General features: G+C 39.1%; 7 protein-coding genes and 2 long non-coding RNA genes across 14 annotated transcripts; 2 read left to right on the top strand and 7 right to left on the bottom strand.

The window, feature by feature from the left end:
* Positions 1–1,652: 1,652 nt before the first annotated feature.
* On the bottom strand, positions 1,653–20,175 carry LOC117306852 (inter-alpha-trypsin inhibitor heavy chain H3-like). Its single transcript, XM_033791407.1, has 17 exons — positions 19,696–20,175; positions 17,219–17,317; positions 16,092–16,264; positions 15,614–15,724; positions 15,076–15,214; positions 14,324–14,608; positions 8,739–8,905; positions 7,980–8,101; positions 7,329–7,477; positions 6,097–6,510; positions 5,812–5,973; positions 5,481–5,607; positions 4,801–4,947; positions 4,479–4,592; positions 3,958–4,146; positions 2,671–2,847; positions 1,653–2,305 (listed from the first exon to the last, which is right to left on the bottom strand). The coding sequence occupies exons 1-17, from the start codon at positions 19,816–19,818 to the stop codon at positions 2,076–2,078; spliced, it is 2,928 nt and encodes a 975-aa protein (XP_033647298.1). The 5' UTR covers positions 19,819–20,175; the 3' UTR covers positions 1,653–2,075.
* Positions 20,176–25,274: 5,099 nt separating this feature from the next.
* LOC117306885 lies at positions 25,275–61,012 on the bottom strand. Its single transcript, XM_033791450.1, has 37 exons — positions 60,964–61,012; positions 59,128–59,991; positions 57,980–58,066; positions 56,553–56,662; positions 55,677–55,796; positions 55,460–55,536; positions 54,925–55,062; positions 54,749–54,828; positions 53,875–54,040; positions 53,161–53,367; positions 52,540–52,701; positions 51,954–52,073; positions 51,080–51,284; positions 50,498–50,572; positions 49,587–49,739; positions 48,769–48,956; positions 47,839–47,993; positions 47,106–47,156; positions 46,010–46,092; positions 45,801–45,881; positions 45,031–45,181; positions 44,308–44,471; positions 43,581–43,668; positions 42,786–42,982; positions 42,120–42,170; positions 41,219–41,458; positions 40,463–40,720; positions 39,783–39,900; positions 38,034–38,395; positions 37,004–37,292; positions 36,559–36,623; positions 36,060–36,112; positions 35,652–35,732; positions 35,326–35,480; positions 34,842–34,998; positions 31,479–31,601; positions 25,275–27,679 (listed from the first exon to the last, which is right to left on the bottom strand). Exons 2-37 carry the CDS (start codon positions 59,585–59,587, stop codon positions 27,484–27,486), a joined length of 5,466 nt encoding a protein of 1,821 aa, XP_033647341.1. The 5' UTR covers positions 59,588–59,991; positions 60,964–61,012; the 3' UTR covers positions 25,275–27,483.
* Positions 61,013–62,377: 1,365 nt separating this feature from the next.
* Positions 62,378–66,800, top strand: LOC117307235. The gene is made up of 6 exons (XM_033791924.1): positions 62,378–62,515; positions 63,499–63,561; positions 63,896–64,041; positions 64,811–64,882; positions 65,218–65,246; positions 65,992–66,800. The coding sequence occupies exons 1-5, from the start codon at positions 62,449–62,451 to the stop codon at positions 65,236–65,238; spliced, it is 369 nt and encodes a 122-aa protein (XP_033647815.1). The 5' UTR covers positions 62,378–62,448; the 3' UTR covers positions 65,239–65,246; positions 65,992–66,800.
* A 1,797-nt stretch (positions 66,801–68,597) lies between these two features.
* LOC117307237 lies at positions 68,598–70,242 on the bottom strand. Its single transcript, XR_004521057.1, has 3 exons — positions 70,100–70,242; positions 69,744–69,882; positions 68,598–69,385 (listed from the first exon to the last, which is right to left on the bottom strand). It is a non-coding gene; the product is annotated as an uncharacterized LOC117307237 (long non-coding RNA).
* A 6-nt stretch (positions 70,243–70,248) lies between these two features.
* Positions 70,249–74,373, bottom strand: LOC117307236. Its single transcript, XR_004521056.1, has 5 exons — positions 74,204–74,373; positions 72,316–72,937; positions 71,245–71,549; positions 70,762–71,025; positions 70,249–70,416 (listed from the first exon to the last, which is right to left on the bottom strand). It is a non-coding gene; the product is annotated as an uncharacterized LOC117307236 (long non-coding RNA).
* A 1,966-nt stretch (positions 74,374–76,339) lies between these two features.
* Positions 76,340–79,780, bottom strand: LOC117307411 (monocarboxylate transporter 12-like). Its single transcript, XM_033792158.1, has 5 exons — positions 79,546–79,780; positions 78,521–78,661; positions 78,068–78,175; positions 77,337–77,738; positions 76,340–76,500 (listed from the first exon to the last, which is right to left on the bottom strand). Exons 1-5 carry the CDS (start codon positions 79,778–79,780, stop codon positions 76,340–76,342), a joined length of 1,047 nt encoding a protein of 348 aa, XP_033648049.1.
* A 3,746-nt stretch (positions 79,781–83,526) lies between these two features.
* On the bottom strand, positions 83,527–85,801 carry LOC117307289. Its single transcript, XM_033792007.1, has 4 exons — positions 85,608–85,801; positions 85,009–85,377; positions 84,678–84,833; positions 83,527–84,068 (listed from the first exon to the last, which is right to left on the bottom strand). The coding sequence occupies exons 1-4, from the start codon at positions 85,696–85,698 to the stop codon at positions 83,773–83,775; spliced, it is 912 nt and encodes a 303-aa protein (XP_033647898.1). The 5' UTR covers positions 85,699–85,801; the 3' UTR covers positions 83,527–83,772.
* A 12,171-nt stretch (positions 85,802–97,972) lies between these two features.
* LOC117306754 (coiled-coil domain-containing protein 77-like) lies at positions 97,973–107,767 on the top strand. Of its 3 annotated transcripts, none has more exons than XM_033791239.1 (10): positions 97,973–98,058; positions 100,290–100,587; positions 101,123–101,286; positions 101,569–101,690; positions 102,179–102,280; positions 102,596–102,842; positions 103,487–103,706; positions 104,099–104,224; positions 104,667–104,819; positions 105,728–107,767. In XM_033791239.1, the coding sequence occupies exons 2-10, from the start codon at positions 100,357–100,359 to the stop codon at positions 105,872–105,874; spliced, it is 1,512 nt and encodes a 503-aa protein (XP_033647130.1). In that variant the 5' UTR covers positions 97,973–98,058; positions 100,290–100,356; the 3' UTR covers positions 105,875–107,767. The 3 variants fall into 3 exon arrangements, with proteins under 3 accessions (XP_033647130.1, XP_033647132.1, XP_033647133.1); XM_033791241.1 differs by lacking the exon at positions 97,973–98,058 and adding an exon at positions 98,095–98,280; XM_033791242.1 differs by lacking the exon at positions 97,973–98,058 and adding an exon at positions 99,098–99,134.
* A 3,359-nt stretch (positions 107,768–111,126) lies between these two features.
* On the bottom strand, positions 111,127–123,700 carry LOC117307124 (IQ motif and SEC7 domain-containing protein 1-like). 4 transcript variants are annotated; one of them, XM_033791787.1, is made up of 11 exons: positions 123,592–123,700; positions 122,978–123,152; positions 122,291–122,430; positions 121,440–121,559; positions 120,496–120,592; positions 119,838–119,990; positions 118,346–118,378; positions 114,621–114,821; positions 114,094–114,140; positions 113,272–113,297; positions 111,127–111,978 (listed from the first exon to the last, which is right to left on the bottom strand). In XM_033791787.1, the coding sequence occupies exons 1-11, from the start codon at positions 123,688–123,690 to the stop codon at positions 111,810–111,812; spliced, it is 1,260 nt and encodes a 419-aa protein (XP_033647678.1). In that variant the 5' UTR covers positions 123,691–123,700; the 3' UTR covers positions 111,127–111,809. The 4 variants fall into 4 exon arrangements, with proteins under 4 accessions (XP_033647678.1, XP_033647676.1, XP_033647679.1 ...); XM_033791785.1 differs by lacking the exon at positions 118,346–118,378 and adding an exon at positions 117,479–117,550; XM_033791788.1 differs by lacking the exons at positions 113,272–113,297; positions 118,346–118,378 and adding an exon at positions 117,479–117,550.
* Positions 123,701–127,809: the final 4,109 nt, after the last annotated feature.

Genomic DNA, 127,809 nt, shown 5'->3' with positions numbered 1-127,809 from the left:
TTTGTGAGCTTTCAGCTCACATGCCTAAGAAATATTAAACAAATTCAGGCTTGAAGCCTTTTAATATTTGAGTAAGAAATTACCTTTTAAAAAAAAACTATGTTACTTCAGAGATAGCCGTTTCTCACAATGATTCCCATTGCTCGATACCATATAAGTTGTTATGGCAACAATTATTTTGAGTGCTTTTAAATGGGATGTATATGTTTGGTAATCACTCTTAAAATTAATGGCAATAACAACCTTTGGTTGAAAGCCTACAGCATCTTCGATAGCAAAAGCCCCACAATTCGTATCTGAGAACGCTTCTCTTTTGTTTTCATCTCAAAGCGCATAGGGACTTCTCTGTGATTGTGATAATTATGCGCTCTACAAAAATGGTTCAATATTATTATTATTGTGTACTCATTTTAATAAAATTGAGACTTAACCTTACGGTGTGGACATATATTTACGCCGGATTGTCGACAATATCTTTAAAAAAAAACTCGACCACCTTTTAAATAAATTGTTTACATGTTAGTTTTATAGTGTAAACATCTACAGTCACATATGATACAAACATAAACAGTAGAACATACACATTTTCTATGGAAGACACTATTATAAAACAATCTCATTTATTCTGTAAAGATGTTAAGAAACTCAACATTATCCAACAGTAAATCAATCAACTAAAACCATGCAATTATAAAAGGAAGCTGAATCAGTCATCACCAAAATCACTTTTACTTTATTATAACAAAAATAACATAAAAAATATTAATTTTGGTTTCACTCATACACTGATGTGCGTTAGCACAAATGTTATCAACTCGTGGATAGCCAAAAAAAAAGTCCCTGGGTCAAGTTCGCGCGAAGATTGGTTAATTAGTGGTTGTTAATTGACGTAAATAGGACATGCGCACAGACGTTGTAGTACGACCGACTGTAAAGCCATGTCATTGCATGGCGACCGGCAACTTAACGAACATTTTGTTTAGAGTGCGTCACATGATATGTCTTACTAGACGGCGGCCGTGAGATAGTGCATCGTTTGCCGTGTGATAGTGCATCGTTTGCCGTGTGATAGTCCGACGACTATCACACAGCGTGCAGTACCCAGACGTCTTTTTACCCGCCTCGAACCCAATCAGTTGTGCATCTATGTATCTGAAACGCGCGTACGAACGTTACGTGTACGAAGATGATAAATAGTCTGTTGTGGTGTTATAAAACAAAATAATATTGACTGCTTTAACTCGTGCTGTGGTTAAAACTCGTGCTATGGTTAAAACTACGACTCCCTCGGTGATCCCCGTTCAATGTCCCATCGGCTGCGCCTCGGGAAAATAGAACGGTCCGGGGATCACCTCGGGAGTCGTAGTTTTAGCCATAGCACTCGAAGCAGTCAATATATGTATAATAACGGATCTACTCTGCACTGTGCTGTGAAACCGGCTACTGGTAACCAGCGTTGTGACCATGCCTGGTGGTAGGTTGGTTCCAAACTAGACGACAGTAGCGTGGTCCAAACAGAGAGTTAATTCGGGCAATGTTCTATCACACTATGGTCAACGATAGTCCTTGTGCGAACTTGGCCCTGCTGGATGATTATTATTTGCACCCCTGCATCTTTACATTGTTTCGACTTATGTCAGGGTTCGGTTTATTATAAACCCAAGGAACTCAAACGCTGAGCAGAGACATTTGGGTCTCATAGAAACAACGCAAGACATTCTGAACGGCCGCCATTTTGTTATGTTTGGTGCAAATAACGGCACCAATTGTGAGTCCCTCCTCCATTACTGCTCATCGTTATCTTTGATGACTAAAATATAATCAGTCACATATAAAATGTTGTATATAAAAGGCACTTTCTGTGGGTATAAAAACATACTTCATAAAATGTTTACTAATTACAATCTTCATTGTCGGCGATAAGTGGATCACAATGACTTAACCCAAAGTTCACTATAACTTGTAGATTCAATGCCCTCAACTATACATCTGGTTGCCAGTGTTTGAAGCAACATTAGTAACGATGCAAAGTATCAATAAAAAAAAATAAGATAAAACTCAACACCACACGATCATTACGGCAGAGTCTCTAGTGGTACTAAATAGTCTGTATGTTTCCCGTCGATCAGATCGTTGGCATTGTTAGCAGCAAACCAACACGGCTGCTTCTCCCCAACCAAGGAGTTCAGTCGAGACCTTTGGACCACTTTCACCGTTCTGTCCATCACGTGGAGTTCACCGAGTAGGGCGCCACCATCCGACGGGCTGAAGGGTACCATTTGTACTTTTCTGCGCTGAAATTGCCCTGTTAAGAAGATCAGAGAGATAAAACCAATCGTCAGTGGAGCACTTTTTTGAAGCCTGCTTCAAAAGAGTCATTACCTCTCAATATGTAACATAGCTCTCTTTCCATTGACTTCTTTGCAAGGTATAATGTCATCGTTTGTTTTTTTCATGCACATCATATTAATTTTAGTTAATTAAGCGTCGTTGTTTGGGAAGTTGTTTTGTTCACATTCACACGTCCCCCGTCTGTCCGTTTATCCTGTCGGGCAGCCATTTAAAAGAAAGAAAAAAAGAAAGAAAACATCTTCCAGTTTTCAAAAAGGGAGGACGCTAAAACTACCTTTACATTTGGCCTAATTAATATCATTTTGCAACCTAACGTACCTATGAGACCATGGACGCCCTTGGTCAGCCCTTCGTGATCCCTGATGTAGAATCCAAGATGATCTACTTTGTAGGCGTTGTTTGGATTCATACGGTGTAACATAAACACCAGGTTTACACTGCCATCACTTTTATAAATCATCACCTGTTTGCCAAAGACCTCAACGGTCCAGTTACCTGCATAAACAAAAATAGATGTTGTCAAAAAAATATCAAGTTATAAACCACAAGGGTTGATGTTAAAAATTAGACAAACGTAAACAAGATAAAGTTACACAGGTGAGAGTACGTTTGTGTCGGTGGTTAACATTATAGGTACATTCAAGTATTAAAGACGCATATTAATGGTTATTATTTTACTGAAAATGTTAGCTTTATGAGCAACAGAAATTATCAAGTAGGCCTAATAAACCCAAAGGGTTGATGCTAAAAATAGACAAACAAAACAAGATAGAGTAACACACCTAAGATGCGTTTGTGTTACTTCAAAACATTGGTCACATTCAAGTGCTAACGACACATGGTTACAATTTTACTGAAAAAGAAGGCTTTGTAAGCTACACAAAATTTAAAAATATCACGTTATAAACCACGAGGGTTTTTGTTAAAAATTAACTAACTACATTAAAATAACATAATGTAACAACCTGAGAGTACGTTTGTTTCAATTCGAAACATTTTACTTGACTGAAAATGTGGGCTTTATGAGTTAGCACGGGAGCGCCTGTTGCCTGCCCTGAAGCGGCAATTGTTCACGATGAAATATTAAGATCAAGTTAATACAGAGTTCACGTTTTATTCAAACAAAAACCTTAGGTCTATTTTGCACAATGTCACACTTTAAATAGAAATAAAATGAAGCTTATGTTTAATAAAGCATAAAACATGTGATGTTATATATCAACACAAAAAACACATAGAGCCTGTACTTCTGGCGGGCAAGATTTGTACATAGCCCAGTGGAAGTAAAACAATCTGTCTGAATACTGGATACTGTCTGAATTTGGTTATCAACTTTTGAAATATGAAGAAAAATGCACATCTCAAAACATGTTCAGCTGTCTCAACCAATATTGTACAATTATTTGCCAAACATTGTCACACAGTGTCTTAACATAGGTTTTTATTTGAACCACGGCTTTGTGCTTTTGGCTTAAAGGCTCTGTCAGTAAGTTTATAGCGGAAACATGCGCATTCCTACGGGGCTCCTAACAGGGCAGACGGACCCACGGAGCCCACAGACGGAACACAAGCCAAAGTTTTGAAAAGGCGCGATGCATGCCCTACCTTTGTAAACTGCAACGCTGTTTGTCCAAGACATCACCATGTTATTGTTGACAGTCACGGCATCTGTGGTGATCCTGACGGTATTCCCACCCGGTAGACGGACCCCTATCCTACCAAAGTAGGTTCGTATACGGGCAGTTCCTGGAACCTGCTCGGGAGCAGCGACGATAAATCCCATGACCTTGAGACCTGAAGTAAGTCAAGAAAAAAGAAAGAAAAAAATATATACAAACGATTACGAAGATTCAACAATAATGTTTGAAAGGACTGAAATACAAAGCAAACTAACAAGCATGATTTTATGATTAAACGCAGTCTTGCTGCAATTTGTCAGATGATGTTTTACATCAAAGATGGCGGTCAATGACGTCATTTGCATTATTTCTATGGTCCATTGACACCTCTTGTCCAAGGAATTCTGGGAAAGAAAAGATGGCGCGGCGAGATCGTACAATTCTTGGAACGAGGTTGATTAAACATATACATCTACTCTTAGGGTATATAAACTGTCGACTACGTACCCAGCTCCTCGTCCGTCAGCAGATTATAAACTTCCCCTGGCTGGCCAGTAATATCGAAGCAGACACTGACGTCACTGGCTGGAACGTGAACTACAAAGTGGGGATCACTGTCCGCTGTAAGGATTCAATCAGTACATGAACATAATTAGTGACCAAAACAAGTCATTTTGGATAGATGTTAGTTTTGCATAAGGGATAAAGAATTATAACTTGTTTATTGTTATTGTGGTATGGCGGACAAAAGGAGTGTTTTTCACTCTTTTACATTAAGAGCATATAGTATTTGCCTCTAAAAAGTAAAATGTTTTTAAGAATTTTATACCGAATCCTCCGCCCCCTCCTCCGCCCCCTCCTCCTCCTCCTCCTCTCCCTGCGCTCCCTCCTCTGCTAGCACTACCACCTCTAGGTGAAGTGGCAGCAGGTGCGGGGCGTCTGTTGTGCACCGCGCTGGAACTCGTCATAACATCATCTGGACAAAACAGAAAAACAGAAAAACACAGAACCATGACAAACAAGCTGGCGAGTGAGGGACAAAAGTCACTCGTTTGTGATCAAGGCCCTTTCGGTGAATTGGAATCAGCTAAGTTCATGGACCCTTTATGCCCTTCCCCAGGTAGTATGACTAATGGACTCGGAATCTTCAGTAACAACACACTTTCTATAGAGCCTGGGCACAAACATACTCTAGTTTTTTCAATGTGTAGACACATACTAATATAAAACAAATAAAACATTAAAGTTTGTTAATATCTTCTTCTTCTTTTTTTGGAAGGGGGAACTGTTTCTTCACTTCTGAAAAGTGTTTTAAAAGTGTGAAATCAAAATTACAAACGAGCCACCATTTAAAAGGCCGAGGCATCGAAGGGTTAACATTTGAAAGGCTTTCATGATACATTTGTTTATGCATGTATATGTCTTTCGAAATTATTTAAAACTTGGGGTGTTTCCAGAATATTTAGATCAAAATTAGATCAAAGTTATTCAAAACCTTAGGGTTTTAACCTTGTTCGACGTCCTCGTTGGTTCCCTCGTTCCCCGCATCATTTACACCAATCGGTGGTGCAACCTCGTCCTCTGTGTCCTCAGGTCTCACCACCAGCAGTGACGTCAATGGTGTCACGAAATGGTACTAATTGTCAAGAACACAATGATAGACAGATGGCTTAAATAATCACGATTTCACTACGTTGATTGATACGGTTTTCATCTCGACTCCCGCGAAGTTTAAACTTCCCTAATCTTGGTTAAAATCGTAAGTTAAAACTATAAGGAGGCCCCTACGGGCTTTTAGAACAGTTAATTGGTGCAATAAGAACAGAAATCTTGCAATTACCGTCAGTGAAAGTTCAAGTGCCCTGGCCTTCAGTGCGTCCCTCTCCTCCCTACTTCTTGCGATAGTTCTATCTTCCAATAGTGACTTGATAGTCATGTAAGCCCATAGGCGCTGGCAGAAGTCATCTACCGCGTGCCGGCTCAGAACGGCTGCAGATGGTGTCTGCAAAATGAGAACAGAACAACGTCTTCAGAAGGAACAAATAAGTCTCATCACTATGCTCTCACAAAACCATGACAACACATCTAGGATTAATGCAGCTAAACTCTTCAGTGAAACTGTTACCTGTGTATTAACCGATGTCTGCAGCTCGAGGAAAGAATCAATGGAGTTCGCAGAAACCGTGGCCACCAACTCCGTCATGCCGTTTCCTTGCACTGTAAGCTCGTTCTCAATGGGCAGCTGGCCGGCCACAATGATCTCAGTCCCCTCGAAGTAGCTTAGAAACGTGGTCTGCGTAGTGGCGTCTACGTTGATATGGTTGTACTTAATGTTGATGTTGAAGAGGAGCGGTGTGGCAACCTCATCGTAGAAACCCTTGAGCTGGATGGCGGCACTGCTGTCTTCGTATATCTTACGTCCCACGCCTTGATTCTCGGTGGCTAACTGCTCCAAGAATTTCTGGTCTACATTATTCCCGAAGCCTAGGCAGAAGAGGGCAAACTTGCCGTTGATTCGCGCGGCCACCTCATTTCGTATCTGCATGTGTAGTGGTTTTTAATTTAAAAGAACGTTATAGAATTGATAAGAAGAAAAAATCGTCAAAGATCCTATAGATTTATAATGAATGTACACGGCCTCATGATGATGATAGTAGAAAAACATCCCTGTAACTTTTCCTTTCTCAAGTTTTAAAATGTGTTTATTGCCAAGTAAGCGGTTTTGTTTTTTTGTTTTTTTAAATCGATGTCCTGCAAAATGTGTTCTCGGTTTTTCACTATTTTCTCGTGACCCAGATGACCGATCGATCTCAAACTTCTACAGGTTTGTTAGTTTTTGTATATGGTGGATGACATAAAGTGCCAGCAACTGTTTCCTTAGCAAAAACCAATTATGCAATGTTTATTTAAAGGCAGTGGACACTATTGGTAGTTACTCAAAATAATTATTAGCATAAAACCTTTCTTGGTGACAAGTAATGGGGAGAGGTTGGTGGTATAAAACATTGTGAGAAACAGCTCCCTCTGAAGTGCCATAGTTTTCGAGACAGAAGTAATTTTCCATGCATTTGATTTCGAGACCTCAAGTTTAGAACTTGAGGTCTCGAAATCAACCATCTAAACGCACCCAACTTCGTGTGACAAGGGTGTTTTCTTTTTTCATTATTATCTCGCAACTTTGATGACCGATTGAGCTCAAATTTTCACAGGTTTGTTATTTTATGCATATGTTGAAATACACCAACTGTGAAGGCTAGTCTTTGACAATTACCAATAGTGTCCACTGCCTTAAACCAGACACATGATCTTCTATCGCTGTCTTCACATCGCCACCAGAGCACCGTGGCCCATACGTACCTGCAACAGATTAGTGGTTCCAGTTGACGGGAGGCCATCTGTTAGCATAATGACCATTGAGAAAGCATCTCGTTCGTCTTGTATATCAGCCAGTTCAGATGTCTCGAGGAGGGACACGCCGGCCATGACACCAGCGTGTAGATTTGTACCTGTTTGTTAAAGCACGTGGACGCTATATGGGTAATTACTCAAATTAAAACTAATTAATAAAAACGTAATTGGTTTCGAGCAATGGGGAGCTGTTGATAGTAAAACAGTGTGAGAAACGGCTCCATCTTAAGTAACGTGGTTTTTGAGAAAGAGGTAATTTCTCAATCAAATAATTGAAGACTTCAGGCCTGAAGCCCATTATTAGGCATAATATAAAAGCGCACAAATTTGTGCAACAAGGGCGTTTTATCTTTCATTGTTCTCTTGCAACTTCGATGAACAATATCGAGCCCAAATTTTTCACAGATTTGTTATTTTTGCGTATGTTGGGATACACCAACATATGAGAATACTGGTCTCTTTGATAAAAAAAGGATAACTTGTAACTTAGCCTCTTTCAACATACAAAACTTGTAATAAAATTTAAAAGGGATTAGTTCTAACAAATTACCATGGGTTAACATTAATTTGTTTATTTGTTTGTTTAACCGATTGTCTTACCATAGAGCGCCCGCAAGCCATCCACAAAATCAAGGGCATCTTTAATGTTATTCGGTGTACAGTCCACCATCTCCCCAGCCTTCCAGGTCCGAATGTCATCTGTGAATGTGACAATGTTCAACCTGTAATCAAAACAAGAAGACACTCTTAATTAGGACGAACTAAAAGGTTACAGAAGGTCGAGTTATAATGTCAAACTTGTAGAACGACCGAACTAACCAGTACTTTTTACAGCGCTTTAAACATGATGCATATGGATTTGTTATATTCATTTACTGTAGGCACTGGACACTATTAGTAATTACTCAAATAATTTTAGCATAAAACTTACTTGGTAACGAGCAATGGGGAGCTGTTGATAGTATGCAACATTGTGAGAAACAGCTCCTTCTGGAGAAACGTAGTTTTTGAGAAAGAAGTAATTTCTCAACTAAATTCGAGACCTCAGCTGAGGTCTCGAATTCAAGTATCTGAAAGCACACAACTTGTGCGACAATGGAGTTTTTTCCATATTCTCTTACAACTTCGACGACCAATTGAGTTCAAACTTTAATATATAGGTTTCTCCAATCAGAGCACACTGAACGAGTTGAAACCAACGATTCTTTTTGCCAATTTTCAAATCCTACTTTCTCAGGTTTGTTACTCTATGCATATATTGAGACACACCAAGACGGGTCTTTTACATTTACCAAAGGTGGCCAGTGTCTTTAGTTGGGTGCACCCTTATAAATTGATGTGAGTTTAGTTTTTACCCACCTGTCGCCTTCTCTGATGTCAGCAAGGATTGTCTCCATTGCTTCTTTCGTCTGCTGAATCTTAGAGCCGGACATCGAACCGCTCACATCAATCACGAACACCACGTTCTTATGGGCAGGGGCAAGTCCCTCAGGCGAGAAATAGTGCACAAAATACCCGTTCATAACCTAGGCGAGGAGATATAAAGGGGAAGTGACATAAATAATTCATTATATGTTTTGATGATTGTATACATTGTAGTTATATAAATATATTAACACCAATCAAGTTGATAAGTGGACATAATTACTGATCTTACATAAACTTTTTCAAAAGAAGCATAATATTACAGTATTTGGTAACAATTGTCAAAATACCTGAATTCTCACTTGGTGTACCCAAATGCATAACATAACAAAATATTGGAAAATTTTGACTCAATCGGTCATCGAAGGTACAAGTTAAGTGTAGATTCCTTACGAATCTTTAAAGTCGACTGTAATTCGTAAAAATAATCTACACTTTCATCAATAGAGTGACGTCACAGTAATGGTTTAAATTTTCATTATTTTTTGGGAGTACCCTCCCTTTAAGCGTAGGTTAAAGGTTAACCATGTACCCCAAAGCAGCGTACTGGGCGACTCCTTTATTTTCGTACGATAAATCTGTAAAATTGTAAATCTGTAAAATTACAAATCAGTTGGTGCTTACTATTTGAGAGCACTATTTGTTGTTATATCAATGAAAGCGAAACATCGGGTAGGACAGTAATTTTTTTTTCAAAACCGAGTGACTTTCTGTCAGTGTATGCATAATACTATTAGTACAACACATTTGTTGCCGATCCTCGCCACGTAGTTAACATGTAGGGGCCGTCATCGTCGGGTGGTGTTTTGCTTTTTCGAAAAAAATGTTGTTGTACGAATTCGTAGTCTATGGGCCTGTTTTTAAAACCATAACTTATCATACATTCATGTAATTAAATCATCACCAAGGTGTCAATTTTAATTTCTTTTAACAACCCTCTACTAAAATGAACGGATTCTCGACCAAACCGCCTGGCAACCACAATTCTAAAACGTAAGTTCAAAATCTACTCATTTCTGGCTCTACATAGTCACAACAATAGTCAGTTCACCATCTTAGAGGGCATTGTTCATGAGGCGACTACCGGCTCGTCTGTCTGTGTTGACCGTTTTTGTATCATTTTATCCGTTTTGTTTTGTGCCTATATTTTAAAATGGTGTATCAGAATATAAATTACGAATATAGTGGCTTATAAAGAATTTAGTATTGTACATTTTGGTAAAATTGATGTAGTTTTGTAAATTGGTGTAAAGGCAGAAATGATGTTCCCATCGGGGATAATAAAGTGAATGGAAATGTTTAGAGTGCACACAAACTCAGTGAAGCGATGTTTATCCTAGCCTGTAGTCAAAGCGCACGGCGCGGCGGCCTTATGTTTTTCTTTACATTTGCCAACGATTTTGGTGGGAGAAAATGTAATACATAATGCATTAGCGTGGTGAGTTTGCTGGCCAATAAGAAGCCACAATTACTTGTATGATGTCACAAGAACATTCGATGCAAATTCGTTACATTTTCCCAAAACGAGTTGGTAAAGGCGCTTCGCGGCTTAGCCGCTCGCAGTGATAGTCTTTTTTCGTGGGTTACATTTTTGGGGTTGTGCGTGCTATCCGGTGTGCCGCGTGCGCCTTGACTAAAGGCTAGGCGGCCCCTGGAGTAAAGGTCAGGTTCGTCTAATAAATGAAGCCCCGTGCTTATCAAATACCACTTGTTTACTCAAGCGTTATTTATTACGTTGATGTACTACGTTGAGGCACGTAGGACTAGCATAACTCCCGGCATTTGTAAGGTTCACAGTTGGCAGTACAGTGGATGCAAACCTTGATGGCATCTACAATCATGTTGTCCCTGAATGACGCCCAGTATGCTGAAGACGAAGCCCACATGACAGAAATGCTTAAACTCTTCAAAACAGAAATGTTGAGCTTTCTAGACGGGACACTCCCGTTCGACACGTACGACAAAGCTGTGGGCTGGGATAGAATTCTGGAGGCAGACGGTCGCCACTTTGTGACTCAATTTCCCCAAGGTCATGCCGTTATGTCACAGGACAGCAATACGCTTGGTGGTATTGGCGGTGCCAGTTTCCTGAGTTTTGTGGGATTTTTTGGCCACCGAGTTGTGAACGTCACACCAGATATACTTAGCCAAATGAACCAATTCACGGGCAGTTTGTGCGCCTTGTTATGTGACCATCCTGATATTTTGCTATACGGGTATGCAGAGGTGAAGGCTAAGGGTGACTATTATAATTTAGTGGTACTTCGTCACGAAAGCGCAGGAATGAAATGGAGAGATTGTGCGCTCCATCAGCAGGCTGTCAAGTAAGTTTAGAGTTGGTCTGTACAGAAAAACATGTATTTCCATGGAAAGTCCGATATTGCTCTTTTTTGTTAACTTCTTCTAAGTTACCATGTAAAATAAAAAACATATAAAGCTTTTTTTTACTGTTAAAGCGTTTTGCGTGGTGGAAGCAGATAAATAACGGCAATCTCAGACTTGAAATCAAGTCTAGGTTCTTCATAACCAGTGACTCGAAAAATAGGCTACGTACAAAAGGTGTGAGCACGACGCAGCATGGTGAATCGCCGACAGTTTTCTGGTGTCAACTCGCCCACTAATTAGCAAAGTCGCCCACTCAGTGCTGTGAACGCACGTACAAGAATCCAAGAAACTGAGGGGTCGTCGCCCTGTAGTTTCATCTGCCATTTTCTGCCATGATTGGCACCTTAAAGCGCTAGGCTATTAAATTAATCTTAATTAAATTTGAATATTATTGTAGGAAAACACACGTGAGCTCCATGCTGTGAGTGCTTTGAAACGCTTTTGGTTTTGACAAATATAACTGCAAAATAATATATCAAAACATTTTTAAAAATAAAGTTAAAATAACTGCGTGTTACTAGTACTATTTAAGGTAGTTGTCATTTCGTGGCACTAAGCAGGGCCCTGGTAACTTTTACTTGAACTTTGGCTTGCAAGTTTTGCCCCGATCGTTAAAAAGTAGATGTCAATGATCCACACAAAAATATGCCTCGATATGGCTTGGTTTTAACACGGTCGGCCATTTTGTTGTGGAGTCAACACAAATTGGAATGCCGTGTTATTCACGATGTAATAAAGGAAAAAACCATGCAATTTCGAGGCATTTATAGTGTGAATCATTATATTCTACTTGTAAAACATGCTAACCATAATAATGCATTTCATAGCAAACAGTTTCAACACTTCATCACTTCAATCTTCCTAATCACTCCATTTCTGACATGATTTTACAGGGCATAGAGGCACTAGGCAACCACAGAGAGACTGTGCGTTTGAGTAGGAAGAAACTCTGGATTAGACGCCTCCAGACCATTCAACCCCATGGTCTGAACATCCAAGAAGGAAACGACTAATAAACCTTTTGTTTTGCCGTCTCCTTTTTCCCCATAACCTTTTAGCCTGAGCCTCATTCACTAATAAATTACTTTTTACCCAACCTCACCACCCTTGATGTTGTCCTTTGTGTATCCATCTTCTTGCTTGTGGTCAAGCCAGTCCCTTCCCTTCACCCCCCCCCTTTTTGTCCCCCTATTCATTGTTTACCCCCTGCTTTTTTATGTATGCTTTCTAACCCCATTCATGTATTTCCACTTCACTGCTTATGTTTCACTTAGTTACCTGTCCATGTTTGCTGTGTTGTCATTTAGCCTTCGAGAAAGACTCTGCTAGGGTCGAAACGTCAGGCCATTAACTATTTTTTGTAATCATATTATTATAACCAGCCATGGAGTTTTATCCACGTGTTAAATCCTACTCGGAAGATGCTGCGCATCTGGGAGAAATGCTTGGCTTCTTTCGACAAGAATGTTTGGATTATTTAAATGGAGAACTTAATAGTGAGTTCTTGGAAAGTTACAACAACGGCGTGGGTTGGGAGAGGTCGCTGGAGGACGGGCGGTACTGTTTGACTCAGTTTCCCCACGGACATTCTTCCACTGTTGCGGCATTGATGGCACCCACAGAAAGCCTTGACGATGAACTTGATGGGACAAAAGCAGCATCTCCTGTTTTCTCCTTATTTAGTGGGGTGCGCCCGTGGGTGTCACTTTTGATGTCACCGTGGATTTTGTACACTCAATTCTACTCGGGTAATAAATACTTAATATATAATCGGCCCGGAACAGTATCTTGTTATGGATATTTTAGTGTGCCCCTCTCCTACCCCGCCCTCCCCCTTTAAATGATTTTTGTGTATGTACCATAGAGCTATATATATTGACATAGCTCTATGGTATGTACACTTCAACAAAATAAAAACATTGCACAGCATAAAATTTTGGTTGCGTAGGTGTAAGTAAAACTGTTAAAACTTTGATTTGTGTGCCTATTTTTTTATATTATTTTTTTTATTAAAATTGACAAACTTCGTGACCTATAGTTAAAAATATATATAACATACATATTATATCTATTTATATCATATCTATCTATTTATTTTCCCGCTTCTTTCTGGATCCTTTCCTTAATCCCTTTCCCCCTCTCTTTTTCTATAAATGGATATGTATTTGTTTGTACTTGTTTTATGCCTCTGAAGAAGGTCCGGATTGGATCGAAAGCTAAGGCCATCTACCCTATTATTAACATATCATATCTAAATATCAAAAAATAAATAATATAAGAAAAAGAGAAGTGTTCAGGATATGTTTCTTAAGATAATGCACGCCCGACGTGTTTAAACTTAATAGTACTTAATCCATTTGGGTCAGTGGAAATTAAGCTTGTGTATCATTTTTTTATGGAGGTTTTTGGAACACTAATGTATTACTACCTCGTAGTATTCATTAAACATGCGATCATACAGGAATTTTCACTACGTGTCTTAGTTTTTTTTTAAAGGAAACTCAGTTAAGTAAAGTTTCACGATTTATCGGGGATGTTTTGCTAGTTCATATTACCTTCTTATTTCGATTGTGAATATCCCATTACGCCACATTGAGAGAAGGCCTTCTAGTACCACGGACGGAAGGTTCTCTAACGGGATTGAAATTTACCTGTTAAGTCTGCTTGCCTATAGCGTTCCAAAGTGTGTCTTTGCCTCAGGCAAGATAAGACTTAAGCTATGCATGGCGGAACAATACCAAGAAGTAAGGTTTGTGGTGACACCATTGAAACAAAAACTCTTTTGTGAGTAGTGGTGACTCTGAGATGAGCCGGTTTCTACTCGACATTTCGATCAGAGTGTGCTCCGACCGTCTTCTGGAGAAGACTGCCTGCACAGGGCCAGATTGCATGAAACTGTTATTAAGCAGAAAATGATGCTTGACAAATTTCTTTGCAAATCAAAACAACTGAGTCTGGCAGCAGTGTCACAACAATGCAAACTTCAGGTAATTTTTAATGGAAACCTGTTTCTGTTAAGCAGTACTTTTCTGTGCTTAGCAAATGTTTGTGCTAACATAACAGGCTTTATGGAATTGGGTTCAGAACACACAGCAAATTATATTGGTTCTATTCCTACAAGTTAATCGTCTTACCTGCAGGTTCCCGGCGCTCAGATCGTGGAGGACATCATAATGCACCACTAGGTTACCAACGAGCCCATCAGTGCGTTCCATCTTCTGTTGATCTTTTGACGGGTGGAATTTGATGTGAGCCCTGGACTGTGAGATCTTGTCCAGAAACACAACATCCTGAAGGGAGGAGGGGGTAGCCGCATTGATGGAGCTACTGCCTTGGCCTGTTGACGACCACATGGCGTCGAGTTCCTGTAGACCCTGGGGTTCCGTGATTCGAATATCCACCTTCATGCTTCCGATAATCTGAAGCGAAAGATACCACAAAATGATTAGATGAGTTCAAAGTGTATTCAATCAACCTTCAAATTCTGCTTGGACCTGACAGAAAGGAGGGGTCGTTGTTTTCTGTCAACGTAATGCTGGTTTTAATTGGGGTAACTTTATGGTATATCTGTCAATACTATACATTTGGTTTGCGGTAACACCATGTGTGTATCTACTAGCAAGGTAGATTGTGCTCTTTTGAGAACTTGTCTTGCTTTATATATTCTACAACTGCAGTGTAGATTTTTCTGAATTTTGGAGACTTCTCACTTCCGAACTGCTTTCTAACTATTACATGGGCGGAAGGTATACGATACAGGGCTCAATACGCACCAAAAAGTATCTCCCATAATTGCTTTGTTTCCAACAAATTCAACACTATTTTTGAATAATTATGTACCATTGTTACAAACAACTGTTTTTGTTTTTGCATATGACTTGCTTACCTGCCCAGGGTCGATGTTGATGCTGTACTCTATGATACCGTAACGTCTTCTGAGCAACTCCTGGTAGACGAGGTCAAAGGTTACGGTGGAGTACGCAGCCACATTTACAGCAACACGGAACGTGTTAGGCCTGGTCACACTGCCATTAAAAAAGACAATAATGAAATCAGGACATAATTTCACAGGGCCGCTTTGGGTACCCAAAATTAGCAAAGCACAGCAGAAATTATCATTACCCAAAATTAGCAAAGCACAGCAGAAATTATCATTACCTAAATAAGGTTACCATGGGTGCGTTTTCGCGGTCGTAGCTAATTAATGTTTCGGTTAAGCTGGCCATTGGTTAATCACTGCACAATGGCCGTAGACCGAGACAGGTATTGGTTACGACCCCCAAAACGCCCGTCAAAAACACACTCTGGTATACCTCTAAGATTAGAGTAGCATGGGGGGGGGGGGGGGGTGCACCCTGCAAAACTTCGAGCACCAAGAGTAAGTTTATCGGCCTTCGTATGAACACATTTCAAGCTAAACTTACTGTTGTTTGACTTGTCCAGCAGTGTCACCTCGTTCTTTTGCAGCGTTATATTCCTTCTGCGCTTGCTCTTTCTCCTTCACTTCGGCCTCGTATGGAACATTGTCGATCACCCTGCAGGAGGAACCAGTTTAAATATAATATTACGACCTAATGACTTTGTGCGATAACGTCGTCTTATTTAGGTTTCATTTTGGGAGTAAAGTCAAAGAGCCTTTTTAAGAGTACATTCTATAGCCTGGAATCTTCAGAGCTTTGAAAATGGTATATACCTTGTTGAGGCCCTGAGATAGTTTACTTTAAGATGATGACGTCATAGACTAAGATAACGTCATCTTAAAATGTATCATCTTGGGAAGTCGACATCCTACCTTTACGATTTCGACAACTAAAAAACTTTATACAGTTACAGGTTGATGTATTTAGGGGAAAAGGTGAAAATGTACACAATTAATGGTAACAAATCCTGATAGATTCTCACATTACAAATTTACTGATGAAGGCCTGATCGGGCAGAACGATGGAGAATGTGGCCTCCTGTGCATACTCCTCCGTGTTGACCAGCATGCTGTTCACTAATGTATTGGCAAACCGGGCTGTAATAGAGGCATCGACGTGGAAGTGACGAATCTCGGGTTTACGGACGCGTGTTGGCTGCAAAGGGAGAAAGGTTTGGTAGTTAGGCCGTGTCCGAAGAAGTTTCTACTGCAACGGCTAGGGCTATAATTATGTTTGCATCATCGAGCGTCGAAGTATGCCTTACAGTACGTCCGTAGCCTTGAGCTTTAGCCGCCAATTCGGATTTTTTTTTTACGGCATAGGGGAAGACGGGCTCAACTCGCCTCAAAACTACAGCTGAACATTTGTCAAAAAGCGGTAATGTTTTGACGCTCCGACCAAAGCACCATACACCTGGAATTTCATCTTTGAGAGGGCCAGTTTTTTTTATTTTCCTTTTTGCAAAGGACACTTCGCTTTGAATGGAAAACTTTTAAACCTTTAAAGGGGCACGGTGCAAGGCCAAGACCAGAATCAACAGAGGTCATGGCCATAAGATGGCCTCTAGGCCTATACATACACTCTGAATATTCGGATGGTGAACACCATGCGAGTACATATTTTGGTTTGGGTGTCAGACAGACGTACCAAAATCAAAGAAAGGAAGTATAAAATGTCAACCATATCTCAAAATGGCTTAAGGGCCGACCAATTTCGGATCAGTATGACCCGAATCTGTGACTTGACTCGGAGTCTGTGGCAATATGACCCGGAATCTGTGACAGTAATCACAGTCAAAAGCAGGGCCCAATTTCATGGCTCTGCTTACCGTATGCACAGAATCGGCGCTTACGGAAGCAGGGAATTCTGTGCTAACAGCAAGCCTATTTCACCGTTTAGCGGTAAATTTTGGCGTCTGCGCGTGCGTACTCCACGTTACTATAGGCATTCTACGCTTACAAGGCTAGCGCAGAAATTCGACGCTTGCACGTAAGCAGGGAATCGTGATCGTCAGCGCAGAATTCTGCGGTGAGCAGAGCCATGAAATTGGGCCCTGGTTCCTTGAGTTGATCAATTTGTATTTCGAATTTTATAAGACAGAGTTTTTACCGTAACTCCTCCTGTGTAGTAATCTTCGTCATCACTCAAGGTGCCGTAATCATAGTTTCCTGACCCGCCACCTCCGGAGCCTGCTGCTCTTTCCTCCCGCTACATCAAAACAAAACAATAACATTGAATAAGTCACGGAGGAAAAAAACAATGCTTAAAGGAACATTACATAATAAATTGGTAAGAAAACAAATCGTGCCTATACATGAAATTGTCACGTTTTCCCGAGACAAAGTCTCGTAGGCATGCATGACGCCCTCTGTATGACAATCCGTCTCTCTTGTATTTTTGTACGCGAGTTTGTTTGGTCTCGTTCGTAGGAGCACGAGTGTGTTGTTTAGAGGAACGACCGTAATGCAAATTAATAATTCCGGGGAGATGAGCCTCATTGAAAGCGCAGTGGTTATGAGTCCACGAAGCAAAACACAGAGAAAATAACTTCAAACTTCCAACGTCTTCGAAAACAATTTAGGATCACCATTAAGTTATATTAGTCGAGTATGAGCGAGTTTGGTTGGGGATAACAAATTAAGCTAAGCGTATTATTTTTATCTTGATAACAAGCTTAGGGGCCTTCACAAGAAGCAACTTTTACAGGTAATGTTTTTAACAGGCAACCAACTACAGTGTATGCTACGTGGGACCACGGTGGTAGCACGCGAGTCAGTATTCGAACCTTGTCTTGCGATCCACAAGGAAAACATTTGAACATTCAAATTAATGTTGATTTTCTTCATTGAGATTCTCTGGAACTGGTTGCTTGTATATTGCCTCGTGTGACAAGCGCCTAAAAACACCCGACCCGGATCAGAATTGACCTAGACTTGATTCAGGTCCCACATCGCACATCGCGCCAACGAGTAAACAAGCCGTAGCTGCGGCGATGGCACGGGATTGGGACTTGGGTTAAGTCTATAATTGAACCGGATCCCGGTTATGTGAGGCCTGACCAACTTCTGGGTCAGTATATAAGGCCCGCAAGTTGTGCCAGAGTGACCAAAACAATGTGTCAAACTGACGAGCAAAATCCGAGTTCCAATCCTAATGAAACCAATTTCAGGGTCAGCCTGACCCTGGAATGGGTCAGGCAACCCTTTAAAGTCTTTATAAAGTGTAGTCTTTAATATGCACTTTGTCTAGACGGTTTTTCTATTTCAAATAGTGTACGGTTAATGTGTTTTCTTGGAATGATGTACATATCTAAAACTGAAACACTTGTTCAGCTCCATGTAAACACAAACCCCAGCACGCCATATCTTCTAAAACTTAACAGTTGGGGTGCAGTTTTGGCACGGGTTAATTGGGGTGAGGCCGGTAACAATAGACGCGGGTTCACAAGGCGTCTTGCTTGGTTTTTTAAATTACCTTTCGGTGTTTGTACAAGGTGTCTCGTCTCCTTCGACAAACAACCTTTTTTCGCAATCAATCAAACCTAGACCGCATTTATGAGAGTTTCTTTTTTAACACACTAGTACCGTTACCTCGTGGCCCAGTTTCAACACACAGTTGGTGACATGCACCCCCAGGCTCGGCCCCTCCCACTAAGAAGATGAAAATGGATAACAAAACTACAATACGTAAATTGGAATTGAACGATAACGGTTTACAATAAAAATCAGTACTGTATAGTCAAGCCCCTGTTGTCCGAGTACGAGTGGATTTGGTGTCTGTGTTTATTTTGGACACCCTGTTTTAAATTTGGAAACCCTAGCTGTTTTAAGAGCAACTATAAATAAAATATGAATAGTAAACCTGCGGGTACAACCACGGGTAAAAACTCTTTTGAAGGAGCGGCGGCTCTGAAAAGAGCTAGTTTGGTCTCGACGTTTCGAACAGTATACTCTGCTAGTCTTCAGGAGCTGTTTTTTAATTTGCCAAATGTATTGTCAGTGAACAGTTTCGACACCCATCACTAATTAAGTTTCCAGGAAATGTTGACACCCTTTTCCAAAAACCCGATGGCTAATCTTAAGTCCGAATCGTCCTCACCAAGGGGGAGTTCGAGTCTACCTAGTACCCACCCCCTCCCCCCCCCATCCTAGCACTCCTGGTAAAATAATTCTAAATCTGCAAATCTGCAAAAACTTTTAGTCCTTTGAGATTGAAACAGCAGAATAATTACATTCGTTACGATTCTTACTATTCATTTGCGATTTTATCATTCTGCCAACACTTGTTTTTCTGTTGTTTTAGTTGTATTGACACCCTATCTGTTTGACCTCATCGATTGTATTTAGTCAAATTTGTTGCATCAATCAAAGGTCAAATCTGAATGTTGCTAAATGATTGTGTACATTTATCACTAGGGGTAAACAAGACTTGATCCTATAATTCTACAGACAGGGTGCGAAAGCCTGGCTGTTTTCACGGCGGAACAAACTAAAAACTAAACATGGATAAACCAACATCAATATTCTAAAATTTAGATAGACTTCTATGCTAAAACAGACGAAAACATAAATTTACTTGGTACTTACGTCCAAAACATCGTCCTCTTGGTCCACTGGCGCTTGGGGAGCTAATACGAATGCCGGAGCAGCTCTCACAACAGCTATGGAGGAAACTATCCCCACAACCACCAACACATTCAACAAACTCATTCTGTCCTCTGGCTTATCCTCCTTGCCGCACCAGCTGGCAAAGCACTCTGGAGTACCCTTTTTCTGAGATACTAAAGGAGCCACTAAGAATTTGTTTTGAAGGTTTTCACGCACGACTGCTCTTTTTGATTTGATGATAAGTGGGTGGAACGCGTTGAGTTAGTAAAAGCTGGAATTTCTGGTGCACATGAGATGCGCTCTCAGATGAATCTGGAATGTTATAACAAAGACTCAATCTGACCAAGCAGTTTGGACTGTGAATGAATTTCACTTGCTAAAAAAGGAAAAGAGGAAGAACGCTGGTGCTCAGCTCCACTCGTTCTCCAACCACTGCCGACTGTTTGTAACCCAGCTGTAGCCCTTCCTCTTCTATTTATAGGGTTTGACCACCACGGCTCCGAAGCGGTGACACCAGCTCTATATCATTATGGCATGGTGGTTAGATCTCACTGCACGCACTCAGGGGCATTGGCCTCCGAAACAGTGACGTAGTAGTGTTGATAGCTGCACCATAACATCAGTGCACCGATGTGATCGTGATTGGGGGTTGGAGTAGGGTACCGACTTTTTTTTTTAAATCAGTGTTGAAGAAGAATTTTCCATTGAAAAGCACTACGATAGTGACAATTTACTTCGACAAAACAATGGCGTACTTGCAGCGCGCGTTACGGGCAACAACACTGATACGTTACTGGCGCAGACGGGGTAGGGTGGAAGGGTCATCAGGGGGCACGTTTTTTTTTCCAGGCGCCACGAAATTACTTAGTAAACATGATACAGATATAATCCTATTATGCTTATAGGTCTGGATATACACTACTAGTCACGAAGTGGCAGTCAGGGGCGTGGTTAAAGTCAAGGGAGGGGGGCTACGTCCTAGATTTAAAAAGTGCTGAAAACCATTTTTTGTTTTACAATTTATTTATAAATATAATAAAATATGTTGGCGAACTGTTAGCAAGGAGCCAATGTGTGCGCAAACTTTGCTCTCAGCGAACCGCGACATTCATTTTATAACTCGACTTTCGCAGGAACTCCGGCGCTCAGTAAATAAAAGACTTAAAAGCCTAATAACGTGAAACACGGATTAAGTTGTTATTGATCCAACTAACCTTCCGCATTTCGCAGAAATATTACATGTATTTTATTTATGTTGTGTTGTTACACAATTATAACAATTGTTGAACTTACTCATAGATTACGATTATCGTTTGTCCACCAAGGTAAAGAAAGGAGCAATATTCTCATAATTTGCTGATTTTGCTTACCGGCCTGATATGATGTGCACCATGCACATGTACCATAGACATATCACTGAAAAAAAGGCACTTTACCTGGCACCCTAGCCGCCAGCTGCCAGGTAAAGTGCCCTAAATTTCACGAAGTTTTGCAAACTACCAAAAGGCACATTATACAAAACTTCCACTGTAAAATTTACGGCAATTTACCTACAGTAAAAGTGCTGTAACTTTCACGGATATATTTTTTTGTTTTACAGTGGACAGTTTTACTAATTTTATACAACAATGTTTTATATTCATAGTGATGGCCTTGCAATCCTTACTGGCTCTGTGCTTTACTTTGCACTGAGACTATTTACATAGCAGATTTAATACTGATAAGGCTAACCCTATACCTAAATAAACTGCAAACAAATCAATCAAAACACAAATATGTGACCATCCACCACCAATAGGCTGTAAAGTTGCACTTGTACATTGCAGAGCCTATTAAATTGTTTGGGTTTTCAAGAAATCTTTGAGAAATCTGAATAAAAAAGTAGGTGGCTTTGAGAAATCATAACTTTGTCAAGAAAAGTCTGATTTAAATGTGGATGGTATCATTTTGAAGCTGATTACACACTCTCTCCAAAAATGCATTGAGCCCATAACAGTAAAAGTGTCAACTTTACAGCCCATTGGTGGTGGATGGTCACATATTATAAAAGACTACGGCAGTTGTCTTCCACGCGGAAACGACATTGTATGATTTACGGTTCGGGGTACCAAAAGGTCTGACCATAAAATTAATAACTCATAGGCTTGACAAAAACAGTATTTACAACGCTCAATCATGAATTGCATGCACCCAGAGTATACGATTTGAACTTTTGAACAACGGAGCGCGTTTAAAAAACTTATGAACAACAGTTTACATTGGTGTATTTCGTCTACCCTGTGACTTTGCAAACAGCATTTTGTAAAACTATTCATAAAAACAAAAATAAAGAAAACACAATCACGATAAATATTTTACGGGGTTATTTTTGTTTCGATTTGTAATGCCAAGAGGAACCAATATTATAAGCCCTTTTGCTTGCAGGAATGCACTGTAGTTTGGTTTGGATATCTATACAGTATTTTGTTTAAAAAACATCTAGTAGTAATTCCATGCATCTGTTTTTGTTAGCAACCAATAGAATAAAATACAGTCGAACAGCAGATGCAAATAAAGAGAGAAAACGTCAGTTCCGGGTTGTGTTTATATAATTAATGTGTCCTTTCTGGTCGCTGGTACATCGTGGTACCAAACGTCTAGCTACGACGACCGATGGGAGGTGAATCTTGACCTCAAGTCAAACATTCTGTAAGCTGTCTCAAGCACTATGCAGTGTTCCACAAACGCCGTGGGGACTGGCATTAGAAAACAAAGGGTGAAAAGACCCCAACTTCCTTACGCAACATTCACTGACCGAAAAAGAAAACTTTCTGAGAGCTGTAACTAGAAAAACAAATGTGTGCTGACGTAAATTATGTTTTATGTTCTAAAACAAATTGTATTTTTGCGCGCAACACAACTCACTCTTTGGCCTATTGATTTGCCGTGCTCCGGGTCATTTTAAAAACACAATCCGTATGTAATGTCCGTTACTATATTAGAGACTGGCACAAGAATCAGAGATTGCAGAGAGTGATATAATGTTTCTACTTAGGCTATGCCTAGCATTATACATGTATAGGACATAGGCGGCCAGGGCTAGACTAGGCCTATTTCCACCAGATATCGTTGGAACAGCGAGACCAGGGCTCCATTTCACAAAGTATTAATATACATCTTACGATACAACAACATACAACATAATACAACATTTAGTTCCATATCACAGAAAAGTTAAAATACCGTAAAGTGCATACAGGAAATAGCAACTATATTATTGAGTAAACAAACACAAGAGGCATACCAAATGGGCATCATAAAAATAAATGGGGGCAGATATGGGGGCAAATCCTGAAAAGCCGACTTGAGGAGGGATGCCTTAGAGGCCAGAAAGACAGACAACCCAAACAAGCGGACAACAAAAATTAGCAAAACATAAGTTGTTGGTATCACCGTATTGATTCGTAGTCCTTGTGACATCACACACTATGTTCATCAATTAAGATATGCCCTACCATACAACAAGGAACGCTATAGTCCTACACATCTTATTAAGATCTTAAGATCAATCTCTGCAGTCTTCCCCGAGAGGACCGACTTGAGTCAAGTCTAGCTTGAAGTACACCTGGAGGACGCTGACACTGTAGGTCATCACCGTGCTAGGACGGTCATGGTGCCGCCTTGAGAAGTTTGTTTGTACCCGTTCTGTAAGACATGGACACACCACTTCATAAAGCTTATAATAACATTCAGTACTTGGCACATTTCTTTCTTTAAAAAATAGGTGGCACCCTGGCGAGGTAGGATATTAATTTGTAAATGTTTCTAAGAAACTTTTTTTCAGGGGTTTTGTTCTTTGTCTTCTAATGTGTTTGTCGACAAGTTCTTTATATAGCAGGACATTGATGTTAGCTTTTGCTGGCCGTTTTAACATGTATAAATATATTTAAAAAAACAACAACAAATAAATAAATATATAAACAAATAAATTAATAAATAAATAAAATATATATAAATAAATAGGCCTAAATATATCCTTTTTAATTATAAAATCAAACTATCAATAACCAACTGGTACAAGAAAATATATAGCCCTACATCGATCGATCTTCAGTGTAATCCAGTCGATAATATTAAGCCCTCCCGGATAGTCACGGCACTTGGCCTTTCAATTCATTCCTTATAAACACTCTCAGCTCTTTGGGGGGGGGGGGGTATACAGCCTGTGCAACAAACAATGTGCTACAACCAAAAGAAACATCTCTGCCCTCTTCACATATACTCGCTCGGTACTGCTAACTCTTTGTGAAATCGACCCATGTTCAGCAGGGACAACAGGTCATGACCGGGACTGGAACCCACACTCTGCTGAACAGAAACACCAGAGCTTGAGTTCGGCAGTGTTTCTTATCCACTCGTCCAAGACAGCCCACAAGTCGATCAAAATGACCCATAGCCCACTTGAAATTTATTTTCCCAAACTCATTCGATTCAATTAACTTGAACTTTAAAATGTCTTCAAAGTGAAAGTGAAATCAGCGTTTCAATAACTGTTGTTGTTGTTCAAGGGCGTGAATCGCGTGAGGGAAAATAGTCCAATGTCCCTGGCTTCATTCCTTGGCAATGATGCGAACTTCCTTAACTCTACACAGAAATGTAATTATTGTAATAATTAGTCACCTTGAAGGTGACTTGTGGAACCAGTTATTCCAACAAAAATATGTCCGTCACAGTGCAATGCCTGCCCAAAATAATTCATATCGCAATTCAGCGATCTTTTTTCGCAAAACCACAATGAGCACAGCACATTATCCGCAAACAAACATAGACTTTGATAAAATAAAATAAAACCCCACGAGCCTCTATGCCCAACACAAAACTAACAATGAAAAAGAAAATACATAAATACTGAAAGCAATTGTTACAAAAGATGAGTCTTCAAAGGTCCCTTGAAAAAAAGTAGGCCCTATACAGGCATGTCAACGGTTGCACTAACATGTAATTCTTGCAAAACCACATGAAGAGAAGAAGAAAAAACCCCATTAACTGCCGAGTATATAAACAAGAGATGTACGTATTGGTTCATCAAGGATGACTTACAATCATGCCTTATGACAATGGGTGCATTGGTACAAATAAGAGATTTGCAGTATGGGTTCACCAATGTCAAGGTCGGCATCGTACCCAGACCTTCGCCGTACCACGCACCGTTCACAGACCCGCACCGTACCCGGACCAGCACCGTACCCGGACCAGCACCGTACCAAGACCCACCAGCCGCGATGGTGAACCCAAGCAAGCTTGTCCCCGTCACTGCCTCGCACCGCCAGGTACAACAGCATCACCTGCTGTGCGGGCACAGACAGAGATGCGAGTTTCAAGGAATCCGTCGGAAAAAACAACAAAATGAAGAGCCTTTGGGCTTAATTACACAATAATACCTCAAGCACAGATCCTAACTAGCGACTTCAAAACTCTGGGAACATTTATGACATCGTGTTTTGACCACCCCCCCCCCCCCCCCCGCCCCGAGCTTAACACAGGTTCAGCGTTTAAAAAAAAAAAAAAAAAAAAAAAGACAGGAGCATTCATGGTTGTTATTCTGGGTAATGTAAATCTTTTGCCGCAAACATTTTACACAGAAAAACCAGTACAATTTGCAACAACTTCAGGCCTGTGTGTTCTCATTGTTGTTTTTAGAAAAATACAACCCACGAGAAAAAAATAATAGATAAGTATTCATATTCAGCAGTTAACTTGGAGACGTGCACGCGTCTTTATAGATACAAGACAGTGTCACTTCTTCCTCCATGGTGTCACCCAGCTTGAAAACACAAAATACCTTTGCAATCGGCCGACTTGCGCCAACCCCGCCGCGTTCTTGCATTATTCCGTTTTAAGCGCATACATCTTAAATTTTACACACAAAATTGATGTTTAATTAATATGTTGAGATACACCAAGTGAGAAGACTGGTCTTTGACAATTTACCAAATATGTAGTGTCCAGTGTCTTTAAACGCAGAAGGTATGAGGTTTTCAAGGGAAACTGACGCGTGATCATACCGAAATAAATGTTTGATTGAATTGAATGAATTGAGTGCTTGACTGCATGTGTCTACCTCTAATCTAAGAATCAATTCATTGTGGGGGAGGGAAGGGGAAAGGATAAAAGAAGGGGGGCATAACCAAACACACATCAAGGTTTCGTCACACAATGCACACATAAAATCAGACCTTTTATAAAATTTAATCTTCTTGCAAATATATACACACACACGCAAGCAAATGCTGAAAGTCTTAAAACACACACACAAACACACACAGGGTATTTCAATATTTACAAGGTAAATAAACAATACAAATAATTATTTGAAAATAAAATAAATAAGTGACTTCTTAGAATAAAAACAAATCCAAAGGATTCCCCAAATTTGTACAATCCGACAGCTAATATGGACTGGATTACGAATGCATTTGTTCTATTTTTATCAAAAATAAAAACAATATTATTATATGTTTTTTGTCTTTATAAAGATCATACTCTAAATTTTTAAAAATAAAACCAAAGAAGTGTTGAAAATCTACTCAGTCGTGAGGTCTGTTTTATCAAGGTTTCACTGATAAAGTATCAGCGGTATTGAGACATTTCTCTTTTCCTTCCCCCCACCCAACAAATGTCGCCTAAAAAACACAAGGCTGGAGAGCCACTTCAAGGTGAACTGACTAAACTCAACTGATTTGGCAACATCAACCCAAATCAACTGCCACCAGGGGCATGTTGTCACATACACATGGGGTTGAAACATGGTTAAAAATAAAAAAATTATAATGGCTGCAGCGACATTGGAGAAGCAAACAAATGGAATGCTTTGTATCTTTCTTTTTAAATTAACATAAACACAATAAGCAGTGTCTCCATAACTTCAGCTACATCTAAAAGAAAAGAAAGCACTCAGGCAAACACACCTTTTAAAACTTAATTTAAGCAAATAAATAATTTAAAAAGTACTGATTGTCAGAAGAACAAACTCATTTATAAGCTAAGTTTGTTTCCTTGTGATTTTTAAACTCAACTTTGCATAGATTGCATAACTTGCCCACCAACATGGTGAGCGTGGCATCAGTCGCCGCGTGTGATGCGTGTGCAAGGGGTCAATACTCTTCCACATTGAGTAATATCTATGTGCACAATCAATCCTAATACACGGTTCCTACAGCTTAAATCCAAATGACTAAGCAATAATAGTCAAGTATCTTGCTAAAGGCCGCAAGTGTCACGACCGTGACTCGAACCCACACTTTGCTGATCAGAAGGACCTCCTATTGTCCCACTTTTGTTTATACTCTTAACTTATTTGCAATAGCTCCCATTGGTGTTGTACACGTTTTCCAACTGTTTACATTTCCCGAACCGTGGACCCTATTGTCCTTTTTTGTTTAGGTCCCCGGTTTGAATGTGTATACCTACTTCTTGCCACAATGATGGTAAGTTCCATATAAGTTTGCTATGGATTTTGTTTTAATTGATGAACAAAAAATTAGTTTGGATTGTAAAGCTTAATGCTAACAACATGTTCATAAACAAATTTTTGATCATCAAATTTGATGAAATAAATTCACAGATTTGTTTTATGGAAGAGTTATTTAAAACTCAGTATAAGTTTACTCCTCCAAAAGCCAAACACCCATTAATTGGGGGAACGTTTTTTGTTCCGATGTAATTGTTTTATATGAATATAAAATTAAGTTATTTTTAGTACCCTTGAAAATATAAACTAACAAAATCTCATGAAAATGGTCCTTCACCAACACATGATATATTTACCAGCTCCATAGAAGGGGATGGTTTGTGCGATTCCTGGGGATGCATTTGCAGTCTGTGTCTCGTTTGAGGGAACCGTTCTGCCAGAAGCTGTCGCTCCAGAGAAGTAGGCAGTGGGGTCTCTGGGTCTCCCTGGATCTTGGTGATTAGGACATAACGCCTACAATCAAGAAATAATTGAGAATTGTGAAAATGACTGATTGTTTGTGTGCAGTTTTCTTTCAGGGATGAGATTTTGATGAATGTAAAAAAAAAAATGATTCTGAAAAATGCCTTGGTTTCCCTCATTTCGTGGCCTGTAGGTTCCATAATCTTTGCGTCACCAGACACAAAACTGTAGCTTTTGAGAAAATGTGGAATATCCCCTGCTCCCTTTGGTGACTGCTTTACTACCTTCAAAATATTTTGAAGGCTTAAGAGGGCTTTGAGAATTGTCCTGAAACCAGGAAAAATCCTGAGAAATCACACTCATGTTTATTTTTAGAGCGAGCAACAACAAATTATTCAAAACACATCATTGCTGTTCTTTGTACACCTTGGTAAAGAGAAGCAATGGTAATATGTTGAAGGACACAAGCACATCTACCTGTCAAAAAAACAATCACATGAACGATCTCTGCCCTCACAAGTAGCCATTTACCACTGGGGTGAAAGAAGTATAGCTGTTTTGAAAAGTCTTGCTCAAGGACACAAGTTTCATGACTGGGATTCAAACCCACACTCCGGTAACTTTCCACTGGATTTGAGTCCAGTGCACAAGATGGTTCACCACTACATGCCTAAATACAGATAAGCTGCTAATCAGATATGAATCAATTGAACATGTAGATTAACATCATCATCATCATCATCATCATCATCATCATCATCATGTTGAGTGGCTTGGTTTTCTTGTAGATTAACCACAAATCAAAATGCACAACTTTGGTCGGATTTATTCAGAATAAAAAGTAAAAAACGTTGGTCAAAAGGGTCCACACAGTGCTGCACAATCCACCCTCCACTTACCTTGTTTTGCTGGGAATGGAGTTGGAACTGTGAGGTCTCTTGACAATAAGAGATCCTGGTTGGGACTGGTAGTAAAGCTCAGTGTCGTCGTAGACTTCTTCTGTCTGGAATCTATCATTGAGTGTAGATGTGGATCACATGGAATCACCAAGCAAGATCAATGTCAGGAGAATGTAACAGGTGGAGATGTGGACTTGACTTTGAGTAAGTGATCAGTGATGCATCAAACAGAAAAGCAAATCCACTGCAGATCCAAAGCAGCTAGATGTGGAGTGTGAATCAAATGTGGATAAGATGTGGATAGGATGCTGGTAAGAACCAACAACATGTGTGGATCAGATGTTGACAAGGTGTAGCTCAGGTACAGGTTGAAAGTGGATCAGATGTGGATGTGATGCTGATACTATAACAATCAACCAACACTAGGTGTAGTTCAAATGCTGACAAGGTGTCCCACAAGTGTAGATCAAGGAGTGTGGAAATGATGCTGTTGTGAACCAACACCAGGTGTGGATCAGAGGTGTGGATCAGATGCTTACAAGGGGCAGCTCAGGTACAGATCAAATGCGGAAAAGATGTGGAATCTTAATGTGGATGGGATGCTGATATGAAAGTTATCAACGAACAACAGGTGTGGATCAGATGTTGACAAGGTGTAGCTCAAGTACAGATCAAATGTTGATCAGATGTGGATAGGATGCTGATATGAAAGTGCTCAACCAACAACAGGTGTGGATAGGATGCTGATATAAAAGTGCTCAACCAACAACAGGTGTGGATCAAATGTTGACAAAGTGTAGCTCAGGTATGGCTCAAAAGTGGGTACTAAGATGTGGATAGGATGCTGGTATGAAAGTGCTCAACCAACAACAGGTGTGAATCAAGTGTTGACAAAGTGTAGCTCAGGTATGGCTCAAATGTGGGTACTAAGATGTGGATAGGATGCTGGTATGAAAGTGCTCAACCAACAACAGGTGTGAATCAAGTGTTGACAAAGTGTAGCTCAGGTATGGCTCAAATGTGGGTACTAAGATGTGGATAGGATGCTGGTATGAAAGTGCTCAACCAACAACAGGTGTGAATCAAGTGTTGACAAAGTGTAGCTCAGGTATGGCTCAAATGTGGGTACTAAGATGTGGATAGGATGCTGGTAGTATGAAAGTCAACAGCGACCGGTGTGGATCAAATGATGACAAGGTGCAGCTCAGTCAAAGATCAAATTTGGATCAGATGTGGATTTGATGCTGATGTGAAAGTTAGCAACCAACAACAGGTGTGGATCAATGTGGACAAGGTGCCACATATGTGTAGAGGGCAGCTCAGAGATCAATGTGAGTCAGGTGTGGAAATGATGCTGACATAAAGGTATCAACCAACAACAGGTGCGGATCAAGTGTTGACAAAGTGCAGTTCAGGTACAGATTAATGGGGATCAGATGTGGATAGGATGCGTGATCAACCAGTATCACATGTGGATCAGATGCTGACAAGGAGTAGCTGAGGTACAGATTGAAAGTGGACCATGCTCTAAGTAATGGTCAAAACTTGACTTTGACATGACCAGATACAGATGACATCACTCAAGGGATCAGATTAAGAAATACATCAGATAAGTACAAGAGGATCAATGCAGAGTAATGTAAATTAGAGGCAAGTGAAAGAGAGAGGATCAAAAGCAGACTCAGATCAGATTCAGATAAAATGAGGATTCCAAGCAGATCAAAAGAGGATCAAATGCAGACTCATATTGGATGTGGATCAGATGCTGATCAGAACTGGATCAAATGTGTGTTGCGTGCAGGTTGAATGTAGTTGAAATGTGGATCAAACGTGGATCACAAAAAGGTAAATTGTGGATCAGAGACAGATCAAATTACAATCAGATGTGGATCACACTTTGAATACGATATAATAATAATAAATTTTTATATAGCGCTTAATCACAGCCAAAAGGGCATATCATAGCGCTTCACGCTATTACCCCTGGTCACTGGGCCATCTCAGCTCCCTGGGGAGTATACAGTTGGTGCTGCGAGTTACCGCGCTCGAAGCTAATCATTCACATAAACCATCTCTGCACTCACAGGTACCCATTGTACCCATGGGTAAAGAGAAGCTTATGGTAAAGAGAAGCTTATGGTAAAGAGAAGCTCATGGTAAAGTGTCTCGCTCAAGGACACAAGTGTCATGACCGGGATTCGTACCTACGTCCCAATGACTTAACCACCAGAACTCAAGTCCAATGCTCTTATCCGCTTGGCCACGACACCCCATAAATATGGATCTACGGTTAATCCAATGTAGATTGGCTGGATCCAATGGAGATGGAATGTAGCTCAGATGCAGACCAAAATGTGGACCAGATAAATGTTTCGGATAAGTGCACTAAATTAACAAAGATAACTATTTGCAGACCTTGAATTGCATTCTTAGAAGGGCACATCAATTTCCCTGAGGGAAGGGGTGTTTCTATGAGGCAAATATAAATTTGAATTGGAACTTCGAACCAAAGCAAAAGCCCAGGGCACCACAGCAATTAGCCTTTTTGAGGAATGGTGGACTCTATAGGAGAACACAATAGACCTTCCAAATGTATACATTGACGTCATCCAGCCGCCATCTTAGAGGAAAAACGGTGACGAAACAATCGAGACGCACGGATTTGTACGCGCGGAGCACAGTATTGGCCAATGAACAACCTCCTTTTGACCTCTAGGTGAGGGCGCCCTACTGAAATGACGTCATGTGCATTTAAGGTCTATGCGATTTGGGTGTAACAGACAAACTTACCCAAACATAGTGTCGTAGTATTGTGTCCGCCATATCACAAAAAGACTTATGGCTGTGGGTGCTGTAGGTTTATACTCCGATACCTGAATTTGCTTAGATGAAATTTGACGATATTAAATTTTAGAATTTAGCATGAGAGACACACCTATAAGTAACTTTACCTTGTTTTGCTTGGGATTGACTTAGTACTTTGAGGTCTCTTAACCAGAATGGAGCCTGGCTCCTCAAAGAAATCTTCAGTTGGTATCCTAGGCTTAGGTGGAGCAGATCTATTCAAACGGAACCTTAGAAGAAGGAATAACAAAGATGTATTTAAGATTAGTTTATCATTAATTTATTTATCAGACCATATTTTGTTCAGGTATCGAATTAATACAAATATAATTAATATAAATAATTAATACAATTAAAAGACATAAAACGACAAAATAACAGTTGAAATTGGTAAAATGTATTAAGAGAATACACAGGTAAGAAAAACTAGAGCTATTTAGTGTTTGTTAGACAACAAACACTTTAAAGTGTTCAGGCTTTGTGACAAGCAAGAAAGTAAATATTGAGTGTAGGGCCAGTAAACTCAGTCTTGTGTTGTTTTAAGGAACTTTACAGAATTGGTAAGAAACAAAAATCGTGAAGATCACAGATTTACATAAAACTTACACGGTCTAATGATGATTATAGTAGAAAACATCACTTGAAATATTTCAGTCTGAAATGTCGTATTAGATGAGAAATAACTAATCCAATTTTGCGTTTGGAGTTTATATCGCTCAGTGAGCGTTTTATTCATTTTTGTTTGGGCATCGATGCAATGCGAAGTTGGTAATCAGTTTTTCACTATTCCACCGTGATCTATATAAATGGCCGATCGATCTCAAACTTAGACAGGTTTGTCAGTTGATGTATAGTGTGGATTACATAAAGTGCTTACACTGCCAGCAACTGTTTTGTTAGCAAAAACCACATCTGTAATGTTCCTTTAAAGGCAGTGGACACTATTGGTAGTTACTCAAAATATTTATCATCATAAAGCCTTTCTTGATTACGAGTAATGGGGAGAGATGGTTGGTATAAAACATTGTGAGAAACAGCTCCCTCTGAAGTGACAAAGTTTTTGAGAAAGAAGTAATTTTCCACGAATTTGATTTTGAGACCTCAAGTTTAGAATTTGAGGTCTCGAAATCAAGCATCAGAAAGCACACAACTTTGTGTGACAAGGGTGTTTTTTCTTTCATTATTATCTCGCAAATTCGACGACCCATTGAGCTCAAATTTTCACAGGTTTGTTATTTTATGCATATCTCATGATACACCTACTGTGAAGACTAGTCTTTGACAATTACCAATAGTGTCCACTGTCTTTAAATGAATAATACATACACTAAATACATAAAACTAGGAAAAGTACTGAGTATACAGTGCCTTATACACATTCTTGTAAGTGTAAGCTCAGAATACAAAAATTGATCAACTTTAACCAAGCGTTCGACTACCCCAACCTAAACTAGGAAAAGTACTGAGTAGACAGTGTAAACGTGTTCTTGTAAGGGTTACAAAAATTAAACAACAAACGATCAAAGTTTGACCAAGTGTTCCACTACCCCAAATTATAAAATCAACTATGAGTATCAACGGTCAAGAGGTGACATAACATCCAGGTAGAATGACTTCCTCACTGTTATCTCAGTCCTAAAACAACCATTTGACAGGGCAGAGTTTCCTATCCAAACTGATTGTGCTACTGATGAGCAAGATGAGGTGTTTACATAGACCTTATCGCAAATACCAATGCGCAAGCGCAGACTGTTGAATGAGGTGCATTGTGGGATATATATGGATCAAATTTGGATACCAGCAAGACCACAATGCACTTAATTCCAAGCTTTACGCGCGCACCCCGGTATTTGCGAAAAGGTCTATGCCCATACCACCAAATAATTATAATAAGGGTTTGAATTTTACACTTGATCACTGGCCAGAGTCTAGTGATTTTAGCATATGGGTCCAATTTCATAGAGCTGCTAAGCACAAAAATTTGCTTTGCATGAAATTTCTTCCTTGAAAAACAAGATTACCAACCACATTTCTACATAATTTCCAGAATAAGGAAATACCTTACCTGAATACCAGTAAAAAGCAATATACAACAAATGGAAATTTGGTTGTAATCCTGTTTTGATCAAGGAAAAAATTTCATGCTAAGCAAATTTGTGTGCTTAGCAGCTTTATGAAATTGGGCCCAGGCCAGTAAACTCATGACTTGACACGTCTGGCGGTCTTGTGTTTGTGTTCAAATGTTGACTTTTATTCTGATAAATACATAATTATGTTGATTATCAATGACTACTACCCATTATATACAGATAAGATTAATCTTTTCTGAGTGCTTTTTCAAATTCAAACGGTTCAATAATTAACCTGTGTAGGCTTTTTTACTTCTCACTTCAATTCTGGTCTTTTACACAAAATTCTGGTCCAGTAAATATTTTGAGCCCTGTGGTTCTGCAGCTTCCCCCCCCCAAAAAAAATAATATATATATACATATATATTCTAGCCCTGTATAATACAGCTCTTTTACACAGCTCTTCATCATGCAAAAAGTGTCAGACACAGAAAACTTTGTGTACGTTGTTTTTCAATTGAGAAAATAGAAGTAGCTGGTGCAAACTGTTAAACAAAAAAACAAAAAAAGTTAATGGCCCAACATTTTTCTCTTTTTGGTCTAGACTTTCCTACGGTCGAAGCAGCACGCCATTAACTATTTATTTGTTTTTTTCAATTGTCAATGGCACAGCCGAAAAACCAAAAGCAAAACCTAAAACGGCATTATCAGCTGATCAGCTGAAAAAGTTGCGTGCCTGGTAAGTTTTCAAGGGCGGCTTTAAGAATGGTGAGAACCAAAACAATACAGGTGATTGATTTCTGTTGCTGTTTATTTTTCTTGCACCAATGAAAGGAAGAAAGAACAGAAAACTTGTGTTGTCAAAACTGTTTGACAAACATTCGACACAGGAAAAGGATTTCCTCACTGTACTGTCAAGAGGCCAACTGTTATCTTTGATGTGGGTGAGATAAACAAAAGATAAACCAGAAAGTGCCCCAGTTGTAAAACTTTTGTCTAGTAAAAAAAATACTTCAGGCCTGAAACCTTTTGTTAGGCATCTGAAAGCACACAAATTTGTGCAACAAGGATGTTTTTTCTTTCATTACTCTTTTGCAATTTTGATGACCAGTTGAGTCCAAACATTCACAGATTTGTTATTTCATGCATATGTTGGGATACACCAAATGAGAATACATGTCTTTGAGAATTACCAAGGGTGTCCAGTGCCTTTAACAGTTGTCTGCTATAAATGAACAGGATACCAGTCACAAGTTGTACATAGGGTCAATAACCTTATTCTGTTAAGCATAATGTTGTTGTGCTTAAGCAGCTTTATGAAATTGGGCCCTAGATGGCATTTTTACTTTAATGGTTGATTTGTGCGCTTGGTTGTCTTTTTTTTAATATATCGATTCCTACCTGTAAGGTCTTTCAGAGCTCAAGTCTGGTTCCTTCTGCTGTCCAAATGCCTGCCGTGGCTGAACCGGTGGAGAGGATGGCACAACCCGGCCAGTGGGGGCGCTCTGACAGCGCTTCCTCATCATATGCAAGGATGTATCGGATCGTGTGACATACACTGTGTGTTAAGAATATTGTTATCAATTTCACAAAGATTCATCACATAGCAGGAGTTAACATTTTAACATTTTTAAAAGCAATGGGAGGCTTTTTGGTGCGGTAGGTGGTGGCAGACTTACAAAGAAAATCCACTATTCTCAGAAATTTTAGCACGCTCAAACTTTCTTTATACAAGTACAAACACTGACCACCATTTTGTATGGGCAACCTTGTATAGTTTTTGTGCGGTGCAATATTTTCAAATTTGTTTATCAGAACATGGAAAGATTGGATTATTTTCAGGGAACTTTCTGCAGAATCAGGGAGAGATTTGAAAAGAAGCTACCTTCTTGAGGTGAGGCATCATCTGCTGCATCCGATGCACAGTGATGGTGGCCAAGAAGAGCCTTCCTTCTTTGTCTCTTTCGTAACTCAAGAAGTCGTCTCCTGTCTGCAGCGCTCTGAGCTCGCTGCTCTTTCTGCTGCTTTAGAATCTGATGTCTGTGGGGGTACGACAAGAAGGGTGGATGAAATTCAAGGAAGCAAATAACTGTCACCTTTGCATTATTTTGTGTCATCTATGTAATGTTTTAGCTTACTCTTGCTTAGATTTAGATTAAGCTTACTCTTGTTTTGTTAGAGTACATTGCTAAAATGACCAAACATTTTTACCTGACAATCATTTTCTCTTGCCAATTGTCCTCAAAGTGTAATCCATCATTCCTATATAGCGCCTTAAAGTCTGCTGGACTCCTACATCAAGACAAAAAACAAGAACAGTAACAATAATAATATATTATTGAAGTTATAAAGCACCTAGCACCAATGACTGGACCCAAAGGCGCTGTACAAATTAAAACAGCACAAAACAACAGGAGGACATAAAATATGGAGAATATGGAGATCAACAACATAATGTAGGGCTAGATGGCTCATTCAGCAGAGAACAGATTTGCAAACCCAGAGATTGCAGGTTCAAACGCTGTTCTGGTAAAAATTGTTATATTTCATCAAAATTTTATGATAATAATAATAAAATAATTAAAGTTGACGTTATTATAGCTCCATGGTTATACATACCCTGGACAGCTCAAATATCTTGGTATTGGGGTGTCATGGCCATCAAAAAGAACCTGCAGAATTGTCAAAACAAATCATAAATTAATTAGAAAGATACAATATCAGTCACCTGTGGAATTTTCAACTGGTTACAGCATCAACTTGCTCTAAAAAAAACCAGCAAAAAAACTGTCACCATATTTTCACAAGCACATCAAATCCATCCACTTTTAGCGAAGTGGCAGCAGGTACCACGTCTGTGGCTATCCAACTGGCACCAACCCTAAGAAATCTGAGAAATGCCTCATGCACGAATCATTTCTCAGATTCAAATATTTATGTATTGATTTCAATCAACAGGGGCATCACAAGCATTACTTAAGTAGGAGAAGGACTTTGGGACACGTGTACCATCCTTTTGTGCGCATTTTGACTCACAAAGTGGAGAACAGTGGATGTGCATGTTTGTGCGCTGCGCATTGTGCATGGGGTCCATACTCATTATTTCAAACCGACTTACATCACTTTCAAAGTTGACGTGCAGATTTGCAGCAGCAGTGTGAGGGCGCTGTAAGGAGCTCCTTCCTGCAACACACAAATGTAAAAAGAATGAAACTGAAAAATGGCAAGACCTTTAAAGGGACATGTTGCCTTGAATCGTGCGAGTTGGTCTACATGTATGAACAGCATTTTGTAGTAACGTTGCTTTTGAGAAAGAGGTAATTTCTCACTCAAACATTAAAAGATTTCAGGCCTGAAGCCTTTTATAAGGCATCTGAAAGCACACAAAATTTGTGCAACAAGATTATTATTTTTTATTATTATTCTCTTACAACTTTGATTACCAATTGAGTCAAAATTTTGATTTTTTATTTAATACATATGCGTGGATACACCAAGTGAGAATACTGGTCTTTGACAATTACCGAACTGGCCAGTGCCTTCAAGTTGACATAGATTCTTACCTTCTGCAGTGTTAGGTCTAGCGAGCCTTCCCTCCATCTCTGTACTGAATGGAATCTTATCATCAGCCACCGCTGTAGGGATGTGAATCTCATTCTCTCGCTGTCTCTCCTCACCTCTGGTCTCCCTGCAGGCGCGGTCTCTATCTACAGGTCTGGTCGGCCGTGGAGGGAGGGACATGCTAGGCTTTGATGGTCGATGCAGTGGGGTGCCGGTGGGTTTGGGTGATGGGGTTACCACACTTTGAGGTGTGTGGGACTGATACCTTGAAGGGGTATCCACGATTATTCCCTGAAAGTTGTTTATAAAATAATGAAAAATAATCACAGAAGAAATTTATCCGAAACTAAAAGGCAGCAGCAGTAAGAAGGTGCTGTATCACAGAGCTCCTTCCTTGAAATACAAATGACGAGTGTATGAACAATTCTCACAAGCACTATGCTTAAAAACAATATATATAAGTGGTGTTCAAAGCACTGCTTGTGGTACAATAATTAAACAGAGTATCTTCTAATAATAATAACTAGTTCTTGTATAGCGCGTTTCACAATAACAACTCAATGCGCTTTACATTTAGTGCCCTGGTCATTGGGCCAATAACATTCCTTTAATCTTTCACAGCCCTGATCTGCCATATGGTGCTAGTGTTTTTTTTATACACAATATCAACCTCTTCCAGCCCCGGTACCCATTTATACCCCTGAAGTGAAGTGAAGCAATAACAGTAAAGTATCTTGCTCAAAGACACAAGTGCCATGACTGGGATTCCAACCCACACTCCGATGACTAAACCACCAGAACTTGAATTTGATGCTGGCCATGACATCCTACTATTAATCGACCAGCAAAAGATACACTTGAGGCAAGGGACAATTGTATCCGAATGCGCCAACCTGCGTGCCTAACCCCTAGAATGGATACTCTAGGTTGGATTTAAATCAGACAAAACCTGGATAGCCACTCTCCTTGGAAAAAAAATTAATCACTTCCAAAAAAGTTTTCTTCTAAAATACAAGACATGGTTCTTCTTACCTGATCGTTTCCACTGATGTCATATGGGCTGTTCGCCTGAGACCGTCGCCCACTACTCTGATTTGGGGTCACAGAGTCTCTGTCTCTCTGGCTGTGAGTGGAATGATAAGAGCTCGCAGACTGCAACCTGCTGTCAAACGGGCTGCTGTTTGGCCTCGACATAGGAGAGGAATCTGAGTCTCTCATGACCCCATCGTCACCAGGATCGTCTGAGGTTAGCTGCTGGGGGTTATCGTCACTCTCTGCCCCACGATCTGTATGGGAGGGGGTTGTTGTTGTTGCCCCAGGGCTTTTTGCTCTCAGAGGGTTGTACTTGTTAGCTATAGCCATTCGTGATGCAGCTTTGTACATAGCGGTGATGCCTGGGGTGGGTTTGTTTGGAGGAAGGGGGATATGAAGCGGGTTGTGGGTTAGTGCATGAGCCATGCAGAGAGCGGAACAGGCAAAATGAGCATGCCAAAAACCAAAACAAACAAAACATTACTGATGGGCAAATTGCCATTTAGAGCTAGATTTAAATAATGTCTGGTACCATGACTTGCTTGAACACAAGTTTCCGCTTTAATCATGCGTTTGTGTACGCTGCTCCTTAACCATGCAATAATCTCAGTTTTGAAACCAACTTAAATCCAAGTTAAAAACAGAGAAAATGGCATCACCCACAGGTACCATAGTGGCAGAAAATGGGCTTCAACTCCGAGTAATCCAATATAGTAAGTTGATAAACATTATCCCTTTCATGCACCATTTATTTTAGTAATAATTTGATCATATTATGTGCACAATCATTTTGTATCTTTTGAATCTTTTTCCCATTCCGAAAACTGTGTGGCTGTGTGATCTTTGATTTTTATTTTACAATGATTTTTCTGAAGGGATTTAAACCAGTTGCTAGGGATAGGTCGACACGTGAAAAAGTATCTATAGCAGCAAATAAACATGCAAACATCACATCTCATGCCAACAAAATAATATATGTAAAATAAATTTTAACTAGAACATGCATAATAATACGGCTGCCAGGCTTTTCTGTTAAACTTTAGTTTGCATCCCAAGAAAACAAAATTTGGGGTTGAGCAAGGAAAATATGAATAGAGCGAGATGTGAACCTGCACCTCAGAATTAACGTGGCGATGCTCTACAACTGTATGTAAGTGGTGTTTCTATTTTGTAACCATGCTTCGTCCTTCGGATGGGATGTAAAGGCGTTGGTCCCGTGTGTTGTGTAACGCATGTAAAAGAACCCAGTACACTTAGTGAAAAAAAGAAGGGGTTCGCCCCGCGGTTCCTGGCTGTGGCTGCTGTATGCACCGTACCGTAGCACCTTGTAAACCCTTGGTGCTAAATTATTGGGTTTCAGAATTCATCGCTGGAATAACCTACCTTTCTGGAAGTTTGAATATACTTAGCGCCTTGAGTACCTTGTTTGGTAGTACGTGCGCTATATAAGACTTTGATATTCTTGTAATCCCACCCAAGATGTACCTGTGAATTTTTTTTTCACAGAAAGTATACACTAGCCTATACAGTGCTTTACACACATTGTATGGTTAAAACCAAATAATATCTATTAGACCACATAGGTTAATTCTTTCGTAACTAATTCTGGATTTATAAATCGCAGCCACCATCTGAATTACACATGCAATAATAAGTCAATAAATTTGACAACATGAAAACCGCTGAAAATGTGGAAATACAACACCAACAACAACAAGCATAAAAATCACTTAAAATTTAAATAGTTACCTTCTCCTATATCTGTGGCTACGTCAGCACCATGGGTAGAGGACACGGGTCTCTCACTGTCTCTTGTCCCTGCAGAAACAGCTCGCATAGCCTCCTCATCCGAGGCATCGGCCTGGGTCTGTGTACATGTATAAAGTATGCGCAATGTGACTGTTTGCTGTATAAAGTCTTTCACTTATTTTTAAGAGAGGAATAATCCATGAATTACACAAATGTAGGAATGTTCCTATCATTACTGACTGTAAACCAAAAAACAAAATTGGCAGGGGGAGGGGTGTTGTTAACCTTAGACCTTAATAAAGGCTGTCACAGCAAGACATCTAGACGCCTGCTGCAAAGACCAGGTGGCTCCACTTATTTATCAGAGGGTAAGACCTGGGTAAGATTGTTTGTCTGTACAATTTTGAAGTAGGAAGTATTTTGCAAGTATATTAAGTGAACATCTTATTCAGCCACTCAAAAAAGAACAAAAAACAATGAAAAAGCTGGGACTTGGTCCCAAGGTTGTAATGTAATTTTGGTAGAGAGTTGGTACATAAATCTGAAATTCACAGATTAAAATCCAGCTCTAGCCGATATTTCTTTCTTCGACCCAAATCTAGTAAAAAATGTCCCCTGTCAGTTTCCCTCGTGGTGTATTACTTAATATTACTGACAAAAGCTTGACTGTTATCTCTCACCTCTGAGGTAGCTGACTGAGGAGCCTTGGGTTTCTTCCAATCATCCAGAATGGACTTCTTGCTGCCTTTCCCCGTTACTTTTTGCTTTGTTTGTTTCTCTCCAGGCTTCGCTGGTTTCTTCTCGCTAGACGACGACTTGGAGTCCTTCTGGACTACTGGAAGAGCAGGGACGGCAACGTTTGGTTTGGACTTTATGGACGGATCAGATGTTTGGGGACTGGGTGTGGAAGCTGAAGATGTTGAAGACACGACACTCCTCTATAAAAGAAGAATAAATGTTGTAAATGAATAAACTGCTTGAGGAGATAATAATAACAATAATAACCAGTTTTTATAAAGCGCTTTTTACATCCGAAGGGCGTCTCAAAGTGCTTCCAACAGTATTACCCTGGTCACTGGGCCTTGATTCATTCCTTTTAAACCCTCCCTGGGGAGTGTACAGTCTGAGCAACAAATATGCACTATTTGGCTAAAACAATTACAAGAACCATCTCTGCCCTCACAGGTTCCCCATTTTACCCCTGGGTGGAGAAAAGTAATTATAGTCAAGTGTCTTGCTCAGGGACACAAATGTCACGACCGGGTTTAGAGATATTAGAATAATAGTAATAGATAGTCCTATATAGAGCATGTATCTAGGTAATCAGGGCAGTTGAACATACATAATCATTCACAGTAAGTGGGATTCATTTCTTGACTTAAAAACTATTCTACAAAAGGTATCAACACTTTTAATCACATGGTAGTTATTATTACCTTTGATGTAACACCACCGTCAACAGATACAGTCAGTTTGGAAGCTGATGTCTTCGATGGTTCAACTTGGCCTAGAGATGTAGCAGAAACCTCAGCTGGACGTTCAGCAGCAGACATCTTGGCCTTAGCAGCAGCAGCAGCAGCAGCAGCAGCAGCAGCCCTGTCACCAACACGTACTCTCTCCCCTTTCTTGGCCTTCTTCTTAATGGGCGTTTTCATGCGAGGTTGGCCTGAGGATTTCTAGTGAGCGATAACAAAAACCTTGTTAAAGGCACTGGACACTATTGGTAATTACTCAAAATAAATCTTGGCATAAAAACTTACTTAGTGAACGAGTAATGGAGAGCTATTAATTTTGGTTTTTACCCATACACCTATGTATAAACTCAGTACTTCCCCGAGTCCTGTGAAAAAATCTCACAGGCATATTACTCGGGTGGGATTCGAACCCACGACCCTTGCAATTCTAGAGTAGTGTCTTACCAAATAGACTATCGAGATTGCCCGGTAGCTAGAGGCAGTTCGAATCCTATGTAATGTAGAGCTGTTAATAGTATAAAGTATTTTGAGAAATGGCTCCTTCTGAAGTAACATAGCTTTTGAGAAAGAGGTAAATTCTCATTCAATACAGGCCTGAAGCCTTTTTCAGGCACATGAAAGCACACAAATTTGTGCAACAAGAGTGTTCCATTGTTTTACATCAAAAATGGTGGTCAATGTGCAATCCATCTATTGTAATAAAATGAAAAATCAGGTTGCCGTGGCAACTACTTTAATATAAACCATAAACCATCCTCGCAATTTCTTTCTGTTGTGGGGAATATCTCATTATTGTTTTACTCATTACTTGATGTTTCCATTGTTTATAATCGTTTGATGAAATGACCTCTCTAAAAGTTACCTGCAAATTGTCTTGTGTGCTCTTAATTTCCGCAACTGTTGCCATGAGGGGCTTGAAAGAATACAAGAAGGGTACAAGTCACATTGATAGAAATACAAGTTGCATACAGGTTTCATTTTGTTGATGGTCTATTTTATACAATAGTATTTCAATGTTTTTAACGTAATTAATGTGCAATATTGTACTTTTTATTCCAGAGAAGTGAAATAAATAAATAAATAGATAAATAAATTTTAAAAAGTGCCCCATGTCAAAGCCAGTCGAACAGTCAACTTGTTTCAACTTGTTTCAACTGGTTTCAACTAGTGTCTAACTGGTACATGTTGGATTCAACTGGTAGCTCAACTGGTTGCAAAAAACAAACCAGTTGAAACCAGTAGTGTAGTTGCCAACTGGTAATTATTGTGGCGTCAATCAGAAACCAGTTCAATCCAGTTACCAATTCCCAGTCCAACTGGACCCGTTAACACCAGTTGAACTGGTTTCAACTGGAATTTTCACCTGGGTAGTACAACATATGAATTGGCAAGAACACAGTACACAACCCCGCATCATAACCCCCCCCCCCCCCCCCCAACAAACATCTTGACTGGAGACATAACAAACTTAAAACATTAAAAGCGATTTAAAAACTTAATAAAATTGCATCCCCCGAAACTGGATTACCTGGGAAGTCCTGTCAAGCTTCAATGGCTTGGGTATAGTCACTGGTACCCTCTTCAGCAGTGACTTAGCGTCAATCTTCATCTTAGACATGCTGTACTTAGACACTTCCTCGTCGGGTTGTTTCAGGTCAGAAAGACGGATCACCCCAGCTTTAATCTCCTTGGATTCCTTCTTCTGCAACTCTTGCATTTCCAAGACTGTTTTGGTTGAAGAAAAACATTATTAGAGAGCAACTACATGTAGTAGATTTTTCTACGCATGGAATGATGTCTAGTGGTGTAACATCTGTTCGCAAATAGTGGGTGTCATGGGTTCAAATCTCAAGTGAGAGAAAGATCTGGGGGTTTATCGCCCACATCAGTGAAAGGTTGAACAAAAATAACAACTAATGTTTTTAGGTAAAGTATACCTTTGGGTTTGGGGGTTCATTTGGTTATTTTAATCCTAAATATAGATATATACAATAAAATAAACTCGTAAAAGTTTTTTCAAAAGGTGGTCAGAGCTTTCAACGAACATCCGGAGCAATTATGTCCATACAGAAAGTATTATCCATAATTGGAATATACAATCTGAAAAAAGGCATCTGACTGTAACGTTTTCCAGATTCAAAGTTTTGGGGATAAAAAATGTTTTCTCTTCCATATCCACATCACTTCAAAGTGCAATAAAAAATGCTTCACACTATTGAAAGCTGCTGTACTTCTAACCAAAATAGTTTTGTTTCCCATTATTTTAAGAGTGATTACCAAATGTATATCTTCCCTTTAAGTTCTTTGTTTTGAATCGTCTTACGTGATATCTTGTTGGTTAGTTTGACGTCTGCCTCCTCCTCCATAGCTTCTGCATCCTCATCAGATTCGTCTTCAGCCTCACTCTCATCCTGTCAACACAGCATAGAAAGGGTAAGGAGGAGATGAAGAATTGCACACGATACAAATAAAGTCTGAGTTGACTGCATATCAAACCCACACTCTGCTGCTGATAGCACCAGAGCTTGGCTACGGTCAACTAGATTGCTCGGCCACGACTAACTACAATAATATCAAAGTCTTATATAGCGCACGTATCTACCAAACAAGGTACTCAAGGCACTGAGTATATACAAACTTTCAGAAAGATAGGTTATTGCAATGATGAATTTTGAGACCCAATTAGTTAGCCCCCTTACAAGGGTTTACAAGGTGCTACGGCACATTAAGCACCCCATCCCAGGAACACCGGGACGAACCCCTTCTCTTTTCGATAAGTGCACTGGGTTCTTTTACATGCGTTACACAACACATGGGACCAACGGCTTTACGTCCCATCCGCAGGGCAAGGCAATGGTCAAGTGTCTTGCTTAAGGACAAAAATGTCACGACTGTCTATACTGTTTGTTGGCTACACAGCTCGACTTGGTAAATATAGGCTATCAAACATTTTTCCAAAATTAATTTCTCCCTTAAAGAAAACATTCCTTAGTTGTACTCTGTATGACAGCTTGTACATAAAACAAGAAGAAATGTTGTACGATTGATACCTCTGAGACGTCATATTCACTGCGGGATGAAGGTGGTGATGGGGTAGGTGACGGGCCTGGTGACGTCCCAAACTGAGGCATATCAAAGTCCAGTGGAACATCGTCTCTCTGAATAAGATTCAACTTGCTGGATCTACTCCGACGCTTTTTGATTAAAGACAGAGCTGTAGCAAAAAGAAAGAAAGTTAAGTTATGCCAAGTTCAGAAAATGACTAATTCTGATCCAGCATTGAATTATAAAAAAGAAGTACAAGCACAAAGTATAACAGTGCTAACACACATCGATGTAAGGTTAAAACCAAAATGAATATTCTTTATCCCCGATGCAAATTTAAGATACATTATATCATTGTGGTACCAGCTGCTAATATATTCTAACTGCCTCTAGCTACTGAGCAGTCCCGGTGGTCTAGTTGGAAGACACTGCTCTAAAATTGCAAAAGTCGTGGGTTCAAACCCCACCCGAGAATTATGCAAGTGATTTTTTTCACGGAGTTCAGGAAAGTACTGAGTATACAGTGCTATCACTTATTGGCGTAAGGTAAAAACAAAAATTAATATTCTTTACCCCGATGCAAATTTAACATCTAGAAGTATAAGTACTACACACAATCATAACACAGGCATGTAACTTAAATTGGGAGGGGGGCAGGCTTGATAAGGTTCCAAACTGTGGCAAATCAAAAATGCACATATTAATGAAAAAGAGGCATTGCAAATGACCTTGAACTTTGCTCCTGATTTCCTCCTTGCTGACATCTTTCCCAGAGGTCAAGAGGTCAACAGTTGAGAGACGTCTTGGGGTAATGCTTGGGGATATGTACATCTCAGTAGGAGCCATAGAGAAATCACCATCAGAATCTTCCTCATCAGACTGGATACAAATAGAAGAAAATGTATATTGGTCAGTTTAACCATCAGGGCCCAATTTCTTAGCACTGCTTACCGTAAGCATTGGCCCCTGTATTTCAAGGGTTAGCATGGAATTTTGGCTTTTGCGTGTGCATATTCCACATTACTAGGCATTCTATACAAAGCTAACACACATCGGTGTAAGGTTAAAACCAAAATTAATATTCTTTATCCCTGATGCAAATTAAACATCTAGAAGTGTAAGTACTATACACAATCATAACACAGGCATGTAACTTAATTATGCTTACACAGGCATGTAACTTAATTATGCTTACACAGGCATGTAACTTAATTATGCTTACACAGGCACAATATGGTGCCAATCAAACCAGGAACTCCTTCTCTTTTAGTCAAGGTTTTTTTTTTTTTTTTTTTTTTTTTTTTTGGGGGGGGGGGGGGCGTTACACAAAGGATAAAGCATCATGGTTAAGTGTCTTGCTCAAGGACACAGGTGTCACGACTGGGACTCAAACCCACACTCTGCTGATCAGAAATACCATAGCTCGAGTCCGATGCTCTTAACCGCTGGGCCACGACATGCCACAAAATGGAGTGTATAATGGAGTGTATACATTTACCTTGTCAGACGAGGCATTGGAAGCAGTCAGCGATGATCGACCTCCTCGGAATCTCTCATTATAATCCAAATTAAAAGGAACCTTTCAGAACAGAAGAAAATAAGAAACTTTGATATTTTACAGTGCTGGTAAGGATAGAAAACACAACTCGTAAATCTGAGTACAAAAGCTTACTGTTGATGAAGTTCATAATAGAAAAGTTGACATACCAAATATCCCTCCATGTCCAGAGGGTCTGGGTTAGCCGCGGCTCCTTCATAGCGCACTGCTGGATCCTCATAAATCTCAGATTCTAAAACAAACAAAAACCAAAGACAGACAACCACCGTGATATCATCTTTCATATTATCTCCTGAAGACGATTAGAGCATACTGATCGAAACGTCAAGTTGTTTAAACTTCTGTTTGTCTTCAGAGCCACCACAACTCACAAGAGATATTTTTAAATATCTCTTTAAAATGTTTATGGTGTTACCTTACTAGATTGCATTCTCCACCATGCAAAGTTTAAAATGGCAGTTTAGGCGTCTTTTAATTTGTTTACAAAACTTGTGACAATCTAAGTCTTTATAAAAGCTAACATATAAGAATCCTGATAAATACTTTGAACACAAACAGAGCAACTCTCTGATAGATCATTTATTGGTAGGCTTTCATATTTGAAAGAAATAGCATGAAATGAAAAAAAAAATAAAATCATATTCTCCATTCTGAATGGCCCGTAAAATTCAACCTTAATGAAGAAAATGAACCTTAATGAGCAGGAACATTGCAAGGGGCACCAAGGCAATGACTAGGGCATTTGGGCAATTACATGTACCTCCGGGAAGCATCAGCTCTGTGTTGGTGGTTTATGATGACATGAAGACTTTGCCGCAGATAAGTTCGATTGAAATGTTTCTCATAAGGACGGGCCAATGTGAATGAAAATTAACTATGATGCTTCATCCTTCGCATGGGACCTAAAGCCATTGGTCCCGTGTGTTGTGTAATGCGCATAAAAGAACCCAGTGCACTTATTAAAAAGAGAAGGAGTTCACCCCGATGTTCCTGGCTTGATTGGAACATATTGTGCCACAGCACCTTGTAAAACATTACATGGTGCTAGGAGTAGGTCAAAAGGAGTAGGTCTCATAATTCAAACGTATTCCCACATACCTTGCAGCAAAATATTAAATTTTGAAGCACCTTGAGCGTCACTCATGATAAGCGCCATATAATAAGCCACTATTATAGTTATTATTGAAAAATACACTGTTACTATACAACCATATAAGTGTTCTCCCTCATTGACTTTTTACTTGCCTGTTTCAAAGTTTTCTTCAGGGAACTGGGTCTTGGCTGAAGTCGGTAAAACTGCAATGAAACGAAAAACCATCCAAACATTCACATTGCTGCTGCTTTATTTCAACAGGGTTGAACAAGGTTTATGGGGTGTCGTGGCTGAGCGGATAAGAGCATTGGACTCAAGCTCTGGTGGTTAATTCATCGGGATGTGGGTTCGAATCATGGTCGTGACACTTGTGTCCTTGAGCAAGACACTTCACTATAGTTGCTTCTCTTTACCCAGGGGTATAAATGGGTACCTTCGCGGGTACAGATGGTTTATGTGAATGATTAGCTTGGAGCGCGGTAACTCGCAGCACTGGCTGTATACTCTCAAGGGAGCTGAGATGGTTTAAGGAATGAAAAATATGTCCCAGTGACAAGGGGTAATAATTATAAGGTGCTACATAATTTGGGTCTCAGAATTCATCACTTCAATAACCTAACTTTCTGAAAGTTTGTATATACTCAGCGCCTTGAGTACCTTGTTGGTAGATACGTGCGCTATATAAGACTTCGATATTATGAGTAGTATTCTGTCAGTAGTGCTTTTTATGCATTCGGGCTAGCATACTGTAGATCGCTGCACAAAACAAAATTGATTTCTAACAGGGTTAGGAAAATGCTGTCTTTAAAACAACATCAACACAATAGCAGCATATTACTTTCAAATTAAAAATACAATTTACCAAAAAATGGATCTATAGCTTACCTTTCGTATGAGTGATAAAAAAGAGATGATTCATGTATCCCAACATCAGGTCTCCCTTTGAGTTGATGAATCTAGCGGCACTTATTGGTTCTTCCAGAGCAATCTCAGTCATAAGGGACTTCTCTGTATCCCATACCTTCACTGCACCATCAGAACTACATGTATGTAGAATAGAAACATTAATATACAAAGACAAATCGGCGACTCTCAAGCCTGGAATTCCATTCTTAAAAGGAAAAGGTCATTTTCATTTTGCAAAGGGCACTTCCATTGGAAAATCTTAAAGTCAATGGGAAACTTTTGATGGGGCAACAAGGCCAAGAACCGGGGCAATAGAGACCATGGCCTCCGTGGCGTATATAATTCCAGTCCTGCGAACTTATATATGTTTGTAATAATCAAAAGGGACATAAACTTAAAATGACTACAAATCAGAAACAAATTAAATACAACAGAGAAATATTGTCCCAATCTAGTCAATTTTCTGAGCTTATAATTATTCTAAATTTACCCAGTCAGTTCCCTTGTGGTTTATTCCTTGATGTTTGAAACAAAAGCAACATCCCCTTAAAGGCACTGGACACCTTTGGTAGTTGTCAAAGACTACAGTATTCTCACTTGATGCATCTCAACATATGCATAGAATAACAAACCTGTGAAAATTTGAGCTCAATTGGTCGTTGAAGTTGCGAGAGAATGGAAAAAACACCCTTGGCGCGGGCCAGTTGTATGCTTTCAGATGCCTTGAATTTGAGACCTCAGCTGAGGTCTCTTATTAAACGTAACAGGAAATCTGCTTACCGGTAAACAGCTTTATGAAATTGGGCCCCGAGGTTTCAACCCTAGCCGAGTCTTTCTTGAAGACTAAACCCTGTTTTTGTGTTCAATTCAGGGAATAACTGAAACAAATTTTGCTTGTTTTTTTCCTACCTGCAGGACACGAAGATCTGAAGGCCACAACAAGAGTCGACTGCAACAATTGGTGCAACGTGGTCCCTCTGTCTATCTTTCACCACCACCCCCTCATCAGGAATGGAATAGACCATTGAGCTCGTAACTGGTTTTAAATGGTGCAAGATCAGGCTTCCATCTGAATGACCCGTGAGAAAGACAGAACCCTGCATTGAAATATACAAAAAATAGAATGAGTAACAAATTTAATTAAATTTTTAAGCAGCTGAAAATTGTATACATATAAAGCATTTTTATAAAGGATTGGTATAGATAAAAACCATCATTGTTTAGTATGAAAGCTTACTGATTATGAAGTTCATACTAGAAACAATAATTTGATGAAATATTTCCCTAAAAGAAACTGTATCAGCATAAGAAAACATCACAGCTGATGACAACCAAAATTAAGGACAATGTGCTGAAAACTGTGCCTTGTATCTTTATTTTCTCCCGACTCACACCAAGGAAGGCTTGTTATTTCCCATTCCTATCACTGCCGGTTTGTTCGCCGTTGGTTTGGACAATTAATATGAATACATATAAATTTCATGTACATTATATGGTTTATCACACAAAACATTAACATAGTCGTCAACTATATTATCATCTACAAATCCTGTATAAAACCTTTAACTTAAAAAGCAGCTGCTAAACATAGTGCCTTTTACTAAAGATCATGATGATGCTATCTGGCATTTTCAAAAACGGAATATATCAGTGCTCGTATTGTCAAGATAAATAAACAATTGCTATAATTATTATTGTTAAAAAGAATGACTGAAGTTTGTTCTTACTAGTCTCGAGTAGCCAGTGACATCCCTGGGAACGTCGACCAAATGTTGGAGCTCTAGACCCGGGAGTGACCAGAACTGAAAGACGTCATCATCTCTAAGGTGGCTCTTGGCTATCAGGGTGCTGTGTGCTTTATCAAATACCATGTCAAAGATCTGCAGAGACGGAAAGAAGGGGTGAATGGAAGTACTGTATTTCTTGATTTTTTTTTTGTCCGCTAAGCAAAAATGAGCAGGATACTAGCCACCACAGATTGTATTTTCGACACAATATTTTGGCTGGTAACCATATTCTGGCCATCATAATATTTGTGAAGCTTAAATGCATTGGACACTATTGGTAATTACTCAAAGTAATTGTTAGCATAAAAACTTACTTGGTAACAAGCAATGGAGAGCTGTTGATGGTAGCAAAACATTGTGAGAAACATCTCCCTCTAAAGTAACGTAGTTATTTTGAAGGGTTAATTTCTCACTCAAATATTACAAGACTTCAGGCCTAAAGCTGTTTTCGACATCTTAAGGCACACAAATTTGCGCAACAAGGGTGGTTTTTCTATAATTATTTTCTTGCAACTTTGATGACCAAATGAGTTCAAATTTTTACAGATTTGTTGTTTTATGCATATCTAGGGATACACCAAGTAAGAATACTGGTCTTTAACAATTACCAAAACGTCTCCAGTGCCTTTAAGCACTAGCTCAATGAATCCTGGTGCAACATGGTATCAAGGTGATGCAATACCTGTCTAAAATGGGTCAATTGATTCCAAAAGAGCTCTGCAAAGCTGTACACAAATGAGGGGCGACTCGGGACGCCCTTTCGTTGTAAAAAGCACTATATAAGAACTGAACATTATTTATTATCATTATTAGTAAATAAACAAATCTTATTGGTTCATATAGATACTCACTGAGTCTTTGCTTGCTTGTAATTCACAATATCGATGGCCAAACAGCATTGGATCCATAAACAGAATACGCCCATCCTGTGGCACAAAATTTAAACAGTTATAGTATTATTGTTATAAAACTGCTGTTGCTGGCAGCCCTGGGCCTCATTTCGTGGCTATGCATACCAAAGAAATCTGCATTTTAGCTTGTTAAATAAAGTACTTTACAGGGCACTTTAAGTGCAGAGCTCGCAATAAGCTGTACCTTAGACATATGGGCTTAATACAACATTAAAAAACATATTTGTATAGCGCCTACGGCAGGCCAGCCTCTACGAGCTTTAAGACAAAATTTGTAGAAAGAGTTTCTGTAAGACTGTACCTTCTCCATGCCACAAACGTCTCAACCAAACAGGTAAATAAATTGAATTTTTTCAGATTTTCCATCAGAAACGAATCACCCGAAAAAAAAACTACCATTCTATACTTTTGTGTAAGAAAATGACCCAATATCCACCAATGGATTTTGCAACCCACCCTCTCCAAGACATCACTAAAGCTTTCAGGAGAGTATAACAATTGAAGATTCAAGATGCACCTTACCTTAAGGCCAAGCACAAGGAAGTTATCATTCAAGGGGCATACAAAGCCCTCTTCAGCCCAGTACATGACATGAGAGGTGACAGTAGCAATGGAGGTACAAGGTGAGGTGGTCTGGTGGAGCCCTCTACCTTGAAGAGTCGCTCGGTGGGTGGGGAAGGTATACCCTAACTGACTAGAGGCGGGCCCTCTTGAAGCTGGCCGATGTCTTCAAGAAAAAAAAGCCAGAAAATGATCAAGACAAAGTGCCTACATGTACATTAATAGTACCAGCAAGACACTTCAATACATTTGCTTCTCTCTACCCAGGGGTATGGGTACCTAAGAGGGCAGACACTGTTCTGTGATTGGTTTAGCCGAGTTGCGTTTTTGTAGCACAAGGCTGTATACTACACAAGGAGCTTGGATGGTGTAAGGAATGGTTTAAGGCCCAGTGACCAGGGGTAATAATTTGAAGCGCTTTGGGACACCCTTCGGGTGTGAAAAAGCGCTATATAAAAAGTTAATATTAATTTTATAATTATTATAGCGCTTTATCACCCCCTAAGGGCTGTATCAAAGCGCTCAGTATTAATTCCTACAAGGTGCGTGGAGCGTCGTTTTGAAGTATGAGACCTACACATGTATTCCTTTAGATCACAATGTTATGGTTTACAAGTAACTGTGGCGCAATATGCCGTCTGATCAGACAAGGAACACTAGGGCAAACCCCTTCTCTTAATACCATAAGTGCACGAGGAAACCAGAACAATGGATTGACCTGGTAAGTCTGCTGCCACCTAGCGACCCAAAAGTCCCCCATTGATCAAGCAGTAAGTGAAGCGTTATTTTCAAAGTGTATACAAGTTCACCTTGTAGGTTTAAAGACTCTTCATACCTTGGGGATGTCGAGGCGCCGGCTGATCCATTCCTGCTTAATGCAGAAGGCCCTCTAGTGTTGATCTTATCCTGAAGACGATTCAAGTCCCATACAGCAGTCCGACAAGCTGGGTCCGTTCTGGAAATTATAATGTGGTGAACTGTTACTTGAACTCATAGAAATAGAAGCCGGAGAATGCCGAGCTCCACAGCCCCGTGTGTTGTCTGTGGATGCAGCTTACTGCACCAAGTGATACCCGTGTGTTGCCTGTGGACGCAGCTTACTGCACCAAGTGATACGCTTGTATGGCAAAAAGATCATCACGTGACACGCATAAAGTCCGTTTCTACGTGTTTTCATTGGTCAATGTTCATTACATCTACTGTATGGCAAAAAGAGCCGGTGTGGTCTCGACGTTTCAAACAGTATACTCAGCTAGTCTTCAAGGGGAATGAAAGGTCGAGACCACACCGGCTCTTTTCAGAGCCAACACCCCCACAAAAGAAATATTATCCATGGTTGTACCCGCAAAGTTTACTATTCAGTATTTACAATTACTTCTTATTCTTCAAACCATGCAAAGCTTCCAACACCATGTACATACCTCATAGTATAAACCCATATTTCCTCTTCACTGATGAGTAGGTACACCATACTGCACTCTCTATTGTATGTGACCCCAAGGACCTGCTGTAAAGGAGAGATTGACGGAGGAGGCAGGACGGTAGACAAACTCTTCTGATCCTTCATGGATACAAGACGTACACTGTGACAGCAGGGGATAGTATGAAAAAACATCAAAGAAGTTTATCTCCATTGCTTGTTACCAAGTGTGTTTTTATGCTAACAACTATTTTGAGCAATAACCAATAGTGTCCAGTGCCTTAAACACACCCACCCACCCTAAATTAAGATTTTAAAATTTTGAGAGACAAAATTAAGACTTTGTTTAACATTGACTATTTTGAATTCCCCCTTACTCTTGATAATCTCAATTCTATCTGTCCCATGCAGTGCTCACAAATCGCAGATAAACGGCTGTAAATATTCACCGCAAGCAAGGATGCTGATCACATGTTCTAATGATAATGATGGTAGGTAAATGAAAAGTACCCTGCATCTTTAGCCCAAAGAAAAGAGTCATCATCTGAGTTTTATTCTTACGTGTTATTGGCCAAGTTATCGAGACACCTGCAATTTTAAGTGTTACAGTAGTTTGGAATACCTGCTATCTTCTCCAACTGCTACTAGCCTGGTTGTCTTCCCTTCACAGCCAGCAATCTGCAGTGAGGTAATACGACAGCGTGCCAGCGCATAGAACTGCACCACGTGGTTCAGATGCCATACGCCAAGGTCATGATGTGTAGCCGTCCATAGGTACTTCTCTCCAGTCAGGCCCATCCACTCAATGCCGTCGGTTGATATAACAAGCCTGAGGGGAGACATAGGGTACTAGACTCTAATGTACATACTCTGTTACCTAATAATTCATGACTTACTACCACCCATGTATACGCAATGGGATAAAAATATTTCACTCACTATTATTACTTCTATTATTTATAGGTTGTATTATAAACATGGGTGTGATCCCTGGCTATGGCAGTTGACAGTTATATGGCTTCTAACTACATGTAGCACCCCAAACAAAAAAATAGCAAATAGGAAGATCGCCAACATAGGGTTGGATAGCCCAGTTGGTTGAGTGCTGGCATGTTAATCCAGAGGTCTTTGGTTCAAATCTCGCTCCGGCCAATGTTTCTTTGTTCGAACCCCAAAATTGTATTATAATTACTAATAATTGTTCAGCCATCACAGTAATTCAAAATAATCAAACAATTCATACTTCCAGATGGGCTTGAAGAAACAAAAACAAAGCAACTAATGTGACTGAACAACTAAAAATTCTCCATAATACCAATAAAGCTTGAAGACTTACGTATACATTGGTTCCATGATGTCTAGTGACCACATTCTGACGGAACCGTCCATGGAGCTCGTCAGCACAAGGGTTGATGTCTCTGGGTGGAGTACTATCCCTGTGACTGACCTCGAATGACCCCTGAATGTGTGTACATGCCCGCCAGTCATACTCCACACTTTGACTGCAAGTTATTTTTGAGCCAAGATATTGTATATTGTATTATTGAGTTATTTTTGAGCCAAGATATTGTATATTGTATTGATATAGTATTTTGTATTGATATTGTATTATATAGTTCTTTGGGAACCCATCGATGGAAATGTGAGCAAGGGTAGGAGGAGACTAACATTCAAAGATCAGCTGAAGAAGGACGCAACGCAACAAGAAACAACTGAGCTTAGGACGCTGATGCTGGACCAGGACGCGAGGAAGGCGACCATCAGAGGTTCCCGAGATGGCGTCGACCGAAGACAACCTCTCGCTCAACTACTACTACTACTACTATTGTATGAACAAAACTGTTGGCCGGAGGATACAACAAGTGGTGTAGCTAGACATGTTCATTGATGGGGGCGGGAGGGATGCAGACGAGGTGGATAAAATAAGTTTGGGGAAGAATAAACAACTTGCAAGAAGTGCACAACATAGACCTACTTTAATTACCTTTTAAATTGGGGCCCACTTTTATTTCATGGCTCTACTTACCGATGAAGTCTGCACTTACAATCACCATTACTGTGCAAGCGCTGATATTCTGCTCTGATAGAGTTTAGATTATCAAGGGTAAGGGGGCATTAAAAATAGTCAATGTAACCACCATAATTAGTGATACGACAAGTATATGAAGAAAAGCATGGTCTTGGAAAAAATGCTGGTATCATTTACCTACCATCATTATCGTTAGAACATGTGATCAGCATCCTTGCTTGCGGTGAATATTTACAGCCGTTTATCTGCGATTTGTGAGCACTGCATGGGACAGAAATTAAATTGAAATTAAATTGAAATTCTAATTCAAACGAAGTAAACATAATTAACTGGCTTATGTGTAGAGTTTGCACCTACTTGTTAAGTCTAAAGAGAGGTTTGCCTTCCATGTTGTAGCATAGTATATCAGTATCAGAGCAGCAGTATAGATGTTGAAGCTGTAATTCTAGCTCCACCTTCCTGATCCAGCCTCCTTTGATTCCTGTTAACTCTCTCCTAGAATGAGAAACAATTATCGTAAACAAATCATCACGGGAAGCAATAGACTGTATTGAATATGACGTCACCATTCAAATACGTGCCCTACAACATGGCATCTGTGAGCAGTTGCGTGTTTGTGTGCGCGCATGTGCCATAGAAATCAAATCAAGAACACCGTTTGCTGTGTGCTTCATTGATGTATGCGTTTAGACACACATGGTCTGCCCTACAAGATGGCGACTTTCATAGCAACAAAGGGGTTAGTCTTATAGCTCTTCACTTTTTCTGTTTTTATTTTGATGAATATTAAAACAGCTGTAGTATACTTGGGTGGTAACTGACCCCCACAACTTCTTACTCAAAAGCATGAACAAATTTCAATGTGCTGTTTACCACAAAGTATAAATCTTACTTTAAAAACAGTCCATAGTTGGCCATTGGTTTGATCTCTGTCCACACTTGGTCAGTCACTTGCTTGAACTCCCAGACCTACAGAGGAACAAAAACAGAAGGGAACAAACTGAAAATAAAAGTAACATAAAAATGGCTCCACTGACTTTGTAAAACTTCACGGCAATCTGAGCCAATGTACAAAACCCAAGAAGAAGTATTATTAATATTCTTCTTACCTTTGTTCCTTTGACCCCACCCGTTATCAGTTCATCCTTGACTGGGTTGAAGATGAGGAACATGACTGAACTGAGGTCCGAGGCTACATTACACGTCTCATAGAAATCCTTGTTGAGTACCTAAACAGAATGGTTGCAGAACTTGTTGTTAATAACCAAACATATCATAACAACTAAAATTTGGTGCAAGTGTGAGCAAGAACAGGTGAACCTCTCCAATGCCATTCTGCACAACTCTGCCGTGCGCGCCAAGCATACAAACAGTACGGGCACCCATGTCAGACTTTATTTTGTCAGACTTTTTGGTGGCGCAATGGGTTGTGATTGGTCAAAACGCAATTGGGCAGAGCTTAATGGATCGGTCTAATAACATGGGAAAAGCTACACTGAAAGCCTTTAAACCTAGAGCTTTGTTTGCTCGAGGAACATTCAAGTGAGCGATGTCAAGTGTGGACCGAAGAAATCATGGAGGAGTGTACTGTGACAGTAAAGTGGAATTATATCGAGGAGTAGGTTTGTTCAAGCATTTAAAAACAATCTTAAAATGGATTAGTTCTCTAATTGGTAGCCACTGAAGTTCCCTAAAGTGTTCTCTAAAGGGTGTGAAACATTAAATAAGCTGCATTATTTTGTAATCTTTGAACTCAGTTCAATTCTTATGACGTGACACCAAATAAAAAGAGACTGAGTTAAGATGGGGGGGGGGGGGCTTTTGGGGACTTGTCACATCATGCAATATAAAAAGGAGCTTTAAAATCAAAATCATTTTATAAAATAATTTTATAAATGAATAACAGTGAACATTTATAACCTCTCAGAAAACTAGCATAAAATTGTGCAGCACAACTGTTTACACTAGGTTCTTTAATCACTTACCTTGAGAGAGAAGTCTTTGGCAAGGCAGAAGTACACATTATACTTCCTGGCATATATAATATTCCGTAGAAACTTGTTGACATACTTGGGAAAGCTAAGGCTTCGGCTTACTAAAGTTTTGAGAAAGAAAACAAAATATAGTGTTAACAGTTAAACATGTACATTTTGTAGCTACATACATTTATTCTTTGTTATTGCCAACTTGGTTAACAAACCCCTGTAACACTCAAGCGCTCCAGAGTCCTGCCGGACCAAAAAGATTTTAGGAGCGACTCTAGGTCGACCCAAATAAACTTTTGTTTAGAATGGCAAAGTTAACATAATATTTCGTTAAGGCCAGCTTATGACAAAATCGACGTCTGAAATCAAGACACTCAAGAGCTGCAACGACCTGACGACTGACTGCAACAGTCCATCATTCGACTTTCAGTGCGTCAAGTCACTCCTAAATGTTTCAGATGTCAAACTTATCATGTACTTAATTACATAATTTGGTTTGGCGTGACTCTACAGAGCCTGTCTGAACCAGGGCTTAATTTCGTAGAGCTGCTAAGCACGAAAACTTGCTTAGCATGAAATTTCTTCCTTGATAAAAACAGGATTACCAACCAAATTTCCATTTGTTGTAATTGCTTGTTACTGGTATTCAGCTGTTTGATTATTCCGTAAATCAAGTGGAAATTTGGTTAAGAAATCCTGTTTTTATCAAGGCAAAATTTCATGCTAAGCAAATTTTTGTGCTTAGCGGCTCTATGAAATTGGGGCCTGGTGTTAGTCTTATATCTAGGCCCATGATTTAGATTCCTTCAATCATTAAAGCAATGTGCGTTAATAATAATAATAATAATAATAATAATAATAATAATAATAATAATAATAATAATAATAATAATAATAATATCAATTTCTTATAGAGCGCATTTTACAATAACCGTATCAATGCGCTTTACATTAGTGCCCTGGTCATTGGGCCAATAAATCTTTTAATCTTTCTCAGCTCCCAATAGGGAGTATACAGCCTGAGCTGCCGTGTGCTCTGAAGGCTTTTTCATTCACAATATCAACCTTTACCCTCGCAGGTACCCATTTATACCCCTGGGTACCCTGGGTAAAGTTGGAACCTGATGTTCCCAAAACTGTTCAAGTTGGCCATGTGCCATATGTTTACAATTAAAAACCGCCCTGCAACAAGGGTGCTTGCTATGTGAACGCCACACGGGGTTAATCCCTACTTTTTCCAAAAATTTTCTGGGTTGTTTTACATACAGGAATCCTAGTACATGGAACCTACACCTATGTCACATTCAATGGACATGTTGAAGCATTTATGGTGAAGCATCTTGCTCAACATGTAGGAATCAACTTGACTTGATGTGCCAGCCATGTGGTGCTAGTCAATGGCATCATGAACAGCAATATTGACTTACCAGTATGTTCAATACCATCCTTATCCCATGTAGTGATTCCTCTTGTATCCAAGAAGATGAACTGTCTGGTTCGTGGATTGTACGTTACTGAAAAAAAAAAAAGATAATACATGTAATAATGTTTAGCGCATGCATCTACCAACAAAGTACCCAAGGCGCTTACAGAAAGATAGGTTATTGAAGTTATGAATTCTGAGACTCAATTATGTAGCACATTATGAGGGTTTACAAGATGCTACGGCAACAGCCAGGAACACTGGGGCGAACCCCTTCTCTTTCGAAAAGTCCAATGGGTTCTTTTACGTCTGCTACACAACATACGGGGCCAACGACTTTACATCCCATCCGAAGACCAGCACTGATTAAGTGTCTTGCTTTAAAAGGACACAAGTGTCACAACTAGGACTCGAACCTACACTCTGCTGATCAGAAACACCAGAGTTTGAATTAAATGCTCTTACATCTGCTCGGCCGTGACACTTCCAAGAAGGTAAAAAAACAAAGAGACCAGAATGAAACATCTATCCTTGTTTTTTCTCTTACAACTCCGCCTGTGAATCTGTGATCTTCATGTAATTCCTTTTCCTAACAGTGTTTTGGCAGTGTCATGGCCGAGCGGTTAAGAGCAACGGATTCAAGCACTGGTGTTTGATCAGCAGGGTGTGGGTTCGGATCCCGGTCGTGACACTTGCTTCATAAAATTGGGGAGGTAGTGCTTTCTGCTCTACCGGCTAGGCTTCGAATTGAAGATACCCAAGCCTACATTCGTATAAACTGTGAAAGGGGTAACCCTGTTTCAGCCCTAGGAGTAGGTGGCAATGGCCTCTGGAAACAAATAATTGTAGCCCACACCTTGAAGTGGCCTTCGGCCTTGTGTGTCAGGCAACTTGCATAAAAAATTTAAAAAACCTCATTGGATCGTGCACAAATCTTTAGGGCTGTTGACTGGCCCCCCCCCCCATCCCCCAGACCCATGTCAACTTTTGTTTATTTATCCACAAATTTAAACCTCTTGATCAACATTAACTCAGCTATAGAATTTTGCAATTCATCCTTTATGAACAAATTTTCCAGCTGTTCATCAGGTGTAGCAACTGGTGTATCTATTGTACATGTATCTATGATGAAAGAGAACTTTCCTGCCTTACCATCAACAAAATCTGTCAATTTCTTGCTATGCTCGTAATAGTTCCTCTGCTGAAACCCACTGGGGAAATTACAGTAGTTTGCGGAAGTCTTCGGACCATCATTTCCATTTGCTGCCTGATTAATTTTCCTCATGAGCTGTTGAACAACTGGCTCACTAGCCAAACTCTCTGTGTCTTTCGTGATTGTTGATCGAGTCTCAGCTTCTGATGAGCCTTGGCGAGATTTGACCGCATCGGGGGAGCTTGGCCTCTTCCCATCAGTGTCTTCCAATAATCCATCCCTCGTCTGGAATCCATCATTTAAGCTGTCTGGTAACTTGTTTGTAGCTAACGTTCTCACACCTAGACTGTCCTCATCGGCTGAGGCACCAGGCTGTGTGGCAGCTTGTTTAATCTCATTCGCACTGAGATGTGAACTGCCCATCTGTAGTCCCAGGGCAGGCCCATTTTCATGGGTCATTTTGTGTCAGTCTGTCTGCTTGTCATCACACATTCACTAAGAGTAGGGTGCAGTGGAAGATCTGGAGTTTGAGTGCAGATGGTATGTTGGTTCTGTTGCATTTCCACTCTGCGCTCTGCTGTTCTTTTAAAGTGAGTAACAAGGACTGAGACATTTTGCATAAACAGTGTTGTGATGAGACGACAAGTGAAGAAACTGATGTAGAACTAACTTGACTCTGTTAAAAAGTTTGTTCACATGTTCTAGCTGGTCGTCTTATTGATGGAAGTTGTTTACAGCTGTTCATCTTGAAGACCAGATTGTACATGTCAGCCAGGACACAGAGCTGTATGTTCAAAGAATTGTGTACTCATATTTGTAGCCAACCAAGACGTTGCACAGTTCCAAGGATGAATTCTACATTCCTACAAGGATAAAGAAAGCAAGATGTGGTCATTCATATTATCACTTGTTAGTCCTGCTCGGAGTTAGTCCCGCTAAAGACATGTTGGCATCAATAACCTGCATACAAAGATAGAGACTAGTCCCGAAAGTCCTGTCTGTGCTAAAATCTTTGGAAAGAAATCAATGTTATTGATTAATCCAATCCAGCTCAATTCAATAGGGATTAAAGATAATCTTGTTTTAAAGATTCCTACACTATCCCCATCTTACCAGTTTTCACGCCATTATGACTTTTTCTTTGAATTGGAAAAAAAAAAAAAATGATGCCATATTATCAACCGATGCCCTAATTATCTTCATTTATGGTATGAAGTATGCACATATATATTAAAACTTGATGGACATTGAAATGTTCACACTACACACCGATCTTCGATGACTTCAACTGGCCCCATTTGTTTTGAGTTTTTCCTGTTTTCACGGCAAACAAGAAAGTATGGTTTCCCGGTGAAGCCATACATGGAAGAAACATCTGCAGTGACTACAAGTGTTCTTTGAGACTCTGTGTTTGACTCTATAGCCAGCAGTTGTCTTCGTTTTATTCAAGTATTTTTTAATGAAATTTTAAAAATTACAATGGTAATTTGCAAAAAATAACAAAAATAAATAATTTAATAAAAAGTGTGAATAATTATTGGCTTTCAAATTTATAATAAAGCGTTTAAACAAACAGTGATACTTGAATCAACAAGCTGATGTTTAAATTTTAATAAAACCACACAATTTTTATCTAGGGACTGTTTACATCGCGTCAACAAATTGTTATAATTAATAACACGTAATAACTGTACTTGAAAGGAAATACAACTTCTCCTTCTTATTATCACATGATTGACAGGCACGATTGACATGTTTTTCCAACTTTACAAACGTTACAAATGAAATTATGTGTTAAATATTAGCAGATCTCTGTGTTGACTTCTTGTGCTTACCTTTTCCCATGTCTTTTTGGTTGACACTCAATAGTCTGGTCACACCGCGGCCAAGAGTGTTCACAAATCGTTGGGATAGAGGCGAGATCCAGACCGTGTTTCCGGGATACGGCGTCCGATTGCATAACTCGCAATGGACCTTATGGCATTTCACATCTATTCTTACATTTAATATTTAAAAATCCGAACACAAGCGGGAAATGCAAAAACAAACCCTTTCAAATAATATTATCATTCATGGCCTACGATTACGAGTTAGCGTGGATAACAAATCTCACGGGGAATTCTGCGTGGCTTATGCAGAGAAATAACCGCAGTCTCAGACTTGCATTCTCAGACTTGAAGTCAAGTCTAGCGCGTGGTCTCAGTAATAAGGGGCGGAACGGGGGGGGGGGGCGGGTAAGGGGTGGGGGGGGGGGGAATCAAAATGTAATGTAAAAGTCACGGTCTTGTTTTATTTGGTGCTTTTATGACGACTGATGTATGAGGAGAAAGATACGGGTCACCGTATAGGAAAGCCTTCAAGTTGTGGGTTGTGCCTTGGTCGGGTTCAATCTGGCACGCACAAGTTGGCTTTAGGCCTATATGTTTTTATAGGGCCATCAAATTTTGTCATTTGAAAACTTATTTGTTGAAAACGGAATGTTTCTAAAGTGACAAAGACATGGGAGGATGGGTCACGAATCCGGGTAAAATTTGATAAAAATTTAATCACGAGCCTAAGTGATGATGACGTCAGTTATTCTGGTTTAGTCACGGTGTTCTTTTGACCAATCAGCACACGGACAAAAGTTGGACCGCGGCATCCAATAGAAATATTGAAGTCAAGTTTTAAACAGGAACTAAACCTCATGGCTTTCTGAGATTGCTTCTACTGTTTTAATCCATCGTCCTTCACGTGTAGCATATATGTTTTTTAACAATACATTATATAGCTTTATTGTTTGTTTGTGTATATACTGAAATCATGCTTGGTTGGTTTAATGTTGTAACATATGGAGATTATACCAAGATCTACATAAATAATCTGAATTAGTTAAAATGCCTCTAGGATGTCGCATGCATCCCCCCCCCCCCCCCACTGCATGAATTGATCTGATCTACGGTGTGCATTGTGTTCCGATTGGTTATCCCTATTTCTACACATTGGTGACAACTTTTTTAACCACTATTTCAATTCGCACTGACAAGTCCTCCTCTGGAACATGCTTTAAAGTGCAGCCTTGTTAACAAACTGTATGATGACAATAAAATTAATAATTGTATTTTTTAGCTGCCATAAGGCGCATAAATAAATGTATACGTTTTAATTTACGACAATATATGCCCAGCGCGTAATCCCTCAATGGTAATGTATTCTGATCGATGTATTGCGGGTCTATATAAAGTTTGAAATTTGACAATCCCGTCATTACGTCCTGCTGATATCGCTGAAGCTGAAATCTGACTTGGAAACAGAGCAAACTTTGATAAACCAGAATCAATATGAAGAGTGTTGTAATTGTCGTCGTCATGATGGGCTTCGCTGCCGCCTCTGCCATGTTTGGTGCAGGTAAGATTTTGTGTGTTTACTTTGAATATAAAAAAAACTTCCTTTTAAAAAAAGATTTGAAGCAACGTATTTTTTTGAGAAAGAGGTAATTATTTCTCGTTCCAATATTAAAACACTTTGGGTCTGAAGCTTTTTTCTTTTGGAATCTGAAAGTACACCAAAGTGTGTTTTCTTTAACTATTCTCCTGCGACTTCAACGACCAAATTGAGTCCAAAACAGATTAGTTTTCTAATGCATAATGTTAGGACACACCAAGTGAGGAAACTGGTCTTTGACAATTACCAAAGGTGCCCGGTATTCATTGCAAAGTGTATACAAACTCTGCTGACATAGACTTGTCACCGGGAATTCATATAGCACTAATTCTCTACTGGATGTCAATACCAGCAAGTCTAAGAATAGATTTTATAAGTGTTGGTTCTCACATCAATCCATGGTATACAGCCCCTCTTTATCTTCAAAGTTTTAAGTCCAGGAGTACAAACCGCGGTTATAATTCTGCATTTCAACCAGAAAACCTCTCTTTTGACTCATAGTTTCTACTCTTTCCAATTTGCTGCTGTTCAGTTGGAACAATTTACCAGAAGTTGTCTAACAGGCAGAACCATTTGAAAAATCAGAAATCCGGGCCAAAACATTATACCAGTTAAGTTTTTATGCATTGGGACCTAGCGTTGATATGCGCTGTTAATGGTTTTGATTATTATAGGTATTTACGTGTTGGGCAATATTGTAATCCTTCCGTCGTTTTGGTTGCTAATTATAAGTAGAAACATAGCACGAACTTTACATGTGGTTTGTGTGAGCCATTTTTATTATCTTGTTTTGTCGGATTTATAATTTACTCTGTAAACAGAGCGGTTTTATTTATTTCATTAATTGTTATTACTATTAGTATATTATTAATTCCTTAGTTTTTATTATTATTAATAATTCCTTTTCCACTCAACTAACAAAAGATGACCCATGGTTGTTGTTTCAGACTCTGGTTTGGTGGCTGAGGAAGCACGAGGGGATAAAAGTACAACTACGCAGTCTTGCCCAGGTATGTGTGAACCAAACCATAACAAATCTAGTCCTAAAGTCACATTCACTATCAAATTCACTAACGCGTTTTGATCATCGCAAACGCTGAAATAATTATAAATCCCAAATCCATCGCAATTTAGCGACGGATTTCTGATAACGATTTCACTAACACTCTGCGACGGGTTTACTTATTGAATTTTTTTTTAAAGGGGATGACAATTTTGCGGTGACTCGTTGTGGCCGCAAAGTATCAGTTCATCGCAAAATTGCGTCGTTTTGTGCTTAGATTTCATATCGGTCTACGTTCTCGAACTCTCTTTGGAATATTTTTGTGTGTACTTTTTTTGCAGAGCTAACTTTGAATGACTTTGCGTGTCCGGCTTGCAAGTTGCACTTGAATGCCCTGCTTACCGAAGTAACCTTCAACGATGTAATTCATACATATTGCAACACCATATCAAGGAAACCAGAAAGGAGCGCTCGTGCTCGTGCTAGGGTGAGTACACTTGGGCCAAATCTCATAGAGCTGCTAAGCGCAAAAAATTGCTCAGCATGAAATTGTTTGACTTGATGAAAACAGGATTACCAACCAAATTTCCACGTGATTTTCAGGATAAGCAAACCACAGCTGAATACATGTAACAAGCAATATGCAACAAATGGAAATTTGGTTGGTAATCCTGTTTTTATCAAGGAAGAAATTTCATGCTAAGCAAATTTTTTTGCTTAGCAGCTCTATGAAATTGGGCCCAGCTCAGACATGAGTCTAAACACCGTGCATGCTATCCCAAACCCAAGCTCCCCCACCAACTAGTCTAAAACTCAGTAATTATTGCAAGATGGCTTCTTTGTTTGCTCCTTTGCATGAGGGAGATAGAAAAGTTTAAACACGATGCATTTCTTTTATAAATATTTGCTCTAATCAGCTAGAACTGTGCTTTAGTTTGTTCACCTTTGCGCATCGCATATAAAGCAATCATCACCATTTCTCTTGGAGACAAACATACGATAAAGCACACTTTGATCGAAACAAAAAATAATAACAGTACAAAGGAGGGGTAGGGTCAGAATTAACCCGGGTTCTAATTGGTCCCAGAGTTCCTGACCCAGTTTGGGGCCAGTGTGAACCCGGAAACTAGTTTAAACGAATTAACTGGGATTTTGTGTGAGTTTGACTCTGGGTCATTTTGACAAATCGTTGCACTGAGCCCGCTATGCAATTATTATTGATGATTATTCATTGGTATTTTTGTCTGTTATTTTAGTGTTTCGCTCTTGCCAGCTCGGAACAAGTAGAGAACATGGTAACTTCGACAATGGTGGACAAAATGTGCGAGGTATGTTACACATTTTCATTTTTTGGTAAAAGAAAAAACATTAAACAAATATTTAAATGTTTTTTAACAGTGCCCTTTCTTAAGTGTTTTGTCGGGACAATAATGGTCAGACATTTTGGTTTATAGGTTATCTCGATTCTAGTTCAATGAATTAAAGTCACCTGGAAAAAGAATTTGTATTTTTTTAAACATTAGAGTATACGTTTCTGAACAATAAAATAATTTGTTGAGTAATTGTTTCTAACGTTTTATATGTTTAAAGAAATAAGGAAAGTTGATTGCTACCAATGTTTTATGTTTAGTTTAACATTTTTGTTGTTTCCTGTTTGTTACAGAATGGCCTCCGGTGTCCCTAAAATATAGCGTGAGTGTTATTTATTGTATCAAGTTAAACTTACTGTTTCTTCAAAAACCCAAATAGCGTAGCTTATAATGAAGCCGCAAACCCGTACTTTTTCCGCCTTTTCTTCATAACCCTGAATCTTGTCTGATATCGCAAAATGTTTGGAGATGATGACGTCATCGATAATTTCATAACATCAACGTTGGGTTACAAGTATGAAGAAACATATTTTATCGTTATTTCCTTTACATAAGCATTCACCTAGAAACAAGGGGAAGATATGCCCTATGAATGCCGGACGGCTTTGCATATGCAATCGTGTCCACCCGGACGCTGCTGCATAATGCAATTGTGTCCGCCCGGGCATATTTGCATATGCAGTTGTGTCCGCCTCCATGCAAAGCCGTCCTTGCAGTAAATTAAACGCCCTTGGTCGATGGAACACGTTCGCCATTTTTTCCCATGACATGGGAAATGTTCGGCCGTTGGGTATTCGCTGCGATCATAAGATCGTGAATACTAATCTATGCTGCATATACGTAGGTTCATCAGATGCACGCTGGCTTACGCGCGCACATACATGTTCAGTCATGTGCATGTCTGCCGGACGGTAGTTGCATAGCCCCGGACACGATTGAATATGCCAAAAGTGTCCGGAGCGAACACTATTGCGTGACGGACACAATTGCATCTGACACCGGCGACCCCCCCCCCCCCGAGACAATTTCAATTCTGAACTCGCTTTGTTCTGATTTACTTTTAACAGCTCAACATTCTGTCAGCAACGGGCGAACAGTCAACGTCGATAAGAGACCTACGATATCCGATGGATTCCATTAATTTATGGTGAAGGGTAAATTGATTATTCAGCATTATCTTTACGGTAGTATACAGGATTGGTAGAGCTAACCAAATAGCCAAACACAGTGTTCATGTGAGATCAACCAATATAAACGAAGTAACAAACCTGTGAAACTTTAACTGTTCATCCAGATACAGTTTTCTACAAATTATGGTCTCATTTCAGAAAAAAAACAGAGCTTTCAGAATAAAATCAAACTTTTCTGTAATGTTTATTATCGATTAACAATCAAAGGTTTTTGTGTTACTGAAAAGATAGTATCATGGTTTAGACCGATCAACGTTAAATCTAACATAACAAAAGTCGTATTTTACCAAAATAGTCGAAGGTATGTTTGCCAATGCATTGGAATTAATACCAACTCAGATGAAGCTTGAAAAGTTACAAACAATTAGAACAACAAAGCGTTAATAACTAACCCTTGTTATACCCTTGATCTTATTTGAATATTGTTACTATTGTTTATATATTGGAATGATTGTAGATGTTTCTAGTTCTTTGCTTCTGTTTATGCAAAATTTGCTTTTAAAAGGACCTTATATTCTCCAAAGTTCTTCAAATTGAGAGAAACAATTTTACGAGGGAGACAAAACTAAACACACAAAGTGGACTTTTAACCCAAAGTACAGAAATTTCAAATTTAGTTTTAAACATTATTCCACAAGAAGTTGGTCATAATGGAAAGTACAATAAACACGGTGAGATATAAGTAACGAGTCGTGTGACATACTCTTTATTTTATACACTCAGACTCCATGTACATCATTAGTTTTAAAGTTGATGATTGAGAGACAATAACAATATAAGTTTGGTTTACATTGATCACTTTACCCGAAATCAAACTCGCGACCTTTCTTTTATTCGCTGTGTCTTCGTAAGCGTTGGTACAAAATTCGGAGCATTCACAAGTCATTCGTCACCTCTTACGAATATCGACTGATTTAGTAAGCGTTACCGCGGTGATGCTTCTAAAAGTGTTATGTTCAACTCTGAAATTTAATGACAATAAACTTATGTGGTAGGAAGTAGGCAGCTTTGGATAGTACATTGCATCATTTCAGAAACATTTCACTTCTTGGTACACACAGGTATGGAAAACGGGGTATCACTTTTTATTCTGCAAAAATTGAGCTTAGAAAGCGTTACCACGGTAACGCTTCTCAGATTGTATTCCTACAGGGGTTATTTTTCTTATTTGGACATATTGTTCAACTCTGAAATTATTGGCAATTAAAACTTAAAAATGCGGTAAGATGTACACTTCTTAAGGGTATGAAAAAGGAGTGAGACTTTTTACCCCCACTCCCAAATTAACATAAGAAGCGTTACAGCGGTAACGCTTCTCAGATTGTATTCCTACAGGGATTATTCTTCTTATTATCTGGACATAAGATTCAACTCTTAAATTTAATGACAATTTTCCCTTGACCTTTGAAAAAACAACGCGCAGTTGTTTTAAATGATGGGGGTTATACTTCTACTATTTTACAATGATCATTCTACATCACACATAGTTGTTTCTTGTTTCACATAATCACTGTATTTATTTCACACGAATGCCATGTATGTACAATGTGTGCCAAACCTTGCAAAAGAAATGGAACATTTTAAACATTACTGTATACATATTGGGCAAAAGAAAACACTTAAAAGTAGTAAAGTGATTGATAATTATGTTAATGAGCATTACTAGCAAATGACATGCTGAAAATAAGTTTAGGTCAGAAGAAAAATATATGTCAGGGAGTTGATAACAAGTTGGATTTATGATTATTCATTAAAGTTCATAAACTGCAAAGAAAGTTTAAATAGGCTTTCATGAAAATTCATTGTTCATTAATTGAATGGATGAACAGTTAATGAACTTGGTTCATGAACTGCTGTGATGAACAGTTAATGAACTTGGTTCATGAACTGCTCTGATGAACAGTTCATGAACTGACCATAGAGCTATATATACATGTATATAAAGCTGTATTGTTTGATGACAATTAGTTAACAGGGTGGACCACGTGAAGGTTGTCATCTCCCACCCCACAATTAACAGTTAAAAGGGATCGTATACACCAGAGTGTGTAACCATTACAACAATTGCTTCTTTGTAATGTTACCCCCTCTGATGCCCTAGACTACAGAGTGAAAAACCAGAGATAAAAAATCTTGCCAGAAAATACTCTGGAAAACACTGATTACATTTATCTAATCGATAAAACCTTGTTAATGAGCACTCGAACGCCCTCAACATACACATTGACAATGTCGTGACCTTTGTTATTATAAAACCTTGTTAATGAGCACTCAAACGCCCTCAACATAGGGGCCTACACAAACTTCGACATTAATAACTTTAATAGTGTTACTGAACCCCATGTATGTCTCAATATTTACACGTCCTCATAATTACAGTAACTTTAAACAAAACCATGGTGGCCACCATGTGATGATACCCCAGAGCAGATACCATGTAAACAATTAGACTAATAAATAATTGAATGACAGAGTGACACATAATGTTGGTTCGTACTTTGTAATGAGCACATTGCATTACAAATTAACGTTACTTGTTTCATGTTTGTAATGCGGTACTTCATTACGCGCATGAAACTTTTACATACTTGCAATGAGGTACTTCATTGCAAGCATGTTTTAATTGCACGAGTGTAATGAAGTACCTCATTACAAACATGCAATTATTGTTTGTGAATACATGAACTTGTATTAAGGAAGTACCTTGTAACAAGTTAACATGTATTCTGTCGACATACTTGTAATGAAGTACCTCATTACAAGTATGTCGACAAGAATTGTGTGCGTTACTTTATATACCAAAAGATCCATATGTCTAGCCTATGTCGCTCCACTGCAGAAGGAAGGCCACTTCATCACTATTCCACCTTGACTGTTCTTATGCTTGTCTCATCCATGTGACCCTTCCAAATTTTCTGAGTTACTGCCTCTTCGTCTCGTTTGTGCTCTTGGGGTCCATTCTGTTGTACAATGTTTCCATTTGTTGTCATGACACCTTGTTGTCATTTTCCGCAATGACAATTTCAAAATAATTGTTCATTGTTGTTCACATGCTCTTGGAAAGTCAACTCATGGGATCATTAGTACGTCGATCCTTAGTAACAGTCGAAGCTGTAGACACCAATTTCGATACAGCCTTAGATGAGGGCAGTCGTCAAGAAGAAACAGTCCTTTACCAAAGCGGTGGTGAAGCAAGAGTTGTATTGGTACATGCATAAGGTGGCTCAGCATCTTGGCGTGACCAACTCAAGGTTGTTCGACAGTGTTCATCCTGCAATATGAGAAAAACAAAATTACAATAAGAGTTAGATTTAAAGGTCAAATGTGTGTGTATAATAAAAAACAATGGCTTTTTAATCGATACTTTTCGTGAACAACTGTTTCTGTCATCTTAAAGACACAGATTGTTGAAAAAAAGATGAACACCAAAACACTCTCTTTGAAAAATCCTTTCAAGTTATTATTTTCTTCTTATTATTATTTATTCCATTTGTAAAAACTGTTGTTTAATTCGACTGTTGTTTAATTCGACTTGTCTGTTTGGGTTCTAATGAATACAAGTACCCTCTGGGATGTCAATTCAACAATTACAATATTCACATTATTAGACCACTTGATAATCACATTACCAGCTATTCTGTTGTTTCATCCGTTAGCCTGCAACACATCCTCTCATCCATATTGGAGACAGGAACACATCTCTGTGTAGCCAGGCACCCATCTGATGTCATCTTGGCCCTTTGACATTGGCAGATAGTACAAAGGTCACTGAAATATAATATATGAAAATCAGGTAAACAATTACATTATTCATGTCGAATTAAACAAGTCGAATTAAACAATTGAGTTTGTTATGATTTCTTTCTCAGTTTTTGAGAGTCAAATAATTCTCATACACAAGTTCTTTCCGTTAGACAGGACGGTTTGTAGACTTAATTTATGCTTTTAATTCATTTAAAAGTAGACCAATTGATTTTCACATTACCAGCTACATCAATTAGACAGAAACACATCTTCTCATCCACCATGGAGACAGGAACACTTCTTTGGAAGCCAGGCACCCTCTGTGATGTTGTCCTCTAAGTAGCCAGGCACCCTCTGGGATGTCGTCCTCTAAGTAGCCAGGCACCCTCTGGGATGTGGTCCTCTAGGTAGCCAGGCACCCTCTGGGATGTGGTCCTCTAAGTAGCCAGGCACCCTCTGGGATGGTGTCCTCCAAGTAGCCACGTACCCTCTGTGATGTTGTCCTCTAAGTAGCCAGGCGCCCTCTGGGATGTTGTCCTCTAGGTAGCCAGTCACCCTCTGGGATGTCAATTAAACAATTACAATATTCACATCAAATACTTTTCGCTGCACAATAATACTTATTTTTCAAGGTTATATTGGCATGTTTATGTTACAGAGTGTACTTTTTTTTTTAAATTCAAAATACAGAAGAAAAAAAGAAAAACCTTCAGTCTGAAGGTTCTGCTCCATGAATGGAAATGAGTTAAATTGTACAAATTAATAGATTCTTGACATCACTTCAAATTGAAATTTAGATATTTGGTCAACTAAGTCGACTAAGTCTGTCTTGAAAGCAAGACTTTGTAAAAAGTAACAGAAAGAAAATCTATCTGTTGAAGTAAAGAGTGTAGCACTACGTACAGCGACAGGTCGAATCCAGCATCTCCAGTGGATGGTTCAGTCAACGTCCCAGTCAGTCATCAAACAGCCAACCTGAATAACACATCAAAGACGACTAAAACGGGAAGATTCTGAATTAAATAGAGTTTTTCCAGATTGGAATAAACACACTATGAAAAACAAAATGTGATACCCAAGATGTCCCTCTTCATCACCAGGTCGACTCTCCCAACTCCCTTCAGGATTGTAGGAGCACACCGTGTCCATTCCAGTCACCATGATCCCCTGCACACACAAAATGCAAAGTTGTATTAGTTGTTCACCTTTAGTAATTGTCAGAGACCAGTATTATCACTTGGTGTATCCCAATGCAATGAATTGAATTGTACAAATTGATAGATTCTTGAAATCACTTTAAATTGAAATTTAGAGATGTTGTCAAATTAGTGGTGATTTCTTTCTTGCAAACTCAGACTTTGTAAAAACAACTGAAAGAAAATCTACCTGTTGAAGTAGAGAGTAAGGCATCCAGATACAGCAACAGGTCGATCCCAGCATCTCCAGTGGATGGTTCAGTCAACGTCCCGGTCAGACGTCAAACAGCCAACCTGTAAACGAAAGACAACTAAAACGGGAAGATTCTGAATTAAATGGAGCTTTTTCAGATTGGAATTGTTACTACTTCTTTATCTAAACTAACTATGAAAACAAATGTGATACCCAAGATGCCACTCTTCATCGCCAGGACCCTCCCAGTTGCCTTCAGGATTGTAGGAGCACACCGTGTCCATTCCAGTCACCATGAACCCCTGCAGAAACAAAATTCAAAGTTGTAACAGTTGTTAACCTTAATTTAAGGCACCTTTAGTAATTGTCAGAGGCCAGTGCGCTCACTTGGTGTATCCCAAAATATGCAATATGGGACAATTTGGGCTCAATTGGTTGTCATATTTGCAAGAGAATAATGAGAACAATGAAAGAAAAAAACCTTGTTGCTTTACTTGGTGTGCTTTCAGATGCATACTAAAATGCTTCAGCTGAAGTATGTCATTATTTGAGTGAGAAACTTTACTGATCTCAAATATAAATACAACAACAGGCAGATAAATAAATAGCACAGGATACAACGCACAAGAATTTTGGAATAAAATATAATATATACCCGACAGTCCATGTATATACAACAATATACAGTGCCTTCAAAAACAAATGGGTCTGAAAGCTCAGACTTTATGTCATTTTGATTGAATCTGATCAGAATTTGGAAATGAACTGAACAATTGCTGTCCAACAATGTATGGACCATTATTTGAAATGTGACTCGATCGACAATTTTTGTAATTTCTACCAAAATTGCAGTTGAAGATAATAAAACACAAAGACATTTTACACCATCATGAAGTTTAGAGACTCATACAATTTTCATGAGGACTCTAAGCAATTGGAAAAAATGTTGATTTCCAAAACTGAGTTTGACCATGGAGCCCTACAAAATCTGCATTTTAGGATAAATCATAACAAAATACGGTCCCTCATTTCTCCCCAAGCTGTCAATCAAACTGCAAATGAACTAACCTTGTGGTCCTGAACATTAAAATGAGTAAAATGTCGTTTTCCTCGCAGCATACACATGCTGATTGATGTCTTCATGGCCGGCCCTCCCATAGGCAGATGGTTCCACATTTAACCGGTTCACCGTCGCAGTAAAAAATAAAAGACAAAATACAAACAATCAGAAAAATCCACTTGGAAACAGTTATTCCATTTTAGTTTTAGGATTATGTCGGGTGTAATAAATGGTGTGCGTGGTTGTTACATGACGGTGCAAAACAATGACTGATGGTGTGAAGTTATGATGATGTATTAAGATGTGACATAAATGAGCTTAGTAGATTTAGGTTAGTGTGCAACGCTGCGCATACAGTAACTGGGTTGGACGTGCAAGTTTGGTATAGTAGTAGAGTTATGAATAAAATGATGATAATTATAAGGATGATAGTATACCTTTCAGGGTGGACGTAATCCCTCTGTGCGGTCATACAACTCAGTAGAGTCCCAGGATTTAAAGGTGTGTCCATGAAGTTTAGTAGCATGCAACTTTCTCATCAACATGGTTCCAATGATGGGTTTTTTTCTGAGAGAGCATGTGAAGATGAGAAGGACCCCATACCAGGTTTTCACACTCAGATGACCTTTGCTTGTGGTACAAACAAATATATACATTATTTTATAGAACAAAAAGAGGACAAAGGGAAAAGATCCAGATAAGGTGGGAATATTAAAGCCAATCAAAGTTTTAATTTTAGAAATAATTGGTGGCTACAAAAAGAAAAATGGGGGTCAAATGGCGAGGACAAAGAATGGTCCATGAAAGGATGGATTACTGGACCATAAAAGTGGTAAATGTATTATTATGTAAAACAATACAGGGAAATAACGGGAACATGATTAGAAAGCAAGTTGCATCATGATGCAAATAACTATGGTCAATATTAATAACAGGTATATGAGGAACCTGTGGAAATATATATTTATATAAAAACTATATATTTATAGGCATAAAGTAAAATTATAGAAAAATATATATAACATGCATTGTGTTCTACAAATATTTGCTCTAATAGTAACATAGTTTGTTTCCCCTTTGGTTTGCCATAGTATGTCTAGCACTTAGCAGAGTGCATGTGGTTTTGACACTTAGTTATATATCTCACAAAGATAAGTTGGAGCTATCCCATTAGAATAATTATTATAGACAATATTTTGAAATCCAAATGCTTATTTTACTGGAAGCCGATGCAAACAATTTGGAAAAATTTTACGACATCGCCACCAATTTCCGGCCTTTTTTAAATTAACGGCGGATAAATTGGTGCGGAAGATTATCCAACAATTGTCTGGGATCCATTGGCTGATGCACTGTAGAAGTGTGAAGTGGTGGCGTGCTTGTTTTTCAGGTTTTGAAATATCAGGCAGGCTAATAACAGGTTGTAAACTTAGATACGAGGATTTCATACAAAAAACCTAGAAAAAAACAGACATGAGGCGGACATTATAAAGAAACTTAGTTTAAACCTGAAACAATTCAACTGTGATGGAAACTGAAGGTTTCTGGCTCCGCAGAGAAAGGTTTTAAAACTATGGTGAAGCACACCATTGAGTAACAGGGGGTGGGGTGTGGAGGCGAGGATTCTAGATAACGGTGAGAGTTTGCTTTGCAATTTCTTTTTTGCGGGGTGGGATTTCTGGACCAATGCTGAGCTCACTATGGAAAGAAATGAGAGACTTATTTTTGCGAGATCCAGTTTCAAAAAAACACTCGAGGTGCATACCATGAATGACAAATTGTTCAAGAGAGGTTCGAGAAGACGGTCGACAGCTAGGCCCTCTAGAAATATAGTCATTGCAGTTATAGGAGTCCAAAGGAAGCATGGTGAAATATCGAAGAAAAAACAGTACTCACAAAGCACAGCACAGCACATCAAATGGTGACATACGAAATAAGGCAACGCACTCTCTCGCGATAGCGAGCGCACTTTGGTGCTTTTGGAGTCTTGCTGTGAAACACAACGTGTTTTCGAGACTAGCTTCAGCCAACATGGTACCGTCCCTAGCACACAACCACGGCGTAGCGATGAGCCCAGTCGACCATGCTGCGTAGATTTTCGTAATGGAAATTTCCAACTCAATCACGTGCTTACTTAGAGAAGAGCTTTTGTAACACTTTAACAACTGGGTCATTCACATGCAAATTAACCAATGGAGCATGCAATCGCCACACCCAGATAACAAAGAAAACTGGATCCAAAAACCGCGCGTCTTAATCACTGCGATCTCATAGGGGGATAGCGATCAATGGAAACTTCGTGGGCTTTTACTTTCTCCCCCAAGTCACCTACACTACATCCAGGGGCCAATTTAAGACACTATTGGTAATAACTCAAAATATTTTTTAGCATAAAACCTTTGGTAATGAGCAATAATATACACATAATGAATGTTTATGAGTGCAATGGTGCAAATATGTTCATGAGTTGAAAGATGGAATGTTCTATTCAACGAGGCGGAGCCGAGTTGAATGGAACATTCCAGCTTTCAACGAATGAACATATTCGCACCATTGCACGAATGAAAAACATTCATTATTTGTTTTATATAACATCCAAGTAGATCTTTGTCATTTTGATTGAAAGATACAACTTTCTAAACAAACAAAGCGTAGGCCTCCAATTTTTAATTGTAGAAGACGACTGCTAGTAATTTTACTAATTATGCCTTGCTGCGTTACCGAAGACAACGCGCACGCAGTGATGTTTTTACTCAGCTTTTTCGTTCCATCCGAAAAGTACCATTGCACGCTGGCAGCGTGCAATGGTACTTTTCGGATGGAACGAAAAAGCACGGTGAGTGACTCAGCGTGCAATGGTACTTTTATTTGCTATCACGTGACGGACAATCCTCCAATCAAACGGCAAGGATCTGCTTGGGTGTTATATAATGAACAATAATCATTGTGAGAAACGGCTCCCTCTGAAGTAACACGTATAGTAGAAAAAGACGTGTATTCTAACGGCTAATCAGATATTAAATAGTGGACCGAATTAGCTTTCTGAAGAAGTAATCCTGGAAATTGGGAGACATCTAGTTCAATATAAACAGTAATTGTGGTCTTATCAATTAAATCGGAGAATATAACACTCAACTATTAATTACACATAGAAAAAAGGTAAATGTCTGTACTGGTTTATTCGCATTGCATGGTGCATGGACATAACCGATCAAGAGTTTCGACGGTATCTCAAAAGCACTCAATGTTCACAACTAATACTTAATAGTTTTATTAAATACTTCTACTTTTATATAGGATTAAAACAATCGAACGGTGCCTTTCAGATTTGCTAAAAATTAATAGAGATTAATATGATATACTCTTTATATAGACCCCGTGTCTTTTAATAGCTTACTAGTGTTTTTAAGTTGATGCTTGAGAGACAATCACATTATTTGTAGCTTAACGCGAAACCCCACTCCAGAACTTTCTTATGTATACAAATTTGAGTTTACATATAAATGTTCGCCATTTTCTATAAAGGAAGTCTTGAGTTGCACAAAAATGATGAATGGATTGACACATGTCATTTCTTCCTTACAAAAAACAAGTACTCCTTTTTCTACGAAGAATATTAAATCCTCTTTGAAGTTCTCTTGGGTGGCAACTCATCAGTTATTTTGGCTTATTTTAGAGAATTAGTAACACATGTTGAGATTTTGGTTATTGTACGAAAAGTACCATTGCACGCTGCCAGCGTGCAATGGTACTTTTCGGATGGAACGAAAAAGCACGGTGAGTGACTCAGCGTGCAATGGTACTTTTATTTGCTATCACGTGACGGACAATCCTCCAATCAAATGGCAAGGATCTGCTTGGGTGTTATATAAAACTTTTTATATAACACCCAAGCAGATCCTTGCCATTTGATTCGTTGAAAGCTGGAATGTTCCATTCAACTCGGCTCCGCCTCGTTGAATAGAACATTCCATCTTTCAACTCATGAACATATTTGCACCATTGCACTCATAAACATTCATTATGTGTATACTATTCCTGAACCGGGTGAGTTTGTCCGTCATCATCCTCTATCCCAGGTTCGAGTTTTTTCAACAGAGGCATCAAGAATATCTGCAGAGTTGCTATGAATTGCAAGCCCGCCAAGACGTAGAACACCACCACTAAACTCCCCAATTCTTCGTACATCCAACCTTAATGTAGAAATGGAATATATAAATTGAAGAATTATTGGTTGCCTATGATTGCCTTTTGGTCCCAACGTAGATGTGTTAAAGTGGTAGATTTGTGTAAAGGCACTCTAAGCCGTTTAGTGTCGTTGGTGTAGTTGCTTTCTAATGGTACTCACTCCTTCAAGAGTGCTGGTGTACATCTTTGGAAGTTTACCACACTATGTCAAACAGAAACTATATTGATAAATTTAAAAATCGGGTTAAAAAACACATTTGTTTAATCAATGTTATCACAATGAATTTCATTCTTGTTTGTCCTTTTCAATAATTATATTTTTTTTCTCACTTTACAGCGCCATAGGGACCTTATACGGTGATATGCGCTATATGTCTATTAAAATAAAACGGCTCCTCAGAGATTCTGCCCCCCCCCCCCGTAAAGAAAAAAATTATACTGGTTCCCTGTCTTTATCCGCAGTGATAAAAACATGAACCACCCCATCAAATCAAATGGTTTCATTGGACAGACATGCAGTGACGAAGGCTTTCCATATCAGTGTTATGGTGGTCCGAAGTGATGTAGTTTTTTTGTTTCTTTTTGTTAGTCTTTATCCATCCTTGCGGATAAAGAAAGGGGACCAGTCTATTCGGAAATTAGAAAGGGCCAAAGGCAGGTTGATTCAAAAGAGGGCGCCATCAGAACAAATCTGTACACAGTTTGCCGTATGGGGGACAGAACCTCCTGGAGGACACACACTGATATCTAACTTAGATTGAGGAGGATGATACACACATAATTTGTCTCCAGGTCATGGACTGTTTAAGGGATTGCCTAATTGGATGAAAGTAGATCTTACCTGCAAAAATTGGCCCTGCCAGATCACCTATGCCTCCAAACAAATCGGATATCCCAATCGCAGATGCGAAGTTGTGAAGGCCAACAATTTTGCGAAGAAGGACATAACTGACTGCACTGCACATCCCTGTGCCGATGCCCATGAAACACGCTGAGGTCACCAGTCCCCCGCCTCCCTCCGCCTGCATGCAGAGTACTCCGATAGTGCATAGCAACTGGGAAAAACCGAACACGGCTTCAGCTGATACATTCGGTCTGATAAGAAAGCCACTTATGGCCCGACCCCCAAGACTTTCAAAGCCCATAACACTAAGAAGATATGTAGCATCCAATGGCTCGAAACCATAGTCCAAAGCCATGGGCACGATGTACACCACATAAACGATATAAACGATTGATAACTCTAGGTACATCAGACAGTACAATGTGAACCGATAGCTCTTCACGAGTAAATCCAGTCGTAATTCAGAGAGCAGCCTGCGAATGTTTTTCATTAATGACAAACAACGCTTATCCTTGTCTACATGTGCATAAACTCGGTCGGGGCCTTTTCCATCCAACAGTTCAGAATCATTTTGATGTCCGGTGGTAGTCCTATCATGCCCTAGAGGACGATAGAGGGCGCCAACTGCACACACATTTAAACATATATTGCACCTGTGATGAGCATGGTTCCCCTCCAACTGTACATATCGAGGAGTACACGAAGTACAGGCGGTGTCACGATCATACCCAAACCAATTCCAGAAGACGTGAAGCCACTGACTATGGCAAAGTACTTATTGAAGTACTGCGCAGAAGCAACCCCAGCGGCTGTGAAACATAATGCGATACCAAGTCCTGCCGTAAAAAACCCAGAATATTCCAAATAGTTAATACATGTTTGTACATACCCTCACCACTCATTGGTGTTCACCGTCTCTAGCTTAACTACGCAAGAGCTTGCACCTAAATATATTTTGACATTATATAGCAACCGTCTCGGTAGTCCGAGGAACTCAAGATGTAACTTGTGACCAAACACGTCATTGTACCAAACAGTATGCAAATCTAAAACCTATTAGAAACGTATGAAACCCTGAATGAGTCTTTCATAATCAAAGCCTGTCAATATATTGCACACTAAAGTGCAATAAAATAAAACACGTCATTGGAACTTTAGAACGCGGGTAAAAGTGAACTTACCGGTGACAGCGCCTATCAAATACATTTGAAATATATCCGTGGCCCAAAAGCTCAAAACGAGTGCAGCAAACATCAGAAAACCGCCACACATCCATGCAAATCGACATCCCAGGCGATTCACAACCACACTAGCCATAACAGCTGTCATAAACAACACAAAACAATTATTTCATTAGTTGAATATTATACTACAGGAGAAAAAAAACAATACAAAACTGGGCCTAATTTCGATTCATGGCTCTGCTTGCCGCCGAATCCTGCGCTTAAAGTCACCTGGAAATAGAATTTTTGGTCTTTCAAACATAAGAGTATATGCTTACGAACAACAAAACAATTTTTTTAGTAATTGTTTGTCACGATTTATATGTTTAAAAAATATATAAAGTTGTTTGGGGGGCTGACTCCGCCTACCACTTTTGTGACGTCAATCGAGGCAGACTTTGCCTGCAATGCGTATAGTAAACACACGTGCAAAGTACATGTACATCCAAGTCGTGAGTTGGTACATTTCAAAAAGTGTTTTTCTGCATTCAGCAGCAATACATCTGGTCGGCATTGCCGGAAAAAATGCTTTATTTTGAAAAAATACCACTTCCAGGTGACTTTAAGATCACTATTATCCGCTTAATTGCAAGCGCCGAATTTCTGCGCTAGCTGCGTGTCAAAAGCGGCGTATTAGACGCGCACAAGCCAAAATTCACCACTTGACCCGTAAAATACGCTTGAGCACAGATTCCCCTGCTTCCGTAAGCCACGCAATTGGTCCCAGATCATTGGCAACTGTGAGTTGTGAAGTCTACATTTTTAAAGGCTGGTTTATTTCGTTTTGAATTAATTTTTATTTTTGCCTGAAGCAGTATGCTTAAGTGCCGTTGTGGCCGAGCAAATAAGAGCACCACATTCAAACGCTGGTGTTTCTGACCAGCATAGTGTGGGTACAAATAACTCTTAATTTTTAAATCGTTACTCATCACGTTGCATGTGTTGGGTTTCCTATCACGAGCAGGTACATGTATACACCGTACCTGCAAAAAATGAAGATGAGGACATAATGCTGACTATTGCCCCGGTCTCAGCAGCACTGGAGTTGAAGTCAATTTGCCAGCTTGTGTAAAGTACCCCTGCACATCTCGTCAGTGCGGCCTGTAAGAAGTACACGATAAAGACCGCCACGACGATGACATAGCCCCACCCTCCGTCTGGTAGGTCGCTGTCTTTGCCCACTGGCTTCGATGTTCGTCTACCTCTCGAGTTAGACATGGTCCTTTATCTGGGTGATCAACCAGTTGCATAAATCACAAAAGATGAATAATGCAAAATGGTTTAAAATTATCAAATTTACAGTATAGGGCATACATGGCTGTGTTCATTTAAAATCCCAAACAACAAATACATCAACTCAGACATGGACAACAAAAACAGCAAACAGACAAGGACATTAACAATAATAATAAGTCTTATATAGCACACGTATCTACCAAACAAGGTACTCAAGGCGCTCAGAACATGTAGATACTTTCAGAAAGATAGGTAATTGCAGTGATGAATTTTGAGACCTAATTAGTTAGCGCCTTATATAAGGGTTTACAAGGTGCCACGGCGCATTAAGCAGCCACTGCCAGGAACACCGGGGCGAACCCATTCTCTTATCGATAAGTGCTCTGGGTTCTTTGCGTTACATAACACATGAGACCAACGGCTTTACGTCCCATCCGAAGGACGAAGCAATGGTCAAGTGTCTTGCTTAAGGACACAGGTGTCAACAAGTATCAACTCAACAAAAGAAACAAAGACAGCAACTAATACATGAACAACAATGACATGGATATGGAAAACAGGAGTAAAATTAAAACGAAGTATAAATGGGAGCTGGATAAACACTTAAAAATATAACTATTGCTGATGTTGTTCCATAGCTTAGAGAGAACGGGGAACAGGGCTGTTTTTATACCAGTTGGTTTTTTGCAGCGAAGAATTGAGAGGCGATTACTGTTTTTTAATTATGACTATGAGTTTGTGTTCTTTGCTCAGGAATCCAGCTACTAAATTTATCACCTTTCAGTATGAATACACACAAATTTAAAGCACAGTTCCTTAGCAAGGGTACAGAGTCCAAGTTCATTTAGTGATTGTTCATATATCCATTGTGTTGAGATCCGAGTATAATTCTGCATGCTCTTTTTTGGAGCTGTTCAAGGGTTTTGCACTGTTTAAGTGTAACTGGACAAACAAACAAACAATCAAGCAACATCAACAAACAATTTGGAAGTACGCAAACAAACGTCTTGGGAAAAACTTTCATAGCGGATCTATAATCACAAGGTGTTTAAAACACATGTAAGGCACAATTTGTAAACAAATATAAAAACATTACCTTTAGTGTAACTGGTAACATTAATCTTACCAAAAGTCACAGTAGTATGTGAACTGACTGTAATAACTAACTGGGTGAGCTTACTGTTGCCATGGAACACGTCGGTGCAGAATCCGTTTATGACGGTCATCGGGCGATATTTCAACACTAGCGCATAATGACAAACTTTGGTTCATAGTTCATGGTTCAATTTATTTCCATTTAATCACTTAAAATGAAAACAAATAATAACATTGATAAACAAATGATAACAATACAAGTGGGGAAGGGCCAATTATTTGCAAAATCGTGACACGCTGGATCGGTCAAAATTGTGTACAGTTGTTCTAAAGGACCAGAACAATTCTAGAGAGGTGTGCCCGGCTTAGGTGACCTAAAGCCAAGGTCAGCCCGAGGTCCAAAGTCACGAGCTGTTTAAATGCAGATAATGATTGCAAATCAAGGTTGACAAGCAATATTTTAATATTGTAAGCCTATATTAGAAATGCAGTTAGGTCGTTTTTATGCAAAGATTTCGGCCAAAATGTATTACAGTATTATCCTATCACAGCACGTTAATTCGGAGGTCAATATATTTCTCTATGTTTCACTCTAAATTATATCTAAAATTTACCTTATAGGCTACCAGTAATTTTCCCCCATGTTTATATACTTAAAGACTAACATAAATGAGTATATAAATTACTACAACAGGCTACTAAAACAGTCATTTGCGTCTACATCAGACCAACGAACTCGACCCGCTCTGTTTGCTGGGGTGGCGTGTTTGTTTGTTCTGTTGTTTGTTGGTTTTAATAATAACATATTTCTCAATTAATTTTAATAACACTTTCTTCCATAAAAGGTGCTACACATTGATAAGGTGAAAATACCGGCAGGCCATTTTTAACAGTCAAAAGCCCTGGATTTATACTTAATTATTAATAACACTTTCTTCCATAAAAGGTGCTACACATTGATAAGGTGAAAATACCGGCAGGCCATTTTTAACAGTCAAAAGCCCTGGATTTATACTTAATTATTAATAACACTTTCTTCCATAAAAGGTGCTACACATTGATAAGGTGAAAATACCGGCAGGCCATTTTTAACAGTCAAAAGCCCTGGATTTATACTTAATTATTAATACCACTTTCTTCCATAAAAGGTGCTACACATTGATAAGGTGAAAATACCGGCAGGCCATTTTTAACAGTCAAAAGCCCTGGATTTATACTCCCGAAAACGTTGGTTCCTTTCCGATAGCGTTGTCTTTATTTCTAAAATTTACCTTTTCTAAAATTATAAAAAAATAAAAGTAGTTGTAGCTTTGACATAAAAATCTATAAACTAAGTGTTAAGCAAAGCTTTCCGGTGTTGATTAACACATTTGAAATGCACAATTAATTATATGGTAGAACAATTATTCATCGGTAGCTGTGCTTGTTCAAGCTAAAAGTTTCTAAAACACAGAAACTATACAACATTTTCACCAATATCTGTTACGTCAAAATTTAACAATAATGTTTCATTACCTGCTCATGCAATAGAAGCCTCAGACCGTGTCCAAATTTTTGGCTACAGCTACGGCTCAGTGTGTTGCTAAGAATATTATTTCCAGTACACCCCATTAAATCCCATTGTGTCCCACTGATTATGTTGAATGGAGTTCAAGGAGATCCATGTTTTAATGGGATTCAACTGGGTCCATTCAACCCAATTGAAGTAAAAAATTCCACATTAATCACATTGAGTTCAATTAATCACATTAATTTTTTTTTCAATGGGATCCCATTTGTTTAATCCCATTTTGTTTTCAATTGGAATGTTTTCTTAGGTTGGTGAGAACCATTGATCTCCATAATACTGGAGATATAATGCTGGAGATCAATGGTGTTGATGTCCTATTTGTCTATGCAGGAATGACGCTATGATCCATAGCCGTAGGATGTAGCCGTTATATGCCGCAAATTTGAACACTCTGCATCGAGAATGAAGCGATTCTAAAAAATCCCGGGTCTGATTTGACCCGGATTCCGGGTTCCGTTGGGATGGAACCTGCTGTGTCAGAATTGCCCTGAAATGGGTCAAACTGATACAGACTTCGAGTCAAAATCCATTTTCAGGCCAGTTTCTGGATCAGGCTAACCAGATAACGGTTCAGACTCCACAGAATCCGTATTGTGGGTCAGGTGGTCAATTCTAACCCGGGAGTATTACAGATGGTAGCTACATATCTCATAAACTATACATATTGACATTTCAAACACACATTTCAAGTTCAACGCTTTGATAACAATATCCTCTTTTTATCAAGTTTCTATATTTCATGTAGGGTTTAAAGATTGGTCGAGAACAAATCATGTGACGCGCATGTTACATGGCTCGACGGGCCGGGTAACATGAAAAGTGATGTACACCGTCACATCACCTGGCTCGTTCCCAGCGTTGGTCGATTTCCAGCCCTGTGTACGAAACAACTGCGGGTTCGAGATCATTGTTTCTTGTAAACAATGAATTGTCTGTCGTAATAATGTTTGAAGATGGCAACAGAACTTCGAGAAGAGGAATAACAATTTTACAAAGGTATAACAAAACAATTGTTGCACGCTGTGACTGGGGTCCATGGGTTTTGTACACCCTCGAGGGAAAATGGCACCCTCGGGTGTACCAAACGCCATGGACCCCGTCACAGCGTGCAACAATTGTATACTGTTACACAATAATTTGTGTGCCTTTCCTTCTTTGTGTGATGGGTGTGTTTTTACAAAACGTTCAATGTTCACTTTTGTTGTGTGGGCGTGTGCGATGAAAACAAAAATAAAAACACTAAAAGAGCGAATTTTAATTTCAAAACAACGCAATGTGCTTTGCTTATAACCTGTCAGGTACATGTGTATCAATAGTCGCAATAGTTGTAAAATATCCACTTGACCTCACTCCCGCTGTTGGATGCTATGCCTATATAACTCACGGTGACTCTACGGTCAGGATCAGTCCATTCCATAAACGGCTCGTCTTGACCGCCTTGACCCACCTTAATCTCCCAATCGTCGTAAATGATCCAGAACCGACGATACTCCGTGGCGTTCATTAGGCCGGGTTTTTCTACGCGTACATATGTTTCCCCGTTCTGTCCCATAGGTGTTCTCTCTTTGCGGATCGCGGCATGAGTGTTACCCCAACCAGTAATAACTGAAAAGATCAAATCATGGGGAGTATTTGCTTAACAGATAACACGATACACCCAGTTATTAAAGTACATAATATAAGCGCTGTCTGGTACCGACGAAAAATCACTACTCTTGAGTATTTAGTTTTCCCGAAAAAGCACTTTCATAGAGTTTTCACGAACATGCACACATAGGGCACCTCGTTCGCGCAGTTGTGTGAAACAACACTTTAATGAACCTGAGTTGAACTTATGATACAAATTACAAACAAATTTGACTGATTGAAGATCTTCACTTTCGTGGTTGGTAAGCTAGTCCGATGAGCCGAATCCAAAGCCGAAGCCACGGTTTCGAAAAGGGCCATTGTAAGTTCGTCGGCTCTGTTGATATACTGCAATTGTGTCTTAATTCTAACAGAAAACCAATAATGTGCTATCAGACCCAAACGGTTGTGGCATCACAAGTGACGTCGCGTGACACCACAGCAGACAGTTTTGAAAATCTTGCTGTAATTTTTAAACTAAATGTAGCACATTATGAATTAGTAGCTTGTTTCTCACTAGTCCGTTTACAGAACGATTGTTAATTTCTATTAAAAAAATTAAGAACATTCTTGTTATATATGACTCACCTATTTCATAATGCTTGTCTTTATTCTCTTGTTCGGACAGCCACACAACAGCATCAGTTGCCCCTTTAACAGCAAAATCAAGTCGGTATTTTTCATCTCGCTGACGCTTGATGAAACTTGGTTCGTAATCACCAACGGTCGTGCTGACATCGCATTCTGTGTAATCCATAATAAAACTTGTTCAGAAAAATGACAAAATAACCTTTCAGTTTGTTGTCATGCCACATTACTCGTTAATTTTACGGGCACATAGTCATGAAAGTGACAACCAACAAGGCGTTACACGCTGAAATAACAGTTTGTTCTTAAAATATATTTCTTTGGAACTTACCTGTATGGTATCTTTCGTCGTAGTACTCACAACCGTTGGATGGGTACAGGTCAGATTTATCTCTGGCATACACCGCTGAGTTAAACTCGCAGCGTTTGTCAGAATGGCAGAAATTGAAAGACTTGCAGGCATCATCTTGCAAACAGTAACTGGCACATGTTACGTTCCACTGTGTGGTTACGTAACGGTAGCCTTGACCGACCAGTACATGATTGGGTATCGGGCCGGTGTAAAAGCTGTGGGAGTTTCCTCGTCGAAGTTGATAAGCGTGCGAAGTCTGGTTGCACGTGTTGACATAACTTGCACCGATGGTGACGGTAGCATCAAAGACACCGAGCAGCAGGGACAGTATGAACATTCGATTCAAACCTGAAACAACAAATCACAAAATTAGGTAGTTAACATTTGAGTCAGCTGTTAAGCATAACTAAGACAAGTTGAAACAAAGGTTCTGACATCTACGTGATGTATACACAAACATATCCATGGCCTTAGACTCAGCAACTTTAATAACTTCTTATAATGGATTTAAAAAAAATAAATACATATAAAGTTACACGGAATAGAAAGCAAAATATTTTTCTGGTTGGTTTAGTTACCTTTGCAGATAATGTTCAGCCCAGCATGGATATGATGGGTGGCTTTTGAACACTGTTTACCCGGCATCAATTTCAATACGCGAGTCAGCATCTTCACTTGGCGTATAGTGTTTTGTCTTCCTTCACCAATGTGCAGCGTAAAAGCTTTGTAGTTGCACGTACACCCGTCGACACTTCACCTTTCGATTGCGCAGGTCTTTATTTTATGTTTGGTTATGCCAGCGCCTTCAGACGTCATGCATCTCTTAAGAAAAACAAAAATCTTTAAACCTGTGAGCCACTTAACTCCCCATTTCCTAATGGATGCATCACACACAATAGTCACCAAGGTTGCCTGCACGTAAAATACACACGGATTTCAATAAGCCTTGCAAAAATCGTTTTCAATAGGAGACTTTCCAACGCTAGGCGGCAGCAGACATACCGGGTAAATTTCCATTGTTTACGTAGTTCTGAACATGCGCATAATTCTGAGAACAATGGATTTACCCGGTAAGTCTGCTGCCCTCTATCGTCCCAGAAAGTCTCCCATTGCTTGCAATTTTATCGACAGTAGTTTTGTGTGCCATTGTTGAGCAACCAAGGCTGTCATTAGTTTAATTCCCTCCGTTCACGTGATATTGCAACATATTGTTCATGTCAACTATGGTGCATCCTCGCATGTTCCTCCTACTTCAGTCGAATGGCTTTTCCTCACTACCCATCTTCTTATTACTTTTTGCTTAAAAAAAAGTCATGGAGGAACAAAATTATACCAAAGAGCAAGTTTACCTACAAAAAATGTTCGCTTGGCCCTTGCGCGGGCCCCGGTACTTATCCTCAAGTATAATATAGTATAGTCCTCAAGTAGCCTATTTATTTTACGTCATCCTACCACCATCTTAGATTTAAAACAATGATGTAACAATGGTTACTTACACATTTGTAAGTCTGGCACATATAGGATGGGCAATGAACAAACTCTGGTTCTCTTTTGGATGACGCCTTACTCCAGTGAAGCTATTGGGAAAAATTCGGGTTTTGGCGGCCATTTTAAAAAAAATGACCGCCATGACACTTTCCCCCATTCGGATTGCTTAAGAGTTTTGATATGTTATAGAGGACAACATTCTGAGTATGAAACAGTTTACAGACTTGATGTTGCAATTTGTCTGAGGTCATATCAAATAATGCCTGGACTATATAGTTTGCGAAACAAAATGCAACACGCGGCTGCTGACGTGAACGGATATGGTTATCGTATCCGTATCTGTATCTGTATCCGTACGCTTGCGAAACCTCTCTAAATAATTTGTAGTCGCGACTTTAACACTAATAAAGCACACTAGTCACCACGGCCTACTTTTTCACAAGTAAAAAGCATGGTTATCCTGCGAATGCAAATCAAATTTTTAAGTCACTGTTTTCGCAGTAAAAGTTTCGCAGAAGTTGAGCACAATTAGTCAACTGATACAAATTTGTTTATGCGAGTTGTGACGCTCAAGAACACATTCCCTGCTAAGCTGTTAAATATGCTTAGCGTAAGCACAATTCCCTGATTATACGTAAGCGCTGCGATTCTTTCCTTTAAAAGCCATTGGAACAGGACCAAACTAATAGCCTTTTAAACACAAAAAGCTGCTAAACGCCGTGTCATGGCATGTGTTTAAAATAAATCCGTAATTCTCGACAATGAGAATTGATAATATTGTTTTAATGTTTTCTCGAAAAGTGAAGCATTTCATGGAATAATATTTCAAGAGAAGTCTTTCACCATTACCTTCTGCAAACCCTGAAAGTTATTTGTAAATATGTGATTTTTTTTTTCTTTTTTCTGTGCCGAAAGTGTATAATGGCTTTAATTGATGCACTCAAATTAAGTCTCACCGAAGCGAACATGATTTTGCTGCTAGTTTGAGTTTTCTTGTTCATTTATGTGCAACGAATTTCAACTTCTTTGCATTCAAATTAAAGATGAGTTATGGCTTCACAAGTTAACTGGGAATTATAGCTCATTTACTAGCACATACATGTAGTCCTCCTTTGTAAGAGGTGTTTCCATGTACTGTACATTATAATTTTACAATTTGCACCTTTTTTTTTCTTCATTGAAATAACTGTTCCTTTTGCATTGTTTCCCTAAAAGTTAAAGCCTGTATCCAACTAAATATTTTGCTTTAGCCTTGAGATTGTGTTGTTGTCTCTGTTTCTGAATGTCCTGAACATGTCAAATTAGAAGTTTTAACTTTTAGTTTTGAATGTTTCAAATTTGTTTATTGGCAGCAACGAATGAGTATAAGCACATAACATAGAATTTGAATTTGAATGCAAACAATGCATTTGGAAAATGTTTGCCCATTAATGAAATTGAATGGTTGACCAGCTCTTGCTGCTGGCTTTAACGAAATTGAATGAGTCTTGCGGCCTGATGAAGTTTAATGCTTTTATTTGACCAGTGAATGCTTAACTTTTGAAATCGAATAACTAGTTTTGACTTTTCAATGTTGATTCAAAGTGCATTCATGATCAAAACGAAAATGAATGAGTCAATGGATTTTTGTTGAAATTGACCGAAAAAAACTATATTAGAAAGTTTGGGTCTGCACAATGTTTTTCTTCTTCTTATTCCTTATTTGGCCATTAAACAATTACAAACACAAGCATACAGTATGTAAAATAAATAATATAAATACACAAGTGAATACAAAGCAGGACAAACAGTAAGGGCACAAGAAATACAACCCTAATGTGATGGCCATGATCAAGAAAAGTGTATTCATAAATACTCCATACAGTTTTGCTATTCCTATTGGTGAAGAGCGCGTCACGTGGGTGTGTATAAACCCTTGTTAATGACCAGTAAAAAGTGTTGAAACATGGGTATGACACGCGAGCTCGCACCTGTGCTTATATAATACAGTTTCTTCATTCCTATTGGTCAAGAGCAACGGCCGGGACAGTTGTGCCACATCGACGCGCATAGCATTCCCTTATAAGGAGTTAACCGAGGGCGGCGGAGGGCTTTACCATTTCATAGCTGGAGGGGTGTCGTGTTGAAAGAAATCATCGAACAATTATAAGTGTTCATGTTTTTTTACCAAAAAGGTATTTATGAATGGGAATCAAAGTGTGTTGAATCGGTTTTCAAATAGTGGTTTAAACCCGCCGAGGCCTGGTTCTTGGTAATTATTAAGTACCAGGCCTCGTTGGGTTTTTACCACTGGTTGAAAACCTCTTCACCACACATTGATTTCCTTAATTAAACACTGGAGCTCGAAAGCCTGTTAATCCAGGCACTTAGGGAGGCACACACACACTATTATATAAAATACTCTCTTAGGGAAAAACAATTTGTAATTAAAAATAAATACAAACTAGACATATTTGCATTTGTGCACAAATGCATGGCTGTTTCTTTAATAACATTTTAAATTTGTCAACTGAATTTGAAATGTATTTTTTTTTTTCACAGCAGTTATGACCAATCCGGTCTATTTAAAAAATAATTTGGATTATACCATGTTCAGATAGCAATTGATGTGTTACAGGCGCAAAAATGGAAAAAAAAATCTTTTAAAAAATCATGTGATGACGTCATCATTACGCCATTTTACAATTCACGAGGACTTGCCAATATCTAACAATCTACGAAGTTTCAGCATAATCGCGTCGTTACTTCGAGAGTTATACGAATTCAAAAAGTGCACCTTTAATGCCGCGTCACGTGACCCCGATGACGTCTTTGATCTGAAACTTCACACATATACCAATTAACGTGTGTGTACAATTTAAAGTGATTACAACAAATTTCACCACAGACATCTTCAAAAAGTCCATTTTGAAGAGTTTTTAACCTGCCGCTAGAGGGCGCTGTTGCAATTTGTGACGTCATCAACATTTTGTTTGAACCGCCCACCCTTGCTAGACACTTACGTCATTGGAAAGCAACTTTATAACTTTTACCACTTTCCAGTTACAGGGCACTTCCGTTTTTGGCCCGTTTCGACCGGAAGTAGATGTCATATTAGGTCACGCACACGAAAACAAAAAATAATAATAATAATAATAGTTTTGTCCTACCCAATCCCGCAAACAGAAACCTACGGTCTCTTTTGGCTGATTTGATATACATTTTTAAACATTTAACATAAAACACCTTTAAGATGACGTAATGAGACCGGTGATGACGTCATCATGACATCACTGCCTTAAGATCATTATTGCACCATAACCTTCGATCCCTGAAAGTGTCATTGCAAAGGAACTATGCAAAAAATCGCGAGTTTGGCCTCGGGAAATAGGTCCCTCTTCTTGTCACTCCAAGTCCATCGGGGGAATAGACGTACACTAGTTACCTCATTGCCAGTCAATATGTGTATATTGGTATCTCCCGGGAGTACTACTCCCCGGGAATATGCACGGTCGTTTCATGAAAACGTTTTAGCCCGGGGTTAACTTCCTACCCCTGAAAAAAACGCTATTTTCCGGGCAAATCTCGGGGAGTTAAAAGATGGGCCAAAAGTTCCCGGGAATTTCCCAGGAAATACCTTTAGTGTCGTCTTGGTAGTGAAACAGTTTATTAGCCCGCCTTCGAACCAAATACACAAGCTGCGGCAGCCTCTAAAAAATCGATATTGTATCAATGGTGCTGTCATAACAACTCAGACGACTGGAACAGTGAGTTATTTACACTGCCGGGTCCATTTTTAACAAAACATCAACAATTATTTGGGGAAATTTCATCAGCGCTACCGTATAGACTTCTGACGATATTAAAAATGTCAGTTCAAGATCGCTTGCTGCTCGCCAGACCTCAAATCTAATTTTGAGGTCTCCAAATGAAATTCGTGGAAAATTACTTATTTCTCTTTCTACGTTACTTCAAAGGGAGCCGTATTTAACTAGCAACAGCTCCCCCACAAACTATAGATTGCTGAAGCGTATGCTTATTTTATTTAATATGAAATTGCATAAGCCGGGTGACTGATGTGAAAAAAAGTTCCCAGATAATTGGTGTGGATTTTTGTTGTTCATAGTCTCGCAAACCATAAGTGTACGTTTTTAATTATTTTTTAAGATATGCAATTATGTCCTCTATGCAATACTATCAGGCGGACATTATTGCATATATGCACTAATGTCCGGGAAACGGCTCCCTCTGAGGTGTTCTGCGTTGGTCTGACATTGAATGACCCATATATCCACTAATGTCCAGGCGGTTTTGCATATGCAATCGTGTCCGCCCGGACGCTGCTGCATATTGCAATTGTGTCCGCCCTGGACACATTTGCATATGCAGTTGTGACCGCCCCGTGCAAAAGCATCATTGCAGTAAATTAAACGCCCTTGGTCGACGGAACACGTTCGCCATTTTGTACAAGCTAAATGCATGTAATGAATGGCTATGGAAATGTTCGGCCGTTGGGTATTCGCTGCAATCATAAAATACGTAAATATTCATGCTGCATTAGTACGTAGGTTCAGTGCATGCACGCTCGCTTACGCACACACATACATGTACAGTCATGTCATGTCCACCGGACGGTTTTTGCATAGCCCCGGACACGATTGCATATGCAAAAGTGTCCGGAGCGGACAGTATTGCATGGAGGAAACAATTGCATCTAGACATGATTGCATTTGTGCACAAATGCATAGCTGTTTCGTCAATACAATTTTCAAATTTCTCAACTGAGTTTGAAATTTGTTGTGTTTCAAAGCAATGAGCCCAATGTGACATAAATAAAAAACAAAATTTGGATTGTATCATGTTCAGATATCAATTTATGTATTAAAAGTGCAAAAATGAAAAAATCATGTGATGACGTCATCATGACGTCATTTCACCATTCACAAGAACTTGCCAATATCTAACAATCTACAACACAAACAAACACACACAAACTAGACATATTTGCATCTGTGCACAAATGCATAGCTGTTTCGTCAATAAAATTGTCAAATTTCTCAACTGAGTTTGAAATTTGTTGTGTTTCAAAGCAAATAGCCCAATGTGACATAAATAAACAACAAAATTTGTATTGTACCATGTTCAGATAGCAATTTATGTGTTAAAAGTGCAAAAATAAAAAAAATCATAAAAATATCACGTGATGAGGTCATCATGACGTCATTTCACCATTCACAAGAAATTGCAAATATCATTACTTCGAGAGTAATACGACTTCAAAAAGTGAACCCTTAATGCCGCGTCACGTGACCCCCGATGACGGCATTGAATTTGAATGCAAACAATGCATTTGGAAAATGTTTGCCAAATTAATGAAATTGAATGGTTGACCAGCTCTTGCTGCTGGCTTAACAAAAATTTAATTGAATTCGTGGAGAGCGCGTCACGTGGGTGTGTATAAACCTTTGTTTAATGACCAGTAAAAAGTGTTGAAACATGGGCGTTACACGCGAGCTCGCACCTGTGCTTATACAAGGCAGTTTCTTCATTCCTATTGGTCAAGAGCAACGGTCGGGACAGTTGTGCCACATCACGCGATACGCGCGACGCGCACAGCATTCCCTTATAAGGAGTTGTTTAACCGAGGGCGGCGGAGGGCCTTACCATTTTTGTATAGCTGGAGGGCTGTTGTGTTGAAAGAAATCATTGAACAATTATAATGTTTGCATTTATTTTACCTTTGACCAAAAGGGTTCATATTTTTTTACCAAAAAGGTATTTATGAATGAGAATCAAAGTGTGTATTAGAGGCCTGGTCCTTGGTAATTTACCTCGACTTCGTCTCGGTAAGATCATCAAGAAACATACCTCGTTGGGATTAAACCAATAATTAAACACTGGAGCTCGAAAGCCTGTTAATCCAGTCACATAGGGAGGCACACACACACTATTATATAAAATACTCTCTTAGGCAATTTTTTATTATTTTTTTTAAGTAAAAATAAATAGAAACTAGACATAATTGCATATGTGCACAAATGCATAGATGTTTTTTTAATAACAATTTACATTTTTCAACTGAATTTGTAATTTATTTGTTTATTTTTTCATAGCAGTTATGACCAATCCGGGCTAATTAAAAAAATAATTTGGATTATACCATGTTCAGATAGCAATTGATGTGTTAAAGGCGTAAAAATGGAAAAAACCTTTAAAAAAAACCATGTGATGACGTCATCATTACGTCATTTTACAGTTAACGAGAACTTGCCAATATCAAACAATGCACGAATTGTCAACATAATCGCGTCATTTCTTTGAGAGTTACACGACTTCAAAAAGTGCACCTTTAATGTCGCGTCACGTGACCCCCGATGACGTCATTTAAAGTGATTACAACAAATTTCACCACAGACAACTACAAAAAGTAAATTTTGAAGAGTTTTCAACCTGCCGCTAGAGGACGCTGTTGCAATTTGTGACGTCATCAATATTTTGTTTGAACTGTCCACCCTTGCTAGACACTTACGTCCTGGAAAGCAACTTCATAACTTTTACCACTTTTGAGTTACAGGGCACTTACGTTTTTGGCCCGTTTCGACCGGAAGTAGATGTCATGTTAGGTCAACCACACGAAAAAAAAATGAAGACCTAATTTTCCCCTACCCAATCCCGCAAACAGAAACCTAGGGTCCGTTTTGGCTGATTTGATATAGATTTTCAAACATTTAACATAAAACACAATTAAGAAGACGTCATGTGACCGGTGATGACGTCATCATGACATCATTGCCTTATGATCATTATTGCACCATAACCTTCGATCCCTGAAAGTTTCATTGCAATTGCTCTTTAGGAACTATGCAAAATTTCGGCATTGGGAAATAGGTCCCTCTTCTGGTCACTCAAAGTCCATCGAGGGAATAGACGTACACTAGTTGCCTCATTGCCAGTCAATATGTGTATATTGGTAACTCCCTGGAGTACTATTCCCCGGGAATTTGCACGGTCGTTTCATGAAAAACGTTTTAGCCCGGGGTTAACTTCCTACCCCTGAGCAGGGTTATTTTTTTTTCCAGGAAAACGCTATTTTCCGGGCAACTCTCGGGAAGTGAAAAGATGGGCCAAAAGTTCCCGGGAATTTCCCAGGAAATACCTTTAGTGTGAAAAGGGGCTTGGTAGTGAAACAGTTTATTAGCCCGCCTTCGAACCAAATACACAAGCTGCGGCAGCCTCTGGTAAAAATCGATATTGTATCATAAGTGCTGTCATAACAACTCAAACGACTGGAACAGTGAGTTATTTACACTGCCGGGTCTATTTTTAACAAAACATCAACAATTATTTGGGGAAATTTCATCAGTGCTACCGTATAGACTTCTGACGATATTAAAAATGTCAGTTCAAGATCGCTTGCTGCTTCCGGTGGTTGAATGGATGACCCAGTAAAAGGGAGTGAGAACATGTTGATGTTAATAGAGTAGTGGACAAAAGGCATGACATGTTGGAAGGACAGGCGCAGCGCGAGTGGGAATAACGTCAACATTGTGCAAAGTAGTTAATTAAGAGTGAACGGACACCAGTCGCAAGAATAATGTAGAAGGAGAGGCTCGCATCTTACCCTATTTTTTGAAGAAAACAAAAAAAAATATATTATTGTTTGTACTTGTTTTATGCCTCTGAAGAAGGTCCGGATTGGATCGAAAGCTAAGGCCATCTACCCTATTCATTATCCCTTCGGGGTGATCCCCTTGATTTGCTTGTATTTTGTTTTTAATTGTCATAACCATATCCATTTTATCTGTTCCCACTTATATGTAATTGTTTGTACTTGTATTATGCCTCTGAAGAAGGTCCGGATTGGATCGAAAGCTAAGGCCATCTACCCTATTCATTATATATGTAATTATATATAAATAAATTATTAAGATGTGTGCCGCTATACAGATAATCCAGAAAGGCTAAATAGCCAGAAAGTATCTTAAAGGCAGTGGCCACTATTGGCATTTACGGAAAATAATGTTTCGCATAAAACCTTCGGAGCTGTTGATAGCATAACACATTGTGAGAAACGACTCCCTCTGAAATAACGTTGTTTTCGAGAAAGAAGTAATTTTCCACGAATTTGATTTTGAGACCTCAGAATATTTTTTTAGGTCTCAAAATCAAGCATCTACCGCACACAACTTCAAGTGACAATGGTGTTTTTTCGTTCATTATTATCTTATTATCTCGCAACTTCGACAACCAATTGAGTTAAAATGTTCACTCTTAGTTTATGCATATGTTAATATACACCAATTGAGATGACTGGTCTTTGACAATTACCATAAGTGTCCAGTGTCTTTAAGCCGCAATCGTTTGTAATCTTTTTATCAGCTTTTGGTGGTATTTGATCATGGGTAATATTGTGCTATAGGTCCATCTAAATATTACCTATATTTGATTTCTGTTTTCTGTTGTGTGCATTTGAAATAACATTTTAAATAACATTTTTAATTTTTCAACTGAATTTGTAATTTATTTATATATTTTTTTTCACAGCAGTTATGACCAATCCGGCCTAATTAAAAAAATAATTTGGATTATACCATGTTCAGATAGCAATTGATGTGTTAAAGGCGCACAAAGGGAAAAAACATGTCATGACGTCATCATTACGTCATTTTACAATTCACAAGAACTTGCCAATATCAAACAATCCACGAAGTTTCAACATAATCGCGTCATTGCTTCGAGAGTTATACGACTTCAAAAAAGTGCACCTTTAATGTCGCGTCACGTGACCCCCGATGACGTCATTTAAAGTGATTACAGCAAATTTCACCACAGACATCTACAAAAAGTAAATTTTGAAGAGTTTTCAACCTGCCGCTAGAGGGCGCTGTTGCAATTTATGACGTCACCAATGTTTTGTTTGAACTGCCCACCCTTGCTAGACACTTCCGTCCTGGAAAGCTACTTCATAACTTTTACCACTTTTGATTTACAGGGCACTTACGTTTTTGGCCCGTTTCGACCGGAAGTAGATGCCATGTTAGGTCAACCACACGAACAAAATATGAAGACCTAATTTTCCCCTACCCAATCCCGCAAACAGAAACCTACGGTCCGTTTTGGCTGATTTGATATATATTTTCAAAAATTTAACATAAAACACCTTTAAGATGACGTCATGTGACCGGTGATGACGTCATCATGACATCATTGCCTTAGGATCAATATTGCACCATAACCCTCGATCCCTGAAAGTTTCATTGCAATTGCTCGGTCCAGTTAGGGCCGGTTCGGCAACCATCACACGATTGTCAAACGGATTAATGTCCATTGTGTTGGGCTTTGACTGTTGTATAGTAGACTATGAATATGAATTTCAAAAACTTGATGTTCAAACGCTTTATTTTATGCGCAGTGTTTTTTCATTTACAAAATACTTGTCAAAAGATACCACACATACTTTTTTTTATCGTGAAAAACGATGAAGTATAACCTGACATTCTACTTTTACCTCTTTATGTCATGTATATGCTGGTTGGCTTTGCCAAGCGATGGAAACGTCAATGTATCTCACATGGGTACATCATGTACATGTATACATGCATTTGAGCGTTCGAGACGAACTCAGTTTGTGGTTGTTTGTGACCAACTAAGAATGTTTCCCAACTAATGTGTTTGTTTTTAATAAACGTATGACCAGGTTGTTGAATTTGGGTGTGATCTGCAAATAGGACGGTTATAAGTACGTCCTCGTCTGAAGGTTTATTTGTGAATACTTTTACATTTAAACATACTGTTAGCATTGAAGAAGAAATACCTTTGCATTAATAAAAAGACTGTAATAAAAAATGTCGAATGTATGTGTGTGCAATTGTTTGTTTTATGATTAAGTGGAATAAATGAACTGATCTTATTATCAGAACATTTGTTTATACCCGTCCCGTTTTAACGTTTAAGTTGACATCGAGTAAAGATAAAGCCCCTCTATGTTTAACGTTCACCAGACAATCTCGTGCTTTAATATAAATAAGTTTCATGGAAAAGTGTAAATGAATTTGGAGTCCGTCTTGTGATTTGGGGAAAATCTGAAACATAAATATTACAAATCTGTGAAATTATAAATGAATAGTTTAATAACTTTTTATTACAAAGACGCATCATGTTAAATCTCTTTTTTGATGTGTGTGGCTCTGAAAAGAAAAAAAATAAGATTATATAGTCTAGATAATGTGACCAAAAGTTCGTCAATACAAACGAAATGAGGAATTTTCATTTCCCCCAATTTTCACAGCGGATCGCGGTAGGAAATCGTTCACCGCGATCCGTTAACCATCTTATCAATTGGAACAGCCTTGTTAAATATTTGTATGATTTCCGTTCGGTCCTACCTCTCAAAATCAAGAATCCCGAATTTTGTCGACTTAAATTACATAACAAGATGTTCAATGCCGTAATTTGCCCCCCAAAACCTATTCATTCATGATGCTAAGAAAAGCTACTACCTGGGCGTACACGCACCCACCCATTGTTACCAGTACTCCTGGCCGTGGAGGATTAGTCGTGATTAACGAGGGATTAGCGGTGGAAGTGTCAGTGACAGCCTGGTTTTGGCGAACTCCTTCGTTAGTTGTAAACCACAGTCAAGTACCAACTCTTTTGTGTTTCACCTGAGTAAGTCTTTCTATAATCTCTGGAAACGATTGCGTGCCGAAACTCAACCGATTGACCCTCTGTAAAGTAATCGTTTGCGGCAATCGTGGATGGTTGCCGAACCGGCCCTAAATGGACCGCGCGCCTTACTCGGGTTGGATTCGAACCCACGACCCTTGCAATTCTAGAGCAGTGTCTTACCAACTAGACTACAGAGGTTGCCCGGCAGCTAGAGGCAGGAGACCAGGAATTCGGGCCATTTTATGCTTTTAGTAGTGGATAAACCTGAGACAAAACTGACGCAGTAATAATTTCATTCTGATAATTCTGATACTACCTTTTAATAGGCATTAGGCCTTCACCATAAAGCCAATGCGTATCACAGCCAACGGCAATGGCTTGAATTAGCTCGGTGCTGACTGAGGTATAAAGGAGCAATATCAGAATAATTAGCAATGGTTGTGTTAAGCGATTTCAAATGCTAGCCATTCTATATTGTATTATGTGATCGGTTTTGGGTTCAAAAGAGAGCCACCGAAGAAAGCTTGATCAACATCCAAAATGACTGAAATGGAGCACATGTTCGAAGTACGGGTTTTAGCTGTTTGCTAAATAATAGTATACTCTGCTTAACAGCTTTAAGAAATTGGGCAAAATGTATAATAAACAAGCAAACATTACAAACAATCAAACACCCCAAACAACCCCCCCCAAAAAAAAAAAATAATAATAATAATAAACCCACCCCACAAAGTCATCTCCCTGTACTGCATGTGTTCTAAGGTCTATAGCTGTAAGAGCGAGAGAGGGCGCTAAATTTGAAAATTATTTTGTGACGATCGTCGTCCATCAAATTATGTCAAAGTGTTTGATTATCTGCTGCTGCTGCTGTCTATCGTCCGTCTAAATTGAAAGGTTGGTTGGTTCATAGAGTAAGGACAGAGACCTTACTCTATGGTTGGTTCGGTATTTTATTTCATTAACTTCGGCCACTTCGAAAACTTAAGCTAGTGGGCTCGACTTTTTGACAATTTAAAGCGAACTACCGATGAATGAGCATTCTCTCGCCGTTAATTAAATCATCACTCCAAAAATCCAACCCAACTCTATCCTGGGCATGGTGTCATGTGTTTTCAGGTAGGATAACAGGAAAACTGTTCACAATCAAAAACTAATTTTTTTTTTTCAAATCATCTATCAAATTTTAACACTTACACTTCATGGTGTGTTGAAATTTTTAAATTTGTGGTTTTACGTTGCGAGAGACAGTCTTCCATTAATAATAATACTAGTAATACACTAATAGTGCTTATGCATGCACGACATTGGAGCAACGTCATTTGTTTTCACACCTTTCATTGGTTGGTATTTTATTGAATATTCAGAAGCTAGTATGACGTGCAAAATCAATCAAAAATAATATTCAATTACTACTTAACAAATTTAATTACATTTTTGTCCCAAGGCATTATTGCTGCTATATTAGAATCCAGAGATATCATAAGGCATGAAAGTAAAACTCCCCCCCCCCTTGAAGCACACACATTTCATAACAATCCGTTTCCCCCCATTTCAGACCAGTAATGTTTGGTTTCAGGAGATGAGAAACCAATCTATGATATGTTCTCTTTAATGTAGACTTAATATTTATTATGCTTATCGGAATTTATTACAGTATGCAGTAAATCAAAAAAAAATTGTTGTTGTCATTTTCACTTCACTTTTTCCCCATATTGGCACACCATAGAATCCCAAATAGTAACCACCTCACGTGATCCATCTAGTGACTAAAGCAGCATGACACTCAATCTAGCAGATAGTAATTTTGTTTTGAACTTTCGAGGTTGGATTATCTTTGACTCATTTGAATGTTGGCATAATAATGCACTAGTGATTAGTTCCAAAAATCAATCATTTTATAAATGTTTGAGCATAACCAACGACAGGAAACTTTATTCTCAGCATGATAAAGCCTGATGAAAATACAGACTGTGAGTAAACTGCATAGCTTCTGTCACCGGTGCAGCTTGCACAATCTCGCGGTAAACGGGAATCAAGTTGGGGACCGAAAACATATGAGGGTCGATAACGTATGACGCTACGATACTATCCTACTACTAGTACTGTATCAGATACTAGACTACAACTTGAATTACAAAAAAACTAACCAACAAGAAAAAGTATATAATTGTAACACTGCCCAGTCACTGTCAGTGACTGTCAGTAGACAAAATAGTTTTATACATGACCCACGGCCACAGTGTATTAATTATATCAATATAGCCTATAGACCCGAGAGGGCACTGTTCGTGTCGCAAACGAGGCAGACTTTGCCTGTAATGCGTAGAGTAAACACAATTGCAAAGTACATGTACGGACCAAGTTCTGAGTTTGTATGTTTAAAAAAAAAAACAGGTGCATTGCTGCTGAATGCAGAAAAACACTTTTTGAAATGTACCAACTCACGACTTGGACGTACATGTACTTTACACGTGTGTTTACTATACGCATTGCAGGCAAACAAAAGGGGTAGGCGGAGTCAGCCCCCCAAACAACTTTATATATTTTGTAAACATATAAATCGTGACAAACAATTCCTAAAAAAATTGTTTTATTGTTCGTAAGCATATACTCTTATGTTTGAAAGAAAACAAATTATATTTCCAGGTGACTTTAAGGTTTATTAGGCCTATTGATTTATCATATATGATAAATAGAGCAAAGAATTAGGAACGAGCTCTTACTTAGTACTTAAAAACCAATGTCTGACTGTTGTAGACCCAACATACATTTACTGTTTACAATTATTGTAAAGTGGTCATCAAATTCAAAAGGAACACACAACAGTCCACCATACCGAGAATCAGATAAAGTACATTGTAACACCTAACAGCTGTCCTTAGCTGTCGCTTTGTATCGTAAATTGGGTGTCATCCCTGGCTACGACCAACGTACAAGGCAGTTAACTCAGTTAACTGGCAACTCAAACAAAGATATTGACAAAAAAGGGAGATCGCCAACATAATAGGGCTAGAAAGCTCAGTTGGTAGAGCGCCAGCCAGTTCTCTGGTCAACCCCAAATCGTAAAGTAAATGAAAATACTGTATGCTTTAAACTCTTGACAAACTCAAATTCTGTTTTTATAGGCCCTAACAGCTGGTGAACTGAGTTAAATTTTTCAACAAACAAAAAAGCAACCATCACCCGAGAACCATGACGGCGGAGCGATCCGGACACGTTTCCTTCAAAGTCCAAGACGACAAAATCAATGACGAAGATGATGATGTCGCCATGGATATACCATCGGTGAATAAGCGGCTTGGACAGCTGCGTCCATCCAGAGAACTTTTGGAGTATTATCGGAAGAAGATAGCTGAGTTTGATGGGGAGCATGAGGACATGCTGAGTAGACTTGAACAGTACAAGATGACCTATGAACAGCAGGTAATAACAATTATACTAGTTTGTTATAAAGCGCTTAATCCAGCAAGGTATGTGGAGAGCTATAGTTTGAAGTATGAGACGTGTGTATTGCTTGAAAAATGTGTTTGGGTACTTTTCGTAACACAACACAATGTCCACTGATTTACATTAAACTTACACAGTTTGAAGATAATGATCGTAGAAAGCTTCCCATAAAATATTACTTGCTGAGTGAGGTGCTGTAGTTTTTGAGAAATAAAATGAGTGAAATAATGTCAAAACAATTTTTTTTCTCAGTTTTAGCATGTATGGAATTTACCAATCATTGAGTGAGCCGATAATCATCATATCAAGATCTAGACCAGGAACTTTGCAGAGGACACCACAGAAAGCACAGGGCAGTAGGACACCTTGGCAATTGCTCTGGGTGCTGTGGGTTATTTTGAGGCCAGTTGTCCATCATTTTCAAAGTCAAAATGAACACAGAGCAATTGACTCCCAAAAAGGTGGAAATGGAGACCCCTATTGTTCAATGTTTTTGTTTCTTCCACCACAGCACAAGTTGGAGTGGGAACTAAGACAGCGTGAAGAAGAGATTGCAGAGTTACAGAAGGCCCTGAGTGATATGCAAGTGTACCTCTTCCAAGAGAGGGACCACGTCCTAAGACTCTTTGCTGAGAACGACCGACTCAAGATACAGGAACTTGAGGACAGAAAGAGGTGAGTACATGGGGGGGGGGGGGGTAGGTTAAGATTATTGTGGTAACCCTCCGGGGTCCAATTTTATGGCTTTGCTTTCCGTAAGCAAAAAAATTAGCGCCTATGGAAGCAGATATTCTGCACTTGTGTCAAGCATAGTTCATGAGCAAGCATGGAATTTTTGCTTGTGCACTTGCGTGCTCCACCCTACTATTCATTACTTACAATAAATTATACATTAGTGCAGTTGCATCGTAAACCATGAAGTGATTATTATAATTTTGTATTTTCCCCCTCTCTCAGAATCCAGCATCTGCTGTCACTTTCAGGCCCAGCAGGTCCTGAAGTAACCTACTTCCATAAAGAGCCTCCTGCAAGAGCCATTGTCAAACAGAAACACCCACAGAAGAGATACCCAAACACAGGTCAAAAAACCTTACCACAACTTGTCATTCTTCTCTGTACTTGGTCTGAGTGGCCCAAAGAAATCATCAAGGCAGCTGCCAAGTGGCTCGCTGATCTTGATGTAAAATTATTAAAAGGGTTTCAATACTTTTTGTAATACAAGACAGAATGTCCACAGACTTTATTAAACTTACACGGTTTGAAGATAGTTGTAGTAGAAATAATTTATCAAAATGTTACTTGCTGAGGTAGTGTCGTTTTTGAGAAATGAGTAAAGCAATGTTACGATAATATTTTTTGTCTCAGGAGACAACACTTATTTTAGCATGTACAATGTATTTAAATACTGATACATAATTTTTTAAGAAATGGTGCCGCAATTCATTCACACAGTAACTCTTGCAACAGTGCACTGTGAAGTTAGTATCTTTATTTTAAACTAACTTCATCTCATTCCTTCCAAGAGAAACCAGGAGATATGGGTTTTAATTTTTTTTTTTTTCATCAGAAAATGAAAAATTGGGTTTAAAAGCTGAAGTGCCCCTCAGGCCTCAGGGCAACAGGGCGAGGAGAGAGGCCCAGGATAGGTTAGCTGCTAAGTCGACCACAGGTAAATATTTCAGGGGCAGGTTGTTGTGCTTGCCCTCATTAAAATATTCTGGGCCCAATTTCATAAAGCTGCTCATCGGTAAGCAAATTGTTGTGCTTTACCGTAGCAGACAAAATAAGCACAAAGATAAGCATAAATGTATTTCACCATGATTGATCAAGTTAGCAGAAAATTTCTAGGCGCACATACAGGATTAATTGTAGGGTTTGTGAAATCCGCTGCAGGGGTACTTTTGTTGGAAACGCTTTGACCTGCCCTTTGGGTGGATAAAGCACTTCATAAAAGCGGATTATTATTATTATTATTTTCATATAGCTAAACAGCGTCCGTACAGTGCCAAACCAAAAGCTGTCCCCTCGGACGCCACAAACAACGCCGATCATCAGGCAGATGCAGAGATCCTGATGCTACAGATAGAAGCCTTACAGTCCCAGATGAAGGAGCAAACGGAGGCAGCTAGAGAGCAGACGGAATCATTGATGGAGGATCGGAGAGTTCGCATCGAAGAGATGCAGACGATCATCGAGAGGGATCGCAGCAAGATACAGTCCCTCAATGAAAAGTTAGTCCCAACAACTCGAAGATCTTGACTCAAAATAGATGTGAAATTTCAGCAAGATTCAGTCCTTAAATAAAAGTCAATCCCAACAACTCGGAAATCTTGACACAAAATAGATGTGAAATTTCAGTAAGGAAAAGTCAGTCCAAAAAACTCAAAGATCTTGACTCAAAATAGATGTGAAATTTCAGCATGATTCAGTGGTTAAATAAAAGTCAGTTCCAACCGTAGCATTTAAGAGCACCAGATTCAAACTCTGGTGTTTCTGCTCAGCAGAGTGTGGGTTCGAGTCCCAGTCGTGAAACCTCTGTCCTTAAGCAGACACTTAATATCATGCCTCGTCCTTCGGAAGGGATGTAAAGCCGTTGGTCCCATGTGGTGTGTAACACACGTAAAAGAACCAAGTGCACTTATCGAAAAGAGAAGGGGTTCACCCCGGTGTTCTTGGTTTGATTGTCAGCATATTGCGCCACTGTAAACCATTACATGGTGCTATAAACAATTTGGTCTCATAATTCAGATGTAGTCCCACACTGTATGGTACAGTGCAGGAATGTCACTGAGTGAAGGATATGAGCCCTATATAAGAAACCACTATAATTACTTTTACTATTATTATAAAAGAAAGTATACGATTGCCTGCCTAGATTACACCGCACACAACTGATGTTATACGACAGCACCAAAGACTACTTGGAGCTAAAGTATGAAGGGCGGTCTCACGAGAGAGGATGGATGGCCGAGAAGGACCATCTACTCCAAGAACTTGACCACTGTAAGGAGCAGCTGAACGTCTCGAAAGACGATGTCCTGGTCATCTCGGATCATGTCGTGGAGCAGCACCAGACGCAGAACATGGAAATAGAGGTACAGTTTACAGCCAAGAGCGCTTTAAAGGGTTTGGGTACTTTTTGTACGACAAAAACACAATGTCCACAGATGAACATGTACATTAAACTTACACAGTTTGAAGATAATGAAGGTAGAAAGCTTCCCTTACAATAATACTTGCTAAGGTGCTGTAGTTTTTGAGAAATGATTAAAAGAATGTTACGAAAATAATGTTCATCTCAGTCGGTAGACTTCCCTGAAAACATTGCTCTGTGATTTTCACTTTTTTTCTTAAAAAAATGACATCTAATGAAGTTGAAACTCTACAGGTAAATAAGATCACATCTTCAATCACATTGAGTAGGGATTCATGTCATGGCCAAGATCGTTTTAATTAAATGAGTTTTACTTTTGTTATTTCTCATCAGTCATTAGAGAACCAGGTACAGCAGGCTCAGAAGCTAGCGGACATGTATCGTGAGCAGGTAATCGGACTTGAGGATGAACTGGCCCGCATCAGGGAGAGAGATGACGTCAGTAAAGACGCTTACAAGGTGGGTAACATCACTTAGAAAGTTCGGCTGTTAACTTTTAGTCAAGCAGTCAAGGCGGCCGCTACCCATGCTTTGAATATTAAACACTTAATGGAATCAGATTGATGTGTCATGCTGTAATTATTATGTCGTCATCTTGATTCAAAGACTGTAAGCACACCAGTGGCAGAATTGTTATTGTCAACAGTGATGCTAATAGATGTTAAATTTGCATCACAGTCAAAGAATATCAATTGGTATTACCCTAACTGGGTTCTGTGACAAAAATCACAGACATTTTGCAAGAGTGGGATTTGAACCCAAAACTTTTGCTTTTCTGGAGCAGATGTCTTACTAACTAGACCACCAAGAGATTGCCCTGTAGCTAGAACCGGGGCCAGCTTGGATGAGAATATTTGTTGGTTTTTACCCATACACCGATGTTGTACATTATCATTAACAGGACAAGGTTGCCAAGCTTGCCAAGCGACTTCACCTGATGAACCAACGGTATGAGGCACTGGAGAAGAGACGCAATCTGGAGATTGAAGGCTTCAAGAACGATACTCGAATCCTTAGGACTCGCCTCAAGGAAGTGGAAAAGCAACTTTATAAGGTAATAATAATAATAGAAGAACACTTAAGATGCGCCAGTATCCATCACAAGTGATGCTCATGGCGCAAGGAGGGAAACATGTACATGTATATCTAGTCAAAAGCAGCAGTGAAAAGTGGGTTTAAAAAGCCTCTTTGAACTTTATGAATAGATGACATGTTACCGATATTAAGAGGCAGATTATTCCAAAGTAGAGGACCAGCATGAGAAAACGCCCCGTCTCTTCAATTGTTGTGGGTTTGGAGAACAACCAGTAATAAAGAAGTTGATTATCTAAGACATCTTGAAGGATTTTAGCGGGCAACGATCAACCTAGAGACAAAAACAAATGTTTACGAAAAAAATGTGTAAACGTTGTGGCCATGTGCACAGTACTAAGGTTTGCTTTTTTTAAAAGCTGTGCGGGTGAAAGAAAACATTGCTTGAAGATTTCATTAGTTAAGAAAAAATAGCAGGGAGCCAGTCACAAGTGGCGTGTCTTACTACGTAGTTGACCAGACCCAAGATCTGGTGTTGTTAGCCGCAAAGTGTGGGTTCAATACCCGGTCATGTGCTCTTGAGCAAGGCACTCAACCATAATTGCTTTGTAAAAAGTTGGAAAGGTACATGTAGTGCATTCTACTCTACCAGCTAGGGTAGTGGCAGGGAGCCAGTCACAAATTGGCGTGTCGTGACCAAGCGGTCTAGTTAACGGGACCCAAGGTCTGGTGGTGTTTGCAGCAAAGTGTGGGTTCAATACCTCTTAGCTAGTGGATGATACCCATGCCTACATCTTTACTGTGAAAGACTGGAACGGGTTGCCCTGTTTCAGCCCCAAGAGTTTTGATTTCTGTTAAGCAAGACTGGTTAGTTCAAAGAAAAACATTGGGAAAAATAAAGTCACTTGTCACTTCCTATGTTTTATTCAGGTAACTGTCGGCGTGGGAGAAGATGGCGACATGTTCATGCTTCATGACGTTCATCAGACGACCAAACGATCAAAGAAAATGCAGAGCGAACTTCACCAACTAAAGGCCCTCATATACGGCATGGAAACAGACCTTAGACACTTGTGATGACCCTTGCACATAAACACTGCCCTCTAGTGGTGAACAATAGACAGGTCTAATGAGTCTGGCCAGGCCAGTTTAAACTGTTCCAACCTTGACACTCGATGCTTTGTTTTTTGGATGAGGAGAGTCCTTCCTTTCGATAGCAAACAGAGCCTAATTTCATGTCTGCGCTTACGGCCAATTGATTCACATGCTTTACAGAGCACTGCAAGCATAGAAAAGGCTTTTCAAACACCGTCATGTGAAATACATTTGTACAGGATTGGCACTAAACAGTGTGATAACGAGAGATTCCTTAAACACGCCTTGAAATAACCATAAGCACCCATAGCAATGCCCTTTTCAAAGTTCCAATATAAATTTACATTTTCGACACAGAAGTGCCCCATTACCAGAGGGAAATTTATGTGCCCCATCTGATGACTTGGCTCTCACATGCACAAGGGCTGCTTTGGTATAAAAAAAGGCCAAGGAAGTTGTTTTATCCATCTTTAAACAAAATACATGAATCATTTTGATGTAGTTTAGACATGCTTGTTGATGAAATTTTGTAATAAGTTTTTACACCTGAGGGTATTAAAAAAAAAACGTTTTGTAAATAAAAAAATGTAGCTTTTATAAACCAATTCAAATCTTTTCTTGTACTTTTTACCATATCTTTTTTGTACATAAAAATAACCATGATTATAGAAGATGTTAAGCAAGATGTTAAGCTTTGCATTGTGTGAAAAGTAAGACGAAACTACTAAGAAAGAACCTATCAATCCACTTCCATTTGGTTTAGGGTGCTAAGATATTTAGCTTCAGATTTTGATGACCTACAACAAAAAAGACACACTGCCACAAAGCAATATTATGTAACTCTCTTTCTGTGTTATTCCACGCCGAGTCCAATGAACATTACATACTAGTATTAGATACATACATAAATCTTATATAACATGCACTCTGTTGGGAACAGACAGCCCCTCATGTGTCGACACCAATTGTACAATACTAAACAATCACTCTGCTACCTGGCAACTCGGGTTGATCGTCTCAACCCTAGCCTTTTGTCAAGGCCCTTCGTGGCGTAAGCAGCAAAGCGACTGGAACAGTCGCTTTGGATCGCAGCTCTCCAAGCCACGAAAGCCTTGACACAAGGCCATCTCAACCCCAGCTCACCCTCAACATAAGAGCTACTGATACAAAACTGTAAAATGAATGCTATACATTAGTCTGGCCCCAGGGCCCACATTGTGACACTGGTGACCCTATCATACATGAGTCCTCATTCAAAGGGTTAGCACCAAACCATGGGGCCAATGCTTAAGGCTTTTGGCCAATAGCCTTTTTGAGGTACGGCAAATTCCCTAAAACCTATAAGTGTTGTGTCCACCATTTCTCAAAATGGTTTCCTGAAGTGGGTATCCACACTTGTGGAAATAAAATGCCAACCCCGATGATGGATGCTTAAACAAAGTGCAGAATTTCTGCTACTCTTAATGTGTCCAAATGCTTTTACACTTTCAACCCAAAAGCGTGTGCTAATGTACACTGAACAGTGCATGCGTAACAATATATCAAAATGTGTCAGAATTTGAGAATTTTTTTAATTCTTCATAAAATAGGTCTATAAACAGAGTGATAAAAGTTATTATTACAAATTACCGCTTTTTTACCATCCCTTGGGAAACCAACACAAAAACTTCCCTTAATGCAAATAGAAAATATCGTCTCATGTCTTCTCCACACACTGTTTTGTTTTATTTATTAAATTGTCACAATTTTTCTTCCGAGTCGTTCCCTGAAATAAATGGTGCGAAAAAGTTGGCAAGTAATATTCTTTGGGATTCTTCACTCCTCTTCCAACTCTAGCGTGTAGTTGGTGTGGAAGACAGGGTGGAATAGAAATGCCTTGCATGAACTATTAAATGCTCCTTACGCACATACCACCATGAAATTTCAAACCAAAATATCTAGATACAAATTAACTAGTGTGTTTTATGTACAATTGCTTTGGCTGCATATCTTCAGAGACGCTTTTGCAAAAAAAGCGACCTCAAATTTATATTTTACACAGGTTTTTTTTTAAGTTACAGGGTGTTGCATTTATACTACAGACAACAAGTCATTTTTACTGGAAAGCAGTTTTGCCAGGGTGAACTTTCAAATCTCTTCAAACAATACAATGTTTGCCAAAACTTTCTTATAACATTTTTTCATAGTTTGCTATGTATAGTATTAAAATATTTTAGAAGTATTTTGGGTATTTAGTAGTATTTATTTGTATATTTTTATAGTCTGTACAAGGGAAGTAAGGACTTAAAATGGCTTCTGTGTAATAGGTTAGTTTAAGAGAGGGTTATCTATGTAGTATACATTATACATCGGTGAATCTTAATGATGAGATATCAACAAATCCACACCATATAGCTGGCGCCAGTCACATCAACCTAATCTTCAAGACAATTTGGCTGGTATAACCTGTTCCTGCTTAGCAAGTTTATTATGCGCCATGTTTATCCTGTTTCTGCATTTCACTTTATACTTCAAACCACACTAACCCAACGATTGAGCATCACTAATTTTGTCTTAACATATTGACCAAATCGACTACCTTTATTATATACAAGGCCAGGAATTACAGGCAGTCCACAGAGGCCATGGCCTCCGTTGCCCCTGGTCTTGGCCTTGGTGCCCTTCAAAAGTTTCCCATAGACCTTAACATGTTTAAAATGAAATTCCAGGCCTGATATACTGGGGCCAGTTTCAAGGGGGTTGTAAAGCACATAAATTTGCTTAGCTTAGAAAGGGTTGCTTAGTAAATACAGGGAACCAACCAAATTGCCATAGTGCTGTGTACTGTTTAACTGGTTCCTGGCTACACTCATAAGCAAACCAAGCGAAGTGGCTAAACATTTTCAATGCTAAATCTCTATCATATTGGGCTTGTTATGTGGTAGACAAACTCATTTTTATTCAGAGGGAAGTTATTACTAACAATAGCTGGCAAGTTTTCTTATTCACAAAATAAGTTAAGTCATGCCAAAACCAGGAACTTCTTTGCAAAACTCAAACCTGGGTTTTTGCTGGAATCCGTATCCTGGTCGAGCCTGGTTTTGATGGCCAAATCAACCATTGATTGTTGTCTAAATTCATGAGGTGTTTAACTACGAACAAAATTCACTGAAACCATTTTATCTTCACGACAAACTTAGCGCGCAACTTAAAAAGCGCAAATCTGTTACAACAGCGCAAATTGCTGAGTGTGACACCGACCGTGCATGGGGTTATTATCACACTGTTGTTGCCATAAGCTATTGCAGAAGGATTGTGAGCACCATATTTAATATGGAGAAGTGCATGCCCTTCTAAACTACCTACCTTCAAAACCAAATAGCGCATTAATTTTAAATCAAGTTCCCAAGTGCCTTCCATCATGTCCATTTCAGCTCACAGACCACTACCTCAATTATGTCCTTTAACCAAATAGTTTTTAAATTTCTGTTTTTGAAAGCTCTTCAAATTCCCCCCTCTTTTTTTTAATTTAAAAATTGCACAAATTCTTTTCTGAAAAATGTAAATGAAACAAAAAGATAAAATAATAAAATAATAGGATTTAAATGTTTTTTCTTTTAATAATTTTGTTCATATATACAGTTGCATAGCTTTATGATGAACCAAAGTTTTCTTCTTCCGTTTTCAAAATTCAAAAATTAATAAAATTAAACGAAAAATGAGCAAGAAATATTCACAAATTTTATACCACTTGGCAAATAATAATAATAATCTAAATACCCTTATTTATAATTCTATGAAGACCACTTTCTTTTTGTTACTAAAGAATCTTTTTATTATTTTTAACTTAAAGAACCATGTTCAGTGAAATTATATACCCCTTACACGTATTTCACACATATTTCTTTGATATTTAAGATCATTTTATGATCCATTTAACACATCAAATGCTGCGCCAAACTAAATGTGTGAAGAATCCACAGCCAGATGTGAAGACAAATGGGAAAACATGTAGAAACTATAAACCATTGAATCATTTGTACAATATGACAGTTTCTTCTATAAAAGATAAGAAAAAGGGAAAGCCATTTTCGGACTAATTTTTTTTTGCAAAAATGGTGCATCTTCAATTTATAATACATGTAGTATAATAAATATTGGTAATCACAGCAAACATTCCACAGAGTGGGCTACTTAGACCACTACAAGGGAAACGTACAAAGGGAATCTTTTAAGCTTGGCCACAATTGCAAATAATTATTGTACCGAAGAGGGAAACCTTCAATGAGAAAGAAAAATGGCTTCAACTTTTTTCTTCTACAAATTTGTTTGGCAGGTTCAGTTTGTAGCAAGGAGCTTACACTGTGGCAACTTGTCTTCGCTTTTTCATTACTTTTGCTTCAACAATATAAAACAAAATAATGCACAAAACTTGACTTGACAAAAAAATGGCACTGATACAAAAAACACAAGTTGAATCTCAGACCACATTGTGGCTATCTAATGTACATTATGTTACCAAGAATAACTTGGTGTGAGTTGATGTTGGGGAAGAAGTCTTAAACTGTGCTTTTAGAAGCAATTCTAACATAAAACAAATCAGAAAGTTACAACTAACTCTTGTTATATGGTCAGTACTACAAGAGACTTATTACATTATTATTCACAAATTTGTGGGGAAACGGTGAAAAAAATACCCATTATTCTGGACATAATGGCCGGCAACCCAATATCTTGAGCATCTTATGTACTTCATGCTTAGAAAGTAACTGTGCTTAGCAGAGTACGTAGCTGTGCTTAGCAGAGTACGTAACTGTGCTTAACAGAGTACGTAACTGTGCTTAACAGAGTACGTAACTGTGCTTAGCAAAGTACATGTACAATGGAACTGGCTCTCGGCGAGTGTAGAAAGTTAATCACATGATGCGTTCAATAACTGAAGAACCATTGTAATTAAAAATGTCAAAGATGATCCTCCAAGAGCAGGTGCTGAGGAGAGCTTGAATTTATGCAAAGCGCCCTCTTGTGGTGAGTGTTGTGATCCAACCAGGCAGCGAAAGCACCATGTGGTTTAGCCTGCTGACGTCACACTTCGAGGCTCGTGAATAACACCAGAGACCGGCATCAAAAACCGGCATGTAGTTTAACCTTTGACCTCAGTCATTTCACATAGAGATACGCAGTCAAATTCTATTGCGGACTTGACAGTAATGTACTGTTTGGGCAGCTAGCTCATGTCACTGCACGTTTATCAACATGATATCATTGTATCCAATGGAATCACTGGATCTAGCGGTGGGGACCTGTCTTTATTCTTGCGGATAAAGACAAGGGCCCAGTCTACATGTGGTTGTGTTTTACTTCATATCCCCTACAGTACAAGTTGAGCCAGTGCCCATCCACATTACAATACAATGTACATGTACATAATCATATATGTACATTATATCTTTCCATGTCCCAGCTGAGCAAAATTTGAACAACTGCGCCCTTGTGTGGCTGTTATAAGAGTCGGAGTCACCAGAATCACAGTTTAATTACAGGTATTTTTAATTTCCTCAAAATGATCTCTGTCTGCCGCCATCTAGTGGCAAGGTGAAGCCCATCAGTGACAACGGAAACGCTGCTTGCATATTGCGTGCATGTTAATCAAACAACACATTTCGTTTACAGGGTCCATTGCCGTGACGGAAGTAATTAACAGCGTTAAAAAATGGTGCACTTTGAGGGGTGCTCCCCCTTAAAAAAAAAACCACTCCTCTACTCTTGATGCATAGACCCAAAGTGTTGGTTTCTCTGTGCGTCTTTCACACGATTGTCAAAATAACACAGCTCATTTACAAGGTCCATTGCCTTGGTGGAAGTAGTTAAAAGCGTTCACTCAGAGGGGTGCTCCCCCTAAAAAAAACATTATGCATAGACCCAGAGTGATGGTCTTTCACACGAGTGTGGAAAAGGAGTCATCATGACTCTGCTGGCTCGTTGCCTGCGGCACTGAGATCGAGGGTGGGCTGGATGACTTTGTTGCGGGCACTGAAGACGCTTGTGAGGGGGCTGCCGTTTCTGTTTTTTCTTGGGAGGGGCATTGTGGCGTTGATATCCAGGGTCTGATGGAAGAGATAAGAGATATTAACGATAATTTTAAAATCTTCATCAATCACAGTTTTTCTATACCAAACTGAATTTAATAATAATTATAATGCACTTATAATGCGCCATCTATCTAGTGTACAAGATCCTATTCCTAGGCGCAGACAAAAATAAAATAAAATAACCAACAACAAAAACGTTGAAATTAAAAGAAATAGAGACAGAAACAACTTTAGTATTTGAGAAATAAAACAAATGAAATATAAATGACTCATACATTATACACCTACTCATAGGTGTTTACTACTTATTACACATAAACTAATGAAAACAATAAAACTATTTGATATTAGGTTTATTAACTAAGTTAAAGACATCATACCACTAGATACGTCCTAAGAATGATAATAAAATAAAACAAATTATGGCAAATTTGTTTGCCAGAACATGGAAAGATTGGGATCCTAGAAGCTTTCTTCAGAATCAGGGAGAGTTGGCACTCTTCTACATTGGTTAACTAGGTGAGACAAAAAAACATGGTGGACAGAGCAAACCCTGATTTGACCCTAACACACGTGCATGAGTATTTAGAAAGAGTACAGGGTTTTGCTAAAATCGTTGGAATTGAAAACTTCAAGGGCAATACACTGAGGAAACTAATACATGCATGAAGAGTAAGAAAACAGGAGTCCAAGTACATGTAGGATTAGACGGACAGTTACTATGTGGGAAAAACGAAAGAGACTCATTACAGTTATTCGGAAGAGGAAAGTTTCCTTGTGACTACACAGGATGCATTTCATGTGTCAAATTAAAAAAAAGACATGACTGTTTAATGCACGCACTATAAGTACTGGTGTAAAAGACACATTGGGCGTCACAAATCACAAACATAGAAAGGATTGAACACACAATTCAGAGATAAAGGTTACAAAGATTCATGAAGGAAACACTACAAGGTATTTATATTTGCAAAATTTAACAGTTGTGAACAGAACTCCTTAGGAGTCATTGAATGAAGCCAAACGGCCCTCAGAAACCAGGACGGCAACCTAATCTAAAGTAGCCAATCACATCATGAGGCAACTCATTATTTAATGAATATGCATCAGATACATGTTTCTCTTCATCACAACTGGTTGTTTTTCATATGTATGATCAACAGATGTATTTGTGGTCTACATGATGGGAGGGAAGTGGGAGCCCCGACCCCAAACTATCGGTTGACGGTTTACTACTACTAGCTACTACCAGACAGTTACAGTCATCATGAGAACCATGCATTCAAAACGGAGACAGCTTCAACTCACACAGCCACAATGCGTGTGACGGCCCACTATACGACGGGATATGAATAAAGGTTGTGTGCAAAGAGGGGGGAAAAAGACACAATGTGCTTTACATCAATCTCTCAAGAAATCCAGCAAAGATTTGTCTGCTTAGTGTTTCATCGCAACTGGTTTCAGGTGTTTAAGTTTGAAATCCTCTAACTCTTGGTTATCAGTTTTCCAGTGAGGTAACCAACCATTTTAAACCTTTGCTAATGTTTGTGCATTGCGGGACAGAACATAACTCTGTACATTTGCATATTGTGTAGATGCATTTATACACACACAGCTTTGTTGCACTGTGAGGATATTCAAATGTTCTGTACACATAAGGGAAATTCAATTCTACAACACTGTAAATAAGACTGTGTGGACGTGTCAGTCCATAACACTGTGCGGACATGTGTTCGTCCACATAGTGTTGCAAGCAACTGCATTAATGATTATGTGGACCTCTTTTGTTCTCGATACAAGATAAAGCAGTGGTTGCCCATGCACAAAAATGGAGTTGCACATTCCAATAAGATGTGTATAGTAATGTAATAAGTGTCTCTATAAAATCAGTGCATGGTTTTGCATCGGATATAAAGAACATTAATTTGATTAATAAGAAAAACAATATTTCCCTCCATTCACATAATGTCTTTTCACTCCCTTCAAACAATAGCATTAAAGGCTAATCAAGATCAAGACTTCCAGAGAGTTCAATCCTGAAAACTTTAAGAAAGTGACCTCCTCCAATGCCATGAAAGCTATGTAATATTAATGGCAATAAGAGTAAGAGGAAACTTGTTGTTTACGTACCACTCCACTGTCCAGAGAGCTCGCACTATTTCTGTGATTTTTCTTGGCTGTAAAAAGAAACAAATGTCAAACAATTAATCAAGGATCCGATAGCCTGGAGTAAATCTTAATACAAGAAAGAATAAGTAGAGAAGCAAAAATCCTGTGCCACAAAACATATTCTTTTGTAATTCTCCTTTGCTACAGGTTTATAGAATTATAAAAATGTATTTGTTTCAAAACCCAGGTTCCCCAAAGCACATCACAACAACACAAGGAAGAACTTGCAATCTCAAGGTTGTGGGTTCGAATCCACCAAGCTAACCGCTGGTTCCACAATGACTAGAATAAGTATTGTTGTCTAGTTACTGAATCACAATTATTGACCGAATGTTTTTATAAGTGGGTTGGGAGAGCTTGGTGTTTACATCCCCTTGTGGGAGTTTGCAACGGGAAGATCATCAAAACAAACAAACAAACAAACAAACAAACAAACAAACAAACAAACAAACAAATAAACAAACAAACAAACAAACAAACAAACTTACAAGCTGCTTCCTTGAGATCCATCAGTGAGTTAGAAAGCGCACTTCTCTTCAAACTTCCGGTATCCGCGGCTTGAGGAGCCAGAGAATCCATACTGCCGCTAAGATTCTGCGTACTAGCAAAACTCTCCGTGTCGAGACCCAGCCCAGAGTCTGCTGTGCTTGCTTGGCTTTTACGGACAATCTTCTGTCTCTCCAGCTCGGCTGTTGGTCAGAAATAATCGTTTAAGTTTGTTAATAGTTGCTCAAAAAACTCTTCATGTTTTCTTTGATTTAATGTTTCCCTTGTTTATAACTGATTTGTACTACATCTATCTACAGGGCAATCTCAGTGGTCTAGTTGGTATGACATTGCTCTAAAATTGCAAAGGTCATGGGTTTGAGCCCAACAAGAGTAATATGCCTGTGATTTTTGTACACAGAGCTCAGGGAAGTACTGAGTATACAGTGCTATGCTAACACACATCGGTGTATCTGGGTAAAAACTAAAGAAAATTTCCCTTCTGTATAAACGGACAAAAGACACAATTTTTCTAGCTAAAAACCAAACCAAAACACACAATATTTTACAAATTATCTTAACGATAACAAAGTCACTTCTCAATTAGTGAAACATGAAATACAAAACTATTGTTAGAAACAATTACAACTTTTGCCAAGTATATTATTGCTGTATTGTTTATCATTTTTATGAATAAATATCAATCAAAGGGACAAAGAAGAACCATTAAAAGCAGTTACTGCAAAATATTAATTAGCTAAACGAGGACGAAGATTATTCAGAGCAGGGTGAGCCCCATGCATAAGCTAGTGCATTGAGCTGATACATGTCAATTGCGGGCCGTTACAGACAAATTTCAGGCCGATAAAAAAAATGTTGTATCATGTTTTTGGATAAAACAGTGTCGGACCCAACTGCTTAGGGGTGGTTGGTGTGGCCATTTCTGACCGTTTGTGCTCGACTTCATCGACATGACCTTAACAACAGTCTGATAATAAAAAAATAACCAGTTGGCTGCTGGAAATATTATGTTCCAAATGCCTAGATCAAAAGATGCTAAACTCAAAATGCGTGCAGGTTGGCAGGTCTGCAGCTGTCGCTGAAGAGTTGTATTTCTGGAAAAGGGGGTGTGTAAATTTTATATAAAAAAAAATATATAAAAAAAATGCAGAGTAAAAAAAGCAGAATGTCTGCAAAAGATTGACACAAATGCATGCACTTTGACTCCACAGTGTTATACTTGTACAATGGTTATATATCTAGACCACAATGTTACAATCCTTGTTTAACACTCAACATTGACATTTGATATTAACACGTATGTAAGTGGTTATTTTTCTGCATAATAAGGCGTTGAAGTGAAGCACGTTCTTAGCAACACCCTAAGCAACAGCTGTAGCTGTAGCCACCAAATCAGATACGGCCTTACATTATAGTAGAAAGTAATATTCCCCATTCATTTAAATCATTTAAACCAACCCAGAACTTGAAAGCACAATAGTCAGGCTCTTTGATGTAGAATAATAATCAGTTATAATGACTGCAGGTACAAGCGGGGAACATGTCAAGGATGACATTAGGTCATCAGACATTTTTTTGTTCAATTTAACATCCATCTTCTCGGGGTGCTGACCCAAAAGAAGGTTAACAGATAAACTGGTTAAAGAAAAACATTGCTACAGAAGCAGCCAGATAAAAGGAAACATACATAAAAGCTTGAGAAAGAAAGTAAACAAATAAAGTTGGTAACATTGAAAATAATATCTGCTATTGCATATGAAAAAGATACAACAAGAACAAAACATTTAAAGTACAAAGATTATAGCGACAGAGATTTTTTTGAAGAACTTAAGCATAAAAGTGTGAGAAAGAAAGAAATAAACAAAGTTGCCAACATTTGAAAATAATATCTACTATTGCACATGAAAAGGATACAACAAGAAATCAAAAACAAAATACAAAATAAGAGTGAGAGAAATTTCTTTTTAGAACTTCAACATTAAAAGTGCAGTGCATCCAAAATAAGAATCATTGATGCATGCAGAGCTCAGCTGGTGGATGAAAAGATGCCATAAAAAGAGTCCATAAAATCAAACTTATTTGTTGGTGTTAAATTTACCAATTGGAAGGCTTTCAAACACTAGGTGGCAGCAGATGTATAACAAATTCCTGAATTCGTACCCTTAATTCTGGGTATGCGCACATTTCAAAGAACAAAGGATGTAAGCCTGGTTCATAATTCAAAATTAATTTTGATGTTACATGCCTGTTTTTGCAGCGAATTTTTTGCAAGTGTTGAACACACCTCAACTGTTGTGAATTTATCGTTGTGAATTTGTGACCTCAAAATTCATATTGCATTCGCAGGGAGTATGAACCGGGCTTTACTTGCCAAATCTGCTGTTGCCCGACATTCCTGAAAAGTGTACCACTAATCCCCTACGCCATCTTGCAAGGAGCGGATTTCCAGTCTCAAGTTTACATCCCTTCGGTAATATCTAAGGTTCAAAGCTGCAGGCCCCATTCCAGCTCCAGAGAGAGTGTGTTTTATTTGGCATTCAAATTGAGCAGGAAAGTGCAGAGCAAATGATTCAGGGTATTAATCTTGTAATGTTTTCTGTTAGGATGCATTTGAGAAGGACAATACTTAGCTTCATTAGCAAGGACGTCTTATATACCCAAAATAAAAACCTGAATTTGTTTTCACTGATGGTGAACATAATTCTGATGTTTGTCTAAGGTAAATTTGTTTTTCTATTGCTTAAGAAATGATGGTTGGTGATGATTGTATGAGCTCAGCTTTTTTGCCTTTTATAAAAATTTCAAAAAAGTTATATGATGAATTGATCAACTTGTTTACATTTGTACGGTTGAGTTGTGAACATGCTCATTTGTTTCTTGTACTGTCGGTTGATCTTCAAAAGAGTGATGTCTGAAAAAGGACCATTACAAAATAAACAATAATATTTTCATTTAAGTTGGACAGCAAGAAACCCTTAAATTACTTTACACACTCTGAAATCTATGTCCAGTGAATTAAACGCATAAGAATAATTCTTGGATTCAACAGACAACAGAAGGAATTTAACATTGCCTATTATGAAAAACTTGAGTTTGTTTCAGCCGTTATAATGCCCTCCACCTAATTAATTATTCTGAGATTTTTGAGACTGGAGCGACAAAAGACTTCAGACATTGATAGGTGCACATCACAAAGCCAAGCATGCATAAAAGGAATGGTACGACATTGGTTTTCTGCAGGAGTCCATGCATTGAAACACTCCTAGTAAAGTGTTAAAAATAATTCATACAGATGAAACAATTCCCTCACATACATTGTATGTCAAGAAAACATCACATAGATTCTCACATGAGTATAATGTAGGGCCTATATATTTTCTTGTCCAAATCTCTTACTAATTGACTCGTTAAGAGTTTACAAATCAAACTTGTTGATTTTTCTAAAGAATGAAATCAACATTTCAGACTGGACCATATCGTAGTAGTTCCAATTTTTCCTCACCAAGCAATCTTTGAGATCCCTTTCTATCTCCCCCCTTAATCACCAGAACTATACCACGTCCTTTTTTAACAGAAACACTGAATAATTTGTGTGCACAAACAACAATAACAACAACAAAAGAGAACCACAACTTTCTCTCCACTCACAACACATCAGTATTGAACACAACCGCCACGTTTTTGTTTTTGTCTGGCTCATACGTACCTTCCCACGGGCACATTTCCCTTGGGGGATAAACTAAAGGAGCATGACGATGAAGGGAAGGGGGGTAAAACAAATGCAAAATAACTCTTAATCATAACCAGGGAACTTTCTTCAAATCAAAGCAAGATGAGATGTGGATGCAGTCCGATGCCTGTCCAACGCAGGCCTGTTTGCTTCGTTTTTGAAAGGCATTTCCTCCTTGGTAAAGGGCACCCTATGAGGAAATTGTAAATTTCTACTGGAGCATTTCAAGGGGCACCAAGGCAATGACCAGGGGGAATGGAGGCTATCGTAAGTGTCAGGCCTGCTAACAAAATCATGCTGTGTAAAAATAAAGTAACCGAGAGAGAAAGTCAAGCACAAGAGCAGGTTTGCAGTCATACTGTGCATAGTCTATCAGCTGACATCAGTTGCAATAGAAACCCATCATGAAACACCCAGGATTTTAAATTATACAGCTAGATGAAGAAGGTTTCAATCCTACTTGTGATCACAAACAATAGACAAGTTTTTAAGATAATAGAGGAAGACATTCAAGATAGAGGCGTTTCTCGGACGCTTGCAGGGTTTGCCGTTACTTTTTCAGAAACTAGCTGAGAAAATTGAGTGACTAGTTTGAGTTGTGCTGAACAGAATAAGGTGACCAACCAAACTACCAGGGCACATGTAGAACTTGTGACAGGTATCCTGCTCATTTCTGCTCAGCAGAAAATTGTTCAGCAATGTTCTGCTCAGCAGCAACACTAAGAAACCGGAGCTTGGTTTGATGTATTTTGGTGATATTGTAATTTAGTTGTAAGAAGACATGGAATGTTCAAATTAGTTGAAAGTAATGTGTTGAACCTTAATGACATCAAATTATGATGTTAGAAGAGGGTCTAACAGGCATGAAATTTGGTCGTTTGAAGAAAGTAGGAATATTTTATTAAGTAAAGGACCGACATACACATAGTACAGGCTCAAATACAAATTTCAGGCTAGCTAATCATAATCATTCAGATTTTTCCAAAGGCAAACAAAAATTGGGAAATAGACTTAAGTATGAAACATATCATGCCTGGATCTAAAGATGGGTTTGGAGTTCAACATGCTAATGAGAACCAAGTTTTTAGTCTGTGACTGATGGTTACAGAAATTAAAAGATGGGATAGATTTAGTACCAAGTCCAGTCAATGTGTCTACTATGTATCATTAGCTGTTTGTGAACTAATCAAGCAGTTTTTATTTTTAGTTTCTTTAATTTAAGAAAACGATCCTGCACCACCACCATGGAAGGTTGCTATGCCTGGCTTACAGTAGATATACTATCACAACACAGTTCCACCTAAGAATGTTCACAGTGTACCATAAAAAGTGTTGAAGATTTGACTTGCCATTTCTCCCTTCTACCCAAACATCAGATCCTGAAACAGGACAAGTTTGTTAAATTTTCTCCACTGCTCTTCTCCGATAATTTTAAAAACTTTTAAAACTAGTTTTTTTTTGTACTGACCTCCTATTCTGATGTCCTCCATCTCATTAACCTCTTGGACGGTCTCCCTCAAGTCGGACACAAACCTAGCCTTCTCCTCCTGTGAGTTGGCGCAGAACGTGATCAGCGTTCGGTTGTTCATGGCGGCTACCAGTCTAATCCCGTGAGGATAATCTGCATGGATTAGATAAGGGATTGTCAAAGGGATTCCATCAGAATATGAACAAAACCCAAGAAAACAACAAACATGAGTATTAACAGTTAATTTTTAAGGTGTTGTTCTCCACAATGTACACAGTGTAGGTAGGGTAAAAACATGCACCTCAATGTTGCCATGTAGAAATACATTAGGACTGAGTTCGGGCAGTGTGTTCTTGGCTAAGTGCATTGTTCTCATGCCTGAACGGTGAGTTCACGACCCAGAAACAATGCACACGGAACAAGATCACACACCACCTTTCAGCAGGGATCAGTCCAGAACAACACTGTACAAAATGGCGCCACATCACCATCGTTTGGGTGGAAGATACGTACATGAACAGCATTGTGTTCTTGAGCATCTAAAGACACACCGCCCGAACTCATTCATGAGCATTAGGTGTCATAGAACTCAATGGTTAAATGGTTATATGGCGGGGCGGGGGGGGGGGGGGGGGGGCGGCTTTTTTAAGGTACTTACGCTGAGAGGAGAAGTCTAAAACACAGGCCGCATGAAGAGGAAATGCTTTCTTGAAGCCGTATATACTACCGGTCTTCTTCTTGTAGATTTTAGTTATCTAGAGAGAGAAAAAGAGAGAAGTTTATTTAATTGCTTGGTGGTGAGGTTAGCGTCTATGAACAGGTTTTGATATGGAGTAAGTTTTTATGCGCATCAGTCGGTTCCTGGTAAGGCTTTAGTGTGAAAAAGCCCATTAAACCGACTGCTTTTTTGGGGGGACTTTGCATATACTTGAGTAAATATACAAACATATGACAATACACACCATAAGAGTGTTTTTGAAGTGGTAAATTTGCATAGGAACTAACAAAATTATAGTGTTACACACAATTAATGCATCCTTGAAGAAGAGTAAATTTGCAAAGAAATAAGTAATTCTCATACATGGAAATACACATCATGAACATATCATTGAAGATGAACAAGTTTGCATACATTCATTAAACAGAAATACAAAATGTACACACCATGAGCATATCATTAAAGATGTATACAAATCATTAAAAATAACACAAATTAGGATAACATAAATTTGGATCCATTCGTTAAAATTACATCAACAATGAAATACACACACCATGAGCACAATCAAAATACATTGTAAGCACAAAAAGTACACACCAAGAGCATGTTGTTGAAGAAATCAACATCAATACGAAATAGTACAAGAGCACATCGTTGAAGATGAATAAATTTGAATAATATTCATTAAAATCAGCATCAATACAAAAAATACACACCAAGAGCAAATTGTTGAAGATGGACAAATTTGAATATTCATCAAAATCTACATCAATACAAAAAATACACACAGAGCACTCTGTTGAAGATGAAGGAAAAACACACTTCATAGGCATATCATTGAAGAAGAATAAATTTGCATACATTAATTAAAATCAACATACCATGAGCATATCATTGAAGAGGAATACATGTCTTTGATGTTTCTTATCTTTCTTGGTCGGGTCGTAGACCTCTGATAGACTGCAGTCACGGACCAGACGCCGATGGGACTCTGCAAGGATCTATGGGAAGATGGTGGGAGGAGAGAATAATCGGTGCGGAATTAAGGCAAGACAAATTGGAAGTTAGGAGCCGAGTCTTGTTTCTGTATCTTAGATGTAGGTAAATGAAACAAGGGAAAGGAGGATGGCTGAAATTGGACAGGAATGAGGACTTGTTCGGCATTTTCTTATTAGAGGGAGGATAACGTAGGGATGGGAGGGCTGAAATAGGATGGGAGGTAGATTAACATTTGTCTCTTAGGGTCATGTCACATGAGGCAATTTACAGGCAACTAACTAGTTCCAGGCAATCTCAATGAAGAACAGGTATGTACATTCAAATGTTAACATATTATTCTTGAGAAACTGCAAAAAATAATAATAACAACAACAATAGTGGCCATTCATAATGCGCCATGTCTGTCTTAAAGACAATCCTGGCGCAGGAGAGATACAAAAGCAAGTTGACAACGAGTTACAAAGATTTAAGAACAAAAATTAGTTTTCAATTGAGTTTTGTAGCTGGTATACGTGTAAGCATTGACTTGTCGAAGATTTAAATAGTTAATGGTCCGATGTTTCAACCATATCTGAGTCTTTCTTGAAGTCTGCATGTAGATGAGAAACTGAAGACATTGTTTGAACATTATTGTACATTATTTATGTACTGCCAAAGCGGTCCTGTGGGATGCCTCGTGTGTCAAGGCCCTTATAATTATAATTAAGATTTTAAATTTCAGTAAGCAACGTACCGGTCGATTGCCGCTGATGTTTTGCTCCAACTTGAAGACGATACTGGTATGATCCTCTCCTGGTTGGAATGGATGCACCTGGATACGATTGTAGATACCCACTAGGAGATCATGATCTACGTCATGTCCATCATCGATACCTGCAATCATCAACCACAATCAAAACATCTTTATAAACATACATTCAGTCATGATATTTGTTACTTGAAAAAAACAAGTATAACCGGTATTTTATAGACCCCATGCATAACCCGAAACGCTACAGGGCGCTGAGCTCACTCGCACACTTTTACGCACAAAGAACAGCTTATCATTTGCCTCCTTTGACCCCAGTGAGGGCGCTTTTTGATCCCAGTGAGGCCGCTTTTTGAGCACGCGAGTCACATGCAATGGGTCTACTAAATGTACACGTACATGTAGGCTCTAATGGACCTTTCAGGCCTTATTAATAACACATTTTCTGAATATTCCAAGAGCCAAACCAAAAAAGGAAAATTACGAAACTGGTTTTTGCTAACAAAACAGTTGCTGGTAGTGATGTAATCCACCATATACATAAACTGACAAACCTATAGAAGTTTGAGATCGATCGGCCATCTGGGACACAAGAAAATAGTGGGGAAAAAAACGAGTAAACATGCATGACATCGATTAAAAATATCATAATTGTTGTCCCTGATTTCTTACCACTGAGATTTCGGATGAATTCGTGGATCTTCATCCGCCTCTCCGTTTTCTGATTGGGGCTGTGGAGATCAGTGTTCAGCATGATGATTGCAAACGCCAAGATGAAGATAGTATCTGGTTTCCAGAACATCCTCGCTACATCACCATTGCAGATGCAGTAGCGCTGGGCAAAAGCCTGCCGTTGCAAAAAACAGAAAGATGTGTTTTGTGAAATTCTTCTTCAGTATTTTGGGGTTTTTTGGGGGGGGAGGGTGCTAAAAAGGGCCATTAACAATTTATTAGATATTTATAAAAATAAAAATAAATTATCAAAAATTGGGTGATTTTCAAATTTGTCATTTAGAACAGTGACAGATCGGTCTAGTTTTAGGGAACTTTCTGCAGAATCAGGGAGAGGTGGCCTCTCACGAACAACGCTTCCAAAGTTATCTGGCCTCTCACTGTAGCACAAGGCCCAATTTCATAGAGCTGCCTTAACAGATTAAGTTATGTTAAACAGAATATGGTCACCTGCCCAAATGCCATTTTGCCAATAAAATCTGTGATGGGTATCCTGCTTACTTTGTTTTGCTTTGCAGAAAATTGTCCAGGAGAGGGTCACTTTTACTACTTACCTCCATGAGTCTCTCGATCTTCTGCGCCTCCCCGGGAAGACGGAATGCCGTCTGGAACTTCCTCAAAGCGTCATCAATGGACATGTCTCGGAAATTCATCTCATCGACATAACACCTGCAAGACAAGATGTAGAGAGAGGGAAGGGAGGCAAAAAGGAGAGATGAAAGGTGATTATTGAGAGATATCATGTTAACACACAGCATCTTGTAGATGTTTTATAATGAAAATATTACAAAATGTTGCCTGGAACAACACCCTCAACTTGAAAAAAGATTATTGTTACTATTATAAACGTCCACCTCTTTGTTTTCTTCCTTTTAAGTGAATCACCTATATATAACATCCTGATGATTACATTTACAGTTATTATCATTATTACTATTATTTAATTAAATTTATTAGTTTTATTGACTAGATACTTATATGTTTATTAATATTTGTTTTTACTTTTGGTTTCAGAGGGAGTTGGATTTGGGACAGGGTTTTTGTTTCAACAACAGAAACTTATAATAAGCAAAAATAAGCAGCAGCTTTAATTTAAAGACATTAAGGAAGCTGCTGCTTTCAACATACAGAATAAACACCGGGAAGTTTTTAGAGTCAGATTATTATAGGACCCTTTTCAAAACCACAGCTTTGGTTTGGATTCTGCTTCAGGCTCGCCCTCTCATCTGAAGTCCTGAGAGCGCATACACAAAGCACGCACAATTTTCAAAACAACCGCGAGGCCAAGCTACCCTGAGCCAAATCTGGAGCCGAAAGCCGTGGATTCGGAAGGGCCTTAGGATTCTGGAATAAATGACAGAAAAACCTGGCCGGATATTGGAACCAATTACATCATGCCCTGTTTAATTGTACTACAAGCTATTAATCAATCTTGCGGTTTACCTACTACTATAACTGGACATTACTAATCAATCACAGCCCACTAAGCACACCCAATTTCATCCCCAAAAATAAACACTGACTCTTTTATTTATTCAATCAGTTAGAATGGTCTATTTTTATTTATGCGTAGTTGGTGGCAAGAATCACTTAATCTTTTAGTAGGTCACAGGAAGGAAGTTGTACTCAACCTTGTAAAATGGAACACAAAACCAACCTTGGATTTCTATCAACAATAACGATTGATGACTGAAATGTCCGGTATTTGTATTTCCAGCGATGACATTTTGTTTTGGCGATTTTAAGCGGGGGTGTATGAGAACTGACTCTGTGAAAATCACCAGGCAGAGTGTTTGGCCGACCACCAAGCACTCTGTTCATCATTTCCAGAAACAGTTGCTAAAGAGATCCTTATGGATTATGTTTTACACATGAACGCCAAAAGCAATCAATTAGGGCAGCCCCTGGTTTTTCTGAGTTCAGTCGGACTTTCAACTCCCTTGATAAGGGTTCCGTGACACTTGAGCCGTTTGGTGTGAGACAAATTGATAACATTTACTTGCCGGACGAATTAAGTTGTCCAGAATTAATCTGATCGAAGAAATCAATCAAAAAGTTGATTTCATTCGAACAAAAGCTGCCACAAAGACTTCAAAGCCAGCATTCTATATATTGAACATTTACATGTAGATTACTCAAACCTTAATATACAGTTAGATGGATTGCAATTAATTGTGCACGCGTGAAGAGCTCGCGATTGGCTGAGAGTAACGCGCAGCGCGTACACTTTTCCCTTGTTAATACAGCAAAGATGGCGGTTAATGATGCGAATTGCAACCCATCTATAAACCTTGACTCTCCCCCACCCTCGAAAAAAGGAGGACAGCAGCCTCTGAATTAAGTTTGTTTTCAGGTTTAAATGATTTTCAACGACAACCCCCCCCCCCCAACCAAAAAAAAAAAAAGAGAGGGAAGGAGGGAATCAGTGGCCCGTTGAGAAGCATGCCTGTACTTAGTCGTAAAAACCGCCAATAACAGGATTCATCTCCTTCGTAGTCATTCCCCAGTGTCTGGAAGCGGTTGACCACCACCTCAATAGTGTGCTGGTCCTGTATGGATTGGCTAACTTTCCCCTTTTATTTTCCTCACTTCCTCCTTTCAAACCGTACCTTCATCTTCTTCGTAAACATTCCCCGGTGTCTGGAAACGGTTGACCACCTCAACAGTGTACTGGTCATGTATAGTACGGCTAACTCTCCCCTTTGCTTCATTCCTCACGTCCTCTTTTCCAACCGTACCTTCATCTCCTTCGTAATCATGCCCCAGTGTCTGGAAGGGGTTGACCACCACCTTGCCTCCACAGTGTACTTGTCCTGTATTGTTGGGCTAACTCTCCCCTTTGCTTCATTCCTCACCGTACCTTCATCTCCTTCGTAGTCATTCCCCAGTGTCTGGAAGCGGTTGACCACCACCTCAATAGTGTACTGGTCCTGTGTGGATGGGCTAACTTTCCCCTTTTCTTTTCCTCACATCCTCCTTTCCAATCGTACCTTCATCTCCTTCGTAATCATTCTCCATTGCTGGAAGCGGTTGACCACCACCTCCACAGTGTACTGGTCATGTATGGTACGGCTAACACTCCCCTTTGCTTCATTCCTCACGTCTTCTTTTCCAACCGTACCTTCATCTCCTTCGTAATCATGCACCAGTGTCTGGAAGCGGTTGACCACCACCTTGCCTCCACAGTGTACTTGTCCTGTATTGTTGGGCTTACTCTCCCCTTAGCTTCATTCCTCACGTCCTCTTTTCTAACCGTACCTTCATCTCCTTCGTAGTCATTCCCCAGTGTCTGGAATCGGTTGACCACCACCCCCCACAGTTTACTGGTCCTGTAGCTCAGGTTGGGAAGTAAAGCACCTTTAGTCAATCTTGTCTTTGGAGCTGGTTGAAAGTCAATAGCATCACCAACTTCTTTCCTTCAAGAAGGGGGCGCAGTGGACATGACACTGTAGTCAGACTTATCCCTATCGGATAGGTTTAAGGACCTGTCGTCATACTGCCTCATAGGGCCAGGATCTCGGTCAGTTGCTGTTCTCCGTCAGACTTTTGCCGCTGAAAGCTGTAAAGGAATAATATATATTCATTCGCCTCAATATGCTTTTCATTGCCAAAACTAGTCATGAGGCGCCGCTTACCCCACCGTAATTTTCTTCACCATGCTATGACAAATAAATGTATGATAAATAGATCCATGTTCCCCAATCTCTATTCATCTCACCGGAAGCATCACGGTACACACATGGCTCTTACTAGGGTTAAAAATGATTTACTGGTGAGGATAAATTTCGAGTGCAGCGTTCGATTCTGTTGATCAATTGACACGTCTTCAGTCTAAATGTGGAGTCACTGACAAGGCCCTTGATTGGTTTTCGTCATATTTGTCAGATATAAGTCAACGTGTAACCATTCAAGGTACCTTATCAACTGTGGTGTTCCTCAGGGATTCTGCTTAGGACCATTTTTATTTATTGTCTATGCCTCTAAATTGTTTGACATCGTAGAGCATGATCTGCCTGATATCCATTGCTATGCCGATGACACTCAGCTGTATCTGTCTTTTAGACCCGACGACGACAAATCTTGTAAAGCTGCTGTGACTATAATCACAGATTTCATTAGGGACATCAGGTAAAATTAAGGTTTAAGGGTTGCAATCATTTATCCGGGGTTTTCAATTTTAGATGAGGCTAAAAACCAACCTACTCAAACTTGAAGTGTAAAAAGGGTTGAGTTTTCAGTCAATGTAGTCGGTTCAATTTCATCAAGCACCCTAGGGACTATATATATTGTTTCGAGTATATTATTCAACTATTTGCACCGCTGTATCGAGTATATTATTCAACTATTTGCACCGCTGTGGGCGTTGAGGGCGACTGACTCTTTGTCAGTCGCGATTCTGGTGTCCACCGGATGGACGTTTTGGGCGGAAGGTCCCAAAGTTTTAAAATGATTTATTCCTCGTGCCCGAATTACCATTGGGAAATCTGGAGTGGACGGCAATGGTGAAACCACTGGGTGGGTGTCGATGGCTTAGGACCAAGGTAGTATCTATAGTATATGCTTTCGGGAAGGAAAGGTAATTTTTCTTATTTTCGACCATTTAGACCCATGTGAGGGAACATGTGTTTCACTTGCCGGGCACAATGGCGGCCGGTCCTTTTGCGCTTGGGTGCATTTGTATGGGACATAATGGCACCCTTTGTAAAATCGTTGAGAGGTTAACAATGGCACGTTTCTTGGTGGTATCAAGGGTCCATGGTGGTCGGTGGATT

Source organism: Asterias rubens, chromosome 2 (genome assembly GCF_902459465.1).
Source record: "Asterias rubens chromosome 2, eAstRub1.3, whole genome shotgun sequence".
Taxonomy (NCBI): domain Eukaryota; kingdom Metazoa; phylum Echinodermata; class Asteroidea; order Forcipulatida; family Asteriidae; genus Asterias; species Asterias rubens.
Note: the sequence above shows the minus strand (reverse complement) of the source record. Positions and strands in the feature narration are given on the sequence as shown.

Bases quoted from the DNA above. Each gene is read 5' to 3' on its own strand.
- LOC117307235 (XM_033791924.1), top strand. From the start codon at position 62,449: ATGAAGAGTGTTGTAATTGTCGTCGTCATGATGGGCTTCGCTGCCGCC. The intron at 63,562-63,895 runs GTATGTGTGAAC...CTTTTTTTGCAG, and splicing joins AACTACGCAGTCTTGCCCAG to AGCTAACTTTGAATGACTTT. The intron at 64,883-65,217 runs GTATGTTACACA...TGTTTGTTACAG, and splicing joins TGGTGGACAAAATGTGCGAG to AATGGCCTCCGGTGTCCCTA.
- LOC117307289 (XM_033792007.1), bottom strand. From the start codon at position 85,698: ATGCTGACTCGCGTATTGAAATTGATGCCGGGTAAACAGTGTTCAAAA. The intron at 85,378-85,607 runs GTAACTAAACCA...TTGTTGTTTCAG, and splicing joins GCTGAACATTATCTGCAAAG to GTTTGAATCGAATGTTCATA. The intron at 84,069-84,677 runs GTGAGTCATATA...TGATCTTTTCAG, and splicing joins AGACAAGCATTATGAAATAG to TTATTACTGGTTGGGGTAAC.
- LOC117306852 (XM_033791407.1), bottom strand. From the start codon at position 19,818: ATGAGTTTGTTGAATGTGTTGGTGGTTGTGGGGATAGTTTCCTCCATA. The intron at 15,725-16,091 runs GTGAGAATCTAT...TTCCTCCTGCAG, and splicing joins TTCATCAGTAAATTTGTAAT to GGTGATCGACAATGTTCCAT. The intron at 4,593-4,800 runs GTATAAAATTCT...GAATCCTTACAG, and splicing joins AGGAGGGGGCGGAGGATTCG to CGGACAGTGATCCCCACTTT.
- LOC117306754 (XM_033791239.1), top strand. From the start codon at position 100,357: ATGACGGCGGAGCGATCCGGACACGTTTCCTTCAAAGTCCAAGACGAC. The intron at 100,588-101,122 runs GTAATAACAATT...CTTCCACCACAG, and splicing joins AGATGACCTATGAACAGCAG to CACAAGTTGGAGTGGGAACT. The intron at 102,843-103,486 runs GTTAGTCCCAAC...TTGCCTGCCTAG, and splicing joins ATACAGTCCCTCAATGAAAA to ATTACACCGCACACAACTGA.
- LOC117307124 (XM_033791785.1), bottom strand. From the start codon at position 123,690: ATGAATTTCCGAGACATGTCCATTGATGACGCTTTGAGGAAGTTCCAG. The intron at 123,153-123,591 runs GTAAGTAGTAAA...TTGCAACGGCAG, and splicing joins AGATCGAGAGACTCATGGAG to GCTTTTGCCCAGCGCTACTG. The intron at 114,141-114,620 runs GTAAGTTTGTTT...TTCTTTTTACAG, and splicing joins GGATCTCAAGGAAGCAGCTT to CCAAGAAAAATCACAGAAAT.
- LOC117306885 (XM_033791450.1), bottom strand. From the start codon at position 59,587: ATGACCCATGAAAATGGGCCTGCCCTGGGACTACAGATGGGCAGTTCA. The intron at 56,663-57,979 runs GTAAGTCAATAT...TCAAAACTTTAG, and splicing joins GGATGGTATTGAACATACTG to TAAGCCGAAGCCTTAGCTTT. The intron at 44,472-45,030 runs GTCATTTGCAAT...TTTTTGCTACAG, and splicing joins AATCAGGAGCAAAGTTCAAG to CTCTGTCTTTAATCAAAAAG.
- LOC117307411 (XM_033792158.1), bottom strand. From the start codon at position 79,780: ATGTCTAACTCGAGAGGTAGACGAACATCGAAGCCAGTGGGCAAAGAC. The intron at 78,662-79,545 runs GTACGGTGTATA...TGTTTATGACAG, and splicing joins CTCATCTTCATTTTTTGCAG to CTGTTATGGCTAGTGTGGTT. The intron at 78,176-78,520 runs GTAAGTTCACTT...TTTTTACGGCAG, and splicing joins TTTGATAGGCGCTGTCACCG to GACTTGGTATCGCATTATGT.